The sequence below is a fragment of the Diprion similis genome, chromosome 13 (genome assembly GCF_021155765.1).
Source record: "Diprion similis isolate iyDipSimi1 chromosome 13, iyDipSimi1.1, whole genome shotgun sequence".
Taxonomy (NCBI): Eukaryota; Metazoa; Arthropoda; class Insecta; order Hymenoptera; family Diprionidae; genus Diprion; species Diprion similis.
The window spans coordinates 6,291,571-6,394,238 of NC_060117.1; the positions used below are offsets into that span (position 1 = coordinate 6,291,571).

Consider the following 102,668-nt stretch of genomic DNA (forward strand, 5'->3'; position numbering starts at 1 on the left):
AATACTGCAAATTACATGAAAAAGAAAAAAAAAAAATGTATATATAGAAGTTAAATAAAGTTTTAACTAGTATGAAATATTTATCATAAAAATCGATTTAATTTAGTAAATAGCTGGAATTTTAACTCCTTCCCATCATAAAAAAAAAAAAAAAATCAATTTTAGAATATTAAAAAAAAAAATTAAAATAAATTTCATAGCTTGCAAAGGTTTGTTTTTAACCAGCAATTGTTACATATATGTTTAAAAGGAAAAGAAAAATCATTACAGTCATTTGATGACGAAGATTTTTAGTTTTTGGGAATGAATCAGCTTCCCAATAGATTATAAATTTACGGAATACAAAATAATCAATTCCATATTTCGTTGATGGTAAAAAATTGATGTGTACATGTGTTGATTGATACATCCGTTTTGACTTTGTAGTTGAAAGATGAAAAGCCATCGGATGTTCGAGTGGTTTCATGCTATTTCTAACTCGATAATACCAGTGAATACATCTTCAAATATAATTTTAAACTATTTCTTGATAATGAGTGAGATGACGAGATTTGATGAGACCATATCAACAAACTCTTACGTGGAAAATAAGAAATGTTTTTTTCTAACAATCAAACAAATCTTAAAAGAACTTAAAACGATTAGAATAATAATCATCACTTTCATTGTGGAATAATACTAATTATATCTCTATCAAATTCCGAGTTTTAGTTGATAAAATTTTACGGTCAAACATTGTTAGAAAATTCCATTTCCTACAATCTTTCCAACTGCTTCGAGTTTAGAGAAGATTACACTTTCCTGATCGCCTTCGTTTTCGTCGATTTTTCTCCAACTCTGCAGGTGGCTGGTTCCTGATTATACGGACTACCTAAGAAGTTATTTCCATATATTATCGTATCATTGAACGAAAATGTACTTCCAACATTAAAGTTTAGGGAAAAAAATCTCATGCTGAATTTATTTTTCAGGAAACATTTTAATCTAGCGAAGCGTATAGATATTCAAATAACAGCCTTCAGGGAAATAGAAAGTTCAAAGGATAATAGTTTTGAGTTCAAAGTGATTCCCTTCCGTATTAACAAATCAAAAAAAAAGCTCAAGCAGCACGATGCTTTCTTTACTTATTTATTCAGTAATAGTATAACTAATAGTAGTATTATTAATTGTAATCGCAGTATTACCTCATGGAATGCGGCGTCTACATTGAGCGGAGGGTCCTTGGCTGAAGTTTCGATATACGGAATTCCCAATCGATGCGCCAATTCCCTGCCTTGTTCCTCGGTCACTTTCCTCAGATGTACAAGATCAACTTTATTAGCGACGAGTAGCATTGGATACACATCGCGATCCTTGACTCGCAAAATCTGTGTATAGAAGTTGACAACATTCTCATACGATTGTTTGTCCGTGACGGAATATACCAGCAGAAAACCGTCTCCTTTGCGCATATATTGTTCTCTCATGGCGCTGAACTCCTCCTGTCCAGCGGTGTCGAGTACTATGAAAAAAATTTACGAACGCAAGTTAAGGCGGGGGTAAGGGTTTGCACATTCGAAAAATCGAATTTTTTTTTTGTCTCATCTTATTGTTAAACATTTCAGGAATATATTCTCAAAATTTTTAGTCGATCTGATCAAAACTCTTGAAGGGGGGGTAAGGGTTTCAGCGTAAAAAAAAAAACACTTTTTTCGCGAATTTTTTTTTAAAGTATGGATTGAGTAAATTTATTGAAACCTTTTGTACATTATTAAGCATACTTTTAACAATATTCTGTAATTTTTTCATACAGAAATATTGCAAAACAAGCCGGTGACAGAGCTTTGTTTCTTCACTTTTTTAGCTCAATAAACTTTAAACGCGTTTTTCGCAAAACTACTTTTTCAAAGTCCGTATTCACTGCCATTTACAAACTACTTGACCGATTCATTTCAAACTTGGTACACATTTTCTACATATAAAATACCTTCCCCCAACGTTTAGTTAACATTTTTTTTTTAACATTAAAGGGGTTTCCCACCCACAAAATGGCGGAATTTTTCGTGGAAAATAGCAGTTTACACTTTAGATGGCCACCAAAAATTTTGAAATGAAAAAAAAAATAATCGTAGAACGTTGGGGGGAGGATTTGATAATACTTTGATTAAATTTTAATGGATTTTGGTTTCAGATAATTTCCGACCGAGATATAGTGAACACTGCAAATGGTTTTTTTTCTAAGACATTCTGGGGCAAGCTCTGTCACCGGCTTGTTTTGCAATATTTCTGCATGAAAAAATTACAGAATATTGTTAAAAGTATGCTTAATAATGTACAAAAGGTTTTAATGAATTTGCTCGGTCCATAATTTCAAAAAACATTCACAAAAAAAGTGTTTTTTTTTCACGCTGAAACCCTTACCCCCCCCTTAAGGCGGGTGTATACGTGTAGATATCTGAAAAGGTCGTGGAATCTTGGAGATTTACAATTGGACATCGAATTATTCAAGATATACCACATTTTGATAGATAAATAAAAAAACAATGTATTGAAAAAAGTGGGATCGTCATGAAAAGGTAGATGAAACTGAAGTAAATCAGTTGAACAGTTTTTCAGATATCCCGAGCATGGCAAAAACGTGTCACTGAGCAAAATAGTTTACATCATTTAACGATGCTTCGTATAAATTGTTTCTTATAAAAACAAGATGAGAAAAAAAAAAGATAGTCAAGTTTGATTTAGAGATTTTTAAATAAAACTAATCCCAATGAAATTGAATAATTGCTTGTCGTCGATAATCGAGATTAGAAGTTTGGAATCCCAGTTAGAAATATAAATGAAAGTGATTTACCATCCAGAATGCACCATTGCTTGTCCACCTCCGTGTGTTGAATGTAGCTGTCTTCTATCGTCGGGTCGTAATCGGTGACAAAGAGTTTTTGGAAGAATTGTATCGTTAGGGCACTTTTTCCAACGCCTCCATCCCCGACAACTACTAGTTTGAAGGTCAGGAGATTATCATTGTTGGGAGGTCGCGTCATGCCACCTCTGGGTCCTCCTCCCCCGCCCCCGCCGCTCTGCCTGCGTCTACCTATTCTGCCAATCCCTCTTGCACCCCTGATATTCTGCCCTCCACGCCAACGTGGCTACATCAACAGTGTAATTTCCTTGATCGCAGTTGCACCCTTAAATTGAAAACAAGATATTTTACGCATCGTTAGCTTTGGCTTTCACTGTCAACCAGTGCGAGTGAGTCAATCGCGCAACCGAAGCGATATTCGCGTCGATCTAAGTTCAGTACTCAAACTAAAGGATGATTTCAAGTTACAAATATTATTGCGTCGACGAGCATGATTACTTTGTCGTACATTTATTTGATTTGTTAAATTGACGTTGATGACGTTAATGTAAGATAATATGGAAGAGAAAATCACTATTTACAATATTGGAACGACTTTGACAATATTTCTCTGGGTGAAAATAAAGATTTTATAAAGTTAGATTGAGAAAAGCTTCAAAGTTTTTTATGGTATGAGTGTATCTTGTATCTTTTTTTCAATTAAACGTAATAAAAAAAAATTTTCAAAGGAAAACGATATGCTAGATTAATTAAGGATAAATTGATGACAAAATTGATAGATTATACACAATCCTAGAAATTATTGTAATAAGATTAAATTGTAAAGAATAAGTACAATTTAGTATACTCGACGTTTTTTCGTGTAGGATTACTTAAAATGCCATGTGATTTTGTGATAGCGTTTATTGTTTGACTAATAAATGAGGAAAAATGTTTACATAAGATTTTGTAAGAAAGTAGAGTCTTGAAGATATCAACTGTCAACTGCATTTAACGGTGTATTAAAATTTCTGGTTCGTCATGATATGCGGTACTTTGCAAAAAAAAGATAAGATCTACCGCCACTAGAACGGTTAAACAAAGTCACAGAGAATTGCAATTCGAACAACGGGAGTAATAAGTTATACAGAAATAAGAAGAAGGGGGGAGGGAACAAAAAAAAAGAAAAAAAAAAAAAAGACGAGCGATGGAACATCGAACTGTTTACAGACAATCGAACGTACGGGCGGCGGGCGTGTTATTTACGTTCGATCCACTGTATTGTCCAAAAACGATAGCTAAGCAGTGGGAAAAATTTTAACGTCATGCATACGAGAATCCGTGAGTATAAGCGGCGAGCAGTTACTGGGCACTATAAAGAGAACGGATGCAATAATTCATTAAGATTGGTAAATTGCTCACCTTACATCGTCTGTCACTCCTGTTGGCGTCACAAAGTATTACGAGCTGCTTGCTCCACGACTCGCTGCTGGGGCTGACGTCTGTCGTCACATAATTCACAGAGTTACACGCGTGCGCGTCACGGCATAAAAAAAACTAATTTTTCTAACCGACGACGTAGCGATGCCAAGCGACGGCAAGACGATGTGGACCGTCCGAGTAGTCGCGTGAAACTGAGAAAATTTATCCAGTGAGTTCAGGTTCTATCCGTTCATATCAATTATTCCTTAGTTTCAGCGACAACCGCTTGGAAGCGGTCGAGTAGTTTTATTCGCCTGCAAGCAGGCAGCGCAAAGAAAATTACATTTATGCCATTTAAGTTGCCTGTTTGTAGGCGGATCAGGCATTCGTACGAGTGGTTGTATGTGCCTGTAAGCAGGCAACGCAAACGACATTTCATTAATGCCATTTGAGTTGCCTGTTTGTAGGCGGATCAGGCATTCACATGCGTGGTTTTATCTGCCTGTAAGCAGGCAACGCAAACGACATTTCATTAATGACATTTAGGTTGCCTGCTTACAGGCGGCACGAGTATTCAGTTCACCGTTCGATTTGCTATATCTATTTGTATTGTTTTAAGTATTATCGACTGTTTCAGCTTGGTGAAAAGCACCGTGCAAGAATAATCGGTAAATAAGCATTTTGCAGTGCCTGTAGTGGATAATTGACGTGTCAACTGTGACAATTGTAAAGGAAAAAGATTGACAATTGAACGATAAAGAACAAATGATCAGGTGATATTTTTCCCAATTTTTCAAACTTTTTTTATCGAATCATATATTGTGTACTTTAATTGCTAGGAATAATAATACTATATTCCGTTACAACAATTACATGATAATCCAAAACGTGGATTCCAATTATACAGAATGTATTTATAATAGACTAGAATGAGAATTATAATACTTAAGATTTCATGGATACCTGCTACGAAACTTAATTACAATGGGTTTCATAATACAGAAATGACTAGTGAACATAACGTTATATCTAACCAATATATTCCTTAATTTTTAGTTTACTAGGCTCGTATCTTACATAATTATAAGAAATTTTAATAAGTTAATTGAATAATAGTATGTCAGTGCCGTAACAATATGTCACCGCGCGTAATTTCCTATTAATGTGAGTAACACGGATACAAACTTCTTCGAATTCTAATTGTTATAATTATTTTTTGTCAGGCGATGATAATTTTTGCTGACTTCATTTACTTTAAAAATTTGTAAACGACTAATTTTGCGTAGGTGCTTTAACTAAAGCTGGTTGGTAAACGACAGTGGAATGAAAACCGGAAGCTGTATAAGAGGTTTGGACACACAATTAATTATCTGGCGGGAGGAACATAGTATTTCAGTCACGACACTGAGACGCCAAATACACGTATCTAGGGGTTTATATGACAAAATGTTATTATGGATACGAAACATTAAAGTCTATATTCTTTGTACATAGAGATATTGAAGTATCTACATCTACAAATGGAAAACATTGATTTTCAGGCTTGTGTAGCCTGCGACTGGACATTGTAAAGCACTTCCCTCAAAACTATGGACTAGTTTGCAAATTTACCAGTTTCATTTGAATTATGAATCGTCAAACTTAAACTAGACTTAGTCTTTATCTCTGGTGTAAATAATCTATTTTTTCATATTGCACAAGACCCGATTTTTTAATAGACTAACCGTAAGAAGAAAAAAGTCGTCAATTTGAGTAGCACATTTACATCTAGTCTGTATAAGCAAAAAAATAAATAAATAAATAAATAAACTGGCCTTACGTTCAGAAAATAAAATCATATTTGATATCATGAATGTCATATTGAAGTGACTCTCAAAGTCCAGCACGTGACAAGCTACGTTTGCCAAATTCTACGTATGGATGGATTACATGTGTGGGCCTTCGTAGGCGTAAAAATTCTACAAGAACGTGAGACTTCACATCGCAATGTTCTAATCTCTAATTACACAAAACTTAGGAGGCTACTTGACTACTGTAATATAGATACATGTACACAATTACAGTCGATGGATTCACAGTCGGGAATTAATCGGTTCAAAGTTATGTGTTTGTTCTACAGTAATTGGATGATTCGCAGTATTTTTCTGTCCTTCACTCGAACATCTAACTACCGCATGTAAAAAGTAATGAAAATACGAATGATAAGGTGTTTTTTCTATATATTTTTTGATCTTTTCTACAGATTTCTTGATCGGAAACACGAATATTTTTCTTGACAGTTGTTAATTTCTCATGACTCTAGTGCTGAAGAATAATTTTGATTCAGTACGTGGATATAAAGTTTTTTTGAAAGTATTTGCAATTATATTTTCGATCGAGTAACTAATTTTGTTAAGAGGCGATGAGTTACAAATGTTTATAGTCGAACTGTGAAAGCAGCAATTGCTCGACATTCATTTAACCGACTCGTCTTCTCGACTAAATATTACAATTATCTAACCAATTTATTTCTATATAACAACTATGCCTATAATAATACAACATCCAACAGATCCTGAGCGACCAAAATACTCCCGTCTTTTTTTCTCAAATTGTTTAGAACATTTCAATAAAATTAATACTACTGTATTTAGTCAAGCCTTATTTGATTTTATGAGATAGTCATAACGGTTTCACCAAAGTTACACACTACAGTTTTTATTAATTTATGGACTCAGTCTAATCGATGCCAAAGTTGGATTTGAGTGTAGTTTGAAAAAAAAAAAACTTTTTCCACGCGAAAATAAAATGTAATTTAGTAATTTTTGATTCTTTGTTGACATTTCTGAAAGCTTCAGATTGAGTGTTGAATTTTCAAATCTCTTTTCAAATGTATTTCTTGATCGTATGTTGAGATTTAGATCCTTTCGCAATATTTTTGATTGCATTATGTAAACAAAATACTTTAGCATTTGATTTTATGCTAAATCTACATAACAAAATAATAATTATCACACGTAGATTCACCTTATTACGTTATGATAGTCAGCAATAAAATTGACAGTCTTATGTCTAGCTATTGTTGCTGTTTTCAAGCAGAAGGCTAGAATCATTTTCCACATAGTTGCCTCTAGATTTAAACTGTATAAGATAATAGCGGTGTTATACAATTTCATGTAATGTACTTTCTATGTTGTATGTATATTTATAATTGAGTCACCCCTGTTATTACAAAGTAAGCTCATTCGTCTTCTTAATTACACGGTATTTGAGAAAAAAAAATTGAAATAACAAAACATTACGAAGTAGTCTAATATAATTTGATATCTTGCTGAAAATATTTCTTTTTCATTTGTTACATAACTCTGATATTTTTCTAGAAGGTATTCCATATTTCGGTTATTCAATTTTTTTCTTACTGCAGACTTTTCTTTAGATATTTTGCTGTCACTACGATCTCATCAATACATTTATTTTCTCCTCAGTTTTCTGGGATCTAAATTTCTGTTTTTACGATTAACATTCGAAGAAAGCCTCGGAAGAGGTATTTTTGTGAAATTTTTTAATCTCACCAAGCAGTGTTTGAGATCATTTTTACAGAACACTGTAATTGACCTACCATCTTCCACTTTACGTTTATACTGTACGTAGCCTTTCACTACCAACGTAGGTATTTATAATTTGGCGCATTTCAGTCCATTTTAAATGATTTTCATATCTTTGTCATAAACTTAAATAATTTAATGCATAGATAAGTATATTGCTTCGTACATCGACGATGCCCTAAGCCTTTGAGCTATAATTTTAAGATAAGTGGCACTAATTTTTGTTTAATGTTATATAGTTAATAAATCGAATAGTCGCTGCAATAATTGCAGAGTCAATAAAGTTAGAAATCGTTCGGTATTTTCTGATTTCGTAAGTTATTAGTTTTTTAATCTCATTTAGGTAAAGTTATTTTTTCACAGCCATTATCGTTTGGCTGACTGGGAAATATCGTGTCACGAATCTCATTACACTTGTGTTATTGATGTTCGACGATGATTTTCAAATTTGTTACTGCGTACTACCTCACTGCAACACATCTTTGTTTCGCACTCAATTAATAGAAATGAGAATTCTCTCTGTTTCACATTTAAGGACTGATTTAATTTTAAACTGATTTTTGTAGCTTCTTTCGAAATTAGAATACTAACGGTTCTATACTTCAAAATTTTGATTTACTGATTTGCATTTTAAAATAATCTGTATTTTGAAACACAATAAAACAAACTGTCATATATTTGAAAATCCTATGTTTTCACCCTTCGATTTTCTAATCTTTCTCCAATCTTTCCCTCACACTTAAATGATATCCTTACGATTTCAGCCCTACAAATTTGACTCCAAATCTGTTAAAAATGAGTCACTTCGTTTGATCCAAAAAGAAAAATAAGGCAAAAAAAAAAAAAAAAAAATAGCTCGTTCAATCATAAAATCGAAGAGAGTTCGAGACTGCTGTAGCGTTACTTTTGGAAAAACATAATTATATAATCTTGGCACTGGATAATGATGATTTTTGAGCCTTGTACCGTAAATAATAGAGCTAATTATATAGTTACGATTCAGAATATGTGCGGGGCGAGTTGCAACTTCCACAATGAAACGGGCCTGGCGAATACGGTGACCTGACCCTTTTCCTTACCGCCAACCAAGAAGACGTAGAGCGGCGCAGGTCCTGGAGTGTTCGCCTCTGTGGCGGCCATTTTGGCCCTCTGTCTTTCAGCTCTGGAGGCGCTGAGGGCTCGTCTCGAGGGTGATCCTAAGGGCAGGCTCTTCGGCGGAGCCCGAGGTCTCATTTCCTGGAGTTCGAGGAGTTCCTCGAATGTCTGTGACGCCGATCGGCCCGGTCCATCCTCGAGGACGCTGTCAGGCGGACTGTTAAGCATCTTGGCGTATTTCGCGTCGACGTTCATCTCGAGGCCCAAATAGTTCGGATTGCAAAATCCGAACTGTCCTTCACGAATTATCTTCTGTTTCGACGACTTTTTGGGCCAGTCGTCATCTCCCAGAGGATCGCCGGGACTACGAGCTTCGATGCTCGCGTAATCAGAGGTCGATTCCTCGCCCTCTTCAAGGTCTGCGAATCTTACCGATGCCGAGGTTGGGATCTTCGTTGTAGTCGGAGTTTTCGGGGTTTGAACTGCCTCGTAGAGGTGGGAAGTGTAACTGTCGCCACGTGTTGGTGGCTGGTAGGCCTGATGAACTGATGCAAAATCCCTGCAAAATGTCAAGCGAATATTTTTTAACAGATTCAGGGAGCAGTATAGTTTCAAAGTTGAAGTTTTTATTGTTACTTGATCAGTTGTAAGTTCTGGGTAATTGTTTTGCTTCAATCCATCAATTAATCGATTATTTGAAATTTTGATTCGCTATTTCGATTAATTTTAATTTTCTTTCCCGTAATTGCCAAGACGAAAGTAAACACAGAGGAATGACTTGTTGATGTTACTAAATATGGCGAAAGAATTAATGTTTTCCTAGTTCAAATGAATGTCATTTGATTCTATGAAATACTGTCCTGTCAAGTGGAACCATATGAATTTGAATTAAAGACATTTTTGCCACCATATTTGTTTTTTATGCAAGACTAAGTTTACAAAATCAAGTCTTTGCCTTGTCTCAAGTTCAAGTTCATTGGGGTAGTGATATTCAAAAGATGCCATTTCGTGGCAATAAAATCTGCACCTAACCAACTCTGTTAAATATTTAATGATTTTTATCGCATATCTTATGCATGACTGGTTACATTGTTTTAATATTTCAGAACAAAAGTCTGACAACGTACACGATGTCCACTGTGTCTTGATATTTGTAAAATTTACTGAAGACGATCAGCTGATCACCGAGTTCAACGCCATATTGTTCTATGTAACTTTACAGCAAAGATCTCAATCTACAACTATTCGACATTGATTTTCTTTCGAAAACTCGAAAATACCTTGGCTCCGCCTCTGCGACTTCGATGAGTCTCGTGGTTGGTGGATCCTTATTGTACTCGTCATCGGTATCTTCATCTGGATCAACGAAAACGAGCCTCGCGGCTTCTACTGGGGTAAGCACTGGGGTAGGCAAGGTTAAGGCCCGAAAATTTGGCACAGAAATCGGATCACGGATCATTCCCGACGTCGAACGAGTTTCCGCCGTTTTTGGAAGTTCGGGAAGTTTTTGGCGTCGTTTAGCCAGTGCATTGGCACTGCGGGATTTGACCATCCCTGTCGTCGACTCGGCCACTTCAACGTCGACTTGTTGAAATGGGTAGTACGAATTCACCTGGAAATGATGACTTAGTTTAAAATTACCTTAAGAAAGGGGAGAAAAAATTTATGAGAGTAGGTAATCACGTACTTCTTTTGGACTCTCTTCGTTGTCTTCTTGGCCACTAAGTACAGAGTAGCTGCACTTCGCGGGGTGGCTTAATCTCGAAAGGTTTATCTGCGACAGTTTCGAGATTTCCTTAAGAAAACTGGGCCTTGTTGAGGCCTCAGACGGTGAGACCCTGTTCGACGACAGCCTGGGTCTTTGGCTCCGAAATCTAGCCTTGGGATGATCGATACACGAGCCTCGAAGTAGAAGCTCGGAAACCGCGAGAGCCACACTTTCCGCTCTTGGTTGTGGCTTCAGCCCAGGTACGCAAAGTTTCTCCCAAGTCTCAGTACCTGAAAATCATTCGATAGAGTATAAAATAAAAATTCTGTTTCAAACGTTATAAACGTGCGGTAACAGATTCTGAGACGCTAAATTTTTTGTGTACTCTCTTTGTGTACCTCATGACGTTACAGATTTAGCTATCCATTATTTCATGCTAGCTTACTTCTCGCTTGAACTGCTTTTTGGTAATGTACTGTTTTTTACATGTAATTTATTTAGGCGCGAGTCGATCTTTCGACGTATATCTTTCGACTGACCGAAATGAAACCTCCATAGTTCGTTGGTGGGCAACCCGCCGCTTTCGCCACCGAATAGAAGCATGCAGCTGGGCAACCTGCACGCAGCGTGTCCGTGAAGAGGTCCTGGACCAGGTTTACTTTTGAGCAAACACCACGAGGCTGTATTGACGTCCCACCGCCAACAGTCGCTTCTCTCCTGCAGATCTGTCATACCGCCGTAAATGTAAACCGCATCTTCGTGAAGCACTGCCGAATGCTTGTGTCTTGCTGCTGGACCGCATTCGCTCGATGAGAGTAAATGCCATGATTCCGTTTCTGCGCATATTGTAATCATAGTAAAAAAAAAAGGCACACGTGGGCCAAAGAACGATAAAAAAGAAAAACCACAAACTACTATAAAAATCACATCTAATCACATGAGATATCAGAATTGATCGTTATACTGCATAATTAGATGTAATCATGAATTATGGTCAAATCTCTGATATTTCATTCAATCAGATCTGCTTATATATGATCGTGGATGTAGTATCAGATTTGATTGGATGGGTATATACCCGTAATATTTGCAGATCAGACCTGACATTCTGTGATTCAATTGGCAAATACGGGGTCTGTAGGTTTTACGCGTGATCTATCAGTTCCAGGCATGAGTAAGATTATTTCGGGTTGATTCGTGCAAATTTTACGTGAACAATTCAACATACCGAGACAAATCCGCCCGCATCTATGCAATTCAGAGTACATATCACCTAAATGTCGATCAGTGAAATGTACTCTGAATTGCATAACTACAGGCGGATATTGCCAATATGTATCCTGGGTTGCATAAATGCAGGCAGATTTTGGTAAATATACTCTGAATTGCATAACTACAGGAGGATTATTCCTGTGTTAAATTATCGATGTAACATTTCCACAAAATAATTCAATATTAGACATTAAAAAGTCTCACTATTACATTGACAGTTAGATTTTGGATCTGACAATGTGTAATAATATGACGTGACCACTTCTTTTTCTGTGGTATTACAATGTTTGACCGAATTTCATGTTTGCCTGGCTTTTGCAAAAAGCGTGCCACACTACTTAACCATCGTAAAATAATAAACCATGCATGAACGTTGAGTGTCTATATATAGGTAAGTATAATAAAAGTTAAAAGGTTTATAGTGACATTTGGCACAATGTAGGCTATAAAAGAATAATATATATTTCTGATCACTTGTCACGTATAAAGTTACACAGGAACCTCAACATTGTGACGTGATGGAAAAAAGGCCTCATATAACAAAGAAGTATTCGTCCCGTCCAGTTTGTGGAATACGTATCATTTCAGACTGCAGTCTTCACGAGTCTAGCCATAAAAATCTCATACACACGATATGACATCCCCGCAGTTCAGACGTGAAATATAGTCTGTTTCAACGATGCGATTCATGCTCAATATGTCAGACTAATGGTCCACTCAAATGTCAAACAGCTTTCGGCCCATCAACCTGTGGTTAACAGCAACTAAAAATTATGGGGATTCCGGGTATTCCGCAGGAGTTACGAAAACGAAATTGTTTGTAAAAAGTGCGGCCCTTTTCCCGATGATAAGTATTTTTCTTAAAGTCTGCAAGCGTACTCGTAATCCTTTACAGCTTCAGACAAAATATTAGAACAAAGCATATGCGTACAATTAAGGTGAATGATTATATGAGTCGGCAAAAATATGACGCAATATTTGGCAACAGTATTATCGAGTGTTTTGCAGATTGCTTATTCCAGGCGCGCATAAATTTTTGACTCCTATAATGTAGACTTGAATAATATGAATTTAATGATAAATCGATAAACATATCCTGCAGGTCAAGTTACCGAAGTGGAAGGCCCATAGCTCTGGCGAACTCCCTCGAAGGTCCTGATAGCCACCGTATATCAACATCTGTCCTCGATGGACGAGGGCGGTGTGTCCTCTGCGTCCTCTCGGCACTGCGCAGCCTCTTTGTGCTCTTATTTTTCTCCAAGAGTTGTTCTGAAATGGAACAAAGAAACGAAGGAGGTCAATATTTTTAGTGAATACAACAGCAGTCGTGTTTTATTTATTTGCTTGCCTTTGTGGCTTCACAAATATTTTTATATGCGAGGGTTATAATCTAACTCAATTTAACACTGGTAATTAGTTACCGTTGAGAAATTTGAGTCAACATCGAATTTCAAAATTTTTTAGACTCTATTGTAATTTTTAATTAACTGATTTAATGTGTCAATATGATGTGTTTTTATCATGACTATGAGCTTATTATAGGTAGCATGGAAACAAGCCACTTTTGCGCCTAAGGATAGGCAATCGAGAGCTACAATTTCGTGCCTGACATGGCAACTGTAACCCTAGTTGCCAATCTGCAGGCGCCAAGGTAGCTTGTTTCTACTTTTAGATCCGGTTTAAGGGGGCTGATCACCGTTTCAGGCTGGAGTTGAGTTAAAAGCAACCAGTCTCATTAAAAGACCATTTTCATCATTGATGTCATTTTTTTCTCAAATTTATTATTCTCCGTCTGATAAACTAATGGTGAGCTTCAGCAATTTTCATGTTCTTCGAAGATTAGGGGGTGGGCATTTACAAAGGGTATAGAAATTCTGTCAATGACGACGGGCGGCGAGGGGGAAGGGTATATGATCAATAGTTAAGTACGGCCTAGTCACTAGTGACTAGCGGATCGGACTGACAAAGGCTCGTAGGATCTGCGCGAGGGGATGAAGTCATAAGGAAGTCTTTGATAAAGGGTATAAAAATTCTCCATTTTCTTTTTTCTTCATCACTTGCCACACTTGAAAAGTCTTTTTGTTCAATACGTACAAGTTCCTCGCTTACTATTATTGAGGTTGAAAAAAAAAAAAAAATTATTTATTATAACAGTTACGCTTGTAACTGAAAAATCGAATATCAGTTAATTAGAGCAATCTCGGCTATAAATGTGTAATTTTACAGAGAGAATATTTGTCAAGCTTTTGGAAGATATTATTAGAATGGTACCCATATGGGATAGATTTGTCAAACAAGAAGATGTCATAAGAAGAAGTACACTTGTTGGTGTGAATCTGCGAATCCTCAACGGATGTTATTCGATGCATTTGGGTGGATAGACTTGAGTTACAGCTTCCTTCGAGTGACGGAGTTGAATACTTAAAACTTTATTGATATCTTCACAAAAGCCTGTATGCAGTAAAGAAAAGCAAATATTCCATACCCAAAGTTTGTTTTCATCTATTATCAGTTAACGCAAGTGTGTAAAATGAGATTTCAAATTCATGGTAATAATTATAAAAGCAAGCTTTTTGTAAACAATTTTTCAACTACAGTTATTTTATGAAAAACGTAACATTACTTAAGTTCATACATTATTCTTATTGCACGGCAGATCTTCCTGGAAAGTTGGAATATTGTAAAATATGAAAAATGTGTTTTGCTGTTTCTGTTACTACATATGCGATAAAGCTTCCCCTGAAGCGTCGCGACGGCGCCAGAACCCTTAATGCTCGGTGAATCGTTAAAATCACTCGAGCCCTAGATTTATCGAATTGGAAAGTTGATTGCAAATATAATCCCCGAGCACGTGCAACGTCTCGCCGAAAATCTACTCTGGCTCGTTTTAAGATCTACATTAAAGAGCGAAATTATCATTCTGGAAAATTTTAAGGCAGTAATTATTGCCACTGCTAAACAAAAAAAAAAAAAAAAAATCAGAGAAACAAGTGAGAAAAGACGATTCTTTCTTCCGTAATTTTGAAAAATGTGAGAATCTAATCGCGTGTCAGTTTTTGCGACTGATATGGGAAATTCGATTATAAGACTTCACCATTTCAGTACTTTGAGACTTTGTTGACCCATTTTCCGCGCGCCACTTTCCCCGGACATTGTTGAACTTTTTCGTCGCACATAGTAACGACAGTTGTACCAAAAGTTCCGCGGAAGAGTTTTTTCCTCCGACGAAATTCTTTTCTTTTACTTTCCCTCACAATTTACGGTGCTTTGCGAGATTTCGAGTACGTACAACACATAAAATTTATGGATTAATTTTTCACGGATGAATGATTTTTCAACTTTCTCTACGATCAACGAATATTTTTCACACACGCCCATGTTTCTCTGCCGATTTTATTCTTACCTTACCGTCAAACTTTGTTCACTATATCAGATATAACACCCTTACAACTTGTTTACTTGTCACGACTTTCCGCAAAATAAGAATTCGGAGAAGTTCTGTCATTTTTCATTTCCGTCAAAGCGCCAGTAAATTTTTACACTCTGCAAATTATATTGCTAGTCAATTATTTTTTTCTATCTCTTTAGTTATTAAACAGATTTTAATCCCGAGTAAAAAGATACATGTTTCAGAAACAGTAGAAACCGCCTCGTAATTCGGACGATGGTCTCTATTAACACGCATAAAGTCTAACTTATTGATCTTCATACGCACGAATATCGATGATTCGGATTTAGAAAAAATTATACCTGAATTGATTCATTGGTCACGCTTGATTGAGTAAATTCTTTCAATATCCTGGAGATTAAAGCGTTCCTTCAAAGCTGGCATTGGCTCTGCAGGGGTTCTGCACCTCTTGGATCTTTTGATGTGTAGTGGCAATCATAGAGCATTTACCCTCGAGGGTAAGAAGACTGCAGGCAGTTAGGGGTGGAGAAGAGGGACGACGTGGTGTTGGAAAGTAATTACGTAAGCATGTGTCGTGCAAGAATATAGTTACACTGTTCAATCACTCGATATATTAGAGTTTAAAGACCCGAGTAGCTCCTTTGAAAGTTAAGGGTGAACAGGCTGGAACCTTAGAATTAGAAGTCAGGAAAAAAGTGGGTAAAAAAACTGTGTAACTGAAAAAATTGGGTTTTTACTGTCTGATAAAAATGAAGCTAAATGATACAAATAAGATTAATTATATGAACGAAAGAAACGAGTTTCCAATGCGAATGTTAAAAATTGTTGAACACTGGCGTTTCTAATACGATTCTAACGTTTTGTTTCTAGTACAGTAGTTACACCTTTTTTTCTACTACCGTAAAATTTTGGACAGATTTTCTTCTGGTAAATGAGTAATTAGTAGATACTTAAGCTGCAAAATTACGCTTTTTAAGATGCAACTGCTGTACTTTGAGGTTAGCATGAAAAATCACATGTGAAGTGTGCTCAATTAGAATTTTGAAGTAAGCAAGTTTGAGTCCTGAATTCGTAATTAGTGCTGAATTCTTTGAAACGCCTGGCATTTCAAGAGGAGGGAAGAGAATCATGTAAGCGAGGGGAATCACAGAACGAAGTCGGAGAGAAACACACTCGAATGGTTGGCAAAACGGGGAACCCCGCCCCTTGTAGCTACTCTCACTTTTTCATCAGTTCAGTGATTAAAAACAAATGAACGAATGGTCGCCATAGCAACACGATAAAGTAGAAGCCAACCCTGCAAAGGGCTGAAATTACGGGGATGAAATCCACGTTCGAAGTAGTCCATAAATGTCGCGTGGAGATGAAATATTATTTAAATTTTCAACCGTTCGTAGCTGTTATAATTTTTCGATTTTGATACTGAATAATTCATTTTTTTTTTATTTATTACTATAACGACATATGAGGAAGTCAAATTTTTCATTTTTATAAGGGAGAGAGAAAAAATCTGTATTTAATTCTGTATGATAATTTCGATTGTTACACATGTTACACGGTTTTCGAGATTTAAAGCCCGAAACAACGTTTCAGCCTTCAACGAAAGAGAAAGAGAAAGATCAACGAAAATCTACTAGATTCATTTGAATTGATAACTCTACGATGGTTCATTTTATACAGAATATTATTTTTTACAATTCTAATGAAAAGCTTTCAGTGAATTTATATGAAAAAATAGTCTTCCACATAACATGAACCATGACATGAGAATGAAATCGAAGGAATTGACTTACAGATTTTTTTTTTTAATTTCAAAGTGATTTGAAACAAAGCATCGATATTATTATTATTTTTGTATTTGCAAAGAGATTATTGTAGCATGCAAAGATAATAATTCAATTAATGCTTGATGTGCGTATATTTCATATTAAAATTAATGAACTTGGGTAGAGATTTTTGGTTCACCGACCTCCATAGTCGAGATTTTCGAACCGAAGTCTTCGGGAAGGAAGCATAATACAGGCACAGTTTCGTGACGTACCTTACCTCTATATATACCTACAGCGATAAGAGTATCGATAAAACAATACATACTATAGTATTAGATGATTATTTCCGACCTTTAAATTGACGAGTTAAAGGGACGAAAACAGCTGACACTCAACTACTTCCTGATGTTTCGCATTTAAAATAACATCGCTTTCCTAATTGAAAAATGTCCCCATGACGTCAGAGCGTGGTTGTCAGCGCCATTTTATCACCACATAACCTAAGTTTTTAATTTCAATGGTGGCAATTTTTTTCCACCAGATGACGCGTTGCAAAATGATAATCCCAATAGAGAGGTGCTGTATGAAGTGGTTTTAAAATTATACCATAACCACTCGCTTCAAGCTAACACTACAAGACACTCGGTACGTATATATATATGGTATGCAAAAAGCTTATGGGGGTTATGGGGAGAGATACGGTGTTTTAGAGGCACGGGCAGAGAGATAAAGAAAAAGGAAACCCCTCCGTGGATAAGAAATATGTAGCTGCTGCTGCTACAATATCGTAGCATACACGCTGAGGTATACATGTACTCGAGAACTTTACCCTCTTGGGGCATGTCGTCTCACACCATCTTCTTGCTGCTTGCTTCCTCACCTTTCCCCTTAAAAACGAGACCAGCTGTAATATTCAACGACGTGTGTTGTACATGTAATACTGTATGCAAGGAGTATACGACACAAAGGAAGTCAAGCATTCAACCTTTCAAACATACCAGAGCAGTGAGATTTCTACAACGATTCTTTCAGTCACTTTCTTTGTTTCTGATCCTGCATACCTGGGATTCTGTTGCGAATAAAGAGTAGAAACTGTTTATATAGTGATTTTGCGTTTCATACTTTTGCAAGAAACTTGAAATATTCAGCTAGAAAGTACGAAACTAAAGAGATTCGAAAACCGCTTCTTCATGACTGTCAGAAAATGACCGTAGGAGCCCACAACTAATGGTTAGAAAATTTCCCTAGAAGTCTCACAGCAACGGTGGGCTCCTAGGGACATTTTTTTCTCCGTCGCATTCTATTTCCGATTATTTCTCGGTCTCTGGTTGTCTCATTTCCTCCGTTGATACCTGCGCTCGTGTAAGACTTTTCGATTTTTTAAACAAATTAATTTGTAGACTTGTTTTGTCGTAGATATTCTTTGTTAAGGTCATGAAAAATCTTTTGGAGTAGAGGTAAAAAACTGGATTTGTCGATTGATTCAAGGATCAGAATATCGAGTTTTCACTTACCCGATAATCTTATTCATAAAATTTAAAAATGTGGAAAGTTCAAGTACAGAATCACGAAGCATAGAAAGGTCAAAACATAAAATGGCGAAGTCGAGAATCTGTATACGATTCTACATTATCGAGAGGAATTCTGACCGTTCTACAATTTGGCACTCTTTAGTTCTACCAAAATAAATATAATTTCCGAATATTACCCGATGCAATACCAATCGTGACTGCCAGAAAAAATCCCTAGAAGTCCACAGCTAAGGGTCGGCTCCTAGGGACATTTTCTGGCGGTTGCGATTGGTATTGCGTGAGGTGCTCAATCAGGCCGATAAAATTCGAACTACTTAACGCACGCGTATAAGTTGCGCACTTTTCTCATGGACACCCGGTACACTATTAATCATACTTGAATCGTGATAACTTCGGCAAATTTTTCGACTGTAGAAATCTTCTTATTCTATATTTTCTCAGCTTAAACTAATTCTGAGGCGCAGTAATTAGTAAGTTTTTTTGCGCCAAGTAGCTATATGCATGTAGTACGTAACTGTGTATGTATAACGTGCCCATATACTCAAGAAATCCCCGGGGACATTAGGCTAGAAGGAGATGGCCGTTAGCACCAGATGTTGCCAAAAACCACCCTCCGTCTAGATTGCCATTTAGGCGAGGGATAATCGTTGTAAATCTTGAGTAAAATTGAAACGTCATCGCCTCGAGCCAATGATTCTGATCTTTACCGCAGACAGCCTATTGACCCGAGCCTGCAATTTGCCGCCAATCAATTAATAATAATATATAAATACTAAGTATTAAAATATATATTCTCATCTTTTTTTATCAGAGCTTCATTCTCGTATTAGCTTAGTTACTTGAGGTCAGTTTAAGTCAAACATCCTTCACTGTTCCAGAAATACATTTCAAAAACGTGAAAACTCGTTTCCCACTCGTTTCAATTCACTTACTTAACTTTGTGGCCCAAATCTATTGCCGCATTACCCTCGTCATCCTATCAGAAAATCAAATTTCCGTCTAAGATATTCGAGGACGAAGGAGGTTCAGGTAATTGAGCAACAGAAGATAAAAACGTCTAGTCATCGTCACGCGACGATCATCGAAGCTGTTTAATTTCCTGTAACGACTCAGCCTCGAGTCATGGTTCGTTCGATCTATACTTACTGAATGGGTCAAAGTTCCCGAAGTTCTAGAGATGAAGCTGGAAGTTGAGAAACAATGAGCAGAAGAGCCATGCCGATTACAAGACAGTGTAAGTTTTTGCTTCCTACCCTGTTTAGGGAGGATCGATTTGTTTCGCACCAGGGTAAAAGTGGCAGCATCTGTCAGGGTCTCAAGGATCATCCCCAAGGGACATTTGTCTTCGTCTATTATTTTCCAACTTGGGAACGTCGCAACTCGATTACTAGCTAAGACATCGGTAGCATCCATCTGATCTCGCTGAAGAGGTGACATCGTACACGGATACATAGTGCATGTACTGCACCCTAACCGCTATTGCCTCAATATGTTCAGCACGCTCCCCACTAGCTCGATGTCCTCCACCCCGGGCTGTCTGCAGCCCTCCGTCACTCAAGTTCTGGATGCTGATTGGACAGGGTTGTGTAAAACTTGTTACCGATGACGTTGCTATTGATTTAGCGGTTTTCTAGGGGTGGTAGAGCAGCCGAATTTATCTGGGCCTACCCTACACGTCCCTGTCTGAACCTCGAGTTCAATAGGAAACACCGGTATAGTGTTCCATACCTTGACTATGTTCAGCTGTTCTGAATCACGGAGTGCTGATGGTATCAAAGCACTTTGAACTAAGCTAACCTAACCTAAATTCGATATTTAGAATATAGGTAGGTACCGTAAGAAAAATACCTTGTACGTATTTTTAAATCAGATGGTCTGTCTATTAGTCACCACCCTTCGCCATGTTTTTATTGCTATGCCATGTCACGTTTGGTGAAAAAAAAAAAAAAACTAGAATAATTCATCCTTTGACACCTCGAAGAAGAATAATGGTCTTAGATGTGCGACACTTTGGAAGGGGGAAGTTGCGACGACAATGGGGAATTGATGACCTGCCAAAAGCCAGGGCAATACTCTCTACAAGATCGAAACGATGGTCCAGTAAGTTGTCGACATCTTTTTTCTCTTCTATGACTTCGATAAGTAATTATAGTAATCGAATCATGGACTGCGAAGGTATGAGCTTTGTTGAAAGTGTATCTAATTTTCCAAGTCGGAATTCATCGGGTGCAAGACTTTGTGTTTTTATGATGGTTGAAGGCTGGATAACCTTTTTTTACGTTCTAATATGCTACCAACAATAATTACCTACTTTATATTAAACACAGCTATCCCAAAGAAAAGGAATGAAGTTCGAGACCGGGGGGTTAAAATTGAAGGTCTAAATATTGGAACAGTTTCAGGGGTGGATGGAAACCCAGACAGCGTGAGTTACGGAAGGCGTTAAAAGAACCCCCTTAATAAGAAGGGAAGATCTTCTCCCCGCTATCAATATTGCATAATCACGACCCTCCCTCCTTCCACGCTTTTTATTGTTAGACTGGAGACTCACTCCAAAAAACAGCTAGCAGCCATTTTCTGCATATGGGGTATTCCACGCCAACTCGACCAGTGTTAAACCCCGACAATCTCAAAACCATTTCATGTTTCTTTCTAACATTCTACTCGGTAAAACAAGTGACCTGAATTTTTCACAAATTTTTTTTTACCAAACTGTTTAATTTTTTTTCAAATATTTATAAAAAATAAACAGTTGAAGAAAAAAATTTGAAAAAAATTCAGGTCACGTTTTTCACCGAGAAGAATGTTAGAAAAAAAACATAAAATGATTTTGAGATGGTTTAACACTGCTCAAGTTGGCGTGGAACACCCCATAGGTACATATTATTGTACAGTGACAGAATTTTAAATGATTACTCGTTTGTTTTGACAGTAAGAAATTGCATTGATTATTATATCGGTGTCATCGCACAAGAAAAATTTAATATTAATGTTGATTAAAAAAAAGTTGACGTTTCGTGATGCGTACCTCACTCTGATTTTTTTGTGGTCAGTGCGAGTTTGTTTCCCCTTTTTTTTGGCTGCCTGCAGTATTCACGTTATATTTATTTTTATTTTCAGTTGCAGTAACTCTAGGAATTCGAGACACGTTTGTGGAGTAAACGGCTCCTCCATCGTCTGGATAGGAGGTAATTATCCCGAACGCCCTAGAGTCCAGTCGTAAACGCGTCGCGCAATTTATTTCTCCGTGAGGTGAATTCTGGCAAATTTTTATACTCGTAGAGTCTCTTTTCCGCAGGCTTCATTCAGCACTGCCACTTTCATTCTATCAAATAATTAATCTCACGAAGAATTGAAAGAATTCTATTGGGGCCGTCAATGTGGGTGTGGTTAGGACAACAACATGACATGTCAGCAATAAGCTGATCATTTTCACTAGATTTACCAAATAACAACCAGTTTATTGGGATCCTTAGTTAGAAGACATCATTTGGTGGCAGTGAGTTTTTTGGCATTAGCTAGCTAAGTCGTGTTTGATCATAAAACCAGTTTTTGATGCATTCATTGACTCAATGTCGAAAAAATAAATATGCAAAAGCTAGGAAAATGTTTTCTGTCCTTTGGTATTTGTTATATTGGCCTGAAACGATCAGCTGATTGTCAATGCCAACGCCATGTTGCTCTAAGCATTAGTTAAACCAACATGGCGTCGATGCAGGCAATCAGCTGATTGTTTCAGGAAAATTTCTAGAATACCAAAGGTCAGAATCTCCATTTTGTGACGTTGAATTCATGTAGAGTAAAATATGCAAGGCAAAACAGCTTTTATAATCATACATGATCCAGCTTAGTTAATTTTTTTCAGAAAAAAAAATTTAGTGCATCACAAAATGGCGTCTTCTGAAATCAAGAATCCCAACAACATTCGGGCAACATTATGCTGTAACACCGATTGCACAAATACGTGAAATTAAAGTTTCTTACCTTGACATTGTAAACCCAAAGCGGCGTTTCTGTGCCTGCTGAGAATCCAAGCTCCCCACCAAAAACGTAGAGACAATCCTTGTAAGCGACTGCACTGTGTTCTTGCAATGCCGATGGCCTTTCGCCGCCAGGATGCAGCTCCTCCCATCTGCTTTCAGCTGCAATCATAATAAAAACAATTTCAACTCCAGCAATCATCTTCCATGGGATTACCAAATGAGCAATGAAGTGTGATGAATCTTCTTTCTTTGTTAGTTCAGGCAGAATTTCGGTTTAATTAATACGTTTCAGGGTCAAAAACTGGTACCACTGAGTGTGAATTGGTACAATAATTTTTAGAAAATTGTATAAGGTCAAAGTAATAGACATAAAATTATTCTATAAGGTAACGCTGACAAAAATTCTGCGAAACCTCGATAATCTAGAAAAGGAAGAAACAGAACGGCATCATTGAAGATTCTGAAAATCTGATAGGAAATCTCGAGGGAAATCCAGAGATTTTAATCTTCACGATGCAGATGAAAGCACAAGGATAAACTATAATAGGTCCTAGAAAACAAGGAAGATAACAAAAGCAAGAGTTGAAGTTCTTTCTTTGGTGTGGACTTTTTTTTAGTAAAAAACACGCCAACGGCTAGACTCGGGATTAAAAAAGAACATAAGGAAGAAAAAGTATAAAATGGAACCATTAGTGTCGAGACGTTGTGTGCCTTAAAAGAAGGTGGTCTCGGCGCATTGCGCACTTTCAACTTTTCTTCAGGACAAAAAACCGTGGTCGAAGGGTCTGGCGCAGGGTAGAAACGGTCGATTAAATTTAGCAGGCCGAAAAGGTCTCTGAGGATGTAATTGGAAAACTTGTTTCACCCTACCGACAGAAATTCCATGAATTTCTGCGCAGCCTCCTCGGTGGAAAGATAAAAACAAGAATTTTGTTTCGGGTTTTCATGACAATTCTTACCTTTTCAATATTGTTTAACTCAAAGTTCGAAAGAAATGTGCGATGCAATCTTCCAAAGCTCATGAGCGAAGGCTTCTTCACTTTTAATTTGACCGATCATTGCATGACGATGCAATGACTCTCGGACAATGGTGGCATTGTTTCACGAACAACGAGATTGATACAGCACGTCGTGTTTGCTGCAATCAATCTCGGGCATCTCTAGAAGAACCCTATGCCTACGTTCCAACGACTAGAGTAGGCAGTGGCGTGTTATAAACTCAGATGGAAGTTCCTCTTTGTTCTGAAGCACGCGTCCCAGTGCCGAGTAACTCGCTCGTGAGTTCCTCTTGACCTGCTGAGGTCGGTAAAAAAAAAAAAGATCCACTTACCGACAAGTAGTACATATCGGGCATCGCCTATTACAATTTCTAATTAAATAACTTATATTACCATGGAAATATAAATTACAATTGACGTTTGTATTTTATGACAGTAAAATGAAAGAAAATATAAATGTAATTCGGACGAAGTAAAATGCAAATTTCATTCGAATTTTGTACCCAAAAAAATTCAAATTCTAGGATAATCACACGCTGTTTTCACACCATCGAGACGTGACAATGGTTGGGTCAATACGGCGAAGCAAATTACGGATGGACAGATTTCAACGATTTTTTCTGTCGGATTCAGCCGACCGGCAAAGAATACCAAGCGTTAAATATAAGAATCCTCGAGGCTCGAGGGTCCGGATTCTGTAGATTTGAGTTCTTTGTGCCAAGCTGCACCCTCCGCTCTTACTGCATCGACAGATTCCCCCAAGCGCGCGGTTCAAGGACCTCTCGCTCCTCAGGGAACCACGTTTTATTAAAGTTAAGGGCAGATTCAAATTGCATGAACTCGTCGTGGTCAATATTTAGAAGAGACCTAGGCGTTCGAGCTTGCGAGGGGGCGCAAAGCACATCCCCAACTACACTTATATTGCCCCATATTTCTTCCCCTATTAGCATACCTAAGTCGTTGGCATACTTTTCGTATAACTCAAACTCTAATTGAATTTTTCGCGGTATATTTGGCTCGGCCGATGTAACATATTCATTCTGTTGTCACCAAAAAAAAAAAACAGGTGTTAATGTTTCGCTTCTACATGTTGTTTTCAAGCAAACACCGCAGTATGTTGAGTTGCCTACCACCGAGGGGATCAAATATCAGTAAAACAGAAATACCGAGTCATTATCAAGTTATATAATCACTGTAACGTGATTACCGATAACTCGGTAGGTCTGTATTACCGATATTATTTCCCCGTAATGGTAGGCAACCCAATACACTACAGCGTTTAATTTGAAACAGCTTGAAATATGATATGACGAGGCATTTATCGAGAAGAAATTGCGCTTGCCTATGATTTTACATCGACAAATAATGTCTCTACTTTTATTCACGAATAATTATCTGTAAGACTAAGTTTGAGTAACAAGAATACCCGACAAATAAACTTGATTATAAAACAAAGTCACAAATACATGTGTATAAATATTACAAACCCCTAAATTATTAGGTAAAGTCCTCGTCCAAAGAATTTCTTCTGACTTTTGCCAGATGGTGGTGTATAATTATAAATGAATTCTTGTCACTGCAGGTTGGTGCAAGGACGATGAATTTTTAGCGACAGGTTGAGACGCCAAAATTAACGCTATAGGTCGGCAGGATTTTGTCGATATTTTTAAACCGCCTAAACATGACTGGTGCCGGAAGCACTAGCAGCGCTTGTAAAGCTTCGAGTGTTCCGAGTGCCGCTGAAACTTTTGATATCGTTGTGAAAACTGGCGTCGACGGCGTAACGTTTCAGCCGATTTTCATCGTTGACGGTGTTGCGACGACGTCGGTGCTTCTTTTTGAGTCGTTTACCGCCTGTCCCCTCCGCGCTTCGTTTTGAATGACGTCTCTTATTCTTGACGGAGTATTTTCCAGCTCTACGTCGTCTTGGTTTGCTGCTGCACTTTTTATCCGACAATTTTCCATCCGTCAATGACTGCGACTCGTTTCTCGACGTAAAACTGTACCGTCCGTTGACGCATTTCAGAATTCCATATGCGACGCAGCGTTTCAGTACCCCTTGCATCTAATTGTAAACGAATTTTAAACTAAATGTGTACGAATTAAGATACTTTAAGAAGTAGGTGTGACATAAAGATGCAAACTTTTGTAAGAATCCACATTCAAATATTTCACACAACCATGAAAATTCGAGCACCAAAAAATGCAAATATGCAAAAAATAAGTCCCTAGACTATCGAGTATTAGAATAATTGATGATTGACATAGCAATAAATAACTTTTTTTCGTGCAGTAAAAGTTGAAAAATTTGCACGCGTGTAAATTAGGCACGTCACGTAATATTTATCGAATTTATTGTTAGGTATATCCGTGAGCTGTATAATCACCTGTCGTTTCACCATCGGTTCGTCAACGCCGTATTCAGAGTTGATATACTTAATAATTTCCCTGGATGTGCAGCCCTGGACCTCGCTCATATTCCGTATCGCTTGAACAACGAAGGTTAATGTTTTGGGCCCACTTTTCACCATCTTCGTTTTTTTTTAACGTTCAACCGTTGCATACGTAATATCATTCAGGCACGGTAATTAGAGATGGAGACTTGATCCAATAAAATTGTTGATATTTTATAGCCAAAAAATTGGCAAAACGAATAAATTCTGTCGACAAAAATGATTCAATGTCTAGTTTATTGCAAACAAGATTTAATTTCTGACCTTGATTGATTGTTCAGATGAACTAGATGTTGAACAAGTATAATAGTTATTATCGATAACCGTTATCATAGAAGAAAAATCATGATACCTACACATAAAAGTAGCAATGAATTCGGAAGAATGAGTTATACTGTCACTTTATAGTTCAATTTGGGGATGTTATATGCACTCTAATAATTTTATTAAAGTATTAAAATGCTGCTAGAGCACATTGAAGAAGATTTTAGGGGGCAGAAAGTATAAACCTTACATCGTTGGTTCATTCAATGAAAAGCAACCTAACACTTCTGAAAGTATATCTCAATTAATATGGTTATTGACAGCACGTCTAAAACACGATGATTAACCACGTTTAATAATAAAATGAATAACAATCGATGAGTAAATATGTTATAGATGTGATACCAGTAGTATTACCAATTTTCTAGAGTTCTTTGATTTTTGACACAGAAATGCAAACCAATTTGAAAAAATCGCGTTCACTTGAGCTGGTGGAAAGATTTTGACTTTTATATTTATAGCGTACTGTATATCATCTCTGAATATCGCTTCAAATGCATGATGAAACGTTGTTCAATTCACGCAGCAGACAGATATATATATATATATATATACAGCTGTCTAAAAACCACTAGTCGTTTATTGTGGTAAGTTTCTTTCTGTTGGTACTACGTAAAATGACTTTTGATTGTAGTTTGATAAGATTGAACAGTAGATAAGAGGGGATGTAGAAACAAAAGCAGAAGGATATAATAATAATAATAATAATAATATAATACATTATGCCTGGGGCATTATTATTAATTAACTAATACAACTTGATTGCTTTTTAACTAACATCTTGCAGAAATTCGCAGTATTACACGTATCAAGTTTGTTCTTTTTTGTTTTTTGAACGTCCTTCTCTTGTTTTTCGGCCGTACCACTCCCCTTTATTTCTAGGTTATGTGTTTCCGCGTCAGATATTTTTGTCACGGAGAGAAAGCGCGGGGGCCAGCGCCGCCATAATACCCGAAACACCCTGTGGCTGATTCCCTCGGGATACGAGAAAGGGGTGCAACCCTTCTGTGGGGGTTGGTTTAATATTCACCCACCTACGTATACGTATATACATACATATACTCCATCTCTCTCTCTCATTCCTGATTGATAGTCTCTGGTAGAGCTCCGTGCGGTCAGAAATTTCCCTGCACGTTCTGTATATTCGTTTGCTCTGAGTTTCAATCAAAACGCAGAAATTACTCGTTCGTTTGTGAAAAATAGTTTTACGAATAAGATATTAGCTATCGTAGAGTGAAAATGAAACGAATTCCCTAGATTTTAAACAGTTTATGAATTTTGTGAACGGTCCTTTTGGGATTTGGATCGGAATCGCAAACGTTTCAAACAATAAATTGTCTTTTAACCAATTCGTCATACGTCACAGTAATTTGTTTATATATTTATTTTATAGTATCTTTTAAGTCTCACTGTAGGTTTAGTTTCTAATTAGTTCCCTAGATATAAGTTGGCTAACCTTATTGGTACACAAAGGGTGCGTTCCAAAACTCCCTAGGACAGAGACAGAGCTAGTCGCGAACTCGGCAGTGCAAAAGAAATAAGAGATTGTTGATAACACTGAGAGCTAATTTCGGAACGCATCGAAAGAAATGAACTCTCTCTCTGCCTATCGCCATGTTGTGATACACGCGTTAAAAATTTAAAATAAAGAGTTTCTAAAACCCTGAAACATCCACCTCTAAACAACGCTCTCAGATATTATACTTATTATCAGTGCATTCGTGAGTACAATAAGTAAGTTAGGTTAAGTAAGGATAATAAGCATAATCAGCAGCAGCTACTATTGAAAAAGAACCTTCTCTGATGCTGAATGTCAAATTTTATCGAATATATCGAAGAGTAACTCCATCATAAAAATATTCATGATGAATATCCTGGGTTATCGGAAACCCCTTTGAGTGAGAGAGTTTCTGCATGACCTTTTGCAGTATTGAAATACCACCAGTTTCCATTCATATATTCTCGAAGAGTTCTCATACCGTCATGTTCATGCATGAAAACCTAAAAACAGGGTCAAAGTATTCATGAGAATCGAGAATTCTGCGTCAAGAATCTAGTTCAGATGATCTAGGATTCATACCCGAGTTATATGATCCATGAGTAAACTCAGTGCCTCCTTTCTTATTTCTATCTCTCTCTCTTTCTCTCTCTGGAAACAATAAGAATCGAGAAAAAGTTTACGATGATTGTTGAGATCATGATATCGTTGATGAATGCAGTTTGCGATGACTTGCGATAATGTGAAAGTGCAGCATCAATTACTTAGGGATAACAACGTAGGGAAATAAACATCGTAGAATGTTGACTCGGGTTACAGCGATCCGGAAATGAGTCAACAAAACATATCCGCTGCACCCTCGCATCGATGCATGTAAGGCAGGCTTCTGCTGTTGTAGCTACTTATACAGAACTGTTTGATCTTCCTTCTAGTAGCCACAAATATTGACAGAGTTGACCCTGTTTACGGAAGAAGATAATCCGGAGGATCAATTATAGGCGTAACGACAATCAGAAAGATGGAGAAACGTACAGAATGGGAAACAAGCATTTAATTAGGAGATTGAAATCAGTAACGTTGACGTAGCAAAGCATCTTTGACAGAGTTTAATCTCGAAATTACTAATTCGTTTTGCTGTAATTCAAGGATAGCACAGAAAAACGGTGTAAGTGCTAAAATACCGGAAACAGGTTTTTTTTTCTTGAAAGATTTAAAAAAAAAATAGAACCGTATGCAGGTACTTGCGAAACAATATGGCTGAAAAAAATTTATTCGTAAAGTTATAAAAATTTGGCAATACAAAACGGTGTAATTAGTGACGTCATATTATGATTTTTCAAGAGAGCACAAAAATGTCCCGAAATTTGATTGATTAAATTAAAACGAAAATCTAAAAGTTCTTTTTAGAGTTTTTCATGCTCTTTTCGCGAGTAATTTTCTCGAAAAATTTGAAAAATACTAACTAATTTTTCTTAATAATTAATAAACGATTTAACCTTAAATATGCATCGTTACTTTAACCTTACAGGCTTGAACTTCACTGTAAACCGCGTATGAGACATTGACTCACTGTCTGAAATGTATTACACAAATTTGTACAGAATATACCATAAAATATTTTTCTTTCATAGTTCAATAGTGAATTTCATCCTGCCATCTCACTTTTATCCTACATGAATAATGACTGTTTTCCACTTCAGTTCCAACAAATTTATTCCTATTGGCACTATTTCTCGCTGAAAATAGCGGAACTTTTTCGCTCTTGGATTGAAAAACGCTTTCTACAACTTTTAATACGCACATAGTTTGCTACTAAGAAAATATAGGCATATAAGACACACCTCAATGCGTGACTTAAATCTCAGGATTCAAGGGCTTGGTTAGTCTGAATAATGGTACTCTTCCTGTGGCGTCGGTCGCCTGAATCCCGTGGGTTCAAGATTTACTATATGGTAAAATTTAACTACCAGAAAAGCCACGAAAATCCTTGTGGCTAGGTAAATGGAATACCTAGCGAAACTGTCATAGTTCCGCTCTATCTCATAGTTACGATGAGTACACGATTATCACTGTCATTTCTCCGCTTTTATTCAACAGTTATACGATCTGATTAAACAATTAAACAATGCTGATACATTTTTGGAATCGAAAAATTTGAACTAAGGATGGAACCAGTGCTTTTCAGTATACATATAATCGTTGGTTACGTTCGAACCTTTTCGTAGCAAATTAGCTATTCAAAGCTAAGTTGAAAATTAAGCGTGAAAAAGTGTTTTTTCCCCTTCAAATGAGCCCTAGATAATGACAATGACTGTAAAACTCACCAAGGCTGTAGCGCCACAAGTCCTTTAAGGGAAGATTGCCGTTTCGACCACCCAGAAGGTACACATGACCGGAAAGCAGGGTAGCGCTATGTTTACTTCGCGATGGTGGTGCTGGACCATTCTCAGTTCCTGCAGCTGTCACCGAACTCCACATTCTTCACCTGAAAATCAAAAGTAAGACGGATACTGAGTGAAGTCCGACATAAAAATGTGGGAATCCATGCTTCGAGTACTTGAAAAGAGGTTTTTACGGTATGGGCATTGAAAAGTTCACTTTTTGTGGCAGTTTTCGTTCCGTAAAGTGACGCTTTATACGGTAGCGAACAAAGTTGCGGAATAAAGTCTTTATTCCGCAGTTTTGACGCGCAGTTCGAAGTGCGCATCCCAAACTGCCGAATAAAGTAGCTTCGTCGAACAGATCGCGACATAACCTCACTCTTCGTTTTGCTTTTCAATGCCCATACTGTAAAAAATATTGTTTGTGGCATGCCCGTAAACCGTTTTTTGCCTCGGATAATTTCAGTACTCGCTTCCGGCTCGCCTTCAGCTAGTCCTGAAATCTTTATCCTTGCCAAAAAAACAGGCGGTTTACGGGAATGCCACATAAATAGCTATTGTTAGACTTTTGGATCGGTGACCTCTTAGACTAGATATATATATATACACAATCCATGCAGCAAATCATCGAACAAAGCACAACGGAACATTTCTATTTCCCTAAATGTAATCTAGCTCCATCTATTCAATTATACTAGCGACCTTCTCCCCCTGGACTAATTCCACGTAAGAATAGACGATATTAGCGACTCCTTATCGGCGATACTATCTCGCGTAATCGCGGATGCAACGGAGAGAGTAAATTGAACGGCAGTATAATGGATACGAATATCCATTCAGTCCACCCGATCCACTGGAGGGTATGCCATTTATATTCGAACCTTTCTTGCTACATCCAATTCACTTACAATTAAGCAACTCGCGGAAGAGAATTGCCTGTTTTTGTCTTTGCGTTTCGATTCATCGGTAATTAAGACGAATTATTATTCATACATGATTGTCAATTCCGAAGAAATCGATATAAAAACCATCTATCATCAAATTGTAGAAATTCTTATGCCGGTGTTCGATCAATATTTCAGCTTTTAAATGGAACAATTTACACCATAACGGAACGCATGTCGTTTCACATAAATTTTGTAGTTATATCAAATTTCACAACAATTTGTACAGCAAATTTATATACTACACCAAAACTGATCAAAAGGGTTTTGAGCCATTATTTAGAATTATTATTGTAAAAAAAACGAGACCAATTGCAAGAAGAACGAATTCCAATAAATTTCAGCACGTATTTCGAAAAACTCGAGGTGGAATCAAAATTCACCTAGAATTATTTCAAGCCTTGTAATATCCGGTAAAAACGTTGGGATCAGAATAAATAAAAAAAAAAGGAAGGAAGGATATGTCACACGCCAGGTTGATGAATGATGGGGGAAAATAGATTTTAGTATGTTACATAGAATAAAATCAGGATTACACACAAAGAGTTTTTCTCGTAGGAAATGATTGTGAGAAATCCGTATTCTCTCTACTTCTTTCATTTTATTCTTCACCCTTTTCGCTCCGCCCTTCTTTTCCCCGCATGTAATGCATTATTCACGACTTCTTTTGACGCTACTGAAGGAACCAAAAGCCCTTGGAATTATCGAACTAGACTCGTTATACACGTTGCTGCATAAAACCATCCACACTATCTATTATACTGACTGTAAGTTTAATCATTCAGCCAATTGTAAGTTCGTTGCTTAAACAAATACTATAAAAATCTGATTAAGAGCTTCTGTAGTGTCTTAGTGTCGTATTGTAAGCTCGAAAACAGCTTGATTTTATCACTGATATAGCCTAAAACACGAATTTTCTGAGGTACCAAAAATGGCCGCCAGGCGTCGCAGAGGCGCTTGCGTCTCCCGTGATAGAAGCAAAATCGATTACATCGACAACCAACAACTGAGACTCTTCGATGCGCTTTGAAATCTGACTGATAACTGAACTTGAAACCGATCCTAATAGTCCAGAAAAAATAAGTCTGAATTCAAAATATTCGGCTCGTAGCTGTATTTTGGTTTACAGGGGTTTTCGATCCTCAGGAATTCAAATTTGAAGTCATTTTTGAGCTGCATAGTTGAAAAACAACTTGACCATCGTATAGAGCGGAAAATTCTACATCGAATTATGTCCTCATATGTCGGAAACCGAGTCAGATTAACAAATTAAGAAAATAGAAATCCTACTTATCGACGGTATCTAGGGAATTTTTGTCAAATAATTTCTTTTTTCATACTATGTTAATCCGACTCCATTTCCGACATATGAGGACATAATTCGATGTAGAATTTTCCGCTCTACACGATGATCAAATTATTTTTCATCTATCGACAGCAATTCTTGAGGAAAATGCAAAAAATGTCAAATTTGGCAGTTTTCTCGAAACCCCGACTATGCAGGCCAAAAATGACTTTAGATCTGAGTTTCTGAGGGTCAAAAATCGTTGTAATCAAAACTACAACCACGAGCCAAATATTTTTAATGCAGACCCATTTTGACTGGACTATAAGTTCTTCGTTTAAATCTACGATTAATTAATAACTGCAGTATTTTCTGTACGCTCCAACGTGCAAGCACCATCATTATAATCCCGGCATAGTTGCTTTATCGACTTCGTCCGCATTGTAGGTGCATGCACCGTAATCTGCACCCTCGAGGAAGCCCCCCTTTTTGGAAGTACCTTCACCCATTATCCGACTGCAAATATTATTCTATAATTCACTTCACCCTGCCATTGATGTCTCCTTTGAAGTGCTCCTGATGGGTTACTCCTCACTTGTTAAAGCTTTCTTCCTCACTTTCGTACTCAGAATTTCACGATTTTAGATGCGATGTGTTTTTTATACTTTTGATTTGGATTTTTTAAGAGTTTTTCTAACAGTATAAACTGTACTTCAATGAAGAAGGTGACATTTTATTGAGATGTAAGACGGCGTTCTTGGCTAACGAAAACTCTTGTATTTCAAATCATTTCAGATGACATAAGATTTAGTCGAAATGAGTCTCACGATTAGATAGTATCGAATAGAGCGTGTTCATTAGAGCTATTAAATTGCTAATGGCATCGTATGGACGAAATTCGAATTTAGGACCTTAAGATACGTCTCCTATTTGTCAGACGTCAGAAACGTCCTCTGGGTTTCGTTGATTAGTATATGGGGCATTCCACACCAAAACAATCTACTATGACCCTCACCATCGGCGATTTTTTGATTTTTAAGTATAGTGTAGAGTGTAAAACAGAACATTTTTCACCGGATTTTAAACTTTTTGGACCACTGGTTTGATTTTTATTGCTCCCGAAAAACAAGAAAATCCAATTCTCAAAAATAGCATCTATGATTGGCCTTAATTAAATTCTGCTTGGCTTCAAAATTTTCGTTTTTCATCCAAAAATTCATGAGGAAAATTTCTAGTCAATCGATTGGGGTTATTCATTCGAAAATTGGGTTTTCGTGGTTCTAGGAGGAAGTAAAAATCCAATCTTCGGTCGAAAAGACCTAAAACCCATTGAAAGATGTTTGTTTCTTTGTATATTTTGATACTTATTGTTAGATGTGACGTATTATTACATAAGAAGGTTTCTCTACGATATGTACATAAATTTGTCTTATTTGGCATCAGTTCCTTCTGAGGAATTGGCTCGTTTCCTATTTTCATCATTTCTCCAATGACCCGTAAAAAGCAGCATAAAGTGTGTATAATCTTATATACAGGAGCCTCAATTGACTCAGTATTACTTCCTATTACTGATATTATTATACAATAATAAAATATAAAAACGCGACACAATTATCCTGTTTCAAGAAAAAAAATGCAAGTACCTGTTTTTACTATAATTACTGTTTAAACAAGAATCGTAACAAATTTTTTCACGAAACGCCTGCGGTATGATAACTATAAATTCAAAAAATTAATACTCAAACATTTTAAACAATCATAACTCATGTTAGCATATTATAGCGATTTTTGCATCAGGATCTAGGTTACGGTATTAAATTGGCAATAAATTGCATGCAGCAGCACTCGAGCTTGCGTACTTCTTCGCTTATGCTTTGAGTATATGTATATGTATTAGACTGTATCAAAAAAATTGACTATTTTTTTTTTTTAATGTTATACTGAAAATATTATTCAAGATGACGAAAAAAAAATACCATCAAATTTTTAGATTTTAATATTGATTTTTAGAGGTGCCTCATCGCGATTTTCTACTTTCCATAAGAATAACATGGCAAAAATGATTCTTGCTCCTTGCGATTTTTATAACTAGATAACGACGCGTTGTACAGAAAATTCATAAACATGTTTCAGTAGGAAATTGAACGTTCTACAAAAAAGGTCTCTTGTCATTTTACGTTAAATCTACTCCTTCAAAAGTTATTTGAGGTCCTTTGTTGATGTTTGACCTCAAATAACTTTTGAAAGAATAAATTTATCGTAAAATGAGAACAGACCTTTTTTGTAGAACGTTCAATTTCCTACAAAAACCTGTTTATAAATTTTCTGTACGACGCGTCGTTATCTAGTAATAAAAATCGCAAGGAGCAAGAACCATTTTTGCCATGTTATTCTTATGGAAAGTAGAAAATCGCGATGAGGCATCTCTAAATATCAATATTAAAATCTGAAATTTTGATGGTATTTTTTTCCGTCATCTTGAACAATATTTTCAGTATAACATTAGAAAAAAAAAAAAAATAGTCAATTTTTTTGATACAGTCTAATCATCAGTATAAGATTTCATCCCTTTGTTATTATATTTCATACGTGAATAAGTAAAGGAAAGTTTCTTCTTAGGAATCATCGTGGAATCATAAAGGACACTGTACTGTCTGGATTAGCAAGAAGCAAGGGAGACTTTGGCGAGAGCCGAAATTCGAGTTATTCAATTTCTCCACTCTGCTTAACTCTTGAGGCAGGGAACAGCGTGAAACACACTCCAATTATTACCAGCCTCGATGATCCCTTTCTGGTATCAATATCGGATTTAATTTTCCTCCTTGAGGATCCGTAGCACCGTTAATAAAAACGTCCCGTCGAATCTCTCTCGATAATTATTAGATTTGAACAGTTCTTCAGAACACAATTACAATTTATTTTGTAAATATCTGTTGTCAAGTTATTTTTGTATATTTACATATTTTATATATATTTTTTTTTTCGAATTCGTTTAACGATTCTAACACTGAAGCTTTTTCCTCCAATTAACAGAATTTAAACTCACTCACGATATGTTTATACCTACATGACGCGTGTTTGAAATGTGTTCGACAAAGTGTAAAGCTAACGATAACGATGGCGCAGATATTTTCTCATTCGTTTTCACTCACTAATGATGCGTTGCTTGTCTCCAACTCGATATAGGTATATGCTTTTATCCAAGGGGAGTGATTGCAAAGCACAAAAGATAAAATAAGAACAAATATACAAGCGAGTTCTGCAAGCTCTGAAGAAATAACGGCTGCAAGACTCATGGAAACAATTATTATTCATCTTCCGATTGAAAAAGAAATTTTTTCAACAAGATTTATAACGAATTATTACAGTTTTAGATAAAAATGATCAAATTTCAATTTCCCGTGAAGTCAAAAGCTTTTTTTAAACAATGTTTAGATGAAAATGGTCGTCGATCGTCGTTCACTTTGTAAAATCAAATTAAATATTCTTGAAAAAGTCTAAATTGAAATAAAGAAAGTAAGACTTGTGAGGAGACAGTTTTTTGAAAATTCTAAGTTATTTTCAATCTTGGAATTGTATAATATTTCCTAAAACATCGCAACGCTTTTTCAGCATTTCGTTTTTTCGATTACCTCTGATCTGCCGTCATTAGCGATGAAAAAAAATAAAACAAAAATCTGTACACTGTAAAAAAGAATTTATTCTCCAAGGATCAAATAACTTCTCCAAACAAGAATCCTTTCTCTCTCTCTCTTTCTCTCTCTTGCACATAACAGTATAAATTCGAGTCACGTTGAAGTAGAAATGGCGAGGGTTACAGCCTTGCGTATTTTGAACGCCGCAATCTCAGAATTGATCTTCGATCGGTTGAAAAATTGCACCCACCAAACCGAGCGACGGTAATCCATGGGACATAGATCAGTGTTGGAGTTTAAGGGGAACATAAAACCCAGCTCGAAACCTCGGGGCCCTTGAATTATCACCCGTTGTTTTACGCGTGGTTCTCAATGTGATCCAGAATCACGAAAATCCAGTGCAAGACTCATAAAATTTCGATCCAATATCATCCTCCCTTCGGAGGAAATCTCAGGATTCGTTTCATTCTGCAGGATCTGAGGGATAAACTACAGTTTTGAACGATTTTAACCGAAAGGCTATTCACTCGTTGAAATCGCTAAACAATGTTGATTACCGATTTTCGTTAAGGAATTGTATTAAACCGCTCGAATTTGTCTGAAATTGTTTAAAATCAGCTTGAAACTGTTTAAAACTATTTGAAAATTGTTTCAGGCTCCTTGAAGTTAGTTTCTAAGCGTTTGTAATAAATTCGAAAAAGCTTAGTATTACCGATAAATCGTTGATACTTCCTGAAATTAGTTTAGAAGCAGTTTACAATCATTTTCAAATCGTTTGAAAGCGCTTGATGCCACTTCGAATTCGTTTGAAACTCCTTGAAATCAGTTTGAAACCGTTTTTAAAGGGTTTGAAAATCCCTTATAATCAGTTGAAATCACTTATAATAGTTTCAAACTCTTTAAAATTATTTTCAATATCGTTCGTAATAATTTCGAAACCGTTTGAAATCAGTTTGAAACCGTTTGACACCGTTTATAATAATTTCGAACTATCTCAGAATTACCGATGAATCTTTAACACTCCCTGAAACTAGTTTAAAACACTTTGCAATCATATTCAAACCGTATGAATTGCGTTTGATACCACTTCGAATTCGTTTGAAACTCCTTGAAATCAGTTTCAAACCACTTTTAAAGGTTTGAAAATCCCTTAAAATCAATTGAAATCAGTTATAACAGTTTCAAACTCTTTGAAATTATTTTCAACATCGTTCGTAATCATTTCGAAACCGTTTGAAATCAGTTTGAAATAGTTTGTAATGATTTTGTAGAACGGTTTGAAATCGCTTGAAACCTGTTCACAATCATTTGACCCTTGATCAGCAAATGAACAGCCTTTCGAATATGCCATTAACCAAGCATAAAAAAATAAATAAAAAATCTTCAGTATTTCTTATTTGTAATTTCATTGGCTTATGCACCTACCCGTCACGCGATTGCTGGCAATTTCCCCCCAACTTCATTGTTTGAACAAACTAGTACAAGGCACACGGGGATAGAAATTATCTCATTGAAGGCAGCGGGAGAAAGGATTCTTGAAGGTATATGAAGAGCACTCGGAAGAAAGCCTTGCACGCTTTTAGAGGGAACACTAGTTTTACACACAGCTCCTCAACGTTCATTGTATACGAATTTGAAATTGCCGGTCTCGTTTTGGAAGCACTTGTGTATATAGATATATATATATATCCTTCTGCTTCACTCCCTGCACTTCGTAGATATTATACTTCATTGTGAATTCAACGACCGAACCACGTGACACTAAATTACCGAAAACTTTCAGGTAGGCACCTCCCGTTATATTTCGTCTGAAACCACGAAGTCGAAGGATGATGTAAACGTGACTTGCGGCTAAATTCACCCTTGAAAAGTAGATCTGGCCACCTTTCGACGACATTGCGAAAAATTCCCTACTCATGAGTATAATTCCAACTATAGACTCTGATCCTGTTTTTTTTTTCATAAAATATATGAAAAATGAATGAATATCGAAAACTCGAGCCACAGTTTGCAGCATTTTCATTCCTTTCATCTCTACTAATAAGTGTAAGTTTCTTTTTCGGGATACATGCTACCATAACCTAAACACTGCTAGTAAGATTCTTGATCGCGCCATTTTTAGTAATTTCAGAAACGAAAAATTCGGTATTATCAAGATTTCAGGCTGCAGGTCGTCCTTAAGAAAACAAATCTGACTTTACATCCATGATTAGTGATCCGAAAAACATTACGGTACCAATTTTCATTCAAATCTATTTATACATTTTCAAGATATTATAATTTTTTGAAATCTTGTTAGTTGAATAATTAAAAAATTACCGAACCGATCACAGCCAAAATCTAATCAGTTCCAAGTTTGGAAAAGCCGCGTCGTTTGAGACCAAAATCATTAAAATCCGGTAACTCTATTTCGACATACCGTCTGACAAAAAATTCGATCACACACATGCATACAAACACACAGATAAAAACCCAATTTTTCACTTTCGGGGTGATTCCAATAAATTCGTTTTTACGGCATGGGAATTGAATAGTACACTTTTTGTGGCAGTTTTCGTTCCGTAAAGTGACGCTTTATACGGTAGCGAACAAAGTTGCGGAATAAAGTCTTTATTCCATAGTTTTGATGCGCAGTTCAAAGTGCGCATCCCAAACTGCCGAATAAAGTAGCTTCGTCGAACAGATCGCGACATAACCTCACTCTTCGTTTTGTTTTTCAATGCCCATACCGTGAAAAATATTGTATGTGGCATGCCCGTAAACCCTTTTTTGGCTCGGATAATTTCAGTACTCGCTTCCGGCTCACCTTCAGCTCGTCCTGAAATCTTTATCCTTGCAAAAAAAAAAAACAGGCGGTTTAAGGGCATGCCACATAAATAGCTATTTTTCTCCAAAAACTGAAAAACTCCATCCGAATTTCAGAAATTTCAAACACTCAGCTCTGCGGATAGGAGGAAAGAAGTCAGGAGGCCGAGTAAACTCGGTAACTGGTAAAACCGCAGTGTTTGCTCAGGGAGCGGCGAAAGACGAGGGCGACGAGGGCGAAGCGATTCCCTTTCGGTAGGAAGTTCAGGGCGTTCCTGGAGTTAGGGTTACTAATGGCCCCTCGTGTTCAGCTGCAGGGGGACCTCGGACCCCCTGGTGCGTCTTTTAAACTTTCAGCTGCAAGGGAGTTGAAGGGAGTGTCCGGGCGAGAATTGGGGGTATTTCCTACCGTCGCGTCACCCGCGCATGGAATCCGGTTAGAATGTAATCCGCAAGTTCCCTGATTTACCGACCCCTGATGATTCGCCCGCTCTGCGCTTCCGTGCACCCTCAGGAACTCGAATTTCACCCACGCAGGCTATCCTGTGGCGGGAACGGAATTCGACGTTCTAACGAAATCCTCGAATCTTATCAAAAATAAATTTCACGTTTTTTACGCCGTCACTATTGGATGGTGAATGTGGAAGCGTGTCCCTCACACATTTCGATTCTTATAGTTTTTAGTGTGATGTTCTTGCCGATCGAGAAGGGTCTCGAATTTTTTTCACATTTTCTTAAGCACATTTGAAGTTTTTAAAAAATCAATACGACCAATTCTGAACTTGCCGTTTTTAAAAATCTGAAACAATTCACACCGATTCGATGATTTAAGGATCTTAATATTTATTATTTTTTCGAAAGTTTTTTCTAATTTCTGTAGTTTGGAATTGAAATTTTTATGAAAAAAGAAATCTCAACAAAATTTCGAGACTTTCTTAGGTCGGAGCAACGTCGTACTGAAAAATGATAAAAATTGAAGGAGGTGAGGGACATGGACTGCTGATTTAACGTAGGATGTCTCAATTTTTTTCAGACGATCTCTAGGATCTCTACGGTGAACAGTATGAGCCCATAAATATTAGAGACACTCCGAAAACATCAGGGTTCAATTATTTCGAATGTTTAATTATAAAACCTTTTTTCAAATAGGATCTTTGCGGGAAAAAAATTATACTCGTATTGAGCAGAGAAAGCCAAAATATTGAGTCATATTTTTTCTTTTTTCAATTGAACAAAAATTGACGAAAATACAGCAGGTTTTAAACTTATAACAATATGACGTCACCCATGCTGAGGTATATGATTATAATATTACAAGAACAAATTATTGCCAGTATTTCTCAGCTTGCATTGACACAAAAAAAATTTTGTCACAGAGTAGGAATGTTGTTTTATTCGCGATTACTATATTACTGATGAAGATAGCATTGTTGCAGATTTTTTAACGGTTTTTGCCCTCTTCATAACTTTTGTTCCACATGGTATATCCGATTCATCCAATTACCAACGTCAACGTAACGAAAGATTAAAAAGAAATCACTTTTTACAACTTTGGAATGTCTTTGAAATAATTGAGTTCACAGAATAATATTTCAAACTTCAATCTCCCAATATTTCAATCTTATAATGTTATTTTTCGAGTTTTGAAACTCATGTTCTGAGAAAGAATTCAGATCTATTTGAGAAAAAAATGATTTTCAAAAATTATTATCCATCTTTCTGCATCCCTTATTACCTTCAGAATTGAGTTAAATCCTCGGGAATCTGGGTTCATTTGGTAATATAATCTTATAGTACATAAGAAGAAAGAAAATCTCTCAAACGATCTCAAATCTAGTCTTAATCTAATCAATCTTACGTGAGTTTATTATCTACTTGAAGCTAGTTTTTCGTATACAAGCCACATCGTCGGAGTAATTTCCGTAAATGGAAGACGAACTTGTTGGCTTCTGAAAGCGAATTCCTCAATTTATAAGTGGCTTCCGAAAATCGTTCTATCGATTTACTCTACATAATGTGAAAGCTGGGGCTTTTAATTTCCCAAGAGATTGAAGAAGAAAATAATAAAGAAGTCGACAAGCATCGACGTCCGAGCCAAGTCAAACGTTGCTTATATTTCGTGAATCGTGATGAAACTGCTACAGTACAACGGCAGTTTCAAATAGCTTTGTTTCTTATTTAGAACCAACAATAGTCAACACCCAGTGTAATAACCTCGTACTTCGTTCCACTTTGTAGGCATCGATTATTGGATCGTCTCGCGCTGTCTGAGCTGAAGTATTATTACACATAGAAACACAACTGCAAATATTCTCCCCAAGTGTTAGAATACCTTGTGACAAAGCACAATGAAAAATTGTAAGAATTTAACGATCATCATATGATTCGAATTTTGATTTTGCTGTGTCACGTGACGTTAACCGAAAGTTTATGTCGTCAGTGTACTACAGAAATTAATGCATCAACCTCATGACTTGCAGTTGAATGTACGATGAGAAGTTTGCTTTGAATACTGATGTCAGATCCAATTCACAGTATTAACCGCATTTGACTTGTATAAATAGAACAACTGCGTTAATCTGACGGATAATAAAAAAAGAGCATCCTGAGAAACTGTTACCACAGTTTTATTGATATTTCCACAACAGATATCAGAGACTAATTTATCAGCCAAACGGTAGCTTTGTGTACAGTAATTTTTATGCCTTTTCTTTCCGGCTAACTTGTTTGCGATCTGGAAGAAAATGTGAGTTCGTTTCTATACGAATTATGTAACAATGACTCCTAATCTATGACGTCGACTGCATCGCCAGTCACTTTCACATAATTCGTATAGAGTTGAAACAGCATTTTGTTTCGGACCAAAAAAAAGTTAGCCGGAAAGATAAGGCATCATTAATGAACATTACTACACAAAAAGACTTGATAGAAAACTCAAGTTCGTATCGTTATTAGTTACTTCTTGAGCTTTCGACCGAGGTTGATCGATCAAAACTTTAGGTACAGTAAAATGAATAAATTCCTTAAGTTTCCGGCTAACTAGTTTTTCTTCCGAAACAAAATGCAAGTTCAATTCTATAAGAATTGTGTAACAATGACTGTCGTGAGAAAATGGGATGCATTGTCACATAATTCAGATAGAATCGAAGTCACGTTTTGTTTAAGACCGAAAACAAGTTAGACGGAAGGTTAAGGCATTGATGCATAGTTTATTGTACCTCCAAGTTCGTAGACCCTTTTCTTTTCATGTCGTGTATTCTGCTGCAGAAAATTCTCACGATGTCCGTATAAAAGAAAAGTTGCAGAATATGATAAGAGGGGAAAACTCGCATGGAAGACAAAAAGGAGAATAAGAGGGATGAAAGAGTAAGGAAAAATTACCGGGGTATCAAATGACGATGCACATCGCGGACGAAGTGGATCGTGTATAATGATGGTTAACAAGCTTACCTTCTCAGCTCGGTGAACTCCACTGGGATCTTGTTATCTTAGGTGTAGCTGCAACTGCAACCACGATGCGAGTGACCCACATGCATGCGGTGATAGAATTTAAATTACTTCCCTTACTCTCGTTCCAAACGAATTTTTTTTAGTATAATTTTTTTTTATCAACCCTGTGGTTCACTTTTGGTTTAAAAAAATTCAGACAATCTTTCACTTCTCATTTATCGATCTTTTTTATCTTCGTTATAACCGCAACAGAATGTTGTATAATCTATGTTTAATACTGTTTTATCGATTAAGCATCCACGAGATAAGAATTATTTATATACTTTTATAAAGTGCGGATATAAACACAATTGTGAATACCGTTTAGTCTTCAAATTTATACACAAAATCTTTCAGATTTTTATAATATAATCACTAGTGTTAGAAATGTTCTATGATTACATCCGGATTACATGGACCAAATAAAAGTTTAAAAATTCTCACTCACGCACTGATGGTATCAAATCCAAGTACAGTTAAATGCCTACTCCAACCCTCAGAAACGAACAACAGGTTCTTAACTTCACACCTTATACTCATATCGACAAACAAACAGCGACTCGTCCATAGTCATCAATGCTGCATGTAAACAAACATATACGTATGTCACGTCACTATTTCCCCTGGATCGGAACCAACGGAAAGAGACGTCTGTTCGTTTTCAATGTGGCAATCATCATCGAACGGGGTAAAAGTTATCGAGCGGGATGAAATTTTTTTGCACACCTTGATCGGTTTTTGTTACCTAATTTTTGTATTTAAAGACGTAGAGCGTCGCGACGCACGACGCTCAGTTCTGCGTCTGTTCTTACACTGCGGCCGGGTTCTCGGCTTGCCTGGCTATCGGCGTCGCGGCGTCGCGGCGTCGCGCAGGCGCTTAGAAATCAGCCCCAAACTCATCCGTAGGTCATCTACGTGCCAGGAGCTTGCAAGCAGCCCCTGCGAGGAGGGAAACCTCGGCAACGACTTGAGGATTACCAGATTCGGGCTGAGCGATGACTTGAAGAAGTCATTTCCTCCTCCCCAAAATTCTCTTGAGATATATTCGCGCAGCTTTCAAAGCGAGTTAACGAAAATCGCACAATGTTGCTATTATTTTTACCCCAACTATTATATCAAATATTTACCCTTATTTTTTCTCACGAGCCATATCTTGCTGAAAAAGAAACTCTAGAAAACTTTAATCCAATATTTTTTTTTCTATTAATATCTTCAGACAAATTTCTATTGTCTAATACTGATTTGTAAATAAATAATCGTTGTGCTTGAAAAATGTTGTGGTTTATTTTTAGCAAAAAAATCCTTCTATTTTTTCCCGACATTTTTGATTTGTTATGAATATTGTATGATTTATCATCCAATTTTTTTTTTTTTTTTTTTTTTTTCGTCTTATCCGAAATAATTTCGAAAAAACGTGATTCGAAGAACTTATCAGTTAACACTCGAGCAGAAATTTTAGCGATAAATTCTGAAGCTCTATGTAAAATGTTTCGGGGAAAAGATTCAAGCAAAAAAGCTCTGGTCTGTTCTACACAATATAAAAACAGAAAAGTGAAGCGACTGTGATGAACGAGATAGAGGAAATGAGTTATTTATGTATGATTCTTGGTCGGGAAGTAAGATAACAATAAAATAAATTTTGTCTATTTCTTTCGCGTAAGTTGAGTCATTCGGAAATTTACTTATTTTATCTTCCGCGAGGTTAAAACGAAGCCAGATAAAAGTACCGAACTAAATAGCATGTTTAGTTGTTTCAACCATGCGTCTGTGTAAAGTAGTTGCATAGTTCTAGTATAAGTACGAAGAAGACAGAAAAGCGTGCAGTAAATTGAAATTAAAACAGTTCCAAAAAAAATTTGAAACTAATCTTCTATTAAAAATTTATAATACAGTCCCAGAAGCAATTCAAATTATTCTTTTTTTATCTTCCTAAACTTCCTGAATACATTCATCGATAATTTATTCGATTTATATTTTTCATGAATTTTACTGCAACACTTCAGTTCAAGTTCAGAATACATACTTTCAGTCATATTATATCTATCGTTGATTTTTATAATCATTAAATGATTTCTCCGCGTATTCATTGACTTATTTGTCAGCAACACTGGCATTGCTCCAAGGATGTGGTTATGCGATTGCTGTAACACTTCCGTCTAGTGCTTCGCAACAGTAAGTATTGAATATGACATATTTCACTATCAGCCAGTTATAAGTATTACTGTTCAAATATACGAAATATATATCCTAAATTAACAATTTGAAAAAAAGTTTTATGTTTAGATAGTTCAAATTAGCGAGCAAAATGAGCCGAAAAATATCAGAATCGGATAAAACAAAGTATATTTTGATTACAAAAACTTTCTTTCAATTGTTGATATCTTAACTCGTTTTATTCAAATTTTCCCAGATTCATTTCTGTTAGATAGTAGCCCAGGTAATACAAAACTTAAGAGTTGTGAGAAAGACGTCTAAAGGATGTCTTCTGCGCCATTTTCTGACGCCTAAAACATATCTTCATGCATAAAAAGATGTCCTTGGGGTCTTAGAGAGGTCATAAAATGGCGCAGAAGACATCCTTTAGACGTATTTTTGACAACTTTCAGTTTTGTGCTGTCTTGGAGGGTAATATATTGTTTAACTCGTGGTCGATATCATTACTAATAAAAATTTCAAATCAATTAAATATGCGAATCCATACAATCTGCGATAAGAGCATGAAAGCATCAGAAAGTAAGTGTTTAGACGTTTTTGAACCCATTAGTTCGCAGCTTATTCCTAATTCATGACATGAGGAGACATTTTGAACCGCAAATGATACACCTCAACCTATGCATAATAAATAACGTGTCGAACAGAGTATGTCGACGAGTAGAATGGAAGAACAGGCTTGTGTGAATCCCGCAGACAGTCTGTGCGCAAAACTGTTTCTACTGCAAAGTCGGCTGTCCGTCGGCGCTTTTACTACTTCGGTTTATAACAAACGGCGGGAAAGCAGACGACGCGCATGCGCGGCGTCCGTTGCTACGGAGATGCGGAACGGCGCGCGGTGCGAGAATTTGTATTGATTACTCTCTATCCTGTCATCTTTATATATCTCTCTGTATCTCCCACCACTCTACGGGACGCTGGATGTGCGCTGGAAACACACGAGTATATAGTGAGATTGGTCTCGCTGTAACTATGAGCAAAGGTACATACATAACACAGGATCAAGGCGGAAATTTCTTTCGCCAATTTCTGCCAACGATGATCAGAAAGAAGCAAAGATTTGATCGGTTTAATTCAAGTCATTCACGCTGGGACGCAGCGTTCCACCTTTCTTTTTGGCAGTTTTTTATTTACTAAACTATGTACTTTTTTGGTAATAATTGTCACCAGTTTTTTGCTTCCACATGGCCCATGAAATATTCCCAAGTCTAAAAGAAATATAAAATTTATTCATTTATTTATGGGATAAATATAGCAGATGTAAATAAATTATTGAAATTCATACTTTTCCACGAATCTTCTATTTTCTGCTAGTCTACTATGAAAATCGAAATGCCAATTTTCACACAAGCTTAATACATTTAAGAATTTTTTCAAAATTTTTCTTGTTTTTTTTGTTTGTCCGCCATATTGGATCCGCCATTTTAGATTTTTTAATTTCGAGTTCAGATTCGTAATCAGTGACTCCAAAAACCATGTCTGTAACGTAAAGTCTTGTCAATATCAAATAACTTTTCGAATTTGCGTCCGCCACATTGGATCCACCATTTTAAATTTTCGAATTTCGAGGTTAGATTCGTAATCAGCGACCTAATTTGGCGATGGTACTGTCCTTTTGAAAAACTGATTCCAACTTTATTCACAAGCTTGGCAAATTCTTCTATCGGGAAATAGTTACAATTCAATGGTCAGATTTGAAAGCTGCTCAATCAATATTCCGAATGTTACAGCATTTAGTTTTAATCATAAAGTTTGTGATGGAACAGTTTTTTCTATTACACAAAACCACATGTATGCACATAAGGGTGACTTTATATTACAAAATAAATGAAAATTAAAATCAATATACATATATCAACCAAAAGTACATAAGATACCTAATATATTGTTTGGTTGCACTTTCATCCTTCGCTTCTCCATTATTTTCTATTTTTCTTAAATTCATTCGGTATTTGGTTATTTCAAGTATCCTGTAATCGGTACTGATTTCATATCACGAACCTCTGCGCAAAAATTTTCTGCTGACATTCATTGTTGTGTACATAACCTAATCAGCCTTTCGATGCGAGCTGCGCTTTTTTCAGGTCACGAGTTAAACGTCGTGCGGATTTAGCTTCGCTTGCGTCTTTGCGAACGATTGTTCCTGCTAATTAGATGCAAAAATACTTGAATTATACGGTATTTAAAAAAATTCACCATTCGATTTTAGAACTGGCGGTAAATTTGAACCAGCAAAGAGTTCACCATAAACGAAAGTGGAAACTTGAGCCATTTCCTTCGGAAATTTGCTCTTCGAATTACATCGTTATCACTTTAAAAGAAATATCTCCCAGCAGCAGACGACAAATATTTGAACTACCGGGGTTACTGGAAAATGTAATACACGAGAAATAAATCGACAGTGTCTCTTTCAAGTGGCCATCGGAGTCTGATTCTCTAAGTGCCAAAAACTGTATCCGTCATTTTACATGGATATGACCTAATCCCACTGGATTACAACGATTATTACTATAAGGTCTTGTCAGTGTCACCGAAAAAAAGTTTGCGCAGGCATTGTTACGAAATAATTATAATAACAAAACAACACGGAAATCTCGCAATTCGTCACGGCAGTCTTCCGCAACCTTCTTCAAGCCCGAAACACAATGGCGCATTTCGCTAATACAAAGGATGTGTCACCTAACTCCCAAATTATGGTTACTAGTCTTTTTTTTTTGTTTTTTCTTTTAAATATACATCGCACACTGTATACTATATTTTCTTCACCTAATAACGTATCATTACAATAACACATATTTATTCGATTCACATCTCACTTTGGAATGAAGTTTGAATGAATATTTTTCACAATCGTCGTTTTACCCCGAATATTTTTGGTAACTTTTTTTTATCACCAATTATTTCAGATCTGAAAAAACCGTGGAGTTTTTTTTTTTTTTTTTGTTTAACTACAATCCTTCTGCTTCTGGTTTTTCGTATATTCGTAAATACACGTCCTTCCGTTTCCGATTTTCGATAAAAAGCATTGTCGTATGGATTCCAATAAAGCAGGATTGATTCTCTGCAGCTTTATTTCGAGCTTGGCTTTTCACGCTATCAGTTTAGGTGTCTGAAAAAATTGTGGTCCAAGCATTCTTTTCAGGCACAGGCACCGGTTGTGTTCGATGGAAGTAAACTTTTTTCCCTTGAGGCTCAGGCGCCAAAGTAACACAGAGAATGGCCAGCAGGATAGCCGGGGGCTGCTAAGAAATAAATGTTGATGAAAAGGAAGGGAAAAACGTGGTAACAGAAGAAAACGCTAAAGCTAAGGGAATTCGACCGAAGAAAAACTACGTAATATATACCCTAACGTAGATATCGCGTGTGCTTTTTCGATAAAACTTTTTTTCGTAATCGAGGAGTTTCGCATGTCGAAATAACTGCTGAACCGCGTCGAAGAAGAAAAGGATTAGATTATTTGAAGTATGTACTAGAATTTCCTTAGAAACATTCAAATAATGAAAAGCAAAAAAAAAAAAAAAATTCCAAGCTACTTTCTGCTCTTTAAGAATTATATTTGCAAAATATTTTCTAAACGTTATTCATACTCTTTTATTTACACACCTGAATTATTATTGCCTGCATACCGGATTCACGCAGAACGCTCCAAATTAATAAGCGGATCTAAGTTTTCACCGGAAATGTTCATCGACCGTGTGTATAATGACATAATCCTTGAGATTCCTTGAATTTTCTACGCACAGTTACAAGTCTGAAACACGCTGCAAGAAACAATGCAAAGCATAAACTGACTCGCTGGCTTTATTTCTCACCAGGTGAGAAACAGATTTGTATCTTTCCAAACTCATGTTCATAGATCATCTTCTCTTCCTGAGAGTTGTCAATAAACGTATAGTTTTGTATTTACATATGCACTGCATTTTGTGCAAGACTGTTCAAGGACTGCCAAAACATCATAACTCAAGAAATATGGAATGCTAATTGTTTTTCCAACATCATGATTCAGCGTAGAAATCCGAGGCTGGCCACAAATTTTTGTAAAAAAAATTCCACGATATTTTCAGATTTTCTAGAACCAAAGTCGCAGTTTTCCCTGACATTTTTCCGGTTCTAAAGTTACTAAAACCTAAATCGTTCAGTTTATTACCTTTGAAGTCGGTTTAAATTCAAATTGAAAAAAGAATATGATGTACAAAAAAATTAGCTTAAGCCAACTTCTTTTCTCGACGTAAAGAAGTAAATTTTTTCACCTCAAAAAATCATTTCTAATTCCTATTACAGAAAAATGGTATCTTCGCTATCTTCCATGGCCAAAATAAAAATTTACCTTTAAATTCCCTGATATTTCCAGACTTTGTGTGGCTACCCTGAGTTCTCCCTACAGCATCTAAGAAAATCGAGTCAATCTCTTCTCAAGTATTTTGATATTCATTTTCGTTATGACCATAATGTGTTTGTGAACAAGGCCAGCAAAGGAAGATGTCACAACAGCGACAGTATCTTGGTTCAATTACAAGAATCTTGGTCTGGCTAGCGTCACTGCCATTGTAGAGATCGTAGAGCTGGAGTGTCATTAGAGTTGGAGGTACCATGCGTGACAATAATCGCATGGTTAGGTTCTTCGTCACACTTTTGTTTTCACCGTACTCATCATAGCGTCACACTTGGTGATCGCAGGGACGAAATTCAGTGGATAGATTTTTTATTATACGCTCCTGGAACAAGAGACACTGAGAAAAATGTGAAATATCTTTCGAATTATCCATCGTGCATTTGGAATGTTGATGGTAACATTCCTACCGCAGGATAGTGAATATGATCATGAGACGCCATTGTTCATTAGATATATATATTTTCTACTGTCTACGATGAGAATTTGAACGATGGACTACCGAATCGTTAGATTCCTTTGACCTCGCGGAAGATAAGAAGCATGAAACCAATTTTGAATGAAATGAATTCGTCCCTGAAGGGCAGGCAACCTGTGATAGTTCTCCCTCCCATATGCTAGTTCAACGGCTATATAAGAGGTGTAACTGGGAGCGAAGAGAGTCACTTTTGAATCAGCTGAGTGCTAGAAGATCAGAAGACTTAGTTGGAGTGTGTTTTCGGAAATTTCTTGTCTCGTATTTCATAGTAGTTATTAAAAATGAGACTCCTGTGTGGTGTCTCAACCTTTTTCCTTATCTTCTGCGCAAGTGACAGTGCTCATACTGTACCGAATCAGAAGAATAGAGGTTCCAGATCAACCGTGGACAATGTTCTGTTGTTAGATAAAAAATCTGACGAAAGATTATCCATTGATTTAAACGATAAACGGAGCAATGCGTCGATCGCGTTTGATGATAAAGAGGGCGAAGCTGAGGATGGAAGAATATTGGCTAAGCCGGAAGAATTCCGGAAGACGAAAAAGCCGCGAACTTTTCTTGGACCACTAAGTTTGGATTTCAAAGATAAGTTGAATCCGAAACGTGGCATAATCTACGACACACGCGACAGTATTGGTGGTGGCTTCACTGGTGGTTAGTGCAAAATTTTTATACACTCTGTAATATTAAAACACAACGTGCCATCAACTTACTGCTTCATATTAATAATTTTTCGAGACATTCCGAGGTCAAAGATTCAACTATTTAAAATTTTGGTCCGTCTGTAATTCTATCTTTCCATTCACTCCACAGGCTTCAGCTGTTGTGGATCCAGGTATGGAAGTTCAATGTACCCCGAGAGACCTGAATATGGTTACAGCGAGTCCTCTGGGGGTGGACGATATTCGTACAGACCATCAGGACGCCCAAGTGACAGGTTGTGGCAAAATTACGATTGTATTATTCACTCACATCTCTCATAAGATTATCTGACGTCGTATTGGCTCACAGTCATTTCATATTCCATACCACAAAGGTGCGTGAAATATAACTCCTGTTCCCTAACTCATCAAAATTTATTTAAAAACTGTGATGCTACTCTTTCACTTCTCGATAGACTAATCACGTTAATAAATATTTTGATACATTGTAGTGTCAACTGTTTGACGGATCACAGCTCGTTGCATCTGCTCGGTACGAAAGTAGCTGACTTTCTCAAGCGACAAGTACACCAATTTTTTGATATATTGTACTGCAAAAAGTAGGTTACTCGATGTATATAGTCGACTGATCGTACCTATGCTGAATTCATAAAACATTTTTTTTCAACCTTTTCACTTTACATACTTGTGCTGGAAATGGTTTGTATCTCCATTTTAAGCATCCAAGATGTTCTGCGACAAAGTTAGGTGGCCAGAATAATTATTTATCCTTATAATTGGACCCAGTGGTCCCAAACACTACTCCACGTTAATAAAGTGATATAACAATTCGATTGGTACACTCTTGGTGTAATTCACACATTGTGAGAATGGTCCGCTACGATATAAGGTATTCATTAGTTCCCTTCATACGATAGGTATGGCACACCGAGTTCTGGTCATCCGTCAGATTCGTTTGACGGAGATCGTCGGCCTGGCGGTGGAGGGGGAGGCGGTAGTTACGGTGGTAGCTCTGGAGGATCATATCCCTCGAGATACGGGCCACCCAGAGGAGGCTACAGCGGTGGAAGTGACGGGGACAGGTATGATGAAACCGCAAACTCATGAGTCTTGTATAACACAAGTAACACATAGTCGACTCACATTTGACATATCGCGGGCAGAAAATGGAGTCGACGAATTGGAGAACAATGAAGAGAGCGTATTTGAAACCAATAATTTACCGTATTTCAACCATACGGCCACGATTGTTCGTTAGGTTGTTAATTGATATTCAGTAGTGTACCTACAAGTCGCTTGTAAATTGACTTGTCGTCAACGAAAAATGGGTAAACGATGAAACTATGAAAAATCTTCAAGACGTTTTTGAAGATATTCGTCGACATAGTACCAAGGTTGGATCAGGTTCGACTTTTGGTCTATTGACAGTCATTACCACATCTCACAATCAGGCAAACAGTCAGCATCTTTCCGACTTTCTCATACCCAACCCATTACAGGTATAACAACGAATTTCGCCCAGGCTATGGAGGTTCATCGTCATCCAGTTCGGCAGGATCTAGTGGATTATACGGTCGACCGAGTTTTAGTATAAATGGACTTGGTACCTACGATCAGGGACATGGATCTGGTTATGGTGGAAGTGGTTCGAGTATCGGAAGTAGTTTTGGCGGAGGTGGATCGAGCGGTGGCCACAGTGGCTATGGTGGTATTGGGTCTAGTGAAGCCGGCTATGGTGCAAGTGGACCAGGAGGTTTTGGAAGCAGTGGATCTGGTGGAGGTGGAGGATACAGTGGCTATGGAGGTAGTAACAGTGGTCCCTTTGGCTTTGGTGGTTTTGGATCAATGGATCACGGGTTTGGCGGAGGTGGAAGTTACGGTCACGGAGAAGGAGGAATGATGCCAAGTCATTCTGCTGGCGGAAACATTCAGACCCAGAAGGTCAGTTATCGTTATATTGGGCTATTTTTTGGGATGAGGAATTCCCAGGCTTTGTGAATGATGAATCGTACCCTATTTTATCAGGCCTTGGCTCTGAAAGCTCTTGCTGGTGTTGCGCTGATAGGAGCTGCTGCTGCCTTAGCAACGAATCCAGTGCTGTTGCCTCTGGGAAGAAAGAGGCGGTCAGCTGCTGACAATTTCTGGAATGAACATCCTTTGATGTTATTGAAGGAGTATATTTCCCAGGTACTTTGAGTTCCTCCTCAAAATAGATATCGATCATGTCATCATTCTACTTCCGCACGTAAGTTGAATACATTGATTCCTTTACCACGTTAATCGACATGCTTAATCCGCAGATACCTAGAAACGATATTAAGAAAGAAGATATCGTTATTCTAAGTCGTTTCCTGGCGTCCCGAAAGTGTGTTGCCAGACTGGCTTGTGAAGTACAACGAGAATACTTCGCGGAACTCGCGCAATACAAAAACATAAACGATAGAGAAAACAGCATATATTACAACTTGGAACGTCGATTTTTGGATTTGTATGACAACAATAACTTTTTATATAATATTTACCTGGTTAACGCCATTCACTGTCTAAGGATTGATCGTATATAACTTTCAGGGTACAAAGCAACATTTTGAACAACAATTACCTCAATGAACATTTGAAGAAAGAGATCAAACTGGCCTTAGCGATTGGTGCCCAAGAAGGAAAATGTGAAATCTTTCTGTGCACCGTGCCGGTGGACTGATAAACATTGTTCACTGATTAAGTTTTTAATAAATTTAAGTGCTCACCAAAATAACTGTATTACATTAAACACATCTGCTCTTGTTTGGTTATAATTGCTCACTTAGGTTGTTCTTTATTTTTTTCCTAATCACAAAGTAGATTCCCAATTCAATATTATGGGTATATGTTTGAAATGATCACTTACTTCGCGTGTAACTCATAATTGGCTGATAGAACACTTGGACCAGTAGAACAGGATATAAGCTTTATTATCTGGCTGATAGATTAAGTCTGTGAGATTTGTACTGCCATCTAGCGGTTGGTTTTCGATCGTCGATAAGTTAGAGACGAATTTTATATTACCAACGGAATCCCCGTAAGAATAGAAAGCGTATAATAAATGAATGCTCACTTCTATGGGTTTTTTTGAAACTGACGTGTCCCAAGGCAGTAACCTTGGAAAACGGCAACCGACACAACGTGGCAGTCTGAAAGCGAGCAGACGGCCTTGTTAATGCTTTAGTAATAAGTATTGTTTGATCGACGAGTGTCGAGCAAAATGACAACGAATTTTAATTCAGCTACGTAAAGGCTTAGTGAGTCGATCCCATTTTCAACATATCCAGTTTATCAACTATTCACACGTGGCGGTCTGTAACCGCGGTAAAAAACGGATAATCCCGTTGAGGTTAGATTCACTCGTCAAACGCACAAACGGTGCACTTGAAAATTGCCGTATACGGCAAATATTCGACACCGAGTTGGAACATGTTGAACGTTTTGATATTTTGAAGTTAGCAAACTTGAATTGGCTGTAGAATCTTGAAGAGAAAGAGCGTGAGTAATTTGTTTTTTATATAAAATTTGATAATTTTACTTTCAGAAATTTTTTTATACAAATTTATAACCGATAAAATTATTGTTGACATTATCTTTATTGGCACTACAGTTTTAGCCAGTATTCGTCGACGTAGAGAATCATGAAACGACGTTCAGAAAAAAAGAATACCATCGAGGATGGAAGTGGTGAACCATTCGACGCTCAACAACACGGAGATATTCGTGGCGACGAGAAAAACATCGCTATATTATTCTTTCTCTATCTTCTACAAGGCATTCCAATCGGTCTATCCAGTGCTATTCCTATGATACTCCAAAACAGAGGAGTTTCGTATCGTCAGCAGGTAAATAAATAAAAAATAATCCAGAACAATCAATAATTAAATTAAACTTATGAGAAAACAGTTAATAACATATTTTCAGATCCAAAATTTATATGGAAGAAAAAGTATTTCACGATTTATATAGATTTTATTTTGACTATTTTTCATCAAAGTTTTAATACTGATCTGTTTTTATAACGTTTAATTCGGATGAATATCACTTCGACTTATTGTTAACTTTTTATTAACTGTGCCGAAGTAATATTTTTATAAGATTCTTTGAAAATGCTAAGGATAGTGTAACAAAGTCGATAACATTATGTTCTTAATGTATCAACCGTTCTTTTCCTGCAATTGTTTTCAGTTTTCTGTCACGCCTCAGGAAATCACCTATTATGATGCTTCGATTCATGTATTTGTCACATATATTTGCATAGTAAATTGTACGTTTCAGTCTTGTGATAAAATCAACAGTACGAAAAAACGAGTTCATTTCAATGCACATTGACTCTTATCACTCAAACTACATTACTCAGCGTCAGAGAAAACTCTTATCTCAAATTTTTGCAGTAAAACATTTATCAATAAATGGAAAAACTTGCGTTATTATCTTTGAAGTTACATAAAAATATCGTATTTATTGTAGAACTATTGCACATGCTTCGAAGTCATTAGTATTTTGGAGCACAATGATTTTTATCACTTATGCATTAATAATCATTTTTTTTTCCTCTGTTTCAGGCAGAGTTTAGTTTTGTAAATTGGCCGTTCTCGCTAAAATTATTATGGGCTCCGATCGTTGACTCCATGTTCTCCCAGAGATTTGGGCGAAGAAAAACTTGGCTTATACCTACTCAGTATTGCATGGGGCTATTCATGCTCTTTTTATCTAGTAACATAGACACTTGGCTCGGCGACAAGAATACACACCCAAACATAGAATTATTGACTGCGCTATTTTTTTCTCTCAACTTCCTCGCCGCCACTCAGGACGTAGCGGTCGATGGTTGGGCCCTTACCATGCTCAAAAGGTATCTGGTCACTGCTCGGATGCAATAAAGCTATCAAAGACTGTAAAAACTTAATCTTGTTAATTTTTCTAGGTGTAACGTGGGTCACGCATCCACATGCAACAGCGTCGGACAAACTGCAGGCTATTTCCTCGGTTATGTGTTATTTATAGCACTTGAATCGGCAGCATTTTGCAACGGTTATTTGAGATCAACGCCGTCCGAAGAAGGACTGGTCACATTACCGGGATTCCTTCAATTCTGGGGTTGGATATTTATCGGCACAACAACCCTGGTCGCAATTTTCAAACACGAGGACAGCGTTGGGCCTTATAAAGATGAACCAGAAATGGATATAACGCATGCATATAAATTGTTATTAGATATCATCAAGTTGCCGAGTATTAAAACACTGGCGATCATTTTGTTAACTGCCAAGGTTTGTCGATTGTGACTTACTCAGGGACTTTTTTCCCAATCTGTTATCAATACTTCGATCGAATTTGATAAACTATCGAACTGTCGTTCTAGATTGGATTTTCTGCTTGTGATGCTGTGACAGGTCTGAAAATGGTAGACGCTGGTATTCCTAAGGAAAAGATGGCTTTAATGGCAGTTCCTATGGTGCCGCTTCAAATTGTTTTACCATTGGCCATAGCAAAATATACCGTCGGACCAAGGCCAATGGACGTTTACTTGAAGGCTATGCCGTACAGGTAAAGTTAAAAGCAGATAACATATCACATGGTCATTAATTCTGCAGTTAGATAGTTGCTATTATCTATACAATGTTCGACATTTGAAGTTTCTAAAGTTTTGCTAATATTTTTCCATCGGGTATCTGATGTTTTAACCAATTTTTAGCTACTTCGTAATTAACGTCATACTGGACAAAAGTTATTGTACATTAGTATGATTGGATCTACGAAATAACAAAGTTTTAATCAATTTTATCAAAGGCCAGTTATCACAAGGATTATGCGAGATTCTTTGGAGGACTGCTCTCGGCCGCTGTCTAATCTTGCTTGAAAAGTGGCGACGATTTCTATTCCACCTCTTTTTATTAGCTGCAACAACCTAGAACACAAGGACAGACCTAATTCTTAAAGGGGGGGTATCAGCGTAAAAAAAACACTTTTTCTGTGAATTTTTTTTCAAAGTATGGATTGGAAAAATTCATTGAAACCTTTAGTGCATTATTAAGCATACTTTTAACAATATTCTGTAATTTTTTCATGCAGAAATATTGCGGAACAAGCAGGTTACAGAGCTTGTCCCAGAGCGTTTTAAAAAAAAAACCATTTGCGGTGTTCACTATATCTCGGTCGGAAATTAACTGAAATCAAAAACCATTGAAATTTAGTCAAAGTATTATCAAATCCTCCCCCCAACGTTCTACGAATTTTTTTTTTTTTCATTTAGAAATTTTTGGTGGCCATCTGAAGTGTAAACTGCTATTTTCCACGAAAAATTCCACCATTTTGTGGGTGGGAAACCCCCTTAATGTTAAAAAAAAAAATTTTAACTTAACGTTGGGGGGAGGTATTTTATATGTAGAAAATGTGTACCAAGTTTGGAACGAATCGGTCAAGTAGTTTGTAAATGGCAGTGAACACGGACTTTGAAAAACTAGTTTTCAGAAAAACGCGTTCAAAGTTTATTGAGCTAAAAAAGTGAAGAGAAAAAAAGCTCTGTCACCGGCTTGTTTTGCAATATTTCTGCATGAAAAAATTACAGAATATTGTTAAAAGTATGCTTAATAATTTACAAAAGGTTTCAATAAATTTGCTCAATCCATACTTTCAAAAAAAATTCACAAAAAAGTGTTTTTTTTTTTACGCTGAAACCCTTACCCCCCCCCCCCCCCCCCCCCAAGAATAATAAAAAATAGATACATCCAAGATAATAACTCAACCGTTGAATAATTTCACAGGCTGGCTTTTGGATTGGTTGCCGCGTTTTTAGTATGGCTTACACCCTTTGTAGTGGTGAATGGAGATGTTCCACTTTATTACTACATCGGCCTCATCGTCGTTTACTCCATCCATCAGGTAGTGTAGCCATCACCTTTTGGCGATTGCATCCATCTTCTTGTATCATTTTACAAAAATTTATATCACTCGTGTTTTATCAACTTTCAGGTCACTCTCTACAGCATGTTTGTAGCTGTGATGGCATTCTTTGCAAGAATAAGCGATCCTGCTGTGGGTGGTACTTACATGACGCTACTCAATACGCTGTCCAATCTCGGTGGGAATTGGCCGGCTACAACCGCTCTCTGGTTTGTTGATGCTTTCACCTTCAGGCAATGCAGTACGGATCCTACAAATGATTGCAGTACCGTAGCTGAACGAGAGGTGAGCCGTGACGCTATTATAATGCTTGACGTTGTTTGCAGGAGTTCCTTAAAACTGCGTGAAGCTCCAGTAGCATAATTCCAAATTTTTCGCTATCGTACGATCGAAATGTGTTGTTTTTTTCTGAAAAATTCTTAATTTTGTTTTCAAATTCATCATTTCTCGTAATTTTTTCACCAGAATAAATTAATATAAAGCATTGTTATTGACAATAACGTCAACCATTAAAATCGGTATCTCAAAAATTGCTCAACCGATTCACCTCAATCTTGGAAACAGTATTTTTGGTCAAGTGTATTCACTTTGCTACAATCCGAATTTTTTTTTTTTTTACAAAATTACAACCGTTTTGAAGCTGGAATTCGATTATTTCGTCCAGAATTTACGTATACTTTTTCTAATTAACGAAAAATTTGATGGTGAAAAAAAAGTGGATTCGCAAAACATGTCAACGAGCGAAATGGTCAACATTATTATCAATAAATGGTTTCTTTAAATTGATTCTTTTACCGGTGTTACTTGTATACATGAAAAGGTAAGGAAATATGATTCTCTCTGAAATAATAAAAGTCACTAAAATCTGATTGTTAATTGTACTTGTAATACTCTTTCAGCAATGTGTGAATACTAGTGCTGGCAAGTGTCACACACAGTTGGATGGATACTACATTGAAAGTTTACTTTGCGTTATCATTGGTATTGTCTGGCTGAGGTGGGGGCGAAGGAAAATCAACTATTTACAAAATAAACCACATTCGGCATGGCAAGTGGTGACACCGCATCATAAAAGTTAACGTCAGATTTTCAACGTCTAGATTTTCTAATTTTTTTCTTGTGCATGATAATCAAGGAATCGGTATCAACTAAAATTTTCCAAGAAAAAACCAAAAAACAAGCACAAAGTTTTATATATATATATATATATATATCATTTCGAATCAATTCATAACTTACAATAACAATAGATTTGTTTCGGCCTTCGAATTTGGCTGACTTCGACTCTTGTAAATTTTAATTATCATAAAATGACTGAAAACTTAGCTTTTCAACGTAAAGGCTGACCGTGAATTTGTTCGTTGATTTCATCTTTGTAATTCAGAAAAGAAACACGTAACTCAATTCAAAATTTTTATACTCCTATGGTTTTCAGCACAATTCGAGCAATATAGTGTGTTGCAAGGTTTCGACGAGAAACTTAAAACTAAGTATTTATTTTTAGTACAGACCTATACTTAAAGTGTGTATGGTGCTTCTATTCCATTCGATATGTTTTTACCGTGTGTTAAGCCAACGGATGCATCATTGCTTTCAGTTCGATACATACCAAGGTCGTGAAAGAATGGTGCACCGGAAATATTCATTCGTATTCCGTGGCAAAGTTTTCTGGAAACGAAATTTTCCTGCTAAAATTTTTCCATAGAGTATAACTGCGAATTTCCTTTTGCGCCAAACTAATTACACTCTGCATAAAAGTTGTGATGAATCTTTGTGCTGCTTTTGTGCCGTGTGTCGCAATTGTTTGTCTTAAATGCGGGCGGGACTCGTTAAATTTATTTTACTGCAGGTTGTAGAGAACATAGTATTTAAATAATTCTATTGCCGAAAACGTTCGGATGGTGCAGTTCTCTTTTTTGTTTTCCTTCTTCATTTTTATATTCTTGTGAGAATTCTTCACACCCAAGTGGACAGAAATGATTATTTGTTTATTGTTGTTTTTCTTCTTCTTTTTTTTTTTTTTTGCTATTCGTTTCGTCATTTCTCATTCTCGAACTTTATCGTACGGTGAAAAACTTGATTGTTTATATCAGTTACATTCCCCAGACGAGACCATTAAAGTTTGAATATAAACGTGAACATGTAGATTGTACATGAAAAATGAAATGTATCATACTATTGTATTTATAGAAAATGAATTAGTCTCATGTCGATTTTATTAGAGATACAGTACCCCAGTGAAAATGGTGTCCAAAAATTTTTTTCCCATAACGCTTTGAAATGAGATTTATGGTGAAGATTTTGAAAAAAATTCAGACCACTCAATCGTCTCTGATTCTGATTAATTTAATTAAATCTCATTAAAATTGATAAGAAATTGAATACCGAATGACGTTTTTGCGTAATAATGATATTAGATTTTGTCGAGAAGTATTTTTGGCCATATTTTCACTAGGGTTCATAAAGTATTTGGCTCCAAAGACAGCGAAATATTTAAATTAAAACACCAGTTTGTATACCACAGTTTGTTATGAACCACAATATACAAATCGTGATTTTTGGAGAACCGGTTTGTTTCACTTTCTCCCATAATTTCCATTTCCTTCCTATGAATGAATACTGTCTAGAAAAAATATGGTTTATTTTTATACCAACTCCAACATGCGTAACATATACAATTAATAATTGATAGACGTACATATTTCAATTTATGTTATTTCGGTACACCTGTTACTACAATCCTCATCATATATTTTAGTCTGTATAGATTTAGACTTATTGTTAAATTTAGATTTCAGACTCTGTATAGATTTCTGAAAAAAGTCTTACTCTGTTCGTGAAAATCGAGGAAAGGTCAGGGAAATGAAAACATGTGCAGAATAAAATATGAAATCTCGTGAATCGCGCGCCCGATTCGTTATTCAAACATATTTAAATTAGAGAACTTTCCACGCCTTCGGAAAATTATTTTGTCACGTTTAAGCTCTTTGGTGCAAAAAAAAGAAAATTAAGGACCATCAATTATCACTATAAAATGTAAAATTTCTTTTATAAATTCTGTTTTCCTTCTTTATCTAGGTTTTATACTTTTTTTTACCGCTGTAAACAAGATTTATAAAATAACGATAAAATTTTATATAGAGCTCGCTAAAATCATCTGCACATTAACTGTAAAAGTATTTTCCGCATATTATTAAATCCTAAATCATATATTATTACGTTTGATGGCGTGCAGTGTATCGATCATTTAACGATATCGCTTGTAAACTGACGTCAGAAGTTTATAATAATGTCTCTTCGTTATCGCTGATATTTAATAGCTGAATATTTTGACTTATACTGCCGATTGTAACGTACAGCAAGAGCGAGAAAAAAAAACTACCAGCAATAAACAAAATGTCCGATTAATTTGGAATTGAACTTCTATTTATAAAATTTATAATGTTGGAAAACTTTCTCATGACATCAGAGCCTGGTTAGCGGCGCCATTTTATGATCACATAACCTAAGTTTTTTCCAATTTTAATGGAAGCAAATCATAATTCTTGGGGTTACAAATTATTTATGTCACATAAATTGATCGATCATAATCAATAATGTATCTGTTCTATTATTCAAACGCGAAAAAAAGACTGTCAACGGTCAGCTGTCAGCCTGGTTGAATTAGTTTGATTTTTTTTCCACCAGATGACGCATTGCAAAGTAACAATCTCAGTAACGTAATACAACGAGAATATCTGTTGAATCGCCTCCATAGATTATTATTATTCTTCAATCATTACTACACCTTTGGTCGTTTCATCAAGAACGACTAAGGAAAAATGTCTTATCAGCATATTCTAGGAAAATTAGGAAACAAGGATAGAAATACAATTTGAAAATATTCGATCCGATCATTTCGAGATATCAATAACAATACATTTTATATACCGCATCAAAAAACAATATACAAATTACTAAATTTTCCTTTAATCACTACAGCGACAAAGTGTTTTCACTCGTTTTCAATTCAGTCCTAAGATCTTCTCAACATTTATGATAAATGCGAACCTGCCGTTACAGGTGTTGAAAAATTTTCATCTCCACGTTTTTTTGTCGTCTCTTTAATCTCGTGCAGATTAGACGATCACATAACAGACGGAGTCGGCTTGGGTTTTCCCTCACTTTCATCCAGAAACATCGTTATTTCTGTGTTTCCATAGCAGGTTTCGCGTGCCACAGGAGTAGGTAGAAACTCCGGTATCGATTCAGCCTCCGTGACTTTGACTATTTCTTTCTCTTCTCGAGTTGCTCTCGATTTTATGTCGCCTTTTACAGCCATTCCGTTCACCACAATTAGTAACGAAAGTACCAAAATCATAACGGAATGTTAATTACTGCAGTTAAGTTGCAGATTATCAATTAGCCAAACGAACTGCGAGGCTTGAGCCGGAGTTTGTAACTGCAGATTGAAATCCGGAGTCGGCGAAATATACGGCGGTGTTATCGAATATGTTTTACAATTCTTAGTGAACACTGATTGCACACGTATGGACTTATAAATCGCGCATTCTTCTTACCGCTGCGTATAAAACTTTTGCACGTGTATACTTGCAGCAGTTGTTTGTACAACTTCTTGACAAATAGGTATTAAAATATTGATTTATTAAGATATATTACAATAATGATCATAAAACAAGGAATTTTTTATGCCAATAGACTGTACGCATTATTAAAATCCACAGTTTTAGCGTTTTAGAATCCAATCCGTGCATTCCGAGGAAAAATTCACCGAAGAACTGCGAAATTTATAAAACTGTATAGAAATAAAATACAACGATAAATTAAAAAAATTATCATTTGTCACTGAAAATTTCAGGTACGCGAAGTATTTTTGAGTTGTTTGTAAAGCGTCATTTCCAATAAGGATGGAATGAGAAATATTTAACGATTTCATTGGTGTAAGCTGGTTGGAAAATGTCCTTATGACGTCAGAGCCTGGTTTTCGGCGCCATTTTATCACCACATAACCTAAATTTTTCATTTCAATAGAGGCAAATCATAATTCTTGGGCTTTCAAATTACTCATGTCACATAAATTAATTAAACATAATCAATAATATACCTGATCCAGTATCCATACACGAAAAAACACGGTTAACGTTCAGCTGTCAGCCTGGTTGCATTAGTTTTATTTTTTTTTTTTTTCACCAGATGACGCATTGCAAAGTGGCAATCGCAATAGTTAAGTTTACGTTTATCAAGCTATACAAGACTCATCGATACGTTATAATCGCATTGTTCCAATGTTTAGAAACGATATACAAGCTTAATAAATCAGTCGATTACAGTAGAATTTCAAATTTCAATACATGTGAGTATTCGAGAAGGTTGATGTCAAAAGTGCAAGTATATTTTCTCGCACTTGTGGCCTATATTGCAGTTTTTTTCAAGTTACGTGAGTCAAAATGGGTGCGTTGAGTCAACGGTAACAGAAGTGAAACTCACGAGTCGATTATATGTACTTGTTTTTTATATTTTTTTATTTTTTTTTACCCTGGGATCGTCATGGCACAGACAGAGAATAATTTAATATTAATAGTAATTTTTTGCGTATAAAAGCTTGTTATTCTGCACTTGACATCCAACATACACGCGTCTTTGGCGATTGAAACAGTTTTCTCATCTCCACGATTCAGTCTAAAGCCTGGTTATTATAATCGTTGATACAGTTATTCGTTATTTGATTTAATTCAAGATTGAATGAATTTGTACTAGAAGTTCTGCTCCGATCATACTAATTACATCAATAATTATCACTTGGATGTATTTAAACAGCAATAGAAATTCTACTTATCGACGGTATCTGGGAAATTTTTTTTTAGTAATTTTTTTTTTCAAGTAGTTTGTCAATCCGACATGTGAGGACATAATTCGATGTAGAATTTTCCCCTCTGCACGATGGTCACGTCATTTTTCATATATGGATAGCAGTTTTTGAGGAAGACTCAAATTTGAGTTTCTGAGGGGCGATAATCTTTGTACATCAAAATGCAGCCAACCGCAGCCGAATATTCTGAATTCTTATCTATTTCTACTGAACTATTCTTACCAACGTGCTTAAAGGCACTAAGGATGGCCAAAAATAATCGATTTTTGATTCCATCGATTATTTTTCAAACCTGATCAATCGACCAACTCGATTATTTTTCCTCACAATCAGTTTTTGTTTTGACTTTCATAAAATTCATTCCCAGGGACTTCAGTACACACAAATATGATGGTATCCTTGAGCTCACTGAACAAGCCATTTTGGAATGTATTATAAAAAAAAGCAAAAAATATATATCAAAGTGTAGGAATTTTCGAAAAATATTTTCTTAACACGAGGAAATTATGTCGCATTAAATCCAGACGTTGATTTATAACTTTACTCTGATTTTTACTATGAGTTTGAGATATCGATAAATAAATAAACTTTGTTTAACACGATTTTACACATGTTCATTACAATTCTCTATACGCAAAATTTGTTCCGGACATTAGACATCATGTTTTTCATTTCATTTTTATTTATAATTAACCGCAGCATCCTGGATCAGCTGAATTGTTCGATTTGGTGTTAGGAGATCGCTTTATCAGATGCGAAGTTTCAGTTTCACCAGATAGTTGAATTATTTCCTCTGCGATGTGATGCGGACTTCCTTCGTCTGCAACGGCTGCTGGAGCGTGGCGACGATGAATCTATTTTATAAAATAAAGTTTGAATTTTGTTTTGCGAACAGATATGAAAACAATCGTTGAATTTCCACAAGTGCAGAATAGACGAACGAAAATATCGACGAAAATTTCTATAGTTTTTATTAAAAAAATATACTTCTGAGTAGCAAATGAATTTCAAGACCTTGTTGAACCGAAAAAATCTGTTCAAAAGTGATTAAAAAAATTTGAGAAAATCAGTAATTTTTCTTAAATTCCAAAATATCGTTCTGGTTTTAACAAAAGCAAAACTTTATCTGACGAAACTTTTTTTTTTTTTTTTTTTTATTACTTACGCGGATGAAATAAAAATTTATTTATTTGAATATAAACTCAAGGCAAAAAAAAAAAAAAGATTTTCTCGCGTAATCATAATCATTTCTTGTACCAAATTGTCTTGTAATTTCAGCAATATTCAAACCGCGATTATTATAACGAAACGATATTTAATAGAATTCGTTGTAAAACTATAAAAAAGTCAATTTTCCTCAAAAAAAAAAAAAAATAAATAAATAAAAAATTCAAAGCACTTGATAAATTTATAATATAGACATTATTACTGGGTTGAAGAGAAGCGAAATTGGATCTGCTTCGGGTGAGGCATCCTTTTCTTGTTGAAGATGATCGACGTTTCGAGCAAGTGCCGTGCTGCACGCGACGATCAAGAAAACAAGACGGAACGACATTTTGCAAGAATGATATTGCAGCAGCTGAATCAGTTCCTCGATTGCAAACAGTGTCTGAATTAGCAGAGACGATGATGGAGCTTTTTATACGATTTTCAGCAGTAAACTCCAGTGCACAGGTCTTTAGAAACAACGCAGGATGGTAATAAAAAAAATGAAAAAAGTCAATAGATTCGTTAAAATTCTTGGCCTTTTTCATATTTACGAGACAGTCGATACGTCAATGTCACAATCGTGGTTGTGATTACGTACTCATTTTATCACTTTCGAGCCAGAAACAATGCTATTAAACCGTTCAAACATAGCAATGGGCTTTTTTTTTCTCATAAAAATTGCCGAGCTTCGGTTAAGTTAGACGTGGAATTTTTCGAAAAAAAGTTTTCAATTATATGCTTTGTAGGAGCAAATACTTGTGACAACTTCACATAGAATTGAATCGAACTTTTGAATGCATAATTTTTTTTGTTTAGATCTTTTGGAGACGATTCGAATTTTCTACAGTTTTTCAAAACCATCTTCAACACCAAGTTTGAAAAAAATTAGATGCATTTGTACATCAATTTAAATATCTAGAAACCTGGATTCATGCTTTCTTCGTTTGTATAAGGTTTCATAACAAATTCAAATTACTTTATCCGTATGTATCTAACTTCCTACTCGACTGCCCGGTGTTATAAGTATCTCTAAAGCTACTTCCGTATCGAGAAAGTTCGCCACCTAGTAGCCGTTTATAGTACTAATATGCTGACGTTTATCATCAATATATTCTGTACTTGTTTCAAACAATTTTTGGTGTTTCTTTCTTTCCTCGTAAACAAATCAGTGCAATTATTGTCTAACTTTGTTGCGAAAACAACAAAGACAAACTTTTAATCACCTTTCAGAAATTCCATAAAGAAGTAGTGTCTTTTTAGTAGTCAACAGTATTACGTACAATCCATTCTGCAAACTTTGGTCAACACGAACGAGACTCGACAATAATGTACAACGTTTTTTATTTCGGATACTATATATTCCCCAACAACGTTCTGTAACTATTTGAAATTAATAAATATTGTAGCGTTTATTTATAATATATATATATATTTATATGTATATATATATATATATAGTTTTCCCAGCATATTCTCACCCTCGCCTCGCGACAATGCTCAACAATACATAATCACATTATAAATTTATACTATATTGTCTTGGTTTGTAGGTCTAACATTTGTACATATATAAAATACCGGGTCTCAAGGCACCCTTTCTCCAAAATGATTTCCTAGACAACAGTTGAGTCGTAGTCCTAACAACGCTAAATCACGCATGTTAATCTACATTTTATCCAATTTCTTGAATTACTTGACTGAATTCATGGAGCATCAAAACTCAAGGAAAAGGGAAGGACGCGATGTAGAATTTTAAAGTTTGAAAAAAAATTGTGCAACATTTTTTCCTCCGCTAATCTGAAAAATAAGAGTGAGAGTATTCTTCGGAGATAATTACCAGTGTCCTTCTCTTGAAATTTGAAACATCCTTTCATCTGGAGGTCGGACTACCCCGAAGGACCCAATTTTAGTAACTTAGAAATTTTACTACCCATTTACTGGTCATCCACCGTGAATCGTGTTTCAGGTGCCTCTGAGCTAATCAGTAGATATATGAATATACAAACATTTTATAACAATTTTATAAATATCTATTTTGATGCTTCGTCGTAGGAAAGTATTGGTACTTTGTCACTTGATTGACCCAGAGTTGCACCCCATTTTGCACCCCGACCAGCCTCCGGGGTGGCCATTAAATTTGACCGAGAATTCGGCGACGTAGCTTCTTTACTATGATGAATTCCATACAGGAAGTAAACAAGCATACCTGAACAACAAAATTGATTTGTGAAAATTATTCAGTTAGTCACATTGACTCGTCGCTTCACATAGTTACTACATTGCTAAGAATAGCTATTTATGTCGCATGTTCTTAAACCACCTGTTTTTTTAGCAAGGATAAAGATTTCAGGACGAGCTGAAGGCGAGCCGGGAACGAGTACTGAAATTATCCGAGCCAAAAAACGGTTTACGGGCATTCCACATACAATATTTTTTACGGTATGGGCATTGAAAAGTAAAACGAAGAGTGAGGTTATGTCGCGATCTGTTCGACGAAGCTACTTTATTCGGCAGTTTGGGATGCGCACTTCGAACTGCGCATCAAAACTGCGGAATAAAGACTTTATTCCGCAACTTTGTTCGCTGCTGTATAAAACGTCACTTTACGGAACGAAAACTGCCACACAAAGTGAAATTTTTAATGCCTATGCCGTTAAAACGTTTTTAATGGTTAGGCTTAAAATAGGATAGTAGCGAATGGTTCAATGGTATTCGTATCACGAATTACAGAAGACATATGTAACATAGTATTGTTGAAAGAACCCACCTAGTATCATCCATACAAAGAAGCGAATCCAAGTCAAAGATGACAAGTGAAACATTAACCCAATGTTGCAGAAAATGCTCAATGCTGGAACGAATGGAACCAGTGGCACACGAAACCTTGCATTGAGTCCCGGAGTTTGTTGATGGCATCCAATCACGAAAAGACCTATGAGAACCATGTGAGGTACTCTTTGTGTTGAATTAAATTTTCGCGATAATTTTTGCGACATCTGTTCATGTCTAACAGTACTTACAGATGATCAGCAGTAACCCAAGGAAAACGAAGGCGAAATAATCGCCAAGTCGTAACTGAGTGGACGGTTTGAACGAGATGTGTAGCGCTGCACACATCGGAACACAGAGAAGGGCGAACAAAAGTGTAGCTATTGTGACACATTTTCCTGGTTCAAAACGACCCAACACCCATGCCAACCAAGAATATCGGGGCTTGAGCCTTCCAGTTCCTTCACTCAAGTCTAAAAGCTGTTGAAAACGGAATAGATAGCGTTACGAAATCACTTCCAATCAGTGAATATACGATATCAGTGTCCTTCTTCATTTTTTCCAAGTTTAGATTGAACAATCTTACATTCTGACAGTAGATAAGTTGTGTATGTTTCACCAATATTTGCAAATTGGACAAAAAAGTGACTTTCGATGTTTCGATTCCAAGAAATTCATCGTATCCTATCATCAAGTCATCTTTACCTCAGCATTCGATGAATGGATGCTATTGCAGTCACTTCCCGAGTGTGAGTCTGGACCCTCGGTCATAGAAGAACCTGGAGTGCTGGGAGTAATGGCTTCGGTAGCAGAAGTCGATGTTACCTCGGGACGATACCTCAACACAATCACACTCGCTGAGACGATCGTGTAGGCCAAAAAGGTTCCAATTGACATGAACTCTACGAGGTGTTCGAGGTCGAAGTAGAACGCGATTGACGAACAACACAATCCGGTGAATATCAGACTGAAGATCGGTACTCTCGTGAACGGAAATATCTTGGCGAAAAAGCCAAACAAGAGTCCATCGCTTGCCATTGAGTACATAGTCCGTGGCAGGGAGAAAAGTGATCCAAAGAGTGTCGTGGTCATGCCGCACAAGGCACCAATGCTGCGAAAAGATGTTTTTTCGGTCATAGTACAATATCTCGTCACGCAGTTCAAGAAACCGATTCAAGGCTGATCCAGAACTTAACAAGTAGCTGGAATTTACCTGATAACATATTTCGCCCAAGGCAGAACCCCGGAAAAAGCGTCCAGTAGTGCCGTGGTTGGATTTATTTCCCGGAATGGTACAACCGCAGTTAGGGTTCCACCTATAACGACGTAAGCTGTGGTCACTACTACCATGGCAATGATTGTGGCAATTGGGATACTTCTGGCTGGTTCTCGAGCCTCCTCTCCAGCGGTTGCGATTGAGTCGAAACCAACGAATGCGTAAAAGCAGGTGGCCGCACCTGTAAAATAACGAGAAGATGATCTTCCATTGTTTATCAGATACGGATCCATCATTCCAGTCTCGTCAAACGTCCAGAATTACCTGCCAAAACACCGTTAAATCCAAATGGAAGAAAGCCGTCTACGTCATTGACCCAATTATCGATATCTGCGTAATAGAATCCCATACCGCCGATCATTATTATCACTACCAGATTCACTAAGGTCAGAACTGCGTTCACCATCGCTGACGCTTTTACACCAGCGGCAATTGGAATTGTGTAAAGAAGACACACGGCGGCGGCTAGAAAATCGTAGCAGGGAGGATCGTCTGTGTTTCTGTAGCCACATACCAGGTGGGATGAATAATTGCTCAATAATCCGCCCGTCAGAGAATCAACGTACGCACTCCAGGCCCTGGCAACGGAGGCTGCGCCTGTAAAAGATGACAGAAAAAAGGTCCATATAACTAAAATCTTGTGATACTGTATCAAGATTCACTTCAGCTTTTATAAAAAGAAAATGGGAAAGACAAGTTTCTTACAAGGAAAGTATAGACCAAAAACTAAGTGACACATTTTTGTAAGTAACACCCTTTGACATGCCTTACTTTGGAGGGTGGTTTCACCCTTTCGCAGTGCTTAATGGCAGACAAAAAGAAATACGTGTTGCTTAGTTCTTAGTCTACAATAACATATTACAAAAGAAATGAAATCGGAGAGATCGACTTGGGATACCTTCCTTATGTTAGTCTCCTTAAATTCGAAATAAATTTTTTCCAATACATGGCTCACCGATCATGTGCTCCAACATCACGTTCCATCCGATTATGAAGGCCCAAAACTCGCCGATGGAAACGTATGTGTAGACGTATGCACTGCCCGCTTTTGGGACCCTTGCACCAAACTCTGCGTAGCATAGAGCTGCCATCAGTGATGCGAACCCCGCCAGAAGAAAACTTAGGACAATTCCTGGACCAGCGATATATCGAGCAACGATTCCAGTCAGGACGTAGATCCCTGCTCCGACCATATGACCGATTCCTGATGTCATGTGAACGGAAAACCATACAAACATGAAATGGGATGGATTGGTTTCAAAATTGAAGTAAAAATACCGGTTATATTTCATACCCAGCAAGGTGATTTCGAAGGTGGACAAGCATCGTTTTAAAGGAGTTTCCATGACGTTTCCTCGGATCTTTTTCATCCGATTCATTTTGGCGCACGTGTCACTCAACACGTGGCCCAAGATCATCCTTCTGACGCCCGGCATGATCGTTTTGTTACCTGGACAAAATACACGAATGGATTATAATGTTTCTAAAGAATTTTTTCCTTCTTGGTTTCAATATTCAATTACCTTTTTTACCGTTATTACTACAGTATTCAACTACTTTCTTTTATTTTAGCTTCTCAGACTTTTCAAAAATGGCATGAGATCCTAACGCTTCACCAATGAAGACAAACAATTCAATGATAGATCGAATTGCTTCCGAAAGGCATTGCAGCAAATGAAAGTGAACTACCAAAGTCAAATTGTCATAAAACTGATGTAAAATCAATTCAAAAGTAGACAGAAAATATTAGTTTTAAGATCATGCAATCGCGAACGAACGTCATGTTCTCTCGTCAATTTCGAAACCCGATACGATTCGTTCTGAAAATGAATGGAGCAGAGTATGATTGGAATAGCTCTCCAAAAAAGATGATTTGCTTTGGGTGGAAAAATGCAGCAAAATGATTGCACAGCAATGTTATCAGTAACACAAATGATGTCATATGTGACTGCCTCAATAATTGTCGAACCGAAACTCTAGCAATTTGTGGGTTTGTCCGCGAAACTGCCGTTAAGTTCGAGCATAATTGTATCTTTATCTTCAAGTCAAGGTGCATGTTTAAAGCAAAGAAGGGCATTAACTGTTGACTCACCTTGGGATGCTATAATTTAAATGAAATCGCTTATAAAAGGCAAACCGTACGGGTTACACAAAATCGCAATGGTTGCTTACCAGCGTCCGTAACGTCACGTCTCACCACTTTTACTGCGCCAACTCAGAAGCTAATCGATAAAGCCCAGAAACCAGTTGCGCACTTTGCGTGCATTCGTTCGAATACTAAGCTCACAACTTTTCCGAAACTTTGTTAAAAATTGAAAATTATAATAAATCCGCAAGCTCATGTCTATAATCTTACAAGTTTATATAACACTGCTGTCAAAATTTGCTTCAAAGATTATTATTGCGAAGTTGAGTGTAGTAGAAGCTTCCAAATGTGAATACTAAAATCTTCTTTAACCCTTTCATGCATACGTTTTACCTTACATGCGATTCACTTGACATTTTGCATTCATGGGAGTTTAGGTAGGCTGATTAGGAATCTGAACTTGAAATTCGAAAATTTAAAATGGTGGATCCAATATGGCGGATGTATATTCAAAAAGTTATTTGATTTCAATAAAAGTTTATGTAGTAGAGTTTTTGGGGTCACTGATTACAAATCTGAATTCGAAATTTTGAAAATTCAAAATGGCGGATCGAATATGGCGGACAAACAAAACCAACAAGAACAATTGTGAGAAGAATTTGTAAAACTTTTTTGGTGTGTTGCATTGCTCGCACCAAATTAGCTTTGAATTTTATTTTCTCAAAAACCATGCAAAGAGATTCTTCCCAATTAGCGTGTAATAACGAGTTGTGGCATATCCTGGCTTTTCTCATTGCCTAAATTTTATCATCAGCTACCACATTCTTGATACCAGCAATTGCACAATCTGTATTACCGACCTTTACCGGTAACTCTGCCCGATAAGCATCGTAGATCCGTATTTACCAGCAATGTGGTTGCAGGGACCTGCATCAAGTTTCTCCCTGAGAGAGGTGAAAATTTAAATATTTCATTTAGTATAATTAACACACACATTGTAGACTGGATACTGTACCTAAAAAATAATCACTCTGAAAAATTAAACTAACTAATAACTTTCCAGTTCGATAAAAATTCAAGCACGACGAACTTTTTCTAAGGTGAAAAAAATTTGGTTTACAATGAAATCATTTATACACTTGTTTCGAGTGATCTTTATATCGCGGCGATGATCTTAAGGGGTTTGTACACTTGCAAGGCCAAAAAACAAACGTTTTTTCGCGGTGCGTAACGTAACTCATGACTGGATCATCTGAAACAAACAAAATCGCTGGAATTAGTTAAAAACAATATTCTCTTGTACTTGACGGTAAAACATTTTGAATTTTCGATTCATTTTTCTTTACAGAACCGAAAAATGCAAGATTTTCATACTGACAAAAAATTTTCTTTAATTTGTACATCCGCCGTTTTGTCAAAAAATTAAACTTTCATAAAATCTCACTGTCGAGTATAAGAGAATATTGTTTTTAACTAATTCCAACGAATTTGTTCGTTTCAGATGATCCAGGTATGAGTTACGTTACGCTTGTTGTTTATCACTTTTTTTTACATGAAAAAATTATTATAACTTCTCGAAATGTGTGTCTTTTAAACTGATAAATATTAATCAATTAATAATGAAAACTGTCTTCAAAAAAAAGTTTAAAAAGAAAACGTTTTTTTGGCCTTGCAAGTGTACGTAACACCTTAAGCATAATTTTTAGTATAAACTCATCATGTCAGTGAAACACAGACTCGGTAATTATGTCAGGAATTCAGTTGGGATAGTTTATTAGAAAACAGTACAAAGTTATTTTGGCTGACAAAACAATTACATCTGTTTTGAGTTTGAAGTTCCCGTCGTAATTTAAACATTATGTTTTCAGATTATCTTGCTGTTAATTTTATCTCATTTTCGGCTCTGGACGTGTTGAAGAATTATACGACCTTTGTAACAGCTGCATAACTACGATACGAGAAAAATTATTTCCGATAAATACAACAACCAGATTAAACGTTGCTGAATTCTCTAAGCGGATTATTTACGCGTGTAATTCATGACGAGGTCTATACATGCAATTACGAATGGGAAGAGAAATTTGTCAGTCATATGATATCGGAAATGGAGTTGTGATAATCGTTGTAGAAGTTAATAGTTAGAGAAATGAAAATAGATATATTATGTATAGTCTAATAATGGACTTATTCACATCATCGCGCATTTTTATAATACATAAATAATTGCGTCATCACGAGTGATGGAAAATTGGGTTACTAATTATATCATGTTTAATGCGCCACCTTTTTTGTGCATATAATAACAAATGGACCCATTTGTTCGAAACTACGTTTAGAAAACAGACTACATCGGCCAAACAAGCCAAGTTTTTTACTTGTTACGTGAAATCCGATTATAGAAAGAAGCTCAGATTTAGTGGTTGAATTATATCTGAACTGTATAATATAAATAATCAGGCAGGAGAGAAGAAATGCTTAATTATTAAACTTTCGTAGAATCCTAGTCAAAAACTGTACCGGATCATGTGTTTGTGAAAAATAAACTGAAAATAATCCAAACCATGAAGATATTGTCGTTCAAAAAAAAATTAAACTTCTTTTTCTCACTTTAGTTTAACATTACATTCATATTATAGTAGTAAAAAGTAGTAAAAACAGCCATTTCTTGACACCGGCAGAACAGTCTTGATGAATTTATAACCGTAGAGTAATCGATGGACAATTCATAAATTCACGTAAGTCGTAGTACTTATAATAATAATAATTAATCGTTATAGAGTATACAATTCCATTTCATTTCACTTTTTCGATTTTCAATTCTTCCTTTTCAAAATTTTCAACAAAACTACGGGGCAATTGCCTATACGTAATAGAGTAATATTTTTAAAGTAGTGGCTGTATAGATTGTAATTATAGTTCTGTAATTACATTAGTAGAAATAGTGGAGCACTTCTACATGTAACGTAACGTACAACCTACTTGTGCTTACATCACATATACCCGCAATATTACACCTACATATATGCATATGTTACATGTTACTTGCGGCTAGTTAACTTGCAAGAATTCCGTTGAATAAGATGAAAAAATTCATCAGATTATTAAGGGATGATCCCAACGTAACGGATCGAAAAATAGCTGATTTTCGCGATTTTTATTTCCTTGATTAAAATACGATAATCAGTCTAATTTTTCATGATTAGACCAAAGAACAGAGAATAAATTTGTAAACACTTGTTTTTTTTTACGGTTTTCTCGAAACGTGGTTTTTCTAAACGGTGTACAATCTCAAGGAAAAGAGTTTTCAAATTCGGACACAAAATTCTTCACACCATTTTTGAAATCTTATTTTTTTTTTTTTTAACGAAAAACTGTCAAAAAAATTGGCTAAATTAGATAGTTTTTTCTCAAACCGCCGCCATTTAGTCTATTTTGTTAAAGAAAAAAAAAGCCTTTTTTTTTCGTCGCCATTTCCAACCGTTAAAATAAAATGTAAAATAGAGTAAAATTGAATGTTTCAAAATTCACTTTCTGTTCTTCACGAGTGCTTTGATTTGACATAAAAAAAAATCAAGACCGATTAGCGTATTTTAACCATAGAAGAGAAAATCGCAAAAAATGGTTATTTTTCGAACTGTTACACTAGGATGATCCCTTAATATATTCAAGCATTGTCCGGCTTAGTACAGACTTCCGGTATAACTAGCCACACCGACTAAATTTCCTAGTTCTAATTACTATACTTTATATATTTTTTTATTTTTTTTTTTATACGCGATTTTAATTTTTCATCAAAACCAAAAAATACAATTTTTTGAGTACAATATTAAAATTAAATTTGAAACTGTTATAACGAGAAAAAGTAATTATTTTTGATTACGATCATTCGTACTCTATTTTCTTGCTGGTAACTATTGCAAGAATTTGTTCTTGATGTAACGATAAATTAATATCGAGGCTTGTTTTAATTGAAAAAATGTAGTCAATCGAAGAAAACGATTTGACTTTGCAATAAACAGAAATGTAGTATTGGCGACTATAATCGAGGCATTCCATGTTAAATCAAGCATTTTGCAGGTAAAATACGTTCGATTGACAGTTTTAATTCATTTGATTTTTTTCATGTATTCTGCTAATGAAAAAAAGTTGGTATTCACATTTTCATTACATGACTCGAATTTAGAATTTCAATTTTGATACTCGCCCTCTTGTTCCAGTGGCTATACCTTCAAAAGTAATGAAGTTAATTGGACAAAACAAAGAAGCATCTGAAAGGGTACGAAATACTCTTAAAAGTAACATTTAGTACAAATTTTTTTTCCTGTACAAACAATTGGCTCTGAATTTCATAAGTTGAATTCTTTTTAACTTTACTGTTGCCTTCGACAAGCAATTTTGAAATTCTAAAAATCATGTGACTGTATTCGTTTACTGATCACATATTAACTCACCATTTTTCAAAATTCACCTAGGATGAGATCTTTTTGATGAAAATCGATCCTCTTACCTCACGACAATGTGCCTCAAAGTACAGGATTCATTTTTTAAATTACCTTAACTAATTTATTATATTAACGATACCCGTTTTAATGAATTGTACTTTTGAGAATAAAGGAAGTAACTCATTTCGTACTAATTTCGTATCAACGTAACATATGCATATGGAGTGTAAAACATAAAGTCACATGAGGCTGAAGTTAGTAACGTAAGCGAAGCGAAACGTCGAAAAGAAAAAAGTAACTATTACAAAATTTTATAGTGACGTCAAAGTGACTAACGTTTTCAAAATATCAATTTCTTTTGCCTGATTACAATTTACTGCATTTCAGACGATCCAAAAATCGGGAAATGGCGGTTTCTCCGAACCGTTAATCATTACAACAACGTTACTAACTTCAACTTCAACCTCGCGAAGTTACAGGACCGTTTATAGAATGGCACTGAAGTAGTAGGACTGTGCGAATTTATAGACCGTGGTGTGAGTATACATGGTGTGCCTAAGAGTGCAGTTTCCTTTTCCAAAAAAGTTTCTTTCTCTCGCACTGGACTTGACTTAACTAAGATGTGTACCAACGGCGTCAAAATCCCCTAGATCGGTGGTGATTAATTGTTACGACGTTGAATCTGCGTGGGGAAAAAATGAGCGTCACTTTAAATAACTCACACATAGTCGTGCTACACACGATGGCATTACCAAGCAGGTTAGCGTTCGCCGGAAAAATAATTCCCTAGCAATATAGGGATTTCTTTTAGACAGTTGGTACACGTCTCACTTAGAGACTTTAACCTCGAAAAAAGGTTCGTTTCTTAGGAGTTCTAGACACACGATGTATACTCAAATCACACTATAAGACGCGGAATGATTTCATTATCGTCTATTGTATAGTGTATATATATATTATATGTTTTATGTATTACATAATGTAGTAGGTATATATATAATATATATATATATATAGGCTAAACTGCTACTTAATTAACTTTCAGGATTTTCATTTATTTCTTCACATTAATCGTCAGTCTATTATCGGCGCTACGTAACTTACAGGATTAGGAAATAACGCATGAATTTCTCTTGGCGTCGGTTCGTTCGCGGATCTGTTGGAGATGCTGAAGCTGCGAAGGCGACGGCACGTGGGCGCTGCTCACTCTTGAGCTAAGATGCTGAGGGGGTGGTAAGGATTGCCGTCGTCTGCGGCGCAAAGCTGGACTCAAGTTGTACTTCACCTTAGCCTGTATCAACAGCTCCTTGAACACCTGGTTTATGTTCGTGTTCTCCTTCGCTGATACCTCCACGAAACCGTTTTCCCAATCGACGGTCACCAACGCCTCTGTGCTCTCCCTGTCCACCTGGATTACCCCGATTCAATCAATTCTTCGTCGAAATAAGTTTTTTTGTTTGTTTTTTTTTTTTTTTTTTAGTTATCGACAGGTATCGGTTTAAATTTTGTAAATTTACAAAAATTTTTTTCGCATTTACTAACAGAAATGTTACAAATAGTACAAATACAAAGTGGACCTGCTGAAACGTTATTTTTAACGTTTTTTAAACTTTTCCAACAGTATACGGCTGACAAATCGTCTCGTGTTATTGGGACTGTCGCTTTGCAATGCGACATCTGGTGGAAAAAATTCAAACTAATTCAAACAATTTAACAGCTAATCGTTGAACGTCTTTTTCGCGTTTGAATAATAGAACAGATATATTATTGATTATGATTAATTAATTTATATGACATGATTGATTTGAAAGTTCAAGAACTACGATTTGGCTCCATTAGAATTTCAAACTTAGGTTATGTGGTGATAAAATGGCGCCGACAAAAAGACTCTGACGTCATGAGGACGTCATCGAATAATTACCTCGCGATTTTCGTCAGCCAGATCGACTTTGTTTCCAACAACGACGATCGGCACCGCGCTGTAACCTTTGGTCTCGAGTATTTGGGCCCGAAGAACCTTCGCCTCAAGGAAGGAATTAGAATCGTTGACATCGTAAACCAGAATGAAGGCGTCAGCTGAGGAAATGGAGAGTGCTCGCATAGCCGGAAATTCGTAGGCACCGGAAGTGTCCAATATATCAAGAGTTAGCTGGATACCGGAAACATTGAAGTCGCCATGATGCATTTCTTCTACGGTTCGTTTGTATTTAGCTGAGAATGTGTTGTAGAGAAACTGGCTGATGATCGATGATTTTCCAACTTTCGCTGCTCCCATTACAACGATTTTGTGACGAAACGAGCTTTCCGTTTGCTTCCTACTGTTGCTGTCCGCCTCTGATAGCCTTTCGGTGCTGCTCATCGTCAATGCAAAGTGGATCAAACGAGATCAGCATTAATTCGATATCAGTCCTTTAAAAAGTCCGATCACGGATCGCGCTTTGCTTCGACTTAATCCCGATGAAAATAGGGGCGCGAAAATCGACTTGGAAGGAAAAACGAACCAACTTTTCACGTTCGAAAATTCCCTCACGATCCGATGTTAGTGAATTTAAATCCTTGAATAGATAGTGTTTCTCTGTTTTGTAAATCGTTTTAAATTCAATTCCAGTACATTTAATCTTATATTTTTTATATTCAAATAAAATTTTTATTTCTTTATTAGGAATGAGTCGGGATAATCATATCCAGAGGAAATCGAGCCCAATTGTTATAATGGATTTAAAAAACTACGATTTATGATCGGATCTTTGATTTTTGTCTTTCACCTTTATATCGGTTAATGTATATTGTAATAAGTGACAGGTCAAAGCTTGTGGAATATAAATGTCGGTTTGTTGGTTTTAGTATTAGCATAAGCGAGACTCGCCCGGGTGCTGAGAAAATAAAAGTTTTACGGTGTACGTTTGCATATAAATAATTCATACTTTGACAGATTCTGGTGTATAATATATATTTGTTTAAGTAAAAGCTCTCCGTGGTGGATGCTGCTGCTGCTGATGCTGATGCTGCTATTTTCTCACCTATTATTCTTCGGCAATTCTTCTTCTTGTTCCTCCTTGAGAGAAGATGGCTGAAGGCTAAAACGTCGACGAAATTGATGGCGGCTCTTCATCATGTTTCTTCCCCCTTTTAATATCTGTAAATATGAATAATTCGTCCAAGTTCAGATATCAGAGTTGCACCTGAATGTAATATAATATTATAAACATTAGGGTGATCCATAAAAAGTTAATATTTGAAATTCGACCGGCTCACCTTCGGATCAGTTCCGAATAATTTAAAAATAATTTCCTCATTTTTTCAGATTTTTTTTATCTCAACTCTAACCCGTGCCCGTAAAAGGGTGGATTTCCCTGTTTAACCCTTTTAGGAGCACATTAAATCCACCGAAAGGATTTCGATAAAAGTTGGTACAGGAGGATTTCTTGGGTCACTGATTACGAATTTGAACTTGAAATTAGAAAATTCGAAATGCTGGATCCAGTATGGCAAAATCAAGTGACTTTTGGTATTTTGGTGCACTATATATTGTATCCGCGATTTTAAACTTCGTAATTTTGAGTTCAGATTCGTAATCAGCTACCTCAAAAGTCCTTGAGTACCAAATTTCACCAAAACCGAGTGACTTTTTGGATTATGGTCCACCATGTTGGTTCCACCATTTTGAATTTTCAAATTTTCAGTTCAGATACGTAGTCAGCGACCCAAGAAACTCTGGAGAGAAATCCAAAAAATCCAGTCTCCTGCGATCACGGGTTAGAGTTGAGATAAAAATCTGAAAAAGTAACGGAATTACTTTCAGATTATTTGAAGCCGATTTCGGAAATGGGCCGATCGAAATTCAAAAATAATCTTTGCAAGAACCACCCAAATATGTATATATAAAGTGAATTGCTTGCGATTGAATGCTTTAATGCGCATGCGCTGAAATTCGAGGGCAAGAGTAGTTGACTTTCCAGGACAACCAACGGTCGTAAGTTCAGACGACAGGTCACCGCGATGTATTTAACCTGAAAAATGTTGGTCATCCTGACAAAGCAACTGTTCTTGCTCTCGAGTCTTAGCGCATGCGCATTAAGCCATTCGATCGTTATGCATAATAAACGATGTTATATTGTATAATTCCTTAGCACCAAACCATGATGTGAGTACACATGGTGTGCCTAGAAGTGCAGCTTCTTTCTCAAAAAAAATTTCTCTCTCGCGCTGGACTGGACTTAAATAAGATGTTTACCAACGGCGCCAAAATACCCTAGATCGATGGTGATTAATTGTTGCGACGTTGAATCTGCGTGGGGAAAAAATGAGCGGGACATTAAATAACTCAGACCACAACTACACACGATGGGATTACCAAGCAGAGTAGCGTTCGTCGGAAAAATAATTCCCTAGCAATATAGGGATTTCTTTAGACAGTTGGTACACGTCTCACTTGAAGGCTTTAACCTCGAAAAAAGCGGCGTGTCGCAGGAGTTATAACACCACAGCAGCAAACAGCTGAATAGCAACTATCACTCAATAATAATAATTTGACAGCATATTTGCAGCTTTCTAATTGTTATGTATGTACAGTTGTAATGTAATTTCTCGAGCCGAAAAAGTGTTCGCCGCAAGTCGAAAAGTTGAAATCGAAAGAGTCGAAAAGAAGTTTGTCAGTGATAAAAAAGGGATTCGTTTTTCTTATCGTGAATTGGCGGCGGTCGCTATATGTAGCAAGTGAATGTCCATTGGACCCGCCATCCTTGGGGCCAATTTCGAGTCGCTTCGATCAGAGTCCTTTGAACGTTCGCAAAGAGGTTCTTTGTCCGCCCACACATTGTACAACACCTTCGAACCTGAAGCTCGAAGAAGAACGCGAGATAAAAAAAAATGAAACTTTTCACGATAGTCGAATTATCTCACGATGGTGGATGGAAGAAAAAAATCAATTCAAAAACCTCATATTTTCGATGTCTCATATATTTTTCAGCAAATCATTGAATATCTAGCGATAACTTGAATCCATGTGGCTCGATGATTCGTTTCACGAAACACCATTTTTTATGAAAATATTACGACTTTAACTCGAAATTTTATCTAGTAAAATTTATTTCATAACTTTTAGTTATAAATTTTATATGGGTAATTCCATAATTCGATTTTCGATTGAAATGTCGCACTTGTGTCACAATATACATATATGTTGTTATGTTTTGTAAAATTTTGAACAATATCGAATTATCTAAAACCGATATTCACGTCACGATTTTGAATCACGTGTGATCCGATTCGTTTACTCAATTTTCCTTCGTTCCTCTTCTCGGATAAGTGAATGTTAAATTCATTTTCAGAGGATCGAAAACACGCGATCTGCGAATGAAAAATCACCTTTGAACTTTTCTACCACGAGGCTAATTCGTTTTAAATTTTACGTCAACAAGTTGTATGTACAGTACACATTTGATAATCATTACAGTACGAATTGTACGCGTTTAAGGATGAATTGGCTATACATTCTCTACCAAAAGTGAGTCTAGTCGAAAATATTTCGATACTTTGTGATAAGATGAAGATCTGGAAAAAAATCGACGACTATAAAGATCATAAGAAAATTGAATTTTGATATCAATAATGCCAAAATTTGCCGATAAATTGTTTAACAGAAACATTGTATAACAAATTATCAGGGAATATTTTTTCATCTCTAATGTGAGATGAATACGTTGATTTTTGTGAATAAACACGAATTTTGAAAGAATATTCTCACATTTTTGAATCTTCCGTTTTTCAAAGTTATAAAAAAATTTTGAAAAATGGAAGAAAAGTCTTAAATCTTGGTAGAAACGTTGTTCATTAAAATTAAAAAGTTTCCAGGTTACCGAACGAATACTTTGGTAAATACAGCCTTTTTGCAAACCTTCGAAAACGAAAATTTCCAATGTATAAAAAAATTCATGTACATTCAAAAAAATCAACGAATTAATTTCACACCACAAGAAAAACATTCCTTGAAAATTTATCAAGCAATCTTTTGTTTAGATAATTTATTCGTAACTTTTGGTGCATCATTATTACTTAAATTAAATTTTCTTATCGTCTTTTATTATCGTTGATTTTTGTTTATTCAGATCTTTATCTTATCACAAAGTATTCAATACTGCGAACGAGACTCACTTTTGGTTACGAATATACAGCGATTACATCCTTAACTAAGAGCCCGAGTCTGCATGAACGAAGAGTGTAAAATTATGTACACGTTGCTTGTCCAACATTAATGTTGTATTCCTGTGTCCATCGATTTTGGGTTAGACGTCTCCTTGCACGAAGCAACTTCACGAATATACAAGGTACATGCATACAAATACATACATACATACATATATACATATAGATTCACGAACGATGGAGTAATATGGCCGATGTATAATAATAATGTGCATTAAGGAACATTTCAGATCGCGTTGCTGAGTGGTTCCGCCTACGTTGGAATACGGTGCAATTAGTTTCACTCTGGCCATTCATTCTTCTTGAGAAATGGAAATCCCTCAATTCTGCAAAACTGCGAAACTCGAGAGAAAGATTAAATCGTAATTTATTAATCATAATGTTCTTCTGTATTAAAGTTGAAAATTAATTGAATTTAGAAGAAAAAAAAAGTTCATTTCGAAATATCGAATCAATGTGTATTTTTGATAATTTATGTTGTAAATAAAATCCGTGTGAAACCTCTTAGACTTGACCATATTGAAATTGAATTTATTATAAAAATTGCTAGCTTTCACTTCTGAAATTGACAAGAATTATAGAATACTAGAAAATAGTAGAAAATAAGTAATTCAGGCCAAATGGGGTAGCCTTAAATTTTTATAAAACAAATTTTGTTTATTAAAATGTTTTTTTCAAACAGTCAAAAATTACTTCTATCAACATTATTTTGAATTTTCAGAAATTTTCAACATATTTTTTTTTCCATTCCCTGACATCTGAAAATCATTTTTATTTTCTTTGGTTACAATTTAAGAAAAATAAAAAGATTCAGCGTATTTTATTTGAGAAACCAAAAAAAAAAAGAGCATATTTTTGTGATTTTTTTTTACAGAGTGCCTTATTTATTAATACTTTAAAACTTATTTTACATTATTAAGCATTATTCTAAGAATATTCTGTCACATTTTCATTAAAAAAATATTGAAAATTCAGCCATTGGTAGTTGTGATAACGAAGTAACCTCAAAAAAAAGTTTCCATGCGGTAGTCAAAATTTCTCAAAAACCTTCGGACCGATTTCGCCTAAACTTTGTACACTTCATTAACATACTAAATACTAGTTTCTGAACGAAGGATTTTTTTTTTTTTTCAATTATAACTTATTTTTTAATCAAACAAAAACATCAAATCAAAGTTTAAATCAGAGTTTTTTGATTACACCTCCACCAAAATTTCAAAAATGAATATTTTTTTAATTCCTTCCTCTAAATTCAAGATAAACTTATGTACCAAAGAAATCTTTTTGGTTTTTTAATTTCACATGAAGCAATCACGAGTTAATATATTTTTATGAAAATGTAGCAGAATATTCTTAAAATATTGCTAAACAATGTACAACAAGTTAAAAAATATTAATAAATAAGGTACTCTGTGAAAAAAAAAATCACAAAACCTATGCTTTTTTTGGTATCTCAGATCCTCATCCCCCCTTAAGTGCCCCGATTTTGCCTTCATCCCCTATACGACACAACTTTTGTAGTAGAAATTTCAAAGCTCAGAAGGAGTCCAAAAATTTCACAAAGGACCTGGCAATCGCATACGATAGAACTTTTTCTTGATACATTGAAATGAAATATTGATGCGAAGACGCCTTGAGGGACAAATTCGCTATACTTGTTGCGATAAAAAAAAAAAACAGCCCTCGGCGACCCCTCGATGAGAATTATGGAAATCGAAGTAAAAAAAAAACAGAAAAAGAAAAAAGAAAAAGCAAAAAAAAAAAAAATATATAAAATCGAAAGAAAAAGAGATCTGCGTGGATTATTTCTTTCCGGATCGTATCTAATTAAATCCACCTGTAAACGGATGAGACACTGTGCTTGTGTATAATAATAATAATGAAAACGAAACTGTTTCTTGCAAAGTGTAAATTTGTATACGGTGTGAAATTTTTCGCGGAACTTTCGTGCGATGGTTACAGTGAGGCAAAATACTTTGTGCGATTATATTCTTGCCCCGTAAAAAGAAGTAAAGTAATATCTAACCAAACGGGGGGGGGGGGGGGGGGGAATAAAAGTAAAAGTAGAATTGACTTGCTTGGACATCGAGCGAAAGGTTTCGAATCTATAAGAAATGTAGCGAACCAACGATATAATTAACCTGATACTGAAGCTGCGGAATGAGATCCAAGACAAGGAAAGAAAGAAAAAAAAAAACAAAAAAAAAAAAAAGACATCACGGTAGAGGAGAAATTGAAAGAAAAATACGATGGTATTGTTAAACGGAAAAAACGTTCTTCTTTGGTCTTTCATAGTATTCTTAATTATCGATGAGGACATCATCTCGTGTTGCACAATTTTTTAAACTCCTTATATATATATATATATATATATATATATATATATATATATATATCGTAAAACTTTATATGGAATGGAAACTTTGAAAGGAAAATTCGACATCCCATGGAGAAAAAAAACAACTATATCCTACTGTAATGTGAATATAGATTTACGTATATTTGTTATTCTGAGTAATAATCGTGAAGTTAAATATTTAATTTGAGATTCAAAAGATTCACAAGCCTCAACGAGATTATCGCCAGGCTACGAGTTAAAATCGTTACGACGCTCGTACAGAGATAAGAGGAATAATGAAAATTCGTCGTTCCGGTTATATTATTGTGAAAAAAATTATCTACCTGACATCGTGAGTTTCTTTTTCCGAACTGCGAGTAAAAATTGAAACGAAAAATTTTCAACGACAGGGAATAAACCAACGATTTACAAATAACGATTTTAACCGAGTATTTTTTTAGAGGATTTTTGTATTTACTTGTTTTTTTTTTGTTTTTTTTTATTCAAATTTCAAATTCATTCTATATGTTATCCAAACTTTCAAAGTCAAAGCTAAAACAACATTTCCAAAGAAATGTGAAATTTTCTTTTCTTTGATCAGTAAATTTAAACGATTTACCGTTACAGTTTCAAAAACATTATCCATTTTGAAACCAGAACTGTTTATTTTAGTTATGATAAGAAATGGAAATAGTTATAAGGACTGTACAATGACTGCAGCCAGATGTTTCGTTCATTCGCACTGAATACCCGAGCGGATTTTGATGATTTCGAACTTTGTTAATTTTCCAAAAAAAAAAAAAAATAAATAAATAGTAAAAAGCAGAATACAAATACCGTGTAACTGAATAAAAATAAAAGAATTTTGAAATTGTTCCAAATAAAAATATATAATACTCAAAATCAATGCAGCGTAGATTATTTCAATGATTTTTTATAAATACGATAGACGCCAATGCATGGGAATAAAAATGTGTTTGACGTAGGTCAGGATTCGCTGTGTTTTAGGTTCAGTAGCTTGAAAGTAGGGCTGGCGTAGAGCCAAAAGTGGCATGTGGCGTCGTTGAAGAAGAAGTAACATTGCAATGCGCGCTGATAATTGAGAGGTCAAAGAACCTGCTGAGTGAACGAGTAAGTAGGGGTGAAACAGTTGAGAATAATAGGGAACAAAGAGCAAGTATTTAAAGGGTTTAAAAAGCGTCTATTCTCGACTTAGTCGAACGCTGCTAAAAATGCTCGATTGATTTTTTCAGTCACAGTGAAATACTCAACGTCCCAATACAAAAATTTCCATATCCTACCCTTATTACAGTTTATTTACAATTTTAAATGGTCTTTGTTACCTTGAAGGATTATTAGAATATGGAAACATTTAATTACATAGTTTTTCGATTTTACATCCGTTATATCGGGTCCACCATCTTGGATTTACCAATTATCGAATTCTGACTTCAGATTCGGGATCAGCGACCCCGAAAACTCCCCAAGTAACAAGTTTCCGCTAGAATCATTGAATTTTGATAATTTTTCCGATTTTACATCCGTCATATTAGATCCGCCATATTGAATCCGCCATCGTGGATTTATAAGTTATCAAATTCTGACTTCAGATTTGGAATCAGCGTCCACAAAACTCCCAGAGTAACAAGTTTTCGCCGGAATCATCAAATTTTGATAGTTTTTTCGATTTTATATCCACCATACTGGATCCGCCATCTTGGATTTATAAGTTATCGAATTCCGACTTCAGATTCGTGATCGGCGACCTCAGAAGCCTCGGTGAAATGAGTTTCCGCCAGAATCATCAAATTTTCATAGTTTTTTCGATTTTACATTCGTCATATTGGGTCCACCATCTTGGATTTACAAAATTTCAAATTCCGAATTTAGATTCGTGATCGGTGACCTCAGAAGCCCCCAAGTAATGAGTTTCCGCCAAAATCATCGAATTTTAATAGCTTTTTCGATTTTACGTCTGCCATATTGGATTTATAAGTTATGTAATTTTGACTTCAGATTCGTGATCAATTGTTCTAGAAAAGAGCGAGTAACAAAATTCAGGCCAAAATATTAAGTTGAAAAATGTGTGTCTGAAAGGGTTAGCTTCTGTTTCCCTTACAGTTCTTTGGTAAAGGCATTCGCGTGAAAGCTCTGTGCCTGCGTTATTTATCTGTTTAATAACTCGTCTGCAGGGAACGATTTTTTATTCAGCCCGGCTAATTAAGAGGTTTCATTATTCATGCTGAAGATGGATCGTCCTGGAGATGACGGATGATACAGACAATAAGACAAAACCCAAAACCACGCCTAAGTGATTATCTAGTATAAACCAGGCTCAGCAGGGTATAAATTCGGCTCGCAATCTACGCGCGACAGAATTTTTTTAAACTCCCCCAGAAGCTTCTTTCTTTTCTGTTTCTTCTCATTTAAAAGCCGAATGGCGTTGAGAAGCTTTACACTATGTCGTACAAATAAGACAACATTATTTCATAGTTTCTTTCAATTTTTATGAACAATCGTTTATTTCTTTGGAAATAAGTTCCTAGTAAATCGTTTGGGACGTATTTTTTAGTATTCAACAAATTATATATTCACTTGAGAGTAAAAACTGAGAAAAAATTGCTTTCATGATCGTCGCGTTAACTGCTTTCAATCAACTTTACTTCCATCCACTTTGGTTTTGCTTTTGATTTTTTTTTATGCCAGCATGAATAATTTTTCCGAATCGCAAGAAAATGGTTTTAAAGAAATAGCACAAAAAAATTTCGTTGGTTTTCGATTCCATAATCGTTGTGCTCGCGAATGTAATTCGCACTCTTTACAATTCCGTAACTCTGACCTCGGATTAAATTGTTTTATAATAGTAGATAGAAAAAAAATCTGTCCTCATAAAGGAGTCTAATTAATTAGTTGAATAGAATCTGTAAGAACTATTAGCAGTAGTTCAGTAGTTGCAGGAAAAGCTTCCTTTTATGCAGTGGTCCCATTGTTCTAAATTCCGTTGCAGTCTTCTTCCTCTTTTATTTCAATACTTTGAGGTGTAGAGTATGTAGTGCAGGTGGACTGCAGGGAATAAGAAACTTCCCAGTTTCTTGAGGGCTGTTATCTGGCAAGTTATACAAACCCTCCGTGACTCGTGGCTTTGCCGGTAATCTCTCGAGAAAGTCCCACTTGAACGAACTCGCCGAAGTCCTCGTGCGGATTTTTACATGTTCTTTTTTCTCTCCTTGTTTCCAGTTTTCACCATGGTTGAAGTACACTTGTTAAGCCTTCCCCGGGATGCGGTGCCGACGAAAATTGGTTAGAAATACTCTCACACTCGCGAATAATAAACGTTCAACTCGCTCTTTTCGCTTGCACAAAGATCTATTTTTTTTATCCTTCCTAAAAGTGCATCACGCCTGACGCAGAACGCCGTCAGCCACTTTTATATTAACATAACTATAGTTTATAGCTGCTATAACAATCCAGAGTTAGCACAGAAGATTATGTCAAAATTTCATGACACTCGCTTCAGCAGTTTTTGAGACTATCAGCAACAAACACTATCGATAACAGACTTTTCAGGTCTGTTTTACCGATATTTGTTCCCCTTAGTGCTAGGCAATCCAGCATACTGCGGCGTTTACTCAAAATCGAACAAGCAGTTTGTCAAATTATCGACAACAAACAAACGAACCTTGTCTTTTTATAATAGTAGAGTAGATAAATTCGGTTCATAACATCCATATTACTTCGTAAACTCTGTGGAAACTAGTCGAAATTTCATGACAATCGTCCCAGCAGTTTTCGAGATTATCGGTAACAAACGTTATCGATAACAAGCTTGGTCTGTTTTACCGATATTTCTTCCCCTCATTGTTAGGCAATCCAACATACTCTACGGTGTTTACTATGTAGATTTTCTCTCCTACGAACAATTGCAATTCAATGCAACTTTGTTTCAAACAAATGTTCAACGTCTCCTAGATTCGTGGATGTGTAAAATTCGCATTATGCAGCCTCATAAACGTTATTCATCCATTTTAAAGACCGTATCAGTATCTCTGCGTTTTAATTTCCGATTTAAACGTGACCGTCGCCGTGTTTTATCGTCACTCCTGGTGTCACCGAGTCGAGCTCAGCGGCTTTATCCTGCAAGGCTGGCGAATCGAATTTGCCGTGTTTACACCGTAAAGCAAACGGATCCTGCTGAAGGCATCTCGTCTAACGGGGTAAAAAGTGAATTGCTCGGTTGATTCAAGAAGATTACGCGTAGGCTGTATAGGTATACCTGTGCAGAAAAAAACGGATGAAGAATCTCGAAGCGAACGCGGTAAATTGAAAGGGAAAGTTCGGGGTCGAGAATTTCCAATCTTCGGAATAAATTGCATCCGTTTCATAATTCTTAATAGCTTTTTTTTTTACACCAAGTTGAAAAATTTTACGCTAAAAATATTCACCTCCACGCTCAAATACATTTTATGAAATTTAATATCCTGTAAGCTTTCCGGATGACTGACAGACGATTATTATAAAGTATATTCGACAAGTCTATTAAGCTCTGTAGCGTTCGATGATCCTTGATATATCATTTGATTCGAACGATCGCCTTGACGAAATTCAATCATTCCTCAGGAGTGTTAATTTTCTCCAACTACACTTGAAAGATACTTAAAACTTCAACGAAGCGAAACGATATCACGATGTAATAACATTAAAAATAACTAAAATTTGAATTATACCAGATCTTGTAAACAGAGATTGTAAAAACCATTTTTACATCATTTATCGGTATCCATTGATTCTTATATCGAAAAAAAAAATTCTCAAATTTTATTCCTGTATTGCGTAAAGGTATAACTACATGACGGAAGAAATTTTCAGTAGAGAAATTGTTTTCAAATATTTTCTTTCGTCGACGCCCGCTGCGAAGGTTTCTCGCCCCTGAACGAAACGATCAGTGCGTAAAAAAAAATTGCTTCTGCTTATTTTATCCCCGACCTTTTTTTTTTTTTTTTTTTTCGCCCAACGAGTTTTCCTCCTCATCTTGCAACCGGGTTTGCTTATTTATTCATGTATGTATTATTTATTTATGTACATACATACCTATGATATAAGCACGTTAAACTCTCCTAAGCCAGCTCATTGTCACCAAGGCCACGTCCGGTTATCAAAAGACATTGTCGGATTGGCTGGGCTCAAGGGGAACAACAAACGATATTCACCCACAGGCACTTCTGAAGCAAGGCTTCAGGCTTCCAAGCGTATATTATAGAGCTTTCTGAGTTCAATCATGCGTAGGGATGGCTAAAGGCGTGGAAACGAGATTCTGAATATCTGTGAAGCGAAGTAAGCCTCTCGGTTGTAATTTACTACCGAGAGAAATTTAATAACGATGACAAGTAAATGCAGTCATCATCCTTCGTCAAGTTTATATGCAAAAAAATTTTCTTCACCCTGAGATATTTTTCCAGGGTGAAATTCGTCAAGAGATCATCGGAGAGATGAGTTGAAAATCTGTCCCGTCAAGATTTCAAAGTGACGAAATTTTTTTACACATTCGTTTAAAACTAGACAATTTTCTATCCTGATCATCGAGAAATTAAAATCTTTTGGAAAAATGCGAATAACACATTATAGAAGTGGAATAAAATCGTCGATCGAATTGTAGAATGTTTAGGATCTGTGGGATCTATAGAATCAGATTGGAATACCCGGTACACAGTACCATTCGATTCGTATTGATGGTAACAGATAAATTCTGCTTATTTCACCTCTCATATTTGATATATTGTAACCTTTCGATTTTTGTGGGTAACACGTGACTTTATACAGAGCAACATCAAGTTGATCGAGGGGGAAAATAAAGGGAGGGGAAGGTGAGAGGAGCATTCCCGCTGTGCACCTGACCCGTCAACGTTTTCCCAATTTTGGCAAACGCCGTATACAATATACGGTAAATTCTCGTAAAAGTTTCATGCCCCCATGAAAGACTTCGCGGGGTCCCCGGTGGTCGCCATAACTCGCTGAATCACATCCCCGATTACATCTCTGGCCATTAACTTCTCATACACGTACACAAAAATATCCAATGGTCACACCAAGATTTTTGTAAATGGTGTTTCATGTCGTAATTTCCCCCCACATGAAGGTTCCTTTTATCGGAGAAAAAACCTGAAAATGATTTCCCAAGAAAAATTATGTGTGCTTTATTAAAGATCCGACCTGCTGTGTATAGTATAAAGATGTTTCGTTTCTTTGAACGATCACCGTATACGTTATACAACACGTGTCTTGTTATTACATAATGAATGCAAAATAATTCTAGGAGAATTAATCGAATGAGTGGATAATCATTGGGAAAATAATTCATTTTCGTGGGTAGATTATACTGATTATGTTAAAATTTGAACACATGAATAATGTATGAATTTCTTGAGAGTACATTTTTTGGTTAATTAATGATTTCCAACAATTTTTAGACGTGTTTTTTTTTTTCTTCCTTTCTTTCTTTCTTTGAGAAATAAATTTCGTTCGATCACATCGTGCAGAAGAAACGAGCGATTAACTGCAATTTATTCATGAGTTTGTAAAGGTATAAGAAATTTGATAGATTCTTGTTACGTAGGAGAAAAAAAAAAGAAAGGTTAATAGAAGGAACTCAATGTTATCACTGTTTTTGTCAAGTTCAATGGGAAATTTGGAACTGTCAGTAGCAGAATCAACCGAGATTGGTAGGTAGATACAAAATCATTATCTTCGAGATCCAATTTTAGGGCTCGTCAGCAGCACCTTAGTGTTTGAAATCGTATATAAGTAATTCATTTTCCCATAGATTTTATAAAGAGTGAAAGAAATTAGTCTATGACTTTAGAAAAGATAAGATATATACGAATTTTTCTAATTCATTAGACTCTCAGAAAGCCTAGTTAATTTAATTAAGCCTCAATTCGAAACCCATTGAAAAATAAATTCTGATCTGAGTTAAAATAATTATTTGTCTTAATTTCAGTATTTGACTCTGTCGATAATGTACATCAAAGCTCGTCGTTCCGACCACCATGAATCATGGGTTATCATCTTCCAAATTACGAAAGCTGCGGAAATTCGACGAATCAGCTGGATGTGTACTTTGATATCGGATAACTAGTGGTTTCTTAATTGGGATAAACAGTCCATTCAACACCCTTAAATTCAGTTCGATTCTCTACGCTTCTGATCAATTTTCAGGCGAAAAGCAAATACGAGAATGACCGTGAATAATTGCAGCAATTATACCCTTCGAGAAATTTCTACTGGAACTTGACGTGGAAATTTCGGTTTTGTATACAGTGTGTCTATGAGAAAAGTGCACACTTTATGCGCATGCGTCAAATCGTTCGAATTTTATTGGCCGACAGTTAACGCCTGATTGAACATCTTACGCAATACCAATCGCGACCACCAGAAAATGTCCCTAGGAGTCGACCCTTAGCTGTGGACTCCTAGGGATTTTTTTTGGCAGTCACGATTGGTATTGCATCGGGTAATATTCGGAAATTACATTTATTTTGGTGGAACTAGAGAGTGCCGAACTGTAGAACGGTCAGAATTCCTCTCGATAATGTAGAATCGTATACAGATTCTCGACTTCGCCATTTTATGTTTTGACCTTTCTATGCTTCGTGATTCTGTACTTGAACTTCCCACATTTTTAAATTTTATGAATAAGTTTTTGGGGTAGATAAAAATTCGATATTCTGATCCTTGAATCAATCGACAAATCCAGTTTTTTTACCTCTACTCCAAAAGATTTTCCGTGATCTTAAAAAAAAATATCTACGACAACACGAGTCCACAAATTAATTTGTTAAAAAAAAGCGAAAAGTCTTACACGAACGCAGGTATCAACGGAGGAAATGAGGCAGCCAGAGACCGAGAAATAATCGGAAATAGAATGCGAAGAAGAGAGTGAAATGGGTTTAAGTACCTGCAAGGAGAAGAGTCGAATGGTTGGCGCCTGCCTGCCCATACCTCGAGGTCTTCTACTTGTTACCGCCTGATCACCTCGCCTTCAAGGATTTCGCGGATGAATTCATATCGTCACGGCTTTTATATTGCAATATAAAGACTCTCCTCGAATCCCTCCGGCGTGGCGTGAAATCTCGGTCAGAATAAGGCAGGGTTTATTAAATAACTAAATTTTCAACTCGGAGGATATCCTTCACAGGCAATTGCAGATGTATATTGAAGAGAATCGAATCGACATAATTTGAATAAGAATAATAATGATTTCTCAGGCTGACTTAATTTGTCAAACAAAAGCGCCGCTCGACGGTTTTTTTTTTTTTCTTTACTTCTACACAACACTGTTTATTATTGTTATTATCATCATTATTATTATCATTTTTTAAAGAGAATTTCTTTGACCAAAAATCAATAATTTTTTGCAAATTTTATTCCCGACTCAACCATAATGTTAACTTTTTTGACCTGAAAAGCGGGACGAAAGTAGCATATCATTCCCTCTGAACTTTTTTTCCCTAATTCGGACTTTTGCAAAAGTAGCACTTTTTTCCCGTATTTTTGGGAAATATGACTTTGGTTATGATTTTTTTTTTTTTAGTAAAACAATCGCGTTCCACTTAGGTCGGTATAATCACCCTTGGGAATAAACTACAACTTTATTCCCTTTGCCGGAATGAATTGTACAACTAAAGTCAGAATTGGTGGAGAATGGAATTGTCGGGGTTTTAAATAACAACACGGTCATTTCGCGGTTAATTTAGTGACGATAATTTGCTTGGGCGTAAAAACCCTTACGAAGAAGAGAAAATGCCCGGGCGAGCCAGTTAGTAATAACAAATTTACTTGGCAAAAGTGACATCAGACTTGATTACATGAAAGTGAGGACCGCTAGCGGTCAACCTTAACCTCTAACTTAATGGACGCCACCCAAGAGAGCTCTCTTATTTTAGTTTAATGATCCTGTGAGGGACGGTCTTAATAGTAAGAAAAACAACACTTGGATCAATGTGTAGTCGCAAAAAGGGTGTACCCCATGGTGTGCCTAGGAGTGCAACTTTTTTCTACAAAAAAGTTTCTCTCCCGCGGTGGACTGAACTTAAGTAAGATGTGTACCAACGGCGCCAAAATACCCTAGATCGGTGGTGATTAATTGTTGCGACGTTAAATCTGCGTGGGGAAAAAATGAGCGGGACTTTAAGTAACTCACACCACAACTACACACGATGACATTACCGAGCAGGGTAGCGTTCGCCAGAAAAATAATTCCCTAGGAATATAGGGATTTTTTTAGACAGTTCGTACACGTCTCACTTAAAGGCTTTAACCTCGAAAAAAGGGCCGTGTCGTAGGAGTTCTGGGCACACCATGTATACTCACACGACGGTCCGCACTCGTTCACTGCCGAAACTTATCTACCAAAATTCTCGCGCTCGCGGTTATCAGGTCGTCAAACGACACTCGCCTGCCCTCTGGTTATGAGCGCTGAAACTACAGACTAGTCGAGGGGCAGCACGCCTCAGGCTACACTGAGGGCGATAAAGGAGCGAATACCCTTGTGACATAAAGTAATATTATTACAAGATGGCCACGGATCGAGTATTTATGAAATTATTCTATTCGGGAGTTACGGAGGTCCTTTTAAAAATTGAAAAATTTATGCATTTATGTACGTGCATGTATTTATGTACAGAAGATTATAGAGATTCGGAAGAAAAGATAAGCGGATATTTGATGAATTTCAAACTTTTAATTAATCTAACAAGGGACCACGTATGGAGCTGCAACTAATTATTGCAGGCTCACAACGCGACGTATGTAATACACACGTGAATATTTTCTACAAGTACTTTATACCTCGCACTACACACTTTCGTTTTTATCTTTCTTTATCGTCAGCGCGATAAGCCGGGCAAAATATCTGCAACCCATTACTTATGTTCAATAAACGATGGAAAGCAGGTGGATAATTTCGACTGAAAAATTTGATGAATTTTCTGGAAATCGATTTTCGATTGCATCGATTATGTTTTCCGAATTAATCGAGTATAATCGATTATTTTCCACACTCAATTATTTTTCCGCCCAATTAGTATTTGTTTTTTTTTTTTACTCCCATGATCGATGCGGTAGAATATTAATTAAAGTGATTAAAATATCAATTATTATCATTATCTTACTTAATAAGTACCTATTTGATATAATGATTGAAAGATAAGTGAATATTTTCATCGGAAATTGAACAATATTTTGAATGAAACTATACAAATTATCAAAAAAAAAAAAAAAACAATTTCCGCGATTAAGACTACGCACTGAAATTTGTAAAATTTTTGGTTTCAAATACACTGTTTCAAAAAATACAAAATAATCGATTAATATTCACCAATTTAATTGAGTTAGTTTCCTCGAATATTTTTAGCTCAGTGGCCAATAAAGTGATAAAGTTTCAAAAACTCTGACTGCAAAATTTCGTTCCAGGCTGTGAAAACTCTGATGAAATAGAAAAATCTTATTCAAATCAGGGTTATATGGAGCATTGTTTTCCTGACAGCAGGAAAATCCGAAATATAAACGCTTATGTGACACCGGGCTTTGCGGGGTGCGAAAATTGAAGATTTGCCTTCAGGATCTAGCACGACTCAACCTTTATCACCATTTTTACACCTCGATGATTCACTTTCGAGAAGCTTGAAAATTTACACAATCCAAGAAAAATAATATAAATATGCTTAGGCCGAAACGTTTATGTAAAAATTTACAAAAATAGATAAGAGTGCTTAAAAAATTCGAATAACCCAAGCTAATCGTAAGATATCATCAATTTGAGAGCTTTTGTAATCATATTTTTAGAAAAATCAACCCAAAAACATGAGAAGAAACCAAAATGAAACACGTAATCGCATTAGAAGATACTGTGATTTAAATGCTTAATCACTATGAACGTTCTACTTATAAAACCTTGTTCCAAATGTCTGGAATGAATATTAGCTTTCGTGTCATTCGCATTTGCTCAGCTTCCCGTTTTTTTGGTATACAGTATTAGAGATCCGAACAGTACAAAAATCAGTTACTAAAAAAAATTGAAAGAAGGTGTTTTAAGACTCGATTTTCCACCTCTAAAAAATATCCTTACGCGCCCAAAAGATATCTTCCCGAATTTTTGAAGGTGAAAAAACTGGTCGCAAAGCAGCTTTTTTTAAAAGTTTGTTTTTGATGATTTTTTGAGTAGTGGTTTTTGCACGGGTTGTTTCACCGAAACGATCGAGGCGTCAATATCATTGAAAATCATTTCGTAATCTCCGAAATCACACTGAAATAAGTAATTCTGGATTAGTAATCATCGAAGTATCATTATTGGTAGTCGTGAAAAACCATTTAGGATTACAGGAATCTCTTCGTAATCTTAAGAAGTGATGAGAAATCACGTGATCAAAGTAAAATTGATTTGTCAGTGAATCACTCAAAAAAAAAAAAATTAAAATAGGTAATCACGAAATAAACGGTAAAAACAACCCTTTGGTGTAATTGTGTAATAATTTTTGTCGAACTTCCGGTTGAAGTTTAAAAATAAAATACAACTGGAATACAATGATCGGCAAAGAAGGGGGTCAGAAAATGAAAGACCGCTGAAGTTGGTCTACCGTAAATGGTAAATTCCTGGCAGTGTTCGCCGGGGGTTGCCGCAGTGCAACGAGCTGCAGTTGCACCGCACGGCCGTGGGAAACTGGAGTAGGGCAACGACCCAGAAATACGGGATTATAGTATCCAATCGCCTCCGTTCGTTACACCCGCAAACGAAACCCCGGCACCGCGGCGCCAAGGCGCGTTGACTGCTCTGCCCTGCCTGGCAGCACCGAAACCTACGAGGATGTCGATGCCCGAGGGTGTGCCAGACCACATCATGTGACACTCGCTGTGCAGGTCTCGGATTGCTGGAAATGTTTCTTTTTCCCACCGACACAGCTTTCGAAAATGCTGTGTTTTGTTTTTAAGGGGATGCTAAAGTCAGTCTTTACCGACCGAGTAAAATGTCACTCAATTTTTATGATGTCGAAGCCCTGAACGTGAATACCCAAGAAAAGCTGTTTGTTTAAATGTAACGATAATAAAACCCCCCTGTTTCGCTGTTCAGAGTATGTTCTCTCAGTAATTACCGACCGAGTAAAATTTCACAAAGCCGTATGTGTATAACCGATGTGAAAATACCGTAGTCAGTGCGATTCTATACACAGTGTGAAATATAAAGTGAATATCCAAGAAAAGTTATTTGTTACCGACCGAGTAAAATGGCACGATTTTTAATGATAATGTTGACGAATGGATTGAATTTTTATCACGAAACAAAAAAGCATTTCCACATTTTTCTTCGATATTGCATTTAGAATTACGCCGACTACTGCATTTTTAGATAAGTGCTGAGTAGGCTTTGATAATAGTCGAGACGCGATTTTTTAAGCAGTCTTTACCGACCGAGTAAAATTTTACATCAACCTTAATACTATTCACGCTTGCAAGTATGATATTCGAGCGAAACATGTATAACCAGGGCTTTTGTTATGTTTGTAACCTATATACATATGGGGCATTCCACGTCAAATTAGCAGCTCATGAACCTCATACTCTTCGAGTTTAATCATTTTTTAGTATGATGTTCATATCGATCCAAAAAGTTCTCAGAATTTTTTAAAGATGTTTTATCCACCGGTTAAACTTGAGAAAAATCGAAGAACCATTTCCAAAAATTCCATTTTTTTTCAAATCTGAATAAATTCACATAGATTCTATAATTTGAAATGTGATTTTTAAGCACCACACAATAATGGGATATCAATATTTACTATTTTTTCGCAAGTTTTTAGTTTTCGATATCAGTGTTAAACTTTTTTTTCCATCCTCTAATCTAAAGAAACAAAAAAAATTTTGACATGGAAGAACTGAAAATTTGCGAAAAAATAGTAAATATTGAGATGCCATCATCGAACGTGCGGTGCACAGAAATCACATTTCGAATCATAGAAAATTCGAATGAATTTTTTCAGGTTTTTAAAAATGGCTTTTTCGGAATTAATTTAGCGATTTTTTATAAAAAAAAAATCTAAAAAAATTCCCGAGATTCTTTAGGGTTGGCAAGGACAATGAACTAAAAAAAATCAAAACCGAATGGGGGAAATGTGGAATACCCCATACACATTGCCGGGCATTCGATGAAGCGCGGCGATATTTTGATTTGATTTTTCTCACAAAGTTCATCGGATCAGAAAATCCTTTCTTTATTCGAATCTACGTCACATAACGCGGGATAATATCGTGCGAAAATTGAATTCTATTAAAGTTTAACATTCACGGCATGGTAGGAGGCGTATAAACTCTCCGGGATGAAATCGACCGCAAAATTAAACGATGCATTTCACTCGATATATACATTCGATATTGCATATTATACTTTGGTATGAGAATTGATACAGATTTATAGTCAATAGGGTGTAGCAAAAGAACCGACTATTTTTTTTTTATTTTTTTTTTATTTTTGAGTCTCGTGTGACAAAATGTTAGTTTTCGATGTTTTAAGAGCCCACTCCGAAGGGCAGCTCAAAAAAAATTTTTTAAGAAGTCGTTCCACATTTTTTAAAACGTCAAAAATCATAAAAAATCGAATTTATTTTTTTTCTCGTTACGGTATAATTTTATGAACCAAAAGAAAATAAGTTTCTGAAAGTTTCAGTTCGAAATTTGAATTTTGAAAGTTCGCTCATAATTTTTTTCTAATTTGTTAGTGCATTACTTTAGATTTTTTCAAGCGACCATTCAATATTCATATTAAAATATCATAAATTTTTTTTTTCTTTTATTTAGTAGAAGAAAAAAAAACGGACAAAACTACACCACGACATGAATTAAAAATCAAACAAAATACTGAAAATACAATTTTTTTAATTCAATTTTTTGACGATTTTTGACATTTCAAAAAAATTTGGAGTGACGTCTTAAAATTTTTTTTTCTGAGCTTTCCTTTGGCGTGGGCTATTAAAACATAAGAAACTAACATTTTTTCACACGACACTCAAAAAAAAATATACTTCGATACGATACTTCGGATGCTCCGGCGTTTTCAGCGCAGGTTTCAGTCCATAAATTCTTACCCTTCACAGCAAGCTGAACTATTTTATTCTATCGATATACATACATATATATATGTAGGTGATGGCTTTCTGTTTGCAACAAACACAAGCAAAGAATTCCAATGTTCTACTCACGATTTACATCCTCTACAAATCCTTATAGCCTGCTGCTCGCCTCTGATGATTTCCCGAGATAGCGCACGTTGCACGAGGTTCAACGTACTATTATAGGTACTTTACAAGTATATTTTCAACCAGGTTATGGAAGCGATATATATATATATATATATATGGGTCAACCCAGCTCACTCCGACCTACGTAGACTCGTTGACCTCTCGAATTTGGCTGGCAATTTTTTACATAACTGTTCTCCCTCTGAAAAGTACCAATTTTGTTTTTGTTTTTTCTTTTTTATATTTTTCGTACACGATTCGAATTTTCAACAATTTTTCAAAACCATCTTATCGATCGATGTAATTTAAAAATTGTCTGTCGGATGTATAAAAATTTTCAAGCTTAGAACCGAACTCGGGAGATTTTTTTATTCTCACTGTTTTCAAACTTTTTCTGGTAAAAAAAAAAAAAAAAAAAAAAAAAAAAGAACGTTCAAAAAATTTAAAAGTGGGAATCATTTTACTGTATATCATTTTCATACGTCATAGCGGATTTTAGAAAAAAAAAATTTTCAGATATTTCGGAACCATTTTACGATTTGGAATTTTTTTTATCAGACAAATGAAGAGGGAAAAACAAATTTCTTGCGAAAAGTCTGAAAAAAATTCTCAACAATCTGGTGTGAAATATGAAAATGTTTCAGCAACTATCCATGGTAAAACAAATCCGGCTTTTAGTTTATTGAACGTTTTTTTTTCTGAAAAAAAACGTGAAAAAAGTTAGAAGAAAAAATCTCCATACTTTGACTCTAAGGTTGAAAATATTTTACACATCTGACAGACAATTTTTCAGAATTTTGTCGATCAACAAGATGGTTTTATAAAATTCTAGAAAATTCGAATCATGTCCAAAAAATCTAAAAGAAAAAAAAGAAAAAAAATTAGTACTTTTGAAAGGGAGAACAGCCTGTTGTATTCATGACGAACCGTTTTTTCTATTCTAATTTTTTCTGTTTCTCAAAACGTGGTTTACTCCAGTTCTCATATCTATAGATTAATAAATGCGGACCTCATGGTTAAACGCCATCAATCACCCCCATTATTTCACTGATATTACAACCGACTCGTACAATTCACCCCATTAATCCTTGTTTTCAAACGACGTGACAAGAAGAATTAACACGACTGTTCCAATGTCACCATCAATCTAGTCCCATTTTATTGTAATTTTTTCTTTCTCTTTGCATTTACTTACTTCCACATTCGTCCTCACGTCATTGTTATTTATTATTATGATTTTCTTTGTTACGAAATTTTGCTTCTTATCGCAGTGAGGTAAAATTGGCACTATGCAAAACTCTCCATGCAGTGGGAAAAAAAATTTTTTGTTTCATGGTTACCATGTAACAATCCTTCGGTAAGTATTTTTATTTTCAATCCATAACCGTAAAGAATATATTTCAATGTAAAAAATGAAAAATCTAGTATCTGTTACAACCTGTTCGTAATAATTGTCACTTCTATCAAATTTTCTTGAAACACTTTTGACAATTTAATGTTAATGCGACTGTAAATTGACTCGAATTTTTTTCATCCGCAATTTCGACTGAGTAAATAGTTTTTTGCAAATATATGTAAGGGAATGTGGGGCAAAGTGGACACCTTAAAAATTTTGATATCTCGAAAAACTTGGGGGCAAAGTGGGCCCTCAGAAATTTTTTAAATAACAAGGTCTAAAATTAATCACCTGAACTTTTTATTAAATATGAATTACTCTTAAGATTTTATTCTGATTTTAAGAATTATTATCTCAAGGGTCCCACTTTGCCCCACCCTCCCCTATATACATATGTGTTGCATACAAGTAGACATACGCAAATGTCATGGTGGAGATTATCGGTTTCCCATTAATCCTGAAATGACCAATTTGCCAATACCATTCGATAGAGGAAATGGCTTACCACGTTGACGTTTACTTTTTGATCAATATATCATTACTTCTTTTGCAGAATTCACGGTGAAAAATCACTATGGATAATCTGAAGCCGCAAGCTGATCGGATAACTTTCCCGGTTCCAAACCGAACTTCCAATTTCCGTTGATCGACGAGGTTCGAAATTCGAAAGAATCCGTTCCACGCATCGACTGAAGGAAAAAAATGCCACCGATATTTCCACCGGATTGATCTATACACCATGCATATTCGCGCAAAACCTGACACGCATCTGATACTGTCGAGCCATTAGACGCGACTTACCCTTCGAGATGGGTTTCTAGTCCTCCAGCGACAAACCATTGCCAGAACGACATAAATCAGGGGGAAAAAATAAACTGAAAAGTCTCCGGGTCACGGGTTGTAATAAAAATATATACTATATGTATATTGGGGTGGCTCAAAAAAAACCGACTATTTTTTTTGTCCTCCAAAGGACAGTTCAAAAAAAAATTTTTAAGTGGTCGCTCCAAATTTTTTTAAACGTCAGAAATCGTCAAAAATTGATTTTTTTTTTCTCAATTTTTTTTCTCGTTACGGTATAATTTTATAGACAAAAAATAAATGAGTTACCGAAAGTTTCAGTTCAAAATTTGAATTTCTAAAGATCGCTCATAATTTTTTTTCGTGCATTTCTTTAGATTTTTTCGAGCGACCTTTTAATATTCATATTAAAATTTCATAAACTTTTTTTCTTATATTTAGTAAAAAAGAATCGATAACAATACACCACGACATGAATTAAAAATCAAACAAAATACTGAAAATATAATTTTTTTAATCCAATTTTTTGACGATATTTGACATTTCAAAAAATTTAGAGCGACCTCTTAAATTTTTTTTTTAAGCTGTGCTTTGGAGTGGGCTCTTAAAACGTCAAAAACTAACATTTTGTCACACGAGACACAAAAAAAAAAATAGTCGGTTTTTTTGCTCCACCCTAATGTATATATTTCCTGCAGATCCCTTGGTTCTATTCATTCTCTTTTACAACCACGACAGCACGTACCGCAGCAGTTTTTCACCCCCCTTTTTCGAAATTCTCGTTATGAGCTACAGCAGGCGAGATTCTTTTCCAAAAAACGTGTTGGAGTTAATTTCTGCAATTGCTTAACCCGGAGGGTATTTATAATGTGATATTAATCCTCGTGTGTTGATTCTGAATATCAACCCTTGTTTCATATATAAAAGAACTCGAGAACTCGTGAGTCGTGATTTTTTTCCAGTTTAATCTTAAATGTGATAAAATATGCGAAAGTAAATCAGGAATTACGTCGATGATAATCCGATGACGTACTTTTCCTTTCTTGGTAATAAATTTGCAAAGAGATTTTTCCCGGGGCTGAATTGCAAAATTATAAATTGCGTTTTCCGCGTCGCGGGGCCAATCGAAGCTGACCGTGATTCTTTCTGCAAGCTCATTTGTCAGTGTGACCTTGATTTACGATCACGGCGCCTTTGTGTTATACATATATATATATATATATCTATGCCTAAGTGTCACTGGAAAGAGTAAATAAAATTAAAAGTTTCCCCGGATATTTCGGAGGGTCGTAAATCACGCCCCTCTTGACCCGTAACAGCGAACGAAGCTCGAGGGTTGGAGTAATTCAACACATCCGCCAAAGAATCCAACAAAAGCCTGCAACACCCTGTTGCTGTTGAATAAGTTTCGAGACGGGGGATAAAAATGACGAGCAAGAAATAAAAACAAGCCGCGAACAACGACTTTTTTCGAATTACTCATCCGGCGAGGAACAAGATTGCAAGATATCAGCGAATCAAGGCTCCAAGGAATTCACCCGAGAGTCCCACGCATAGAACACCTCGAATCTCCCAATCTACCACCTACGGTTGGTTGGACAATCTCGAACTCGATTCCCGGAAGAAACGCATCGATCCACAAAGTTTCCCAGATACAGCTTTCGAATTTCAGTCTTCCCCGCAGTTCCTAATCTGCTTTCCATCTTTATTTTTACACCTGATCTGTTACTACAGCCGATTTTACCCCCCCGAGCACGGAAATACGCGCGAATACTTCGTGAGCCAGAGGCAATTTTCATACAGTTGAAGAAATTTCAATTGACTTACGGTTAACAAATGGTTCTATGATTATACAATTTTCTGATCATGAGGATCCGAAAATCGGTATCATTACCATTACAACGGCCATTAAATATTGTTAGCAGTATAAGAAAATTTACTGAGATTGTATAATTATTTAGTGTGGATTATAATTTTTTATACACTAGATTTTCTGGTTTCAAGAACATTACGTGGTGTGAGTATATGGTGTGCAGCTTCTTTCTCTAAAAAAAGTTTCTCTCTCGCGCTGGACTGGATTTAAGTAAGATGTGTACCAACGGCGCCAAAATACCCTAGATCGGTGGTGATTAATTGTTGCGACGTTGAATCTGCGTAGGAAAAAAATGAGCGGGACTTTAAGTAACTCACACCACAACTACACACGATGGCATTACCAAGCAGGGTAGCGTTCGCCGGAAAAATAATTCCCTAACAATATAGGGATTTCTTTAGATAGTTGGTACACGACTCACTTAAAGGCTTTAACCTCAAAGAAAGAGGCGTGTCGTAGGATTTCTAGGCACACTATGTATACTCACACCATGATCTGTTCGTGGACTTTAGTGTATGCTTTTCAATTCAACAAGGTGCAAACGAAAATCTGTCTGAATAGTTTAGATTAAACAAAAAGTCCAGTAACAGGAACTCGATTTTCTTCTTATAAAGAAATTGCAAAACTAATTTCCATAAATCAATAAACTGTTCTCGGAACAATATTTTTCGAAATTATGGCAACTGGAAATGTCTATCGCAGCGTAAATATTGCGGTTCAAACTATTTCAAAGTCCGGTTTGAAATCGCTGAAAACATTTGTCGTGGATTTATTCACGGGTCGTAATCACTGTTCCTATGGAAATTTTTCAACCGAGCGATGATATCAGAACCGTATTTGCACAGATTGCGTCAATTGCCACCCCGTGCGATACGGTCAATTAGAGCGACTGCTATACTCGGGCAGACGTATAACGACTAGAGATAGAGTCTAATTGTTCCCTCAAGTGAACCGCGGAACTTGCCACACGGGACAAAACGACGTCCCTCTGCGAGGTGGTGACTGTGGTAATTAATTAATTAACTAATTAATAGCGAGTTCCAAATCCCGG

General features: G+C 36.1%; 6 protein-coding genes across 9 annotated transcripts; 2 read left to right on the forward strand and 4 right to left on the reverse strand.

Annotated features, from left to right (window-relative positions):
* Positions 1-224: 224 nt before the first annotated feature.
* On the reverse strand, positions 225-4,434 carry LOC124413785 (ras-related protein M-Ras-like). Its single transcript, XM_046894556.1, has 4 exons — positions 4,241-4,434; positions 2,831-3,164; positions 1,185-1,501; positions 225-871 (listed from the first exon to the last, which is right to left on the reverse strand). The coding sequence occupies exons 2-4, from the start codon at positions 3,018-3,020 to the stop codon at positions 782-784; spliced, it is 597 nt and encodes a 198-aa protein (XP_046750512.1). The 5' UTR covers positions 3,021-3,164; positions 4,241-4,434; the 3' UTR covers positions 225-781.
* Positions 4,435-8,728: 4,294 nt separating this feature from the next.
* LOC124414128 lies at positions 8,729-42,526 on the reverse strand. Its single transcript, XM_046895054.1, has 8 exons — positions 42,366-42,526; positions 30,190-30,350; positions 22,594-22,751; positions 13,012-13,168; positions 11,167-11,463; positions 10,607-10,917; positions 10,200-10,531; positions 8,729-9,478 (listed from the first exon to the last, which is right to left on the reverse strand). Exons 2-8 carry the CDS (start codon positions 30,341-30,343, stop codon positions 8,824-8,826), a joined length of 2,064 nt encoding a protein of 687 aa, XP_046751010.1. The 5' UTR covers positions 30,344-30,350; positions 42,366-42,526; the 3' UTR covers positions 8,729-8,823.
* Positions 42,527-49,548: 7,022 nt separating this feature from the next.
* LOC124413816 (keratin, type II cytoskeletal 2 epidermal-like) lies at positions 49,549-52,990 on the forward strand. Of its 3 annotated transcripts, none has more exons than XM_046894601.1 (7): positions 49,549-50,137; positions 50,297-50,420; positions 51,063-51,227; positions 51,645-52,086; positions 52,171-52,332; positions 52,446-52,633; positions 52,726-52,990. In XM_046894601.1, exons 1-7 carry the CDS (start codon positions 49,765-49,767, stop codon positions 52,844-52,846), a joined length of 1,575 nt encoding a protein of 524 aa, XP_046750557.1. In that variant the 5' UTR covers positions 49,549-49,764; the 3' UTR covers positions 52,847-52,990. The 3 variants fall into 3 exon arrangements, with proteins under 3 accessions (XP_046750557.1, XP_046750558.1, XP_046750556.1); XM_046894602.1 differs by having other exon boundaries at positions 49,551-50,068; positions 52,717-52,990; XM_046894600.1 differs by having other exon boundaries at positions 49,552-50,137; positions 52,717-52,989.
* A 293-nt stretch (positions 52,991-53,283) lies between these two features.
* LOC124413933 (acetyl-coenzyme A transporter 1) lies at positions 53,284-58,287 on the forward strand. The gene is made up of 8 exons (XM_046894743.1): positions 53,284-53,664; positions 53,777-54,011; positions 54,732-55,021; positions 55,094-55,439; positions 55,532-55,716; positions 56,934-57,051; positions 57,142-57,357; positions 57,972-58,287. Exons 2-8 carry the CDS (start codon positions 53,808-53,810, stop codon positions 58,149-58,151), a joined length of 1,539 nt encoding a protein of 512 aa, XP_046750699.1. The 5' UTR covers positions 53,284-53,664; positions 53,777-53,807; the 3' UTR covers positions 58,152-58,287.
* Positions 58,288-65,984: 7,697 nt separating this feature from the next.
* Positions 65,985-71,146, reverse strand: LOC124413932 (cationic amino acid transporter 4). Of its 2 annotated transcripts, none has more exons than XM_046894741.1 (9): positions 71,142-71,146; positions 69,490-69,645; positions 69,151-69,399; positions 68,460-68,792; positions 68,133-68,376; positions 67,625-68,030; positions 67,171-67,399; positions 66,918-67,082; positions 65,985-66,356 (listed from the first exon to the last, which is right to left on the reverse strand). In XM_046894741.1, the coding sequence occupies exons 2-9, from the start codon at positions 69,629-69,631 to the stop codon at positions 66,181-66,183; spliced, it is 1,944 nt and encodes a 647-aa protein (XP_046750697.1). In that variant the 5' UTR covers positions 69,632-69,645; positions 71,142-71,146; the 3' UTR covers positions 65,985-66,180. The 2 variants fall into 2 exon arrangements, with proteins under 2 accessions (XP_046750697.1, XP_046750696.1); XM_046894740.1 differs by lacking the exon at positions 71,142-71,146 and adding an exon at positions 70,288-70,374.
* Positions 71,147-75,662: 4,516 nt separating this feature from the next.
* LOC124413934 (GTP-binding protein Rhes) lies at positions 75,663-88,392 on the reverse strand. Its single transcript, XM_046894744.1, has 4 exons — positions 88,354-88,392; positions 77,744-77,859; positions 76,645-77,074; positions 75,663-76,131 (listed from the first exon to the last, which is right to left on the reverse strand). Exons 2-4 carry the CDS (start codon positions 77,836-77,838, stop codon positions 75,832-75,834), a joined length of 825 nt encoding a protein of 274 aa, XP_046750700.1. The 5' UTR covers positions 77,839-77,859; positions 88,354-88,392; the 3' UTR covers positions 75,663-75,831.
* Between the last annotated feature and the right edge of the window lie 14,276 nt (positions 88,393-102,668).

Excerpts from the sequence above, each read along its gene's own strand:
- LOC124413785 (XM_046894556.1), bottom strand. The coding sequence starts at position 3,020 with ATGACGCGACCTCCCAACAATGATAATCTCCTGACCTTCAAACTAGTA. Across the intron at positions 1,502-2,830 it reads GCAATGGTGCATTCTGGATG|TACTCGACACCGCTGGACAG; the intron begins GTAAATCACTTT and ends TTTTTTTCATAG. Across the intron at positions 872-1,184 it reads TAGACGCCGCATTCCATGAG|GTAGTCCGTATAATCAGGAA; the intron begins GTAATACTGCGA and ends ATAACTTCTTAG.
- LOC124414128 (XM_046895054.1), bottom strand. The coding sequence starts at position 30,343 with ATGTGGAGTTCGGTGACAGCTGCAGGAACTGAGAATGGTCCAGCACCA. Across the intron at positions 22,752-30,189 it reads CTTGTGGCGCTACAGCCTTG|CTGAAAGCAGATGGGAGGAG; the intron begins GTGAGTTTTACA and ends TTATGATTGCAG. Across the intron at positions 13,169-22,593 it reads TTTGGGTTTACAATGTCAAG|AACAACTCTTGGAGAAAAAT; the intron begins GTAAGAAACTTT and ends GTTCCATTTCAG.
- LOC124413816 (XM_046894600.1), top strand. The coding sequence starts at position 49,765 with ATGAGACTCCTGTGTGGTGTCTCAACCTTTTTCCTTATCTTCTGCGCA. Across the intron at positions 50,138-50,296 it reads TGGTGGTGGCTTCACTGGTG|GCTTCAGCTGTTGTGGATCC; the intron begins GTTAGTGCAAAA and ends TTCACTCCACAG. Across the intron at positions 52,634-52,716 it reads GAACGTCGATTTTTGGATTT|GGTACAAAGCAACATTTTGA; the intron begins GTATGACAACAA and ends TATAACTTTCAG.
- LOC124413933 (XM_046894743.1), top strand. The coding sequence starts at position 53,808 with ATGAAACGACGTTCAGAAAAAAAGAATACCATCGAGGATGGAAGTGGT. Across the intron at positions 55,022-55,093 it reads GCCCTTACCATGCTCAAAAG|GTGTAACGTGGGTCACGCAT; the intron begins GTATCTGGTCAC and ends TAATTTTTCTAG. Across the intron at positions 57,052-57,141 it reads TCGTTTACTCCATCCATCAG|GTCACTCTCTACAGCATGTT; the intron begins GTAGTGTAGCCA and ends ATCAACTTTCAG.
- LOC124413932 (XM_046894741.1), bottom strand. The coding sequence starts at position 69,631 with ATGCCGGGCGTCAGAAGGATGATCTTGGGCCACGTGTTGAGTGACACG. Across the intron at positions 68,793-69,150 it reads GATGTTGGAGCACATGATCG|GCGCAGCCTCCGTTGCCAGG; the intron begins GTGAGCCATGTA and ends CATCTTTTACAG. Across the intron at positions 67,083-67,170 it reads TGGGTTACTGCTGATCATCT|GTCTTTTCGTGATTGGATGC; the intron begins GTAAGTACTGTT and ends TGGTTCTCATAG.
- LOC124413934 (XM_046894744.1), bottom strand. The coding sequence starts at position 77,838 with ATGATGAAGAGCCGCCATCAATTTCGTCGACGTTTTAGCCTTCAGCCA. Across the intron at positions 77,075-77,743 it reads GAATTGCCGAAGAATAATAG|CACCGAAAGGCTATCAGAGG; the intron begins GTGAGAAAATAG and ends GACGATGAGCAG. Across the intron at positions 76,132-76,644 it reads TGGCTGACGAAAATCGCGAG|GTGGACAGGGAGAGCACAGA; the intron begins GTAATTATTCGA and ends GGGGTAATCCAG.